General features: G+C 33.7%; 2 protein-coding genes across 6 annotated transcripts in view; both read left to right on the forward strand.

Moving 5' to 3' along the window:
* Nucleotides 1-2,445: 2,445 nt before the first annotated feature.
* LOC124106574 (probable ubiquitin carboxyl-terminal hydrolase FAF-X) lies at nt 2,446-120,392 on the forward strand. Of its 5 annotated transcripts, none has more exons than XM_046464250.2 (46): nt 2,446-2,859; nt 4,411-4,459; nt 14,384-14,632; nt 22,677-22,822; nt 23,271-23,350; nt 25,246-25,358; nt 26,795-27,013; nt 32,398-32,513; nt 32,700-32,951; nt 33,198-33,336; nt 34,592-34,744; nt 35,457-35,561; nt 43,889-44,095; nt 46,375-46,511; nt 48,292-48,425; nt 51,613-51,700; nt 54,577-54,919; nt 56,074-56,169; nt 56,627-56,838; nt 58,398-58,638; nt 61,676-61,825; nt 62,847-62,967; nt 72,055-72,185; nt 72,363-72,641; nt 74,656-74,781; nt 75,657-75,782; nt 76,930-77,099; nt 83,801-83,909; nt 84,319-84,465; nt 85,288-85,434; nt 86,204-86,426; nt 88,257-88,477; nt 90,093-90,283; nt 99,946-100,119; nt 104,898-105,039; nt 106,998-107,748; nt 108,285-108,408; nt 108,963-109,191; nt 109,712-109,841; nt 112,385-112,570; nt 112,825-113,045; nt 113,132-113,220; nt 116,236-116,392; nt 116,703-116,915; nt 117,450-117,545; nt 118,898-120,392. In XM_046464250.2, exons 3-46 carry the CDS (start codon nt 14,531-14,533, stop codon nt 119,027-119,029), a joined length of 7,668 nt encoding a protein of 2,555 aa, XP_046320206.1. In that variant the 5' UTR covers nt 2,446-2,859; nt 4,411-4,459; nt 14,384-14,530; the 3' UTR covers nt 119,030-120,392. The 5 variants fall into 5 exon arrangements, 4 of the variants coding, with proteins under 4 accessions (XP_046320206.1, XP_046320207.1, XP_046320208.1 ...); XM_046464251.2 differs by having other exon boundaries at nt 22,704-22,822; nt 48,277-48,425; XM_046464252.2 differs by having other exon boundaries at nt 48,277-48,425; nt 118,879-119,030.
* A 23,100-nt stretch (nt 120,393-143,492) lies between these two features.
* Nucleotides 143,493-144,179, forward strand: part of LOC124106578 (ATP-dependent RNA helicase DDX3X) — a 13,358-nt gene continuing 12,671 nt past the window's right edge. Inside the window, exon 1 of the mRNA XM_046464256.2 lies at nt 143,493-143,725. Coding sequence (XP_046320212.1) covers nt 143,681-143,725 — 45 coding nt within the window. The 5' untranslated portion in view covers nt 143,493-143,680. The remainder of the gene's footprint in view (nt 143,726-144,179) is intronic.

Here is a 144,179-nt window from a genome sequence, read left to right on the forward strand (position 1 = left end):
ACAAGGACAAAATACATATCCTAAAGGCATATCCCCAAGGACCTACTTCCTCCAGCCATACCCCGTCTGCCTACAGTTACCATCTAGTTAATTAAGTGGATTAAAGCACTGATTAGGTAAAGACTTGTGTAATCCAATCATTTCTCCTGAAATCTTTCTTGCATCTCATACATGAGATACAAAAATGTTTAAAATTAATAAAATGTTAAATAAAATGCAAAAATTAATAAAATATTAATTAATTATGTCTAAATCATGATTTCCCAGCTTAACTTTGAACATGTGATTCTGCTGCCTCAGTGGCTGGGATTACTGGTGTGTGTGATCCACCTAGGTATGCTATATTGCTTAAGAAAAAAGACAAAAAAATGTTCATTTGCAGTTCAGTTGAATTTTTGTCAATATTTTTGTTCTGCAATTTATCAAATACGCTAATATGAATAAAAAGAAAAAGGAATTGGAAGAAGGCCAAGTATATTATTTTCAAACCTGTCTAGAAAAGAAAAAGAATACAGAAAAATTTAAGATTAGGACATAATATAATAGTGAATTTTGCACTAATAAGAGAGCTATGCCAAGTACTGTGATACAAGCATGTAATTCCACCTAAATTCTTTTTTAAAAACTTGGGGATGTAGGTTGGTGGTACAGTGACCCTGGGTTCAAGCCATGTTACATTTAAAACAAAAAGTAGGGCTGGGGATGTGGCTCAAGTGGTAGCACGCTCGCCTGGCATGCGTGCGGCCCGGGTTCGATCCTCAGCACCACATACAAACAAAGATGTTGTGTCCGCCTAAAACTAAAATAAATAAATATTTTAAAAAAAAATAAATAAAAAAAAAAAATAAAACAAAAAGTATTAAAGGTAAAGTCAGTAGTTACTAAAAAGAACAAAGACAAAAGATGGGGAAAAGGCTCTGAACTTTATAAGTTTTAGTTTGTCATACTGAGCCATTTAAACTATTGTTTAAACTTTTTCCTGTTTCCTAAGGAAACAAAAATGTGTCATTCATACTAAATGCTACTATTCAAACTGAAACTTCAATAAGAGACCCTAAAACAGAATACTTTTTCCTTGAAAATATGTTCCAGCACCTTAGTCAGCATTTGTAATAAAGACGATCATTGTTTAACCCTATAAGAAAAATTTTAAAAATTTGGTGTTACTCAATCAGCATTTTTCCTTTTGTTTGGTGTCCATGTTTTTGTCTTAGGAAAAAAAAAACTACTGGTTTGGTCCAACCCAGTTGGAGCTTTCATTTCACTTTGTAAAATGCAGACTGTCTAAATTCGGCATCGTGAGTAAAAGTCAACTGTATCTACGACCGAATTTCTAATTTTTATCTTTTGATACCTGCAATTGTAATTGAAATGCTATAAAGCAGACACAAAGCACAATTAATAACTAAAAACTGAATCCAGTAACATATAAGAATCATCCTACATCAGCAATATATAACAAAATTCTACATCATGACCCAAAAAAAGACTATTCCAGAATCGTTTTAACATACGAAGTTAATTAATAAAATGTTAATATTAATTAGTTAATATTATTATAAAATATTAATTAATTAATCATATTAATAGATTTAGGAACAAACTGCACAGATCAACTAATGTGTCGTACAGGAAATAACAAACAAGGTTTCCTTACATTTGCCGATAGGCCACGATCCCCCACCACGACGTCCTCCCACCCCTTAGCACAGACTATGTCAGGATGTCTGACGCTGCCCAAGTAGCCTTAAGAAAGTTGCGCCAAAACAGCTCCATTAGGGTGCACCACGAAGACGCAGCAGATCAGTCAAGATCTCTTCAATAGTTCCCTCCCCAATTTTTTTTTTTTTTCTCTCCTTACTGCCCATCCTAGAAAAAAAGGAAGCCTGGTGATATTAACAGTATAGTTTGGCGGAGATTCACAACGTAGCAAAACCTCGACATGCAAACTAAGCCGTCAAAGCAAGATTAATTCTTCGGTCTCCCAACCCCCGCGTAGTTCTTCGTGGGGCAATACTGCCTTTTCCATCCAGGTCATACACTCTACTAGTCCCCAAATCACACCAACTTTGCAGTCTAATAGCTCCTTCTACTACTGCAGCTGACCTTTGAGCCTGCTTTTGCTCTAAATAACTCAAAAACAAAAATTCTTGTTTTTGAGTTATTTAGGGCCCTGCTGTAATTTGTCCCTCGGGATGGAGTCCTGTCTGATGTTCGGCACCCTTACACCTTCCACGATTGAAACGCTTCAGCAGAAGTTTAGATTTCTGCCGCACATACAGAGATATTCTCTTGTGGAGCAGAAACTACGTAACCTGGAGAGTGGGAGAGAGAAGGGACGAAAAGGAAGATGTGAATAGGAAGAATTGGGTTGAAAGTGGGGGAGGGCAGAGGAGCGGAGCTTTGTGCTTGGTGGTATTCCTCCAGGCTCTTGTTGGCGCCGCTACAATACCCCACTGGTTAAGCCTTTTATTATTTGTTGTTTTTCGTTTGTCTTATCCTCCGGAATGACTGGACAGGCCTAGTCGTGTGTCTTTAACCACCTCCCGGTAGCTCGCGCATTTCCGGCTTTCTTGAACTGAGCCCCGCCCACACTCCACACGACTAACAACCCTTGGTCGGGTTTGCCCTCACAGTTGCTTTTCCCTCATAGGAGGCGACCTCTTTAGTGCCTGGTATTAGCGTCGGCCCCGGGATTTGGAAGGAAGTAATAACGAAGACTCCAAGCCCAGAACAGCTAAAAGAGGACGGAAAGTGAAACTCTAGCGGCTGGGGGAGCCAGAGAACGTGACTCAGATTGACTTGCCACCGAGAGTCAGTCGGAGCTTAGCGAAAGCCCCAGCTCTAGCACGAGAAGAGGTAAGAGGGCCGCCGCCTACTAAGGAAGAGTGGGAGGCAGTGGCCGCGATCACTTTTGTGACGAGGCACCCGTGGGCCAAAGTGCGGCGTCTAAGCTAGTTTATCCTCGGTGGTCAAAACCTCGGCCGTCAAACCTCACGCTACTCAGTGGCCTGATTCAGAGGATCCGCGCGGTGTCGTGTGGTGCGTTAACTCACACCTCCCGGCCAAAAACGGAATCCGAGGGAGTAGGAGGGCTAAGTAGCGGCACCGGTGTGAGTGCGGGTTTCTTCCTTTCGCCAGGCTTCGGAGCTTCTGGGATGAGACGGTTTGGTGGGCTTGGTTGACGCTAATGTTGGTGTATTATGGACTGTAAGGAAAAATGGCCGGTCCCTTCATCCTCTCCTCCCCCTCCCGGGTTCCCCTTTCTGTAGTGCGTGAGGTAAAGTCGTTGTATTGAGTTTTCTGGTAAGGCAATGAGCAAAACTGTATCTGAATCTTAAATCTACGCCAGGGAGCAACCGCCTGGGGTCTTCAGCCTTGCAGCTGGGTTCTCCGCGGAACGAAGGCTCTTGAAACCAAAACGCCATTACGAAGACGAAGTGTTTTAAAATAGAACTAGGCCTCACCTGTATCTGGCCATCAGCAGGGACTTCTCACGCACCCCCTAATGTAACCCTCAGCTTCTCGGACCTTCGACCTAAGAATCTGAACCGTGTGTGCCCTCTTATTCTATTCCTTCCACTTTGCTAACGGAAAAATATTTTCATGAAGGAATTCTTTCCAAACTAGCTTAGTATCTACCACCTTTCTGTTTGTTTTCTCTATTTGTACAGAAACTTGTCTGAGTTTATTAGTGACAAAAGATATTTTTGGAACAGACATTAAATTTCGGAAATAGAATTTTTCATATTCATAAAACACAGTTGGTGTTCCAAGGGTGAGCTCAGGTGTGTTTTTATTTCAGTGACTGCAAAATAACATTGAGCATGTGTCTGATTTGTATGAAATTTTGTGGAAACTAGAATTAAGAGTTTTAAGAAAATTCGCATTTAAAGGATTTTATACAATTCTGTTATATCGTTACTTATTTTTTGCTGTGTGATTCCCCCTACAGGTATTTGGATAATTTGTTCAAAGATTTTTAATTTAAGATTTATAGATGACATGCTGCAATTTTTAACAGGACGTTGCTTATAAGGAAAATTATTCATCTTTCTAAATCCAAGGAATATTTGTATAGTTTGCTTTTAAAAAAGAATTTGTGTTTTTCTGGTTGTTTTTTTTTTTTTAAGTTAGAAAACTTGCCACAAGTCTTTTCTTCGGGTTCATTAGCAGTAATAGTTAAGTGGTAATTAAATACTAGTTAACTCTACTAGCATGGTAATGTAAAATCCTGACCTTAAAAATCTAAGCAGACTATAAAATTTTCTTAGTTGCTAATTAAATGACATTTTGACTTCTCCAAATATGAAGTGTTTGCATACTGTATAAAAGGAAATATATATTTTTTTCAATTCAGAGTGTATTCATATTGTTTTAACTTTCACATTTTAAACTTTATTGTTCCAGTGTGTGGGAAGAATGAAAGCCTGAAGTATTTGCAGTTGGAGTTTCAAGGGTGAGCTCAGATATTTTTTAATTCACTGGCTTAAAAATAATATTGTTAGATTTACCCATTCTTCATTTTTCTTATGCAATATTTACATGAATGTTTAATGTCATCCTGATCATCTATTTATATGCAGCGATGAGAATTGAACCTAGTGCCTTACCACCTGTTAGGCAAGAGCTGTACCACTGAGCTACAAACCCAGCCCTCTAAAAGCATTTTTTAAGACTAGTTTTTTTATCTGATATTATTGAAACCTAGTTTTGGTTTCTTAAATGTTTACTTCATCTTGTCAGTAGAACTGATAAAGGAAGGATTCTCTGGGATTTAATTCTAGGACCTTGAAATGCATTTTTTTCAGTATCTTAAAGAAATAATTTCAGGAGATATCTCCTAATAATTTTTCTTTGATAAGGGGTTTTTAATGCAAGTTATTGTTTTGAAATAAATGTCCCTTGAGATTAAAAATCACTTCTTGGTTAATTGCACAAATACATCATTTTATAAAATCAACTTTAAATTATAGAAAGTTCTGATAAATATTTTAGCAGTTTTGATGTGGAGATAATTTTTGTTTAATCTGAGTTAAAAATAATTTTTCAAAGTGTGCTGAGATTTGAACTATAACCTCAAGCATGCTAAGCATATACAACCTTCAGAGTAGGCCTTTTGTGTGTGTGTGTGTGTGTGTGTGTGTACCTTCAAGTATTGGGACTTTAAATTTTATGGGTTTTTATAGTTAATAAACTGTATCCTTTGATTTTTGGATAAGTTTGTTTAAACAGCATTATTAAGTACAAATAACATATACAATAGTACTTACAGAGTTCTGAAACTAACATCTCAATGCAGTTTTAAAACTTAACCCATCACTCTAGCAGATGTTTCTGGCTTCTTTTTAGTCATTCTAATCCTGCCATCATCCAAAGACAATCTCTAATTCAGTATCCTTCATAAACTTGCCATTTGTGGATGTTTCATATGAAATATTATTTTGGGGGGGTCTAGCTTTTTTCAACTGGATAATACTTTTGAGATTCCTTCATATTGTAATATGAATCAGTATTGCATTTTTTAATTCTAATTATATTTCATTGTATGGCTGTGTCACATTTCAGTTACCCTTTTATTAGTTGTTAAACATTTGGGGACTATGAAAAATAAATTGACTAGAACATTAATGTATAAGTCTTTTTGTGAACCGTTAATGTTTTAATCATTTTGTATAGAATATGTAGAGCAAAATTCCCATTGTACTCTAAATTTGTATATAATTTAAACAGTTGCAAAATTGTTTTTCAAAGGGACTGCTTCATTTTATATTCCTAACAGCAATTTTTGAGGCTGCTAATTATATCTCTTATACCTGTTGTGGCTGTACAGTGGAATCTTATTTATATTTTATTAGTTTTTTGGTGGTGAAAACAATCTAGGAATGCTGTACTTCTGAGCTATATGCCAAGCCCCCTTTTAAGCTGTATTTTTGAAACAGGTCATACTATGTGACCCAGGCTGGCCTTGAATTTATTATTCTCTTACTGTTCTCCTTGGTCATTGCAGATACAGGCTTACAGGCTTGAACCTGGAAAGAAAATGCTTTTTTGAACTGAGGACTTTAAAAATTTACAACAGAATGGTCATTTGAATGTTACTAATCTAGCACTGAGTAAGCATTTTGTATTATCATCTCATGGGCATATCTTATTTTTATAAAAAGAGAATAAATTGAGGTTTGATAAGCTTAATAATTCTAACCATTGTGGCAGTTATTGCTGTGATGTGATATAATTTAACAATATTATTTTTATTTTTAATAATTAATTTTTGGTACCAGGTATTTAACTCACAGTTCTTAACCACTGAGCCATGTTACCAGCCCTTTTTTTATTTTTGAGATGGTTGCATTAGGTTGCTTAGGCTGGCCTCAAACTTTCTATCCTCCTGTCTCAGCTTCCCATGTCACTGGGATTTGATGGATTTATTCTTAAAATGTATTTAGTTAAATTATTGTCTCTAAAAGATGAAAAATTGAGGCATTTGTTTTTCTGACATTTACTTTTTTTTTTATTTAAACATATATCTTTTTTTAGTTGTAAATGGACACAGTATCTTTGTTTTTTATGTGGAAATGAGGATCAAACCCAGAGCCTCACACATGCTAGGTGGGCACTCTACCACCAAGCCACAAACCCAGCCTTTTTTTTACTTGTATTATTCCCTAAATGAATATTTGGTTTAATATGAAAATGTTTTATCTCAATTTAAGAATTTTAGCTTTTATTAATGTTTAAAATCAGTTTGATTTCCACAAAAGTTTTTTAAAACTGTTTGTGAATGTGCTGAGTGAATTTTAACTTACAGTATATTTTTGAAATAATTGAAATAGAAAAAAACAGACATTCATTTGTATTTCTTTTTTCTTAGTTTCCTGTGCTAAGTTCCCTTCAGAAAGAAAGAAAGTCCCTAAATGGTATAATCTGTGAGAATTCTTAATAAGGCACAGGAACCATCATAGACACATTTGGGGAAATAACATGGAAAATTAGGACTACTGTAATAGCTAAAATCTTATTTCTGTTATAAGAAGAAAAACAACATAAAATCTGGAGTACTTTATATATAGTAAGGTAGATTTATCATGTTCCAGGCAGGTTTTATTTTTGATGTTAATTATAAAATGATAACCATTATAATGTAGTTTTAAGGATGTAAAATGTTATCTTGATGTGAAATTTTACCTGAATTTATTCTTACACTTATTTTTTCTATTTTAGTTTTTATTATGCATTTACAAAGGTATGCTACTTATGTTTGACAGCACGTCTTTATTCTTCTTAAAGGCATTAAATAATCGTGATTTTCTAACTTCACTGTGTTTCAGTTACCTGTGAAGCTATTTGAAATATGTGATTATCTAGATCTTATTCTACAATAAATACTAGGAGATTCTATACTAGGAGATTCTAATTGTAGATCTGAGACTGAAACTTGACAGTGTTGCCTTTCAACTTCACTGGTTGTTGGGAGTTAAGGAATGCTTCACATAAACATTACAATAGCTTTGGGCTGTTAATTTTTTTTTTTTTTTTTTTTTGAGCTATCTAGTTTGTATTGCTATTCAATTCTAGATTTAGCTGCCTTTTTATCTGAAGCATACTGGGAAGAGAATTAGACTTGTGTGTAAAATAAGAGAAACTCATTAATATTAAGTTTATTATATTAAATCTGTATAACAATTGAAGATATTAGAGCTATTTCCTTGTACTACAATTTTTTGAATAGTTTGAATTTCAGGGCTCATTCTCTTAAAAAAAAAAAAAAACCAGTTAAAACAAATTTGTTTTTAAATACCAGTGTGTCCTTAGCTGTGATATATTTGACTTTTTATAGAGCTCATTGTGCATTATGTGCATTAAGGTGTTGACAACTGCAAACCTGTTCTTTCAGACCATGAAGTAGCTGATAAGAAAGATTTCTTGGTTTTGTTTTTTTTTTCATGGTGATATGATCTGCCTAACAACAATTCAGTTTGGGAATTGTTATATTTATGAAGGAGTATTTTGCATAATTATTTGTAATATCAGTTGATTTTATAAAATGAAAGAAAAACACAATTGAAAGTTTTGATTGAAGTGACAAACGAGAGCTTAATATAAACTAAGGGAACTGCTAAGGAATGTGGAAACCATGACTCATTAATTTTAGCTGAGCTTTTCTTCCTGATTATATTAGTTGACCTCGTTCAGTGGTGTATAGAATGATTAAAATGGAAAAAAAAAAAACAATGCAGAAAATTTATGTAAAGCTTATTTTAAAAGGTGTTTTATTAGTTCTTGCTATGTAATATCCTATTATAACGACTTGAAATAACAATTTTTAATCTTATAGTATCTGTTGATGAGAAATATAGACATGTCTTAGTTGTTTGGCTCAGGGTCTCAGGCTGTAGTTTGGTTATGCTTGAGATTGTAGTCTCTAAAGAGTAGGTTGAGAATGGCTCTTGTTTCCAAACTTAGATAGTCATGAACAGAATACAGTTTGGCAGGGGCAGAGTGGTGGGGGAGTGTTTGCTGGCCACAATTCCTTACTCATTGTTAACTATAGGGCCTTCTTTCTTTCTTGTCATGTGATTCTCTTTATGACATAAACAGGTCACAGCATAGTGTCTTGCTACATACATCAAGAATAAACAAACAGGCAAGAAGAGAAAGAGAGTACAATCTCAGGGTTAAAGTAGTTAAGTTCAAACCAGTAGGTGGGGGCCTAAACTAATGGAAACATGACAGGACTATCAAGAGGCAGCATAATTGTGACTGATATTAGAAGCTTGCCACAGTTATTATTGGGGACTTTATGATGTTTTATTGTGTAAAAATGTTTGAATGAGAGACTCTTCTAAAAATGTTGTGTTATTTTCTCTTGATTTATTTGAATTTCATCATGTTTTCAGTAATGCATTATCTGCTAATTTAGAATACTTTCTACTTGGAGTGATTGTCCAGACCTTCAAGGAAATAATTATAGGCAGGACTTACTTAATCACCCTTAATTAATATATTTATTATATTCTTCATAACATTTTATAGGAATACAGTAAGCAGAATCATAATAAATGATACAACAAGAGATAATGTGAATTTTGCTAATAGTACACAACTATCAGTATCTAAAACAGTGTTTCTCAACAAAGACTGAATCTGCCGAAGCTTTGAACATTCCACAATGTCTTGAGACTTTTTTTTGTAGTCATGATGGGTAGATCGTGGTTGAGTTCTAGTGGGTAGTATCCAGGAATACTCCTAAACATCTTGTAGTGTTCTGTTACCATTCCCTAAGGCCCCAAGTAGCAACATGCTGAGATTGAGATATCCAAGTCTACAAGGTTATTATTATTTCTTTGTTCAAAGTTATATTTCTCTTCATAGATTTGAATTTTAGCTTGGAGATTGTTATTGATTTGCTTAATTAAAGGAGAAAACAAAGGTTGGAGGAGAATTCTAAGGTAGTAATGTCCATTAATACATTCCTTAACTTGATATATGAGGCTCTCATTTTCTGAGCCACATAAATATCAGATGACTAAAATTGAATTACTTTTTACTGAATTATTTTAGCCTTGGAACAGGTTGAAATATGAACCAGAAAAATCACAGAAGGCTTTTTTGGTTCCTTTTACTATATAAAACTCTTATGCTAATTCTACTGGAATGAAGTTATTTTGACATAACTCCAGAGCACCTTTCTGTAGTTGTTTACTGTTTTCCAGTTGTGGTTTGGACCATCCACAATTTATGTAATTTTGTGGTCTTTTTCCTTCATTCTTATTATATGTTGTTGTTGTTATTCCTTTTTATTCTTTTTTAATCTTTTTATTCTATTTGCCTGTCCTGTGTTTCCTTATCATTGTGTGATCTACACTGCCTCATTTGTCTTATTGAAGGTATTGTCTTTTTATCTCCAGGAGATAATGATTTATTTTTTCTTTGAATTCTGAAGTAAAATTAACTCCTTTCTCTTACCATTTTAGGTTTTGTCTTCCCTTTGAGAGTTTGAGTTTATGTCTATAGCATAGTATCTGGTTCAGTTGATAGAATTCAGCACTTGTTTTGTTGGCTTTTCCGTACTTGCACAATGATATATGCTCCATGATAGAGTCTAAAGAAACTATTATACATGCTGTGTGAAGATTTTTCTGGGCTGTCTCCTAAGGGATATAACTGACTTTTGTGTATGATTAACATTTCTGACTAAGGGAGTGTTTGTTAATGAGAGAAATAGTATCAGCCAAGGGACTTTGTTTTTCAGTTTTAGCTTTTCAGCTAACTAGTAAACCAGTTATTTAACCTTATTGAGGTTTGGACTTATTTTACTACAACTTTTGTACTTCTTAATATCATCCTAGACACAGGGAGATATGAAAATTTTTAATTGTATAGTTTAAAGACTCAATATGTAGTTGTGGAATATTCGATAGAAGAAGTGAAGAAAATCATTCTAGTTTGAGATTGAATAATATATGTTGATCTTCAAAGCTGTAAGATTTTGGTAACTGCGTGAATTGGGGCAAGTACTTCCAGAGAAACATTCCGAAATGGAAAAATGGAAGCTTTGGTTATAGATAACAGTAGTAGTATACTCAACCTGTACCAAGGCTAAAATAATCCATACCAGGAAAATATGAGACATGAGATTAGAAAACTAGTGTGAATTAGATTAGAAAATGAGTGATTTCAGTTGTCAAGTTAAGGTACTTTATTTTATTTTTAAGCAATGAAGTATGGCTTTGAAGGAGGGGCTATGAAAGTGACATGATAAAATTTGTGTTTTGTAGAGGGGTTGGGAGATGATTCTGTGTGGTTTTATAGATTTGTTAGAACTGAAGAATTAAAACAATATTTATAACAATTTGAATGAAAAGTGTTTAGGGGGGAAAATGCTTTATGAATTGAAATACCATAGTATAGAAGTAGAGAGATTGCTTAATGTGATTTTGACTTTTCTGTCCATTACATACTAAGGTAAGAGGCAAGGTACTTCTCTATTAGATATCTGTAATTTAAAGTTTTTGTGAGTTTCTGTGAACTATCCAAAGCTATGGTCTATGGCAATAGTATCTATATCTAAGATGGTTCACTAATAAGGAGACCTTATTTCTTTAACCACCATTGGCAGAGTGTTTACCATATGAACAACACTGAAGTAGCCCTAAAGTTGGGAGCAAGTGTTAGCTGGTATGTTAAGGGTACTCCTAATCAGCTTTAAGAACATTAATGATGCTTACATGTATTAACTTATTAGAGAAAATAATATCGAGTTAAATTTTTTTATTTATTTATTTTGATTTGAAGAAGATACATTGATTAAAGAGATACATTGATTAAAAGTTGGTACAGATGGTTTCAGGTAAAATTGATGTTGATTCATTTTAATTGCAGTATCAGGAAAAGGGATTTACTGTTTTTGTTGTATTTCTTAGGAGATAAGTTCTCAAGCATTTTGATTTGGAGGCTACTTCCATTGGGCAAAATTTTGAGGATCTCACTGAACTAACTATAGTTTAATTACATGTCAACGTTTCTGAAAAATAGTGGATTTTAGTTTTTAGAGTAGTTTTACCTTATAGAAACCCAGAGAGTTCTTTTTATCTCCTTTCCCTAAAGATTCTTGTGTTATTTATGTTTTGTGACAGTTTTGGAATAATTCTAAAGTGAGTCCCATTTGATACACAGTTTTTTCAAGGATTATAAGCAGCTAACTGAGTATAACAAATTGTTTTGTTTTTTGGTTTTTTTGGTTCTGACAAATGGGTAAGGTCTTCTACAAACGGGTAAGTTCTTATGTTCATCAGTATAATATCCTTAAAAGTAGTTTCAGGGCTCTAAAATCTGTTCCTGCAACCTATTTATCAACTTGGTTCTTTCCTGTGATGCTGGCAGGCATTTTTTGTGTGTGTGTCTATACATACTGATCTTTTAGGTTAGGGTTAGATTTTTTTTTTTTTAATTGTAGTTGGACACAATAATTTATTTATTTTTATGTGGTGCTGAGGATCGAACCCAGGGCTTCACGTGTGATAGGCAAGAACTCTACTACTGAGCCACAACCCTAGCCCCTTAGGTTAGATTCTTAACAGTATTTATTTAAAATTTTTTGTGTCTTTTGTGGTCTGAGCTGAGCCTGTCCTGCTTGTGTTTTATTTATTTTTGTTGTTGGCTGGGCATTAAAACTAGGGCATTTCACTTGCTGTTTTCAGCAAATGAGTAATATTACTTTTGTGGATGTGTGGGATAGTTTATCTTTATATGGAAGGTTATATAGTTTCTAATTTGGGTCACTTAATTTATTAATAATTAAAGCTGTTGTCCTTTGTATGTAGGTTGTTGTGTATACATAGCTTGTAATTCATTTTGGTAAATTTCTAGATATATAATTGCTAGGTTATATATTAAGACTATTTTTAGCATTGTAAGAAAATATCAAATTGTCTTCCAATATGTAGGCTGCCTTCTTTTTATTCCTACAAGCAGTGAAAGGATAATATTTTGGATATGGTAGTCAACAGATTTTTCTTCTTCTTCAGTTGTTTAAGTAGATTAAATCAGGGTTAAAAAGGAATTATTTTGTTTTGTTAGTTTTTCGTCATATGGAAGTTCCTGGATTTGAGGTGAGGATTTTTGTTTAATTTAGAATATGAAAGAGTAGGCCTTTTTTTTTCGGTTTTCACCTGTATTTTTATTGGGAATAACTTCTTTTCTGTAATTGTTGTGGCTTTTTTGTTTTATTTTGTTTTTCACTTCTTACTTCATTCCCTATAGATTGTTGATTGGTGGGGGATATACATTGGATTTCCTTTTCATTTAAATTCTATTAGATATTTTGCTTATAGTTAAATTGTGATGAAATATGTATGACCTGACAAAGCTTTGTAGAACTTTGATACTGAAACATGCTTCATTTCTATCCTTCGTTAAAAAACAACAACAAAAAAACTCTACAAAGATGTTTGCTAAAGTTATAGAGGAATTGATTGATTTTTTTTTAAAGTCATCATTGACAATCCTGACTTATAGTTTGAACACAAACAATATTGCAAAAAAAGGAAAGACAGAATTCAAGAATTTACTGAGAGGCATCATAGATATTGGTGGGTTTTAGTAGGGTACGTTATAAAGATACACACACACATGTCAGGGTTTTGTTCATTTTCCCTCTAGTCTTATTATGGAAACATGATTTTCTTTCTCTCCTGTTTTCTTTTTTTTGTAATGGGGACTGAACCCAGGTATACTCTACCAGTGAACTATATCCTTAGCCCTTTTACTTTGAGATAGGGTCTTGCCAAATTGGCTCAGTCTACTCACATATTTGTAATCATCCTGCCTTCACCTCTGAATATCTGATTACAGAGTTGCACCACCACACAGTTAGCTAATTGTCTCTTATGTAGATTTTTCATTTTATTTTTTAAGAAAAGTCTGTCTCTGACCTTTGCCTCAATAATGTTTATTATCACTCTTAATTTTTCTTTTGAGTCTTATTAAAGGAAAAAAATCATGTAATTTTTAGAATTTGATTTGCTATGACTTAATGAGGTTATAGTAGTTTAATGTGACTAAGTTAAAATCACTTTTTATGACTTTGTACTTATCTCAATAGCTCACCGATTTTGCTGTCTATAAAGGTAAATGATAATTCTACTTCATAGATTTATAAGGAGAAGAAAAATTCTTCACAGAATACATGACTTCTTAAGAAGTAGTTATTAAATTGATTATTACTTCACCTATGTCTTTAGTACATACATATATTTCTTTGACTTTTTAGGTTATGTTCTTTGCTTGATTTCTGTTCCCCCCACCTTTCCATTCCCTTTCTGAATAGGGTGGAGAGGGGAGTATAATGTTGTAGATACAGAGATGACATAGATTATTTTCTTCTGGCTTGGCTTTGAAATTTTGATTTTTTTTTAGGCAGATAAATCTAGTTCTCAGCCTTGATCAACTTTGGAGATTTTAAAGACATATCAATTTCTGGGCTTAAGATCTTTTTATAGATTTGATATAGACTATAGAGTTTGAATTACAGCATTTTTAAAGGACCTCAAGAAATTCTGTCCTCTGCTATTTAGATTATGAAGAATTCCTACTATAAAACTACAAGGGCCTGTATTCTATTTGGATTCCTAGAATGTATAGGTGACTCCCCTAAAAGAACTGGTAATAGGACTTGTTTTCTTGGTAAAAATGTGAATTTATTGAGGTGAGTACAAGTTTTAATAAAATTTTAGCTTGTTTTACTTGTCTTCTGTTTTTATAATCCTCTGTTACTGACTGTAAAGACTCTGGTGATATCAAATTTAAAATGGGCTGGTTTCTTATTTATCTTTTTAAGATGCTAAAAAATTCTACCCTTTTTTTCCCCTTCTACTTTTAGGTTATGAAATGGTTTCTGCAGAATAGTTTGTCTTTGAATTGGAGATTTTTAGGACTGGCATATGCTGGTACTTCATCTCCTATAAGTGGACTATAATTTCTTAGGACAACTACATAAACAGACAAAATAGCAAAGATCTATTCTTTGATGAGTATGACAGCCACAACTCGTGGCTCTCCAGTGGGAGGGAATGACAGCCAGGTCCAGGCTCCTGATGGACAGTCTCAGCCTCCTTTCCAACAGAACCAGGTATGATTAAGGTTGTGTTGTTTGGATATAAGGAAATATGAAACCTTGGAACATATTCTGAATAATTTGTAGAGTAATCAGAAAAGCTGTTGTGATTTTCAGTTGCACTTAAAATTGACTATGTCATTAGTAACAGGAAATTCTAGTTATTATTCATGCTTGAGTGTTTAGCCCTGTTTTCCTGCATCTATGTAAATCTGAGCGTAAACATATTGTCATTATTACTTTGATTAAAAGCATAAATGGAAATAAGCTATTTTTGTTCAAATCCCATCTTTGTGAACCCATGAAAGTGACCTTGAATCTGTGGTTAAGTACTAAATGTATACCTCAGTTTTTCTATTTCTAAATGAGAATAACTGAATAATATTTGCAACAGGATTAGCACAGATTGTAGTTACCAGAATTTTGTTTTGAATTAGTTGGCAAAAAATTACTGTTTTTTCTGTCTTTGGAATAGAAGTATTAAGGATTATATAAATAAGTGGAATAGTTATAAAAGGTTTAATGTAATTTCATTTCTAATATTGGTGATTTATCTTTATTATGTTATTCCAAGAATGTTACTCAGTTATTTAGAATTTATAAAAAAGTGTTTTTGCATTTTTTTTTTTCCTGTTTAACTTTTTTATTGCTGTTTTTTAATGGTTTGTTCCTTCTGCTTTCTTTGGGTTTGGTTTACTTTGTCTAAATCTTGAGGTATAATTTAGATAATTGATTCCAAATTCTTTTTAAAAGATGCTTTTTTATTTTTATTTTTTTAATATTTATTTTTTAAGTGTGGATGGACACAACACAATGCCTTTATTTTTTTTAAGACTATAAATTTCATCAACCCACATTTAACAATTTTGTTTGTATCAGTTTTTATTTATTTATTTATTTTTTAGAGAGAGAGAATTTTAATATTTATTTTTTAGTTCTTGGCAGACACAACATCTTTGTTTGTATGTGGTGCTGAGGATCAAACCCGGGCCGCACGCATGCCAGGCAAACGTGCTACCGCTTGAGCCACATCCCCAGCCCCTTTTTATTTATTAATAGATACATTTATTATTAAAATTTTCTAATTTGGGATTTAAGAATATTTTTAGATAAAACATGTTTCATTTTGAGGGTTGAGGATTTTCTTTTTTTTAATAGTATATTTTTTGTTGTAGATGGACTCTGTTTTATTTATTTTATGTGGTGCTGAGGATCAAATCTAATGCCTCACACGTGTGAGGCAAGCACTCTATCACTGAGCCACAAACCTAGCCCCATTTGAGGGTTTTTTAGGATATTTCTTTTGTTACTGTCTTATGGGTTAATTCCTTTGTTGATAGAATACAGTGTTATGTTATACTTAGACAATTTGTTGAGACTTGTGGCATGATATAGCATATATAATTAATACAGTTTCATGAGTCTCCAAAAAAGTATAATGACATGCATTCATTTATGTCATTAACAATTTGCTGTATGTGCTTTAAATTTTTTTTTTTAGTTGTAGGTGGACAAAATGCCTTTATTGTATTTATTTTCGTGTGGTGCTAGGGATCGAATCACACATGCTAGTCAAGCACTCTTACTACTGAGCAGTAACTCGACCCTGTATATGCTTTTTTGATGTGTTGTTTTGCTTAAAGTATACTGAACTTTTTTCTCCACATTTTTTAATTGGTGCATTATAATTGAACATACTGATGGGATTTGTTGTTAAGTATTTGTGCATACCACAACACATAACTGTATGATTTGGCCACAGTCATTCCCTAGCACTTCCTCTTCCCCACCCCTTGGTACCTTTCCTCTACTGATCTTTTTTTTTCATTTTCATGAGATCTTCTCCACCTATCTTTCTTTTTCCTCTCTAGCTTCTGCTTATAAGAGAAAACATACGAGCTTAACCTTTTAAGTGTATGGTTCTGTCCATTTTCCAGCAAATGTCATAATTTCATTTTTCTTTATAGTTAAGTAAAACTCCATCATGTACAACATCACATTTTCTTCCTTCATTCAGCCATTGATGGACAGCTAGGCTAGTTCCATAATTTGGCTATTATGAATTGTGCTGCTATAACATAGGTATTCATGTATCACTGTAGTAAGATTCTCCCAAGAAGTGGTATTTGGTGGTATGTGGGTCATATATAATTCCATGCCTAGTCTTTTGAGGTGCCTTTTACTGATTTCCACAGTAATTGTACTAACTTACACTCCAACCACAGTATAAAAGTATTCCTCTTTCTCCATGTGCTCCCCAGCATTATTATTTTTTTTGGTATAGTTTTTGAGTTCTTTATTTTTTATTACAATCCTTACTACACGTATAGAGCACTATTTTTCGTATCTCTGTACATACAGTATGTTCATGCTAACTTATGCCATTATACATGTACTCTTTTTTTATTACAATTCTTAATATACCTATATACCACAATTTTTCATCTCTGTTTGTATGTAAGGTATGTTGGCCCCAATCACCATCACATTCCACCACCCTTGTTAATCCCCTTCCCCCTCCCTTTCCCTTCCACCCCTCTTCCCTATCTAGAATTAATCTAATCTTCCCATGCTCTCCTTCCCTACCCAAAATGAGTCACCCTCGCTTATATCAGAGAAAACATTCTTATATCAGAGAAAACATTCGGCATTTGTTTTTTGGGGATTGGCTAACTTCACTTAGTATTATCTTCTCTAAAGCCATCCATTTACCTGCAAATGCCATGATTTTGTTCATTTTCAGTGCTGCGTAATATTCCATTGTATATAAATGCCACATTTTTTTATCCATTCATCCACTGAGGGACATCTAGGTTGGCTCCACAGTTTAGCTCTTGTGAATTGTGCTGCTATAAACACTGATGTGGCTGTGTCTTTGTAGTATGGTGTTTTTAAGTCCTTTAGGTATAGTCCGAGAAAACATTTTGAGTTCTTTACATATTCTAGATATTGATCTTTTGCCAAAAGAGTAACTAGCAAAGACATTCTCCTGTTCTGTAGGTTCTGTTTCCTTTGCTGTGTAGAAGTTTTTAATTTGATGCCATTCCACTTATTAACTCTTGGCATTATTTCCTGAGCTTTGAGAGTCTCTTGACAAAGTCATTACCTATGTCTGTGTGCTACATTTTCTTCTGAGAGTTGCGTAGTTTGTGATTTAATTCTTAGCTCTTTGATCTTTTTGTTGATTTTTGTACAGGCAAAGAGATAAGGCTCAACTTTCATTTTTATACATATGGATAACTAGTTTTCCCAGCACAATTTTTAAAATGTCTGTCTTTTCTCCAAGTATGTTTTTGGCACCTTTGTCAAGGTAGATGTGTGGTTTTGTCTTATTTTGCTTTAAGTCTGCTAATTTTTTTTGTTGTTGTTTTCTTTAACTTGTTGAGAATCACTGATAGTTGTGAACTTGCCCATTTCATTTTGTTGTTCAGTCAGATGGGTATTATTTTGAACCTATAAAATGTACCTAAATCAACAATAAGGCTCCTTGGCTGGGATTGTGTCTCAGTGGTCGAGTGCTTGTCTGGCATGTAGGAGGCACTAGATTTGATGCTCAGTCCCACACAAATAAAATAAAAGTATTATGTCCATCTATAGCTAAAAAACTTTTTTTTTTTTAATAAGGCTCCTTTCTTGATAATTTTCCATTAATGTTTATGTAGAGATATGTTAATTTCCTTCTGATTCTTCTACCCACAGAGTAGAAAAGTACCTTTCACATATTGGTACAAATATATACCACATTTTGGATGTGTGGGGGTGCCTTAATATAGTGTGATATGTCTCCTATTGGTTTTTTTATGCATTCATTTTTGTTGTTTCCTGTTGCTAATACCTGTGAAATCCATGATGCCATTTTAAATATTAAAAAAAGTAGGACAGTTGTCACAGTGACACATTGTCACATCATTATCACCCTAAGTCTATGTTTCATCATGTTTTACTTTGTGTATTACATATTCTGAGTTTTGTCATATACCTAGTTTCTCTTTCTTTTTTATTCCCTCTATTCTCTAAATCCTAATCACTAATTTTTTTTATTATGTTCTCTAGTTTGGCCTTTTTCAGAATGTTTTGTATTTACAGATATACAATATGTAGCCTTCCAATTTATCCATTTACTTATTGAAGTACATTTTGGTAATCTCCCTCTTTGGGCCATTTTAAATAATGCTGTTTTAAAGCTCTGAATGTAAGATATTTGTGAACTTAATTTTTTGTTCACTTGATTGATTACTAATGGTCATGATTGCTAGATCTTAGGGTAAGAGTATATTGAGTTTTATTTTAAAAAACTTCGGAACTGTGTCCCCAGAGGGCTCTATCTTTTTTCATTCACTCAAGGAATGAAAGAATTTCTATTTCTCAAAATTGTAATATCTCTTTTTACTGCTTTTAATTTTGGCCATTCTAATAGTTGTGTATGTTAACTTTATTGTCACAGATGGCGATTTGCTATAACGTGTTTTGTGTAACATGGTGCTAAACATCTCCTAATATAGTTATTTGTCATATTTTATGCTTTCTTTGGGGATTTATTTGTTCAGCTCTTTTGTTTATTTTAAAACAACAACAAAAGACCTGTTTACTAATTTTAAGAGTTCTGTGTAAGCCAGGTTGAAGCAGGAGGATTACAAGTTCAAACAACTTACTCTTTCTCAAAATAAACAAAAAGAGCTGGAGATGTAGCTAATTGGCAGAGCATTATAATGTTCAATGCTTGGTACCACAAAATAGTTCTTGTATATTTTAGATAACACTTTTTGATGATTGCAGACATTAGTTTTCTCATTCTCTTGGCAGTATCTCTCATAGCACAAGTTTTTTTTTAATTTTTAATGAAGTCTGCTATTTTTTACACAAATATTACACTATTTTAAATACTATTGCTTTATAGTAAATCTTACAGTGCAGAAGTTGTTGTCCCTCTGATTTTTTGTTTTTCCCTTTGAACATTATGTTGGTTATTCAGTGTCACCAAATAAACTAAAAAATGAGTTTATTTGATAATCCACAAAATAATTTGCTGGAATTTTTCTTTTTCTTTTCTTTTTTTTTTTTTTTTTAAGAGAGAGAGAGAGAGAGAGAATTTCAATATTTATTTTTAGTTTTCGGCAGACACAACATCTTTGTTTGTATGTGGTGCTGAGGATCGAACCCAGGCCGCACAAATGCCAGGCATTTATTTGCTACTGAAAGGGATATTTTTCAATATGATTTGATTTTTATTTCATGTCAAGAGTATTTTACAACATTCCCATCCTTCTTGCATTAATCCTCTTTCTAGTTGAGAAGGAGACTAATGATTGCAAGATTTAATCCTGTCAGAGGGCTTGTGATTCAAGCTGATGGGTTCTTTATTTCTGGAATTTTTCATTTTTTTCACTGTTGACTTTGAGAAAGTGAAACCATAGAAAGCTTCTGTGCTTGCTTAAAGCCTATTAAGAAAACAAAATGCTTAGTGTTTTCTGAGCTTCCTGAATCTTTGAGGGTTTTTTATGACATTAACTTTCAGAAATTTTCCATAATTATTTCTTCATTGGATTCTCTTTTCCTTCTGTTCTTCCTATTACATGTTGTACCTTTGGTAGCTATAGTTATCCCATGTTTTTGGATATTCTCTTACATTTGTATTCGCTTTTTTCCTCTGCTTTTCAGTATTAGAAGTCCAGCCCATAAAAGGGAGCGTATTCCCATTACAGTATTTCTTATCTCTATCATTTGATCTAAATTCTTTTTTAGAATTTCTCTTCTTATTTTCCCTATATATATTTCCTCTTGTTGTCTACTTTATTCATTAGATCCCTTATATTAAAAACTAGTTATTTCAAATTCCCATTCTGGTAAATTTTAAAATCCCTGTCATTTTGAGACTGATTTTGATGTTGCTGTGTTTTTCAACTATATTTGTCCTTCAGTATGCCATGACATTTGGGCAAAAAGTGACTTAATATAATAATGTGTAAAAAGAACCTTTGGTGCTGGGCGTGATGGCACACACCTGTAAATCTCAGCAGCTTGGGAAGCTGAGACAGGAAAGTCTCGAGTTCAAAGCCAGCCTCAGCAAAATCAAGACACTAATAAGCAAGTCAGTGAGATCCTGTCTGTAAAAAACTACAAAATAAGATGGGGATGTGGCTCAGTGGACAAGTGCCCCTGAGTTCAGTCCCCATAAAACCCCCACCTGCGCCACTACCACCAAAAAAAGGAACTTTAGTAACAAGATCTTTACCACTATAATATAAGATTTGGGGAAAAGAGAAGGAACCAGTACATAATTCCGTGATTAAGGCTTAGCACAGTCTAAGCCTGTGTCCTTGTGTATTCACAGATATTTTTCAGGTTTCCCATCCCAAGTGCCTTAAGGGAGCTAGAACTGGGAATTTTCTTTTTCTCAAGCTGAATATTATAGTTTTGTTTTTCTCAATATCCAGGTCACTTAGGCTCTGATAAAACCTTAGAAGGTTCATTTCTCTGGAGGGCAAGCTTATTAAGAGAACAAAATGCACTTCATATTACTGAATGTCTACATATTGTATCTCACCCAACTGGAAATGAAAGGACTTTTCTTATCTCACTGTGAGAATTCAGTTAGACTCCTGGAGTAAAAACAAAAAATTATGTTCATGCCCATCTAGATACCTAAGTGACTTTTTTGTTTTTGTTTTTGTTTGCATAATCTGGGTTAACTTCTAGGTCTTAAGTATGCCTTGCCCTTTATCACTTAGCTTTATATCATCAGCCTTTCCTTCCTCCACAAGTCCTACCCTCAGGATTTACAAAGGTTCAGATTTTGTCAGGTTGCTCCTGTTTCTTAACTTAGTGAAGATTAAATATTTCTACACATTTCTCCTTCCATCTAAGTCAAACTTTTTTTGTTTGAATACAGCAACTTATTATATATATTTAACTACTTTTTATTGCTGAGTAGTGATTTGTACCATAGTTTGTCTGTTTGCCTATTAAAGAACATTGAGTGATTAAAAGATTCAAATTATCAAAAAAGCTCACAAAAAAGAAATATATAACTTGTATAAGAAAACTAACTTAGAACACTTTTAAAATTTGTTAGTTAAAAAAAAAAAAAAAAAAAAAAAATTAAGCCCAGATTCCTTCACAGGCAAACTCTACAAAACATTTTAGAAGAAATAAAGCTGCTTCTGTGTTGTCTCCTCCAGACACATTTCAATTCACTGTTTTTTGAAAATAATATTTGTAAAAAAGGGCATTTGTTCTTAACATTGAGTATTTTGGTTTCTCCAACACTGATGTGTTAGTTAATGCTGTTGCTTTTGTTAATTTTTGTCAGTTGCTTTTACTTGTGGATTTCTGAAAGAGATCACTGACAAAGAACAAAGTTATGGCCAAAAGAACTTGTAATCCATACTTACAACATTTTGTGTAAAAACTCTTGATTATAATTAAGGGGTGTAGAATTTTGAAAGAAATTTGTTAAAAGTCTACAATAATAAAAGCAAGTATGTGCCTACAGAATAAATTGATTACACTGCCAAGTCAAACTCAATTATAAATCAAAATAAATTGAGAAAATACTACAAAGTTGTGAAATAAAGTTTGTTTTGTTTGGGAAATGCTGGGGACCAAACCTAGATGCTTAAATTTACAAGCAATTAACTTTTGATCTATATGATCTGTCCCCAGGAATTGTTTATCCTATCAATTTAATGTTTATATTTTTAGAATGCTATGCTTAAGAAGACAAAATTGAGATTTATCTCAAAGACTTGTTATTAAGAAAGGCAAGTACTGTTGTGTTTATATCAATAGAGTCATTATAAAAACAATGTTCTCAATTTTTAATTGGGTTAATTCATATAGTATACTACATAGCCACTAATAATCATGTGGAAAGATTCTGTGATGACCAGAAATAGGTAGGGCATGGGGAGTAAACAGTGTTATCCCATTTGTATTATACATTCAGAAAGACATATTAGAAAATTAAAAACAGATAATATTTTACTTAATCTATGATTTCTGAATTGTATAATGTTGAAATGTTTTAGAAATTGAGTGGATTATTTAACTTTTAATTAAGATTTCATCACCTGATTATTCCAATGAGAATTCCCCAGCAACTCCTCCAGATGAACAAGGTCAAGGTGATGCTCCCCCACAGCATGAAGAGGAGGAACCTGCATTTCCACACACTGACTTAGCAAAGTTGGATGACATGATCAACAGGTGCATTTGTTTTGATATTTTTTTGATAATGGATGCACTAGAAGCACAAACTACTTGCTATCATCTTTGCAACCAGAATTAAAAGGAAACATGGCAGAATTTTAAAAGTCTTGGCTATTTTCTTAATTGATTTAATGTTTTGATCATAGCCAAATACTTCGTAAAGCAGACATTCCTTTGAATTTGAAAAACTGAATGATAATGATAATTGTAAAATTTCAAATTGGATATTGTGGCCCTTTTCAGTGTATTTCTGGAGGGGTGTGATGCCATAAAAAATTTCATGTGTAGATAAAAAGAAGATAATTCCATGTGTAGATAAAAAGGGAAAAAAAAATACTATGGTGAGTATAATATAGATAGGTTTTTCCTTTCATAGTAACTTACTTATAGTGTTTGATTAGTACTAAACCTGTAAAGCATCTTTTTATTTTGTAATAATTCTTAGGCCTCGATGGGTGGTTCCTGTTTTGCCTAAAGGGGAATTAGAAGTGCTTTTAGAAGCTGCTATTGAGCTTAGTAAAAAAGGTGAGTGTTAGATGTTATATTATTCATAACATGTGCTATTGTATGTACTTCAACATTATTTTCAAAAGCTTTGCTTTTTTATTATAAAGTTATTGTATTATTTTTATTATAAACTTATGGTATTATTTATTCCTCACCTATGGTATATCGTTAGGCTTTTTGATAAGACTTATTTTACATATGGTTATATACAGTCACTTACTGGAAGCAAGAATTGAGGAAAAACCTTTAGAAAACCCTTAGAATATGTGGTTTGTATTTATTTATTATTATTATTATTTTTTTAATGATTCCTGTTCTGGGGATTGAACCCAAAGTCAGGGTCTCATATACAATGTACAGACACTGTACTACTGAGCTACATCCCCTGCCCCTCATAATCTCAATCATTTAAATTTTTATGTAGAATTTTATACAAATTTTTATATTTTTACAAAGATTATTATTTCATCGATTTTCAAAGGGGGGGTGATGAGTATATTCACAAGTTAAGTATTCTAGAACATAGTGGATTTTTAAAAATCTATTATGTGAATTAATGTATCAAAGATTATTTCACGATTTTCATGTGTTACCTAAGGGTTGTTGTGTGATTCATGTATCTTCAGCAACTTGCATGTAAGAAAGTTGAAAAAATATTAGTTTGCAAATAGTTTCAGTAGAAATTGCCAAAATTTGACATTTAATGGCTTTCTGGATTGCTAGTTAATCAAAGGACATGTACTAGTAGAGAACCCATAAATTTTTTGGTGAGAATTGCAATTTCACTAGTGTTGCATTTTTATGCGTAATAAATTACATAAACATTCCCTTTTTAAAAACAAAGAAAAAGGGTTTTTAGATATTTTTTTCACTAAGAAAATTTACTGAAAGGTAAAGCAGTCAAAGAAAGAAAAAATGCAGTATTTTTTTTTATTATTGTTAGCCAGAAGTAAAAGCAATTTTTTAGAATGGACAATTTTTGATGACTTTTTCTAATATTAGGTATTTTTGTAATCAGATGACCAGTTTTATAATAACCCTTACTGTTTTGAAGCCTTAAAAACTAAAAGAAACATCAGTAATATTTAGTCTCTGGAAGTTTGTTGAAGTTCATATGTTGCTAAATTTGACTAAAGCAAAGTTAAATGGTATTATTTTAACTAATGATTGTTTTTGAGTCACTTAGGGACTGTTGTGTTTATTATCATTTTCATTATTTTAGTACTGAGAATTAAACTCAGGGCACTTTACCACAAAATTGCCCAAGGCTTTAGGAGGCTGGCCTTGAACTTACATAACCATCCTCCTGCCTCAGTCTTTGGAGTTGAGAATAACATATGTTTGCTGTTGTGCCTGGCCTATATTTTACTTTTGATCTTATAAAAATTGTGACCTATGAAAATATTTTACGTGATTAGTAATGTTTTCTTACCGCTCAGATTTCTTTTTACCTAATGTGTGCTTGAATTCACTAATTCAGCAAATATTAAGGATATATGTCCTCAGTATTTGCTAGGTCCTAAATAATAAAAGTGAACAGAAACTGTAAATGATACTTGGCTTTTCTTGCATCAAATGAAATTTAAAATAGTAAAGAAGTCATCTCTTAAATCATTCTGATTATCTACAAGTAACCTTTTTTAATGTGTCTAGTATCATTTTGAAACATCCTTCATTATCATAATACTTGATTTCATGAGGTCCTACACAGTTCATTAAATGTAATATTTCTTTTTCTAAATCCCAGTTTTCTCCTTTCTAGTAAATCTCTTTATGATAATGTAATACCTTATTTCAAAAGCTATAATGCTAATTATGAATTGGAAGCTTCTGTTTATTATGTTTAATCATGTAATTGGTCAGGCGCTTTTTTTTTATGTTAAATGTACTTTAATGTTTTAACCTTTTCTTAGGGCTTGATGTTAAAAGTGAAGCATGTCAGCGTTTCTTTCGAGATGGGCTAACAATATCGTTCACTAAAATCCTTATGGATGAGGCAGTGAGTGGATGGAAGTTTGAAATTCATGTGAGTTTTTGTACATGTTTTTTGAGATTCAGATTTACATGAATCCCTGTGCATTTGTCTATGGAAAATATTACTGTTGATTACCTTTATGTTATACATATTCCTAGGCTTGATAGACATATTGGTCTTCTGATATGTATAATTAGAATAAGCTTGAGATTTTGAGTTAGATACCTTGTTTAAACTGTCATCTGGAATTCCAGGTGCCTTGTAATCTTATACACAACACAATATATTTTTTTCAAAATAGAGTGGTGTAGATTATAAGGCTTGTTAGTCATGCAGCAGAAAGAATATCCAAGATGGCAAATAAAATAGTAGAAACTTAGTATAGCTGGGACAGCAAAATGTATAATCTTTGTTGCAAATGTAGTGCAATATGCAGAAGTGTCAAGGAAATATGACACTTGGTAGAAAGGGAAAAGATAGTATCCCTTAGAAATTTAGACCACAAACTGGTACTCACACAAGTTTTTAGTGTGGATTGAAGCTACAGCTTCATACCAAAAATGTGAAATAAAATTTAAGAATTCTTAGGTGGGTAATATTTTCTAATGGAACTATAAGTGATAAAGTATTTCCTTTTGTCTACAACAAATATAATGCAAATTACCATAGATTTTGAGATTTTCTTCACATTCCAGATAAGATTGCATTTACATTCCAGATTTTAAAGGTGGAAAATGTGGGGTTTTAATGAATTGCTGTAATTACTCCAGGTCTGATTCTTACTTATAAAAGCAATTAATCAAAAGTTATGAAACTTATATGTATACCTATATTAGCTCATCTTATATACTTTAACGTGAACATTTTCTATAAAATGACCATGATCTCTATATAAATGCTGACTTATTCCAAATTGATGCATAACTTTTAAGATACAGAAATAAGATGATCAGTGACGATTGAATGGAGAATTGTGTTGCAGATTTTCTTTATCATGGATATTTGACAACCTTAAATGTTGAGATTTTAGAATTATTGCCTGTAGAAAATTTAAGGAAGAGATGATACTGCTTATAAGTTGTAACCTATGAAAATAAAGTAGACAGACAAGCTGTGATACAAAAAGCCCTTGAAGTTTAGCTTTGGGCTGGGTTTATGGCTCAGTGGTAGAGTGCTCGCCTAGCATGTGTGAGGCCCTGGGTTCAATCTTCAGCATCATATAAAAAGATAAATAAAGATATTGTGTCCAACTACAATTTAAAAAATAAATATTAAAAAAAGAAATTAGCTTTAAAATTTTGTAATAAAATTTATTTTTACTATATATTGTTTTGATCATATTTAAGTAGAAGTTAGATGATTAATACAGAAGTTGAAGAAAGATGATTATTAACAAGATAGAATAATTTCTGTGCTTAAAATTGCAGAGTTACCTCATTATAAATCATATCATATAAATCATATCTCCTTCTCTCACCACTTAACAGAGATGTATTATTAACAATACCCATCGCCTTGTGGAGCTCTGTGTGGCCAAGTTGTCCCAAGACTGGTTTCCACTTCTAGAACTTCTTGCCCTGGCTTTAAATCCTCATTGCAAATTTCATATCTACAATGGTACACTTCCATGTGAATCAGTTTCCTCAAGTGTTCAGTTGCCTGAAGATGAACTCTTTGCCCATTCTCCAGATCCACGATCACCAAAAGTGTGTTGGTTTGTTTTCGTTTTGTTTTGTTTTTCAAATTTAAATACTAAACACTTTTTTTGCACTTGCCATGGACCATTAGTGATAAAAACTTCCATTAACATAATGATGAACCAGTCAGTATATAACCTTGTTTTATGTAGGTTTCTATCTTAAAATATGCTTTTTGATTTATTTAATCACATTGAACTCCTGATTAGTAACATTATAATTCATGCTAAAAAAAGCTTATTATGTATTGATAGGTTGATGGATCCTGACCTTGTTTTTATGCAAGAGAAATATTTCATTATTTTGTTAATTAATTATTCATACTGACTATACGAATATAACTATTGTAAATAGCAAGCATTGACTGTATATTGTGTTCACTGTGTTTTGTGTGTGTTGGTGTGCATTTTTAAAAGAGCAGAAGATATTTATTTACACAACATAATAAATTAGTGCGGTGGTGCATGCCTATAATCCCAGTGGCTCAGGATGTTGAGGTAGGAGGATCACAAGATCAAAGCCAGCCTCAACAACCAGTGAGACACTAAGCAACTCAGTGAGAACCCTGACTCTATTTTTTTTTTAAGGGGGTGGAGCCTGGGATGTTTCTCAGTGGTTGAGTGCCCCTCATTCAATACCTGGTACCAAAAATTTAAATTTTAAAAATAATATAAAAATTTTACCATTTTGCCAGGCATCGTGATGAAAGCCAGTAACCTCAACAGCTTGGGAGGCTGAGGCAGGAGGATCACAAGTTCAAAGCTAATCTTAGCAACATAGCAAGACCTTGTCTTCAAATGAAAAAAAAATAATAAAGGGCTGGGAATATCATTCAGTGGTTAAGTGTTTTTGGTTTGTTGCTATTTTTTAAAAATAACCGAGATTTTTTAAAAAGTATTTTTATTGTTTTTCTTGAATTTTCCATTAGGCATTTCTTTCAGTGCACTTGATTTCTTAAGAGTAAATCTTAGTGTTGATCATCATCTGAATGTTAAGTAAGTAATCTTACTTCAGATAGAAGATAAGTCTGCTTTTAATAACCAAAATTTTAGCTTATTTTAAAGAAGGAGAGTAGAAAGTAGGAACTATTTTACATTACAAAATTAAGGAAAATAGCCAAAAGAACTGAACTATCCTGAAAGAATATAAAAGAAGCTTCCAGGTTTGTAGTTGTTCCTTTCAGTGTCTCAGTGGTTAAAATGTCACTTTTTAATGTCTAAACTAAAAGGCTTTTTAGTGTCTCAAAGCCAAATTGACTAGATTGTTTAATTAATAAACATTAAAAAAAAAAAACTTAAGGGGGTTAGTTTTAGCATGTAAACAATTATGCACACACAAATAGAAGCCATAAAGGAAAACAAATTGATACAGAATCCTTTTAAAGAAAATTCTAGGAACAGAGATCATTTTTCCTTTCCAATCTAGATACCTTATCTTTTCTTGTGTAATTTTCATGTCTAAGAAGTTCGCTATTATATTGAATAGATATAATGAAAGCGGGTATTCTTGCTGATACTTAATCATAGAGCAGAATGCTTTTTTTAATCTTCCTTTGAATATGTTAGCTATGAACTTTTTAAAATACAGGTATTATTATATTTGGTAGTTTCTACCATTCCTGTTTAGTGTTTTTATTACCAAGGGGTTGAGTTTTATCATTTGCTTTTTCTTTGTCAGAGAGATGATATAGGTGTTTTTTTTTTTTTTTTTTTTCATTGTGTTAACATGATATATCACACTGGTAGTTGCATGTTGGAGATTCATTGTAGTCAGAAAAAAAAAAAAAACCCACCTGGTTAGGTATGTAATTGTTTTAATGTGCTTTGAATGGTATTACTAGCATTTAATTAAGAATTTTATGTCAGTGTGCATAAGAGGAATTAGTCTTTACTTGTGTCTTTTTTCTATATCAGTTTGTACTGAACATTGAGCATGAGTTCAATTTTTGAGAAGAGAACATGAGGGAATTTTGTCAGTTCTTTAAATTTACAGTAGAATTTGCTACTGAAGACCTCTGGTCTGATAATTATTGGATTTTGTCTCTATCCCAATAATGGAGGGTCTATTCAGATGTTCTGTTTGTTTGTTTATGAGGCTTTCTGTGGGTTGTATATTTCTAAAAGATTCTTCTTCCACTCTAGGTAATCCAGTTTAGTTGAATACAATAGATCATGATACTCGGTAGTAATCGTTTTTCTTTCCATAGAATCTCTAGTACTGCTTTTCTCTTAATTCTGAAATTATTTATTTGAATCTCCTTTTTCTTAGATTAAAAATTTGGCCTTTTTTCTACCTTTTTTCAGTACCAAATTTTAATTTTATTCTTATTTTCTTTGTTATTTTTCTAACCTAAAACTTTGACCATTTTTCTTACCTTTTTTCAAGAATCAAATTTTGGTCTTAACTTTTTTCTGTGTTGCTTTTCTAGTCTCTCCACCTGTCTGTGTTATTTTATTTTTTTCCGCCACTTTAACTTTCGTTACCCCTTCAATGTAAATTTACTTAAAGTGTAAAGTTCAGTTGTTCATTCAAGGTCTTTATTTTAAAAAGCGTGTTAATGTCTCAGCTTTCCTCTTCATACTGCCTTTGCTGCATTCCATAAGTTTTAATAAACAGTTTTCTTTTTTTTTTTCTCAGATGTCTCAGTTTCTGTATATTTCCACTTTGGTCCATGTATTATTTAATATGGGTCGTTTTAATTTTTGCTAATCTGTAGATTCGCCAGTTTTCCTTCTCATGATTTCTGTTTCCCTCTATTGTGTTCTGAAAAAAAACACATTCTGTGACTTAAGTCATTTTTAATTTATTAAGACCTTTGGGTTTGGTCTGTAGTTCAAAAGCAGAGTACTTGATTAGTGTGTACTAGGCCCTATGTCCAATCCCTAGTGTCACAAAAAAAGCAAGAACAAGTTTATTAATACTTGTTTTGTGGCACAGTGTATTCTGTAGATTAATCTGGTATGCTGGGCACATTGGCAGACACCTGTAATTCCAGTGGCTGAGGAGGCTGAGACAAGAGGATCACCAGTTCAAAACCAGCCCCAGCAACTGTGCGACACTAAGTGACTTAGTGAGGCTTGTCTCTAAATATAATACCAAAGGGCTGGGACTGTGGCTCTATGTCCGAGTGCCCCTGAGTTTAATCCCTGGTACCGAAGGGGGAAAAAAAAAAAGATTGACCTGATGAGAATCTGCTGTAGAAGGATGATAGTAGTGTGTGTGTGTGTGTGTGTGTGTGTGTGTGTGTAGAGAGAGAGAGTCATTAGAGTCATTAATTCTATAGTATGTGCAAGATCTCAAGATCTCTTTCTTTTTAAACTGATCTTCCCTCTAGGGTCTACCCATTAATGTAGGGTATTAAAGTCTCTGACTAATATAAATAGAATAGTTTCTCCCTTTAGTAGATGTGAATTTTGATGATATGTTTTCGTCTACTTTCTGCTATGCCAGAATATGGGAGATTGGGTGATTTTTAAAGAAGAGATTTATTTTGGCTTAAGGTTCTGGAGGCTGAGAATGAAGGATAGAATGACTACATTTGATGAGCACCTCATGCTTGGTCCCTAAAATATCAAATTCATTTTTAATGTTAATCCATGATTCTTCTCGCCCTATATGGTTCCTGCTAGAAATCTGTTGTTATTTTACTGAGATTACATTATGTGAAGAGTTACTTCTTTCTTTTTTCTTTTTCTTTAGATGACTTGATTGTTATCTATCTTGATGTGAATCTTTGGTGTGTCCTTTGTGGAGTTCATGGTGTGTGTGTGTGTGTGTGTGTGCATGTGGGGCGGGGGGAGAGAAAGACCTTTGTCTTCTCAAATTTGGCAAAATTTTTGACATTATATTAGCTCTTTTTCTTCATTTACCTTCTTAGGTTCTCTTCAAGGTTTTTTTCCTCTTTGAGATGTTTGGAAATTGCTTGTTATTTCTTCATTTTATTCATTCTATTGCCTTTTTACTCATTAACCTCAATGATATTAGTGATTTGTCTTTAATTTCTAACTGTTCGACTTTTCTGTTGAACACACTGGTTGAATTTGAATTCATTTACAGTACTTTAGTCCACAGAATTTGTTTAGTTCTTTAATTCTGTCTGTGTTGCTGGTTTATGTCACTTTCCCTGATTATTTTTTGTTCTTTGGCTCATGTTTTCCTGTAACTCTTTGAAAATATCTGTCATTTAAAGTGTCAAATAAGTCTGTTGCCAGATAGAGATTTAACTTTGTTTAGTACAGGGAAATCTTTTGAATCAGCCCAGAATGAAAGCTCAAGATTTTCTTCAACATTTTTGGGCATGAGTCTTAAGCCTTTGCTCTGTGTTATTTTTTCTCTGTCATCATATTCATGGCTGTTTTAAATTTTGTAATTTCTGTAAGAGCTTGACCTCTAATTGTTCTTTGTGCCTTGACTTTTGTGTTTGTCAATCTGTACATTCCCAGGGTTCTGGAGTATTTTTTGGGGGGCGGGGTGGTTCCTGACTAGATTCTCCTTGCCTAATTTTTTAACTTCCTACATGAAGCAAAGGCAAGTTGCTCAGGCATCCCACAGCTTAGAATGTTGCAGATTCAGTCTCCTCTGCTCTCTCTATTACATGTTAAGGAACTGGGATCAAACTACTGCTTTCTATGAATTCTGTGGAAAATGGGAAAAACAAGATTAAGTAAAAACACTCCATAGTAATCGTTTTTTTTTTCCACAATATTCCCTGTTCTTTTTGAATGACTTTTTCTTGGTTGTGTTTTTTTTTTTTTTTTGGTTGCCATACATTTTTTATTAATTTCTAAAAGTTCTTAGACCTTTTTTACAGGAATGAGGTTTAGGAGCTTCCTAATCTGTCTTTAGCTGCTGTCTTACTATTTTGGTTTTTCAAAACTAAATAAAAAGATTATTTGGATTTTCATCATATCAAGCCTACCTTAGTTAAATCAGTGTGTCCTTTAAATGTTACCTTTAATTTGGTATTTTCCAGATGTTTTAAATGTTTTTGTTTTAAATAACAAAATTATTTCTGCTTAAGATAGCTTGTAATACAAACTATGTTTGTTTTTTAATTTATTAACTTTAAAGTTCATTTTGCATCTTAATTCAGAGATCTAAGCTGCTTAATTTATGGTCAACAGATACATCTGATAAAATTAGTACAAGTTTTGCCTGTATGAACTACTCTATAATTGCCTTCTGCTTCTGACTCACAGGATGCAGAGGACAAAATAATAAAGTTAAGATTATATAAATATGTGTATGACCATATTACAAATTTTTGAGTGCGTATTAAAGATAAAATTTATATAACTGATTTATTAAATTGTCTTTCTAGTTTGTTTTAGACATGCATTTCAGGTAGTAACTGTTTATTAGAAGGGAATTAACTATTATTAACTTTGTTACAGGGTTGGCTAGTGGATCTCATTAATAAATTTGGCACAATAAATGGGTTCCAGATATTGCATGATCGTTTTATTAATGGATCTGCATTAAACATTCAAATAATTGCAGCTCTTATTAAGTAAGTTTTATTTTGAGACATTTTCAATATAATGCCTAGAATGCTTTCATGTTGCCTTGAAAATGATTGAAATTTCAGTTTTCTAAGATGGATTTTTGATACATTTTTAGATTGTAACTTGTTTTTGCTTTTAAGTTTTTAAACTAAAGAAATTAAATAGTGAAGTTTGTGTTTTCCTTATTTCAGACCATTTGGGCAATGTTATGAGTTTCTTAGTCAACCTACATTGAAAAAATACTTCATTCCAATTATAGAAATAGTTCCCCAGTTATTAGAAAATTTAACTGATGAAGAACTGAAAAAAGAAGCAAAGAATGAAGCAAAAAATGATGCCCTTTCGATGATTATTAAGTCTCTGAAGAATTTAGCTTCAAGAATCCCAGGACAAGAAGAAACTGTAAAACATTTAGAAATTTTTAGATTAAAAATGATACTTAGGTAAGATATTTCCTGCCTTAAATTATTATTTCTCAGGGGCTGGAGTTGTGGCTCAGCAGTAGAGTGCTTGCCTAGCATTCACGAAGCACTGGGTTCAATCTTCAGCATCACATGAATGTAAAATGAAGATATTGTGTCCACCTTAAAAAAAAAAAAAAAAAAAAAAACTTAAAAAATAAATGTTAAAAAAATATATATTATTTCTCTAACTCTTAGAATGATACTTACTACAGATTTCTCTTACAGATTATTACAAATTTCTTCTTTTAATGGAAAAATGAATGCACTGAATGAAATTAATAAGGTGATATCAAGTGTATCATATTACACACATCGACATGGTAATTCTGAAGAGGAAGAGTGGTTGACAGCTGATCGAATGGCAGTAAGCTTCTGTCTATTCTTTTGTAAATAACAATCTGCTTATAGAAAACTAGGTTATTACCTAATTCTGTTCAAATGAACAAAAGCAAAACTTGAGTAAAGATTATTTAATCCTAAAACTTCTTTATATTAACAAATGATTTGTCTTTTTGAAATGTTAGGGGTAATTGGACATTTGGAAGACTTACTTATTGCTGAATAAGAGTGTTTCTAATAAGTTTGTGTGCATTTGTAATGTAGTTATTTAGTTGAATTGAAATAGAGGTGATCTTTAATGGTTTGAGTAATCCAGAATCTAATCAATGAGTTGGCCTGGCAATGAATTCCCAATTCATAAGTTTTAAAATTCAGAATTTAATGAGTGGAATAAATCTTTATTAATTAATATTTTATCCTGATTTTAAGAAAAATTAATTTTATTTTTAAATTTATTTTTTAAATTATATCTGTCACTTACTGAAAATAAACTATGTAATACAGATATTTATATTTTAGTTTTGAGATGAATCATGTATATATAGCATATTTTTTAGTGTATGTCATGTGCCAGTACCATAGATCCATTTATAAAGAACAAAATTTATCTTAAATAGTGTTCAGTTAACAGGGTAACTGACAGTTAACCATTGTGAATGTGATAAAAGGTATGCTGACAATGAGAAATTAGTATCTAACTTACTAACATGGGCTGTGATTCGATGAGGTTTTATGTGTGTGTACAATTTGTTTGCTTTATCAAACAGAATTCTACTTTATTAATACTTGAAGGATACTAAAGTGAGTATTTAGAAAATGTTTTAAGCAATTTGACATTGCTGTAGTGTTTTTATTGTGATTTTTACAGGTAATCTGGGATTGAATATTTTAAAGTGGTTGTTTTCAGATAGTGTGAGAGATGTAATATATTAGTTAATTTATGGGATCATTATGTGAAGAATTAAATTTCATTATAAAATTGCTTAATTGAGCATTAAAAAAAGCACATTCAGTAAAGTTAGTTATAATTGGTGAATTTAGCACATCTTTGTGAGCATTTTATGTGCATAATTGAATTCTACAAAATCATCTTTCATGTTTAACAATTTTTCATGAAAACCATGCTTAAACCTATTAATATATTTTAATTTATGAACATGTACAAAATTGGGCTTTTGGGTTTCTTTTCAAATTACCTAGAAATCTGAACCATGTTTTTATTTCGCTTTTAAAAATATTTTCACTTTCTGTATCGGAATGAATGAATGTCTTACATTTAGGAATGGATACAGCAAAACAATATCCTATCCATAGTCTTACGAGATAGTCTTCATCAACCACAGTATGTAGAAAAGCTAGAGAAGATTCTTCGTTTTGTGATTAAAGAAAAAGCTCTTACATTACAGGATCTTGATAATATCTGGGCAGCACAGGTAAGAAATTTTCTAAGACACACAATATGTGGCAGTCTTTATTTAATGACGTGCAAATATGTATTGCTTGACTTGTAATTTACTTTCTTTATGTATTCATACATCCTGCCAGGAACTTTTTAATACAAATTTCTCATCAAGTTTAAATATCTTATAAAACAGTAGACCTATGATAAAGTAATGAAACAAAAAAATCTGTAATTGGAAGTTTTTTCTATGAAATATATAAAGAAGCTAATGTCACAAGAAGAGTTACATTAATCTATTACTTTAAAATACCTGGGTGTTATATGTAGCAATTATAACTTTTCATAAGAATAACTGATTTCAGAAGTACTAATGTATAATTTTTGTATTATCTAAAAAGGTGGGTGTCTATTCATGGATCTCTTGAGTATCATTGGGCACTAAAAATTTTTTGTTTTTTTTAAATAAAGCAAACCAAGAAAATATTCTTTCTTACCTTTACCAAGTGAACATTTGTTTTTAATTTTAAAGTAATCCATTATTTTTACTTTATTTTCTCTTGATTTTATGTAAGTTTAACTAAAAATTTTCACATGAATTTCTTAAGTTTATTAATCATTTATTTAAATGGCAGTTCTAAGGCATTTAAAGTATTGAAAATTCTGTTCTAACCTCGGATGAAGAAGGTAGGAATGTTCATCAGATAATGAACTAAGATTTTAATTTGCTTTTGTTTTTGCTGTAGGCAGGAAAACATGAAGCCATTGTGAAGAATGTACATGATCTACTAGCAAAGTTGGCTTGGGATTTTTCGCCTGAACAGCTTGATCATCTTTTTGATTGCTTTAAGGTAATAGTTTTAGTTATTGCCATTTCATTTTACATGGAATTAAATAATTAATAAGTTAGTTTATTCTTAAATCAACACAGTTCCTAACAAATATTGTTGAAGGCTCGCTGATGAAGAACTGCTCACTGCGGAGATGTACAAAAGCAGTCATAACTTCTTGTGTGGTTCTAGAAATTGAATCCAGTGACTCATATATAACCACACAAGTACTCTACTACAGAGTCATATCTCCAGCCCCTGCAATCATTTTTTTTTTTTTGTAATTATAGATGGACAGCATGTCTTTATTTTTATGTGCTTATATAAGGTACTAAGGATGGAACCCAGTGTTAAGTGAGCGCTCTGCCACTAACTCACAGCCCCAGCCCCCTCAACCATATCTTTTTTTTTTTCCCCCAGTTGTGGATGTACAGAATATCTTTATTATTTATTTATTTTTTATATGGAGCTGAGGATCAAACCCTGTGCCTCACGTTTGTAAGGCAAGCACTCTGCTACTGAGTCACAAGTGGTTTATAATTTTTCTTATACTTGCAGCCTCTTGAGAGTTTTTATTCTGTTGTTTTTTTAGTTAGTTTACTCTAGCAGTTTTAATTTTGATTTAGGTTTAAATAACTGTAGAAACCAAGGAAAGAATAGGTATTGAGAAAATAGATTTAAGAAAACACTAGTTCTTTGGGGTAAAAGGTGCCGCAGTCTGGCTGGGCACAATCAGGAGCCACTTGTCAAAAGAAACTAACTTTATTTTTAGAACCACACACGCCAAACAAAACAGCCTCTCAGGAAAAACCCTCAGAGCCTCAACTGCCACCACCGGCTTTCCACAAGCCTCTCTCTCCCACTCAAGCTTCTCTCCACCTCCCACAATCCTCCTGCTCTTGAGGCCGATTGGCTGGGTCACGTGGGCGGAGCCAAAAAAGTCCCCCAATGAGCAGCTCCGTGGTCTGAAAGGGCAGGGAAACAGTCCAATGAGCATCACCGCAGAGGAGCCAATCAGCTAGATGTTGCTGGGGCCGAGGAGCCAATCAGCTAGATGTTGCTGGGGCCACTGTGAGCCAATCATCAGCCGGCAGCTGGAAGTTTGCTGGCAGCTGGAAGTTTGCTGGGGCCCCTTGGCTGTGGCTCTCAACAAAAAGGCATATGAAAAATGACATGAAATTAGACCAACAGTTCCTGGTGTCATATCTGCATTATCATATTATCATTGAAGTTATGACTATTTAAGACACTGTGGTATATGAGTCTCTTTCTAGTTTATAAGGTTGATTGGAAAACTTGTAATCATGAAAGTAAAGCCATATGTTCTTAGACAAATATTTTCATTAACCCATTAATTAAAAATAAGATTTTTGGTTCAAAATCATGATTACATTTTTGGAGAAAGTTTGGTTAATTCTGACCATATTAGAAAATAGTTTTGATATTTGTCCTTTGTTTCTCATCCTCTGACCTAACAATTAAGTTTCTGAATAAACCCTAGAGGAAATCTGGGATGTGTACACTATTTTAGCAAATTTATTTGTATTAACCTCAAACTGAAAATTAGATGCCTTTGATGTATAAAATACATAGTAGATGAACTGAAATTACTTTTAAGTTTATAGCAGTGAAAATTAACAAGTTAGAACAACCTAGCTCACAGATGAATCTTCCTAATATAAAGAAACTAGGAAGGAAAAGATATCCTAAAATTGAGAATCCAGTTGTATTTTGGAAAAGAAGATTGGTATATTTTTAGGAAGAAATACACAGAACATATCTAAATATTGACTTAAAGATAGTTTCTCAAGTGTTTTTGATTTAACTTCTACCCCAGCTGTATTAAACTAGAAATAACTAAGCATAGAAACTACGATTTGTTTTTGAAAGTCTCTTTTTACATTTAATGATAGTATTCTGATACTAAGTTTTTCTATACATATAAGACGTGATGTATCATTATAATTTGCATACTTGTATATCTGTTTCGTATATGTATGTGTCTCCAATAAATTGTTAATATATTTACTTTCTTTTTTTGATTAGTTCTAATTAGTTACACAAAGTAGTAGAATACTTTTTGACACATAATACATAAATGGAGAATAACTTCTCATTTGTACATAATACGGAATTACACTGGTCATACTGTACATAATGTGGAATTACACTGGTCAGTCATATATACATATAGAATAAGAATTCAATAAGAATTCATTCTACTGTTCTTTCTAACCTTATATCCCTTCCCTCTCTTAAGTTCCCTCTGCCTAATCTTTTATTCTTCCCTAGCCCACCCTCCTAATCCCTGTGTAATTGAGCATCTGTGTATCAGAGAAAGCATTTGGCCTTTGGTTTTTTAGGATTGGCTTATTATTCTCCAACTCTGTTCATTTACCATCAAATGACATCATTTCATTAAAGCTGAGTAATACTTGTGTATATATACCACATTTTCTTTATCGGTTCATCTGTTGAAGGGCACCCAGGTTGATTCCATAGTTTAGCTATTGTGAATTGAATTACTGTAAACATTGATGTGGCTGCATCACTGTAGTGTGCTGATTTTAAGTCTTTTGGATATAAACTGAGGAGTGGGATAGCTGGGTCAAATGGTGGTTCCATTACAAGTTTCTGAAGAATCTCTATACTGCTTTCCAGAGTGGTTGTACCAATTTGCAGTCCCACCAGCAATGTGTAAGTGTGCCTTTCCTCCACATCCTTGCCAACATTTATTGCTATCTGTATTCTTAATGATTGCCATTCTGACTGAAGATGAAATCTTATCATAGTTTTGAATTGTATTTCTATAATTGGTAAAGGTGAACATTTTTCATATATTTATTGATCGATTATGTTTGTTCTTCTGTGAAATATCTTTAGTTCCTTAGCCCATTTATTGGTTGGGTTATTAGTTTTCTTGGTGTTAAGTTGTTTGGGTTCTTTATATATCCTAGAGATCAATTAATGCACTATCTGAAGTGCATGTGATAAAGATTTTCTTCTACTCTGTAGGCTGTTTGCTTCTTCAAGCAAAGGAAATAACATGAACATTTTAGTTTTATTCCATCCCATTTATTGAATCTTGATTTTACTATTTGCACTTTAGGGGTCTTGTAAGAAAGTCAGATTCTAGGCTGATATGGTGAAGATTTGGGCCTACTTTTTCTAGTAGGCACAGGGTCTCTATTCTAGTGGTTAAGTCTTTGAGCAACTTTAGTTGAGCTTCGTACAGGTGAGAAATACTGGTTAATTTCATTTTGTTATAGCTGGCTTTCCATTTTTCCCAGCACTATTTGTTGAAAAGGCTATCTTTTCTCCAAAAGTATGTTTTGGTGCCTTTATTTATGAGATAACTATATTTATGTGGGCATGTCTCTTTTTTGTCTTCTATTTGGAATTGCATTAAATTGTGTAACATGGCTGTTTTGATAATATTAATTCTGCCTGTCCAGCAGCATGGTCTTTTCATCTCCTGAGAACTTCTTCAATTTCTTCCTTTACTGTTTTATAGTTTTCATTGTAGAGGCCTTTCACCTCATTTAGATTTCTCAAGGTTTTGTTTTTGGTTTTGTTTTTGAGGCTATTATGAACAGGATAGTTTTCCTAATTTCTCTTTCAGTGGATTTATCACATATATATTGGAATGCATTTGATTTGTGGGTGCTGATTTTATAATGTGCTACTTTGGTGAATTTACTTACTAGTCTATAAAGGTTCCTGGTGGAATTTTTTTTGATCTTCTGAATATAGAATCATGTCATCGTCAAGTAGTGCTAGTTTGAGTTCTTCTTTACCTGTTTGTATCCCTTTAATTTCTTATCTCTAATTGATCTGGCTGAGTTTAAAGGATATTGATTAGAAGTGGTAAGAAGAGACATCCTTGTCTTGTTCCAGTAACTCTCCATATTTCTTTGTCTAGAATTAAGCTGGCTTTGGGTAATGTACAGTGTTGAAATTTTGCAATGTTTCTACTCTCCCTAGTTTTTCTAGTGTTATGAACACAAAGAGGTGTCGTATTTGTCAAATGCTTTTCCTGATTCTTTCTTTAAAAAGCCTATTGATGCAATGATTCACATTTATTGAACCAACCCTAAATCCCTGGTATGAACACTGCTTGATCATGGTGTGATGTCTTTTTAATATAGTTTTGTATGGGATTTACCCAAATTTTTATTTAATTTTTGCACATACATCTATCAAGGATTCGGTCTAAAGTTTTCCTTCCTTGACATATCTTTGTCTGGTTTTGCTAAGGTTTCCTCCTTTTCTATTTCATGGAATACCTTAAGGAATATTGGTGTTGATTTTTCTTTGAAGGTCTTGTAGAACTTGACTGAGAATCTTGGTTGGTAAGCTTTTGATGGCATAATCTATATCATTACTTGAAATTGGTCTGTTTAAATTATGTATGTCCTTCTTGTTCAGTTTGGATAGATCATATGCTTCCAGAAATTTATCTGTGTCTTCAAGATTTTATATTTTATTTGAGTATAAATTTTCAAAATCTTTCTGATTATTTCTTAAATTTCAGTGATATCATCATCATATTTCCTTTTTCATCACTTATTTTAGTAATTTGAGTTTTCTCTCTTTTTCTCTTTATTATTGTGACTAGGGACTTATCAATTTTTTTAATTAGTTCAAAGAATCAACTTTTAATTTTGTCTTGTTTCTTTTTTGTTTTCAGTTTCATTGATTTCAGCTTTGATTTTAATTTTTTGTATTTTCTACTGTTCTGTTTTTGGGGGTGTTATGTTCTTTTTTGAAGATTGTGAGAGGTAATGTTAGGTCATTTATTTGATTTTTTAATTATTTTATTAAATGAACTTAATGTAATGAATTTTCCTTTTAGTACTGACTTCATAGTGTCCCAGAAATTTTGATGTTATATCGATATTCTCATCCTTGATTTTTTTTTCCTACTGTCCATAGAGTAGCTTTTATTTTTTATTTTATCATTGATTTCTAGTTTCATTCCATTATGATCTAATCAAATGCAGGGTATTATCTCTATTTTTTTTTTATTTACTAAGAATTACTTTGGGCACAACATATGGTCTATTTTTGAGAAGGATCCATGTGCTGCTGAGATTAATGAAATAGTCTATGTATGTTCATTAAGTCTAAATTACTGAGTGTATTACTTAGTTGTATTAGTTTATTTATTAGGTTTTTATTTCGAATACCTATCCTGGAGTGAGAGAGGTATGTTAAAGTCACCCAGTATTATATGTTATTTATTTGATTCATGAAGTTGGGAAGGGTTTGTTTGATTTGGGGAAGGGTTAGATGCTCCATCATTTGGGGCATAAATATTTACTATTCTTATTTCATCCTAATATATAATTCTCTTAAGTAATATAAAATGTCTTTCTTTGTATCTTCTGATTAATCTTAGCTTGAAGTTCACTTCATTTTATATCACGAGGGAACTTGTTTACACAATCCATATGAGTCATGTTTTTTCCCATCCTTTCACCTTCAGTCTTTTGATATCTTTTTCTACGAAGTAAGTCTCTTGGAGACAGCATCTTGTTGTGTCTTATTTTTTAATTCAATCTACCAGGCTATGTTTTTCGATTAATGAATTTATGGCATTAATATTCAAGGTTATTATTGATCTGGTTTGTATTCTCTGTTGTTTTGATTAAATTTTGGTTTTTGATTAATTTTTGGTTTTAAATTAGACTGTTTCTAGTTTTTATCATTTTTTCTTAGTTTTTATCATTCCCCTCCCCACACTTTGTCATGGAATATTTGGTTGAATATTCTGTAGTACATACAGGCTTTCTAGTTGTGGATTTTTTTTAACTCTTGTTTATCATGGAAGGTTTTTATTTTCATCTCCAAATCTGAAACTTAATTTTGCTGGATATGAAATTTTTCCACAACTAGGATAGTTTAGAATATATTAATCCAGGACCTCCTAGCTTAGGTGGTTCTTGCTTGAGAAATCAATTGAGATCTGAATTGGTTTCGCCCTATATGCAATGTCTTTTTTTTTTTCTTTCACAGGCTTTAAGATTTTATCCTTATATTCTGTATTTTAGTCATTTGCATTATGTCTTAGTGTAGGTCTGCTATAATTTTGTACATTTGGGATCCTGTAAGCCTCTTGTAGTTGATTTTTTCATTGCATTTTAGATTTAGGGATTTTCTAATATTGTGTCTTTGAAATGATTGAACATTCCTTTGGTTTATACCTCTGCTCCTTCTTAAGTTTGGTCTTTTCATGTTATCCCATACTTCTTGGAAGTTCTGTTTAAGGATTGTTACCATCTTCTCCAAATGGTAAATTTTATTTTCAAGATTATGTATTTTGTCTTCATTGCCTGAGATTCTGTCTTCCAGGTAGTCTATTCTGTTGATGATGCTTCCCATTAAATTTATAATTTGGTTTGTTGATTATTTCATTTCAAGGATTTCTGCTTGGTTGTTTGGGTTTTTGTTTTGTTTTGTTTTTGCTTTGTTTTTTAGAATTTCTAATTCTGTATTGAACTGATCTTTGACTTTCTGTATTTCCTCTTGGATTTTACTCTTAATAATTAATCATCCTATGATTGAAGCCATAAGATCTGTTTTTAATTGTGTTCATTTTGTATTTATCTAATTGTGTTTCCTGAGGCCTTTATTCTAAATAAAGGTCAAGTCATTTGTCAGTTTTTATCTTTATTCTCATTTACTTCTAAATATTTTATTTCTTTCCTGATTTCTTTTATTCATGATTTTTAAACGTATTATTTGATCTCCAGGTGATTATTATCCTTTTTTTTAATCTTAGCATTGATATCCAATTTCATTCTGATAGAATACAAGTAATTCTCTTTTATTTTTTTATTTGCTAAGAATTCTTGGTGATATAACATATAGTTGTATGTGTTGTATGTGCTGCTGAGAAGAAAGTGAATTCGATCCAATAATATTCTTTAATGTGTATTTGGTCCATATTATTGATTATATTTTTAATCGCAGAATTCTTTCATCAGTTTTATATGACCTATTTGGCTGTGAGAACTGTTAAAGTTACCCAGTATTAGCATAATGTGGTCTGTTTGATTCTTAATTTGATCTTTCACTTCCTGTATTTTGCATTATCAATGCATTATTTTGTCAATTTTTTTCAATTCTACTTTTTCTTACTAAGTACTCCTTTCTGTGTTTTGAGATCAGGACTCACTACTTAGCTTCATTTTCCCAAAATCTGAAGTCTTATTTTTTATCTAATACGAAAACTCATCGACTCTGCTTTCCTTTAATTTTTGAATATTTTTGGCAACCATTTGCCTCCAAGCTTGTTTTTTTTCTTTCTTTTTTTATACTGTAAGTAGTTCCTGTTAATTTTGGCATTATAACTGTTCTATTTAGACTACTATACTTAATGGAATTATTGATGTTACAGATTAAACTTCTGTTTTTGTGTCCTATTCTTTTTGATTCTGTATTCCTGCTTTCTGAATTGTTATTTAAATATTTTTAATAATATATTATAGTATTTTGTATCATTGCTTTTAAAGATGACATCTGTCATCCTCAGATTTGAGTCTCTAGCTGGTCTGGAATCTTTGCGCCATTTTCTATTCTGCTTTTTATGCTCTCCATTTTTTAGATTCATGCTTATTTTTATGGTATGTCTAGAAACTTTAGGTGTGCTCAGTAGGATGAATAATGAAAAATATATTCCATCTTTATACAAGTATCTCACCTAGTAAATGTAGAATTTTTTAATCTAAATACAGGTCACATTTTTTATCTTTTTGTAAGTAGGAGGGGTTTTGTTTGTTTTTTATCTTAATATTCTTAACTTTTTCTCTGCTTTTTTTTGTTTGAAAGTGTAATACATTTTACTTCATGACTGATTTTTTTGTTTGTAGCAAGTATTTTAAAGTAAGTATTTCTTTCTGTTGTAAATTATGTGATTTTTCTTTTAATATTTTATTTTTTAGTTGTGGTTGGACACAATACCTTTTAATTTTTTATTTTTTTGTGGTGCTGAGGATCAAACCCAGGCCTCTGCACGTGCTAAGCAGCACTCTACCATTTAGAGTCACAACCCCAGCCTCATAATTATGTAATTTCTTAATGAAAAGCATCAAACAGCTTAAAGTTGTAAATGGAGATTTTTTTTTTTCCTAGAATTTAGAGAGTCTGTTTTATGAGTTCTATTTTATTTTCTCAATCTGAATACCAATAGTTTGGTAATTTGGTGGTGGGTATGTATATGCACCCATCTGTGGATGTGTATTGAAGAAAATGCCTAGTTTATCCAAATAGATTAAAGTAGTGATGATGTAATACAAATAAAGGTATAAAGTTATGAGATATTAATCTTTTAATTTTTCTTCTAGGCAAGTTGGACAAATGCAAGTAAAAAGCAACGTGAAAAGCTACTTGAGCTAATACGCCGTCTTGCAGAAGATGATAAAGATGGTGTGATGGCTCACAAAGTTTTGAATCTTCTTTGGAATCTGGCTCATAGTGATGATGTACCTGTAGATATCATGGACCTAGCTCTCAGTGCCCACATAAAAATACTAGATTATAGTTGTTCCCAGGTACAGAAGTGCTTATTTGCCTACCATTTCTAACTTTTTTCCTTTAACATTTAAGATAATATACTTGTAGGATAGTTTTAGTTTATTTAATTACTTTGGTTTTAAAATAAGCCTGAAGAATTAGTTTGTTTTTGTCATATAAATATGGCTTTCTACCTTATTTGGTATTTTTCAATAAGTTTTATCTGTTATCCATTATGCATTTTTAACAACTTTAGATAAATAGTTTTATAGCTAAATAATTTATTATTATAATTGTACTATATAAAATACAAGGCACTAAGGTCACATATAATTTAAGCTGAATAGGGACTTTGGAAGCATAAAAGTAGATGTTAATGTAAATATTGGCTTCCCTATGAGCAAATCATTATAGCTCACTCTTCCCCACTTTTAACTTATGTCTTTGATGTTTACTAGTTGTTAAGTATTCAATTTTATACAAATTTTATCTGTTAGCTTCGATTATGTGGACTTTTGTCAGTTATAGTGGTGAATTTATAATAGTTCATAAATTTAATGATAATGATGTTTTTTCCTTAAAAAAAAAAAAGCAGAAGTAGTAACTAAGGACTGATAAAGAATGTCTTTAGTATTTGGAGGGCAGGCATTTTTGTTTCGCTTGTACTTGAGTTTTATTTAACAAGTCAGGTAAGCCCAAGATTACTTCTGATTTGTGAAAAACCAGGATTGTGATGGTTCAGAAATAAACACTGAACTGATTGCCTTCATTAAAAAAAGTATTGTCATAAATATTCATACATATAATTAACTATAATTATGATTATTTATATGTACGAGAACATTTTAAACAGTGGTACTTTAAAAATGAAAATTAAGTTATGTTGTGAACTATTTAGTTCTATGTATTCACAGTTGTCCTCAGAAACTGAGTTTTTTCATATTCTGAAAAAGATACAAAAAAAATTATCATGTTTGTTCTCTATAGACAGATAAAGTCTCAAGTAGCTTTTTCCAATTCCAGTAATTAGTAATACAGTAAATTTGTATTGATGCATTTAAATCTTCAGATGTAATAAAAAGAAAATAATCTAGTTGGGTTATATGATCAAATGATGTTATGTTTCCTTCTCATTGTTCATTAAATGTTTTATATTTATCTAAAATGGCTAAGAGGATCTTGTATATAAGTGATATTTTACAAATAAAAGGAATGTTGTAGAAAATCAAAATAGTACATTTATCATAAAGGCTCAACCAGGGTTTATTATTTATTCTTATTTATCATAGGCACTCCGTCTTATACCTTGCCACATTAATAAGTATTGGATTTCACTAAATTTAGCAAAAAGTGTTTGGCTTTTATCAATTTAAGGTTTCATTTGTTATCATTATGGGAAACTAATAAGTCTGTTACTCAAAGTGCTTTGAAAAGCAGTGACAAATTTAATATTCATGTACTGTAAATATTTTAAAGTCCTTAATATAATCACTGAAGTATTGCCTATTCTTTCCCAAATATGTACAGAAACAGGATTATTTAACTGAAAATCTGTTAAGTATCTGCATCTAACTTTTTAATCACTGTAGTTAACAAGGTTAAGCAAATAAACAAAGAGTGAATAACTGAAATAAACCTATTGTTCAGTATTTCTAATTTTCTTTTAAGTGGATACTTAAAGGAATTTTAAATTTTACAATGTTCATTTTTTTTATTTGATTATTTTTTTATAAGTATTTCTGAAATACAAATATTGTGTTTCTTGCTGATTAAAAAAGTACAGCAGGGGCTGGGGTGGTGGCTCAGCAGCAGAGCGCTTGCCTAGCACAGTTCAGAGGATTCCATCCTCTGTACCACCTAAAAATAAATAAGTAAAATAAAGGTATTGTGTCCAACTACAACTAAAAAATAAATCTTAAAAAAAAAAAAGAAAGCATAGCAGTACCAAACACATGTAAATAATTGGAATTTTGTGTTTTTGCTACATTTTACAAAATGAGAACCTAACAAAATATTTAATACAGTGCCCACATTCATACTTTATTAATGTTCCTATACTTAGGAACTGTTTATATATGTTGATCCAGATAGCTAAAGCCATGAAACATTGAGTTCATAATAGTGCTTTACATGTCATAGTTTTAATGATAATTTCAAAAAAAGAATGTACCTTTTGTTTGATTAAACTATTAAGCCTTCATCATAAAATTTATCTGCTGAGTTTAAGTGCTTTTCTGATAATTCTCAAAAACATTTGAGGTTAGAATTATGTAGAACACTCGTCCATTTAAAACAATTTTTTTTTAATATATGTAAGGATCGAGACACACAAAAGATTCAATGGATAGATCGATTTATAGAAGAACTCCGCACAAATGACAAGTGGGTAATTCCTGCCCTGAAACAAATAAGAGAGATTTGCAGTCTGTTTGGTGAAGCTCCTCAAAATTTGAGGTAAGGTTTTTTAATACCAAGAACTTCCTTATTTTTGTAAGTATTTTATTGAAAATAGGATATCAATAAAAACAAGTTTTAAAGAAAGAAAACGATATTGAAAAACAAAGCTTAGAGAAAGGTGTATTTGGAACAGAAGAAGGGTCTTTGATTATATTCAGTACTTTATATTTTATAACACAGATCAATTATGTGATAGTTCCAATAATCTTTAAGCAATTAAGTACTGGAGCCAAAGTCCTGCTTCTTCTTTCAAAAGTGTCTTTGACATTCAACAATTGGCCTTATGATACTTGGTATTTTATCTCACTTCTTAATTTTATTCTGCCCTTTTGGCTCTTTTTCTACCCATAACTAACAATTTATTGTAGATCCCACATAATAATATTTTATACAATCATTGTTATTTGCCTAATTGATTTATCAAACATTTTCAATGCTATTATTAACTTTATATGTCATACTAAGGAATACCATTTTCCAAAGTGAGATTAAAACCTTTTTTGAATTTTAAAGTTAAACTACACAATTTCAACTACATAATGAATTTAAATTATGAAAGATGACAAAATTTTATTTAAATAATTTGTTTACTCTGAAATTATTTTGTAGATAATTTAAATGACCAATCTCAGTTGCTAATTTGTGGTTATTGGAATGATTTATTCTTTTTATTTTCTTTTCATGTATTTGGAATTAATTACATGAATGGAAAATTAACATGGAGGAAACTACATGTTATCACAAGAATATCATAAGTACAATTAAGATGCCTAGTTAACGAATCAGTTCAAAGATTGTTTAACTAGGTATATCAGATTCTTTAATCTTGTAAAAACATTTTCTTCTGTTTAAGGTAATGATTGCCAAGATTCTCTTGAGTTCTAAATTGATATGATTATGTCTTTAAATAGAGTTTCTGTTTGAATTCAAAGTACAAATTTTATGATAATATTTGATAAAAATAAGGAAATTTCATGGAGATAATTACTATAGAAAATACAGTGTTTACTTAGGAAGGACATATTTTGGTTATATTTCACCCACCCTATATGCTCTGTTTTTTTATTTGTTTTTGTATTTATCAAACATTTATTTTTTGTTTGCAGTAATGATACTCTTTCAAGGCTGGTGGCTTCATCACTAGTAGAAGAGTAATAATTGTGAGGAGTTGATTGGTTTAATTGGAAATGATAAAATAGAAAAGAATTTTTCTTGTAGCATCCACAGTCAAAACTGTTTGCATACCAAATATTTTTCATAATGCGCATTGAATGGCTATTATTCATTTTTGTTTTATGTGTGTGTGTGGTGCTAAGAATGAAACCCAGAGCTCTGTGCATTATAGGCAAGCATTATAGCATTGAACTAAATCCCTGACTCCTTGATATTCTTATTCACATAACACATTTGCTTGAACAACAGTAAATTGAATATTACTGAGTAATTACTGTCATGTAGAATAAAAATATCAAAATTCAGTTTGGGGAGGAAGGTCTTTATTTTTATTTATATGCAGTGCTGAGAATTGAACCCAGGGCTTCACACATGCTAGGCACGTACTCCATCACAGAGCCACAACCCAGGCCCTTAAAATAGTTTTTTTTTTTTTTTTTTTTGGATTATTCTTGCTAACATTATATTTTATTATCAAAGAGAAGGTATTGACCATATTGTGTTATAAATATAATATTCATGTGGTAAGTAGAATTTACTTTGAAAACTCCATTTCCACAATATTTATTTGCCTAATTATACTGTTGAGTTCTTCTCATTTCAGTCAAACTCAGCGAAGTCCTCATGTTTTTTATCGTCATGATTTAATCAGCCAACTTCAGCACAATCATGCCTTAGTTACTTTAGTAGCAGAGAATCTTGCAGCTTACATGAAGCACATAGAACTATATGCTAGAGGTATGTATGATAAGATGAAATTAATTGGAGAATCAACATAGATTTCCTGATTTTTTTTTGTTTTATTCTAATATTAATTAGCTCAAATGACAACATATTTATTTATAAAGGAGAAAAACGGAAATGAGTTGGTTTTTATAATTGTACAGTTGTCTGGTATCTGAATAACTTGGTGCCTGTATCCACTACCAATAACAAAATTCTGAATACTCAGTTTCTTATACAAAATAACAGAATTTGCAGTTTACCGACACACATCATACTTTAAATCATCTTTAGTTCATTTATAATACCTATTACAATATAAATGCTATGTAAATACTATGGTCTGTTGGTTAGGAAATTATATTTTAAAAGTCTATACATAATCAGGACAATTTTTGTCACCAGGTGTTTTACTTCTTAGTTCTTTATAAACTCATGCCTTCTGGAAGATAAAAAAACCTTCAAGGTTTTTTCAAGAAGTGGAGCCTGCTACATATCAACTCCAATGATAATTTTTTTCTTCATTTCGTCTCTACTTTGAATGATATCATCAATAAATAAAGACCATTTGCTGATAAGGTAGTCTGGATAATCAGCATATGTGCATTTTAACCTCATATGATCCTCTGTCTCTTTTAATGAAGGTTTTTTTCTTTTTCGAGGTATCAGGCATTGAACTCAGGGACACTGGACCACTGAGCCACATCCCCAGCCCTATTTTGTATTGTATTTAGAGACAGGTTCTCACTGAGTTGCTTAACACCTGACTTCTTGCTGAGCTGCCTTTGAACTTATGGTCCTCCTGCTTCAACCTCCCAAGATGCAGGGATTATAGGCGTGTGTCATGGCACCCAGCCCATTTAATGAAGTTATAGTTACACCCTAAATATTTGATATCAAGTAATGCATATTTGATGAAACAAACTGACATTCTGACTTTTTAATTTTTCCCCCCACCTTTGGTTGACCACAAGCCTGAAATCTTCCTTCTTTAGCTACCCAGTCAGTGGAATTATCATTTTTAAAAATGTATTTCAGGGACTGGAGTCGTGGCTCTGTGGTAGAACACTTACCTGGCATGTATGAAGCCCTGGGCTCAATCCTCAGCACTACATATAAATAAAGATCCATTGACAACTAAAAAAAAATGTATCTTAAAAAAAATGTATTTCTAAATCTAATGTATTCCACTATTTAATGAGGGAAACATGGTAGTTGTATGGCATTAGATAAATGATTTAATGTTTTTTAAATTGTCAGGCTAACCATGACACGTGCATGCCTTACTGATCAGAAGGTTGAGCAGGAGGATCACAAATTCAAGGCCATTCTCTTCAAAAGGGCTGGGAATGTTATTCAATGTAGAGCACTCCTGTTCTTATTCCTAATACTAAAGATTAGTAAATAATATAAGAGGTAGGTAGGAGGGTTAGTGAGTAGATAAATATAAATGGATCTGGATAAAGAACACTTTTATTATTTTTGTCTTACAAGTTTGAAGTTATATAAAAATATAAAGTTATTCACATCTCTTTCACATTTCCTTCAGAAACACAGTAATCACAGTTGGGGGGCTTCTATATAAACTCTTCAAAAAGAATGAAAAGCAGCTAATGTGTTCCAGTTTAAAGTTTGTCCAAATGTTTTTCAAGATTATTTCTCTGAGAAAAACAGAAAGCTTACAACAAAATTTTATTATTGTCTTAAAACCTCTTGACGTCCTGAGATTTGGTGCAATTGATGAATTTTATGGAAGCATACAGTGAAGTTTTTAGGGTTTTTGGCATATGCTTATGTATGTGGAAGTAAGAAGCAGTGAGTTGAAATATTTGGGAGCATGAAAAAATATACTAAATATGCTATTCCACTTTTATTGCAAGTCAAGATTTCCACATACAAAAAAGTTGGGCATTTTGAAAACTTGGATACTTTCACCAATTTCAGAAGGTATTCAACACATGATTCTTTGGTTCAGGATGGAGATAATACCAGGTTCTGTATTATAAGTATCAGAATCTATTACTGAAGAGGAGTTACATGATTTTTATTCTTTCACCCTTGCTTCATAGTTTGGGAATAAAAGTCTTTTAAAACAAAACTTTGTGTTGGGGTAGATCTTTTAGTTCTGTTCTACCTATTTTATTTTTTTTTTAAAGACTCAATTTTTATTTATTTTTTAATATTTATTTATTTTTTTTAGTTCTCGGCGGACACAACATCTTTGTTTGTATGTGGTGCTGAGGATCGAACCCGGGCCGCATGCATGCCAGGCGAGCGCGCTACCGCTTGAGCCACATCCCCAGCCCCTGTTCTACCTATTTTAATAAAGCATGTCACACACATCTACAAAACAATTAACTGTCCACTACTTTAATGACAGTAATTGCTTTTAATTTTTTTCCTCTGGCTTTTTAAAATCAAAAAACAGGACTTTTTCTACCCACTATGAGATGAAACACTAACGGATTCAATACTTCAAAAACAGATTTGTTTTTGTTTTTTTTTTTGTACCAGGGTACCAGGGTTTGAACTCAGGGGCACTGGATCACTGAGCCACATCCCCAGCCCTATTTTGTATTTAATTAGAGACAGGGTCTTACTGAGTCGCTTATTACCTCTACGTTTATGAGGCTGGCTTTGAACTCTAGATCCTCCTGCAGCAGCCTCCTGAACTGCTAGGATCACAGGCCACTACTGCCAGGCTCAAAAGGAGAATTTTTGATCTGTATCTATATCTAAGCCTGCTAAATTGAGCTTCATTGTTGAGTAACTTCAAAAATTAGCCAAGGGAAGAAAACAAATTGGAATAGGAAAGATAGTAAATTCTACTATACGCATATATGAATACACAATTGTGCAATTCCTCATCATATTCAATCAGAAGAATGGGAAGTTATACACCTAAAGGGAAATATGTCAAAATACTTCTGAAATGTATAACTAATAAGAACAAAAAATAAATAAGATAAATGATAGATTTTAATTCAATAAAAAAATTCATTGAAGTGAAATCATAGACTTTTGTAACAGACATTCAGAAGATTATATTATCTTTTTGAGGATAAAAATTGAATATATTGACTATGTAGATTTCCCTATTACATACTTTCTGACCATAAGTAATTATTGACATTTCTTTTGGCTAAAGTTAACTAGATGTACATATACATATCATATAATTCATATTTTTATTTATTTGCAGACCATGAAAACTATGACCCACAAACTGTGAGACTTGGCAGTAGATACAGTCATGTTCAAGAAGTCCAAGAACGGCTTAACTTCCTTAGGTTTGTTTTCAAGGAATTAGTAATGTTCTCTTTAAGGCACAGATAAACAGTGCAGTTGACTTAACTCTTTATTAATGGCTATTCACCCTGAAAGGGAATGTTTATTCACATCAAAATGTTTGCATACAGTTTTTCTATGTGTTTGTATGAAAAATTTTGTATTTTTCTATGTGTTTTTATAAATTATCTGGTTGAATTTATCTGTTTTTTGTTGTTTTAGGAATTTTGGAAGACATATTTAAAATTTTTATATATAGTTTGTATTTAGTTGTGTGAGAATCATGTTTATTCTTTCTTTTTTTTTTTACATACTGAGGATTGAACTCAGGGGCACTTGACCACTGAGCCATATCCCCAGCCCTATTTTGTATTTTATTTAGAGACAGGGTAGCACTGAGTGCTTATAGCGCCTCACTTTTGCTGAGGCTGGCTTTGAACTCATGATCTTCCTGCCTCAGCCTCCCAAGCCACTGGGATTGCAGGCTGCTCCACCTCACCTGGCACATTTATTCTTAATATATTTACATATATTAAAATAGATAAAATAATTAGTTAATGTTTGCTATTGATAGCTAATGTATGCACCTCAATGTTATATATTCTATCAGTGGCTAAAAAAGGCAGTTTGAAAGCTGTATACAGTAACATGATATATATAAGGCTTATCTATATTTTAAGTGAAAGCTAAATATAATCCAAGCAGAATTTGCTCAGTGATCCTTAGATTTTACTGCCATGGTTTGCATATGTGTGTTTGCCTTGAATGATGAAGATTTCTTAGGAATGCAGTTACCATAACAAAACAGACTGTATTTGAACCATAAGTGTGCTAAAGAAAAATGCCCAAACTATTAATCTTTGATAAAGCCTTTTGTTTTTATATATATTAATTCTGGGGAATTTTTCTTTAAGCTGTTTCTTTTTACTCATGAATCAGGTTATAATTTATGAACAAATATTTATTTGACCATGTAACCTATTTTTTTTTATTAAGAATGACATTGGCAACTTTAAAGAATATTATGTTCTGCCAGGTTGACAGATATTTTATTTCAGTTTGAAATAAAATACGATGTCATTTTCTTCTGATATTGAAATTTTTTTATTAACAACTTAGGAAAAAAAGGCTTGCTTCTCCATATTGAAAATATCTCCCAAAGTGATTCATTGTTTATGTGGGGTTTTTTTGTTTGTTTATTTGTTTGTTTTTTAAGTACTGGGAATTGAACCCAGGGCTTTACACATGCTACACAAGTGCTCTGTTACTGACCTACATCCCCAGCTACTGATCCATTGTTTTTGATGACAATGTATTGTTTCCCTTAAGTTTATTGAAACAAGCAAAGAAAAAGAGAATTAGAATTTATCTATTCTTGTTAGTAAAATTTAGAAACCGAAGATCTTCCGTAATTCCCATTTTTTTTTTAATTTAGTACAGTATTTTAAAGAGAAAAAACCTAAGAGGTATCTTTGTACACACCATGGCAATCTTGTGAACTAGGCATTATTTTAATTTGATTAATAAGGAAACTGGTAATCAGGTTGGGGAGAATATATGTTTGAAATGCATCTGGTATGTCATATTGAGACTACCCATTTCATCTATCTGAATTTAAAGTTTCTTTTTATAAGTGATTTTTCTTATTTTTTCCCTTTGCATCTTAGCTTGCAAACTAGGTTGGAGAAATAAAGTAGAACTAAAAGCTAGAGGCCCCTTTCAGATTTAGAACACTCTAATTAGGGACCCAAAATTAAAAAAAAAAACAAAAAACATTAAATAAATATGCATACTTGTTTAGATAAGACTCTACCATTACTTTGTTAATTTTAAATATAAAATTAGGATTGTGATTGAAATAAGTATATCTTTCACTTTTCATTCAAAGAAGTAAGCACAGTGAGTGAAAGAATACAGGAATGATATGGATATTAATTAGGGAAAGACTACTTAAAGTAGAATCATTCCTTGATTATTTTGCAGCTGTGTGACAAATCTTCTAAAGGATGTCATTGAATACTGATAACATACTAAATAATTACTGATATAGAAATAAGTTTAAATTATGTGTAGGTTATTTTTGTTAAATATGAATAGACATGAAGGAAATATTTTTAGAAATGTAGAAATTTTAAGCAGGTTTAATTCTTAAAATCTTAAGAGTTATTTCTCATAGTTGCTTGTGTAATCAATCCCTCATTTTCCAAGGAAACTGTACAAACAGGGAAATAAATCACTATCTTGTTTTAAAAATTTGAGGTTTCTGAAGACAGCAAAAGTGCTAACAAAGTTAGCTAACAACCTAACAAAGTTGCTGGCACTTTGTGGTGACCTAAAATAAATTAATATTTGTTATTTGGTTCCAGATAGGTTTAACCACCTATCTGGAAATTAGTTCTTTTGGAAGAATTATTACTCTTTAAAAATATTTTTAGTTGGACTGGGGATGTGGCTCAAGCAGTAGCGCACTCGCCTGGCATGCGTGCAGCCCGGGTTTGATCCTCAGCACCACATACAAACACAGATGTTGTGTCCACCGATAACTAAAAAATAAATATTAAAATTCTCTCTCTCTCTCTCTCACTCTCAATATATATATATATATATATATATATATATATATATATTTTTTTTTTTTTTTTTTTAGTAGTTATTGATGGACCTTTATTTGTTTATATGTAGTTCTGAGAATTGAACTCAGTTCCTCATACATAGTAGACAAGCACTGTACCACTGAGCCATGACTCCAGCCCCAAGAATTATTACTTTTTATGATGTGGTTAAAATTTGATGTATGTTATTTTATGCATATAAGAATAACATACTTTTGAAGGTAAAGTTTTGTGAATCCTAATCAGCTTATTTATCTTTTCCCAAGATTTTTATTAAAGGATGGCCAGCTGTGGCTCTGTGCTCCCCAGACAAAGCAAATATGGAAGTGCTTAGCACAGAATGCAGTTTATCTTAGTGATCGTGAAGCCTGTTTTAAGTGGTATTCCATGTTAATGGGGGATGAACCAGACCTAGATCCTGATATTAATAAGGACTTTTTTGAAAGCAATATACTTCAGCTTGACCCTTCTCTATTAACGAAAAATGGAATAAAGTGTTTTGAAAGATTCTTCAAAGCAGTTAATTGTCGAGAAGGGAAACTAGTAGCAAAAAGAAGAACCTATATGATGGATGACTTAGAATTAATAGGATTGGACTACCTTTGGAGGGTAAGTAAAAAATAATAACTTTTGTTTGTAAACATTGTACCCAAAGTAGTTTTTTTTTTTAGTCATAGACTCTCATTTTTATTACGTCTTTATGTGATTTTGATGCTTACAGAGAAATTCAAGAAGGATGCAGTTATTTATCTTTAGCTTCTTGTTATGTACCTACTATTTGTCATGCATATCCCTGCCCACTTTTTTTTTCTTTGTTCTTTCTTCTGTTAACCACTTGGGATCTTTCTGTTCACTTTAGAACCATCTTTTATCTTCCCCCATGAAAAATTATCTCTCCTACTTTTATTTAATATGATAAATACATCTTAAAGTTTTTAAAATTCATTTAATGCCACAGTAAACAAATAGATGAGATGACTATTATTAGGAAGTGTTTAAAGATATTTATTGACAATTTAACTTGATTTATTTAAAAAGCTACAGAATAAATATTATATGCTACTTAAAATTAACTTTCTCACTTTGATAGAATAAATACATGGATGTATTTTCTCATTGCCTTCTCTTAACATCTAATCTGTTTTATTTTAGCTGACATGACTTTGGGAATTTATGTGTTCTATAAGCGAACTTTAGCTAGACTAAGATATTTTTTATCATGTTCCATTTTCAAGTTGTTTTAACTTGAAAATAACTATGAATAAATGATAACAAGTTAGTAAAAGTTTTTTAAAATTGTCTATTAAATTGCTTTTTTCCCTTAATTTCCCATTTTACCCTTATCGAATTCTTACTAGATCATCCTTGAAAAATACCAAGGATTCAAAACATAGTTTAAGAATACTACTCGTTTATTAGAATTGATATGTATTTACAAAAGTTTCAGGAGGTTTTAAGTTGCAAAGTAGTGTAATAGTGTTTTATGTTAAACAAAATTTCTTAAACATTTTTATTTGTATTACTGCTTATAAACTTCACAAGTTGGCAAACAAATTGCCAAGTGGTGTTGGTCAAAGTACTTTGTGTCCTTTTGTTTTCTTTATTATTCAGAAAACTGAATTTTACATTACTTTAGTTTGTTTAAAATCGATATCCTTAAATTATTGAAGGTTATATTTATAATAATTGAGTGTGATTTAAATTTAAGTGCCAAATTAAAGTATCTCAGTAGTTTTAATGCTGAAATCTTTTTTTGGAATTAGGTTGTAATTCAGAGTAATGATGACATTGCCAACAGAGCTATAGGTCTTCTTAAAGAGATATACACAAACCTTGGCCCCAGATTACAGGTCAATCAGGTGAGAAATAAAGTAAAACCTTCACTGCTATTAGGTTAAAATAATTATGTGGTTAGTGTGTTAACCTCTTTAACTTGTTGCCAATTTTAACTAAGTTGCCAAGTATATATAACCCACATTTTTTCCTGTACAGTGCCAATAAAAGATAGTGTCATCATAATTAATCTTAGATGATTAGAATTGTTTGAATGTATTATTAGTTGTAATATGTTGAAACTGCCAAAATTTAAATTTGCATCTGGACTCAGATGGGCTTTGGGGTTTGTTTTGTTTAGTTTAGAAAATAATTGTTTTTTTAATATTATTGAGTTTTGGTTTTTTTTTTAGGAATCTTAGATTTCATTATAGTTAGAAATGATCACAGTTGAGAGTTATCTTTATATTAAAATTTCACTGTCTTTAATTAGATTACATTGTGAGCAACTTGAACTATCTTTATTTGGCTCATTATTTAAAGGTGGTTATACATGAAGACTTCATTCAATCTTGTTTTGATCGATTGAAAGCCTCATATGATACATTATGTGTTTTGGATGGTGACAAAAACAGTATTAATTGTACAAGACAGGAAGCCATCCGAATGGTTCGAGTATTAACTGTTCTAAGGGAATACATAAATGAATGTGACAGCGATTATCATGGGGAAAGAATGATTCTGCCTATGTCAAGGTTTGTGAGAAACTGGTCTATTGCTAATTTGCAATTATTTTATATTTTTCTTAGACTTTACTTAGAAATGCAATAATATATTATTTTAGGATGCATGTCAAAATGGTCTGCTTTTATTTTTATGTATAATTTGGACAAGCATTATTATTTATTAGTTAGTTTTCTCCTTATTTTTTCAAATTGTTTTAATCCATTCAGTATGCCATTAATTTTTCAATTTGTTTTATTTTTACATTGACACTGTGAAAATTAAATTTTTGTCAGGTGTGGTCAAATTTAACTTGTAATCCTAGCTATCTAGAAAATGAGGCAAGAGGATGGCAAGTTCAAGGGCCAGCAAGGGCAACTTAAAGCCAGTCTCAAAATAAAAATGAGAAAAGGCTAAGATATAGCTGATGGGTTGAATGCTTGCCTAGCATGCTTAAGGCTCTGAATTCAATCTCCTGTACAACAAAAAAAGAAAGGAAAGTAGGAAAAATTATTAAGAGCTACTTATGCAGCGGATAATACAAACAGTAGTTTAAATTATCTTTGTTGAAATTTCTTTAAGAGGATCAAAAGTTCAAAACTATCTCAAAAGGGTAGGGATGCAGCTCAAGTAATTAAAGTACCCCTGGGTTCAGTCGCCAAGTACCAAAAGGAAAAAATTCTGTAAAGTAAATTTGATATTGATAGTTGTATTTTTGACATCATAAATTGAAGAAGTACAATTTCTGTGCCATGTGATATAAATTTATATTATACATTTTCATTAAGCAAATTTCTTAATAATTAAGCCTTTCTAGTTTTGAGCACATTTAACATATATAAAAGGGAAGATTGATTTTTGAATGTTATTTTTAAATTTTGTATAATTACTAGTTAGAAGGGATTATAATTATAATGTGATGGAATTTTTTAAGACCTGTTTAATGAAAACATGCATTTTAACTTTTTTGTTGATATAGATTGAGTACCAAACCCCAAATTCAGAGTGCTTCAAAATCCAAAACTTTTTGACTGTGACATGTGCATAAGAGGAAAATTATATATGAATTTATATATATGAGGTCAAAAAACACAGATACACTAAAAATACTACATTAAAATATTTGTAAATAAGTTCTGTGAAACCTAAATGAATTATGCGGTTAGATTCGTGTCCCATTACCCAGATACATCATTATGTGTGTGCAGATATTTAAAAATAAAAATATTAAAAGCCCCATTCTGTGACTCTCTGGAGTCTGTTATTTTGGATAAGGCAGCTTGTATTTTCACCTTTAAAAATAATCTTTAATGATTTGAGTTTTTGTAGGTCAAAAATAACAAATATTATTTGTGTCACAAGTTAGAAATATTTTATTCTTATCTATAGAGATAAGATTTGCAATATAGTATATGATAGTTTACATGTACAGCTTAACAAAAGCTAACATTAGTCTCAGTATTCTGAAATAAATTATTGAACCTCCATTCTCGTACTAAATAAGAAAATACTAAAGTCTCAGCTTTATTTTTTTTGGCAGTCAGCTAAATGCTTCATTTTTCAATTTTTTGCTTAATTTTTTTTTTTCTAGAGCATTTCGTGGTAAACATCTCTCTCTCATAGTTCGATTTCCAAACCAAGGCAGACAAGTTGATGATTTGGATATACTGTCTCATACAAATGATACAGTTGGTTCAGTACGTCGATGTATTCTCAATCGTATTAAGGCCAATGTAGCCCATACAAAAATTGAACTCTTTGTAGGTGGTGAGCTAATAGATTCTGAAGATGACAGAAAGCTAATTGGACAATTAAACTTAAAAGATAAATCAGTAAGTACATAAACTTTTCGAATGTTCACCCAAAATATTTATTTTTTTATTATCAGTAAAAGTGTCACATTTAACTGTTATTTGCATGTCTCTGTATTGATATCTATGCATAACTTCAAATAAGGTAGATGTCTCAGAATTTCCAGTAGAAATATAGTATCCTGCTATATATATGGGTTGCATCTTTACACATTTGTCCAATAATAAATGAAAGCAATTAAGAAAAAATGGCACCTATTTTGAAAAGAATATGTACAAACTTTTTTGTCGTTATTCTCTAAATGGTATAAAAACTTACATATCATTTACATTGTATAAGATATTGTAAGAAATTTATTAGAGATGAGTTGAAATATATAAGGAACTAGCATTTATGAAACTTGATATCATAATTTGAGGAACAAGAACCAATCCTTCAAGGATGTTAAAGGAGGATTATCCAGGGAGTTATGTTAAATAGTACCATTTTTATTTTTTATTTTTATTTATTTATTTATTTTTAGTTGTAGTTTGTTGAGAGCCACAGCCAAAGGGGCCCCAGCAAACTGCCAGTTGCCAGCAAACTTCCAGCTGCCAGCTGATTGGCTCCTCTGTGGTGATGCTCATTGGGCTGTTTCCCCGCCCTTTCAGACCATGGAGCTGCTCATTGGGGCTGAGACTTTAGTATTTTCTTATTTAGTACGAGAATGGAGGTTCAATAATTTATTTCAGAATACTGAGACTAATGTTAGCTTTTGTTAAGCTGTACATGTAAACTATCATATACTATATTGCAAATCTTTTTCTGCTCTAAACTTTCTTCCTCTGTCTGACTAGCTGGAGAGACCTTCTCTTTTACTTGAATTTTTTCCTCTGTCTGACTAGCTCAAGAGACCTTCTCTTTTACTTGAATATCCCCTCCTGCCACGCGGGAGACCGGGGTTCGACAGGGACCAGGGAGGTTGAGAGGCTTGTGGGAAGCCAGTGGTGACAGTTGGGATCTGAAGGTTTTCCTGAAGAGCTGTGTGGTTTAGCGTGTGTGTTCTAAAAATAAAGTTCGTTTCTTTTGACAAGTGGCTCCTCAATTGTGCCCAGCCAGACTGTGGCATTTGGTGGGCCACACAGGGAATGACTGAGGGTAAGTAATAAGGTAAACTGCTAGCCCCTGAGGGCAGGGCAAGAGGATGGGTAGCCATTTTAAGATTCTTTCTTTGTTTGGTTTCGCTTTTGTTTTAAGTTGCCTGTCCCTGGAGATGAGTGAGACAGAAGAAAAACCGCTCACATCTGAGGAAAAACTATTTACGTCTGAGGAACAGATAGGGAGAAAGGACGGATGCACATGTCAGGAGGATAGAAAGGCTATAATGACTTTTTGTTGTTCCCTTTTTATTTCATTCTGACTCGGTTTTGTTTGGCGTCATCTTGTTGGGTTGTATTATAGTAGAAATATAGGATCAGAAATTAGCAAAAAACAAACTGAAAGAGTGTTAAGTAAATTGTTAGAGGAAGGAGGCATCCCAGTAAAATCAAGAGCAGTCAGGGCATACGTTGATACAATACAAAAATGTAGCCCATGGCTTTTTAAGGAGGAGTTGTTAAATATATCACAATGGAACCATCATGGTGAAGATTTAAAAAGAATAGAAAAGAAAAGCCCAGGGACTCTGCCAGTTGGCACATTGCCATTGTGGACGTTCGTATCTTGTTTGCTTAGTCCAAAGCCTTCAGTTCAGACAATGGTAGAGGAAGGAGAAGACATATTGATTCAAGTAAAAGAGAAGGTCTCTCAAGTTAGTCAGACAGAGGAAAAGATTCAAGTAAAAGAGAAGGTCTCTCGAGCTAGTCAGACAGAGAAAGAAAGCGTAAAACAGAAAAAGCCATCAGGGGAAAAGTTACAACAGGAGACTGCTACTAACACCTTTCTATCACCAGAGGGTGTAAGTGTCCAACCAACAGCGCCACCTCTACAGGAGACTGCTACTAACACCTTTCTATCACCAGAGGGCGTAAGTGTCCAACCAACAGCGCCACCTCCATATGCTGGGAGGCTCCCAACCCCCGCAGTTGATAGTTGGGATCCTGAGACAGGATCTCAAATATTAACATGCCCTGTATTTGAGCAGGCAGGAGGGCAGCGAATTCACCATGCTTTAAATTTCAAAAAAGTGAAGCAGCTAAAAGAGGCTGTAACAACCTATGGTCCTCAAGCACCCTTCACTGTAAGCATGGTCGAATCCATTACCAACTTGAACATGACGCCAGCAGATTGGACTAGTATGTGTAAAGCTGTGCTAAATGGAGGACAATACCTGTAATGGAAGGTTGCCAATGAGGAATTTTGCAAGGAGACGACTAGGCGAAATGCCACAGTCTGGCTGGGCACAATTCAGGAGCCACTTGTCAAAAGAAATGAACTTTATTTTTAGAACACACACACCACACCACACAGCTACTCAGGAAAAACCCTCAGAGCCCAACTGCCACCACCGGCTTCCCACAAGCCTCTCGACCTCCCCAACTCCTCCTGCTCTTGAGGCTGATTGGCTGGGTTGTGTGGGCGGAGCCAAAAAAGCCCCCCAATGAGCAGCTCCATGGTCTGAAAGGGCGGGGAAACAGCCCAATGAGCATCACCACAGAGGAGCCAATCAGTTGGCAGCTAGATGTTGCTGGGGCCGCTGTGAGCCAATCATCAGCTGGCAACTGGCAGTTTGCTGGGGCCCCTTCGGCTGTGGCTCTCAACAGTAGTTGGACAAAATACCTTTATTATTTATTTATTTTTATATGGTGCTGAGGATTGAAACCAGTGTCTTGCATATGGTAGGCAAACATTGTACTGCTGAGCCATAACCCCAGCCCCAACATAGTACTTTTAAAATTGGTTTAATGTGGGTTGTTTGGTTTGGTTTGTTTTTTGTTGTTTTTTTTTTTTATATTTAAGAAATGAAAAGCCTCAAATCATTAAAGATTATTTTTAAAGGGTAGTCTTTTTTAGTTCTAGATTCTAAGTGTTGTAAAGTATTTTATCTCATTTTTACTATTATGTAATTACCATTTTTAGCTAATTACAGCCAAACTTACACAAATAAACTCGAACCTACCATCAAGTCCTGATAGCTCTTCTGATTCTTCAACTGGATCCCCTGGAAATCATTGTAATCACTACAGTAATAGTCCCAATCCAGAAGTAGAAAATTGTTTGCCTGGGGTGGTGAGTAACAACTGAATAAAAGGAATCATACTCTTTTTGGGGAAATATGAACAAATGTGTGGAACGTTTCTGAGAAGCTTATAGTTTTATAGATTAGTCAAAAGTATCAAGTAAGTGTACAGTTAGCTATTAACTCATGAGTGGACTCCTAAATTGTTGGAATTTATAAAACGACATGCCTCAAATTAGCTATTATAATTTGATTACACTATTAAATATATAACAAGAATATTTATTTATAACTGTAGTTGGACACAATACCTTTATTTCCTTATTTATTTTTTGTGGTGCCGAGGATTGAACCCAGGGTCTCGTGTGTTCGAAGCGAGCGCTCTACTGCTGAGCCATAACCCCAGCCCAGAAAATACTACTATATTTTTACTTTTTTTAAGAAATTGTGTTAAAGAAGTGTGTGATCTACTGTTTTTATCAGACTCTTAATAATTGTATTTTACATCTTAAAAATTAACTCCATTGGCCAAATTATATTTTTGTTGTGTTATATGCAATATAGGATTACATAACAAAAAATTGGGAGAAAAACAAAACAACTCTTGCCTTTCTTAACTTTTCTCTCCTCCATTCTTTTAAGTATTGATAAAATTTCAATTACTCTAACCACATATGTGTTAAGATTTGGGTCTCTAAAACTTGGAATTAGGAATATAATTCCTGAAGGACAAAGTATGTTCTGTTTAAATAGCATCTGAATACCTTGTAAAGGTATAGTTTGTAATATAGAATAGACTGTCACAAAAGAAATTACTCAAAGCTTTGTGAAACAATAAATGATGTGCTATTTTGCATCTTAAAATATTAAAATAAGTGTATTTATAAAAGTGAAAAGATGAAGGAAGGCACATCATTTCAGGAAGTATATATGGTATATATATATATATATGCAAAGAGTGATTGATCAGTTGAAAACACATTTTGGGGATAGTGAATCGATAATTTTTGCTAATAAAAACCTTCCTGGGCATAATTTACAAGTTAGTGTTTTATATATTCTATGTTCTAGATAATGTCACTGCATCCCAGATACATATCTTTTCTTTGGCAAGTTGCAGACTTAGGTTGCAGCCTGAATATGCCTCTTCTTAGAGATGGTGCAAGAGTACTTATGAAACTGATGCCACCAGGTTAGTAAATTGTCTAACTCCGTCCTCTTAAGAAAGTCTGATCAGTGAACAATAAACAAACATGGAATGGTAATAAAGTCTGTTCAGATATACTTTGTGGAACAGTGCATCATATTGATCATGAGTCTTCCATACAAATATGGTGAAATTTTTTCTACAGATAGGGAGAATATTTAATGTTTTTAGCAAGGTGATATTAAATGCAGTTTAGACAATTGGGGTTCTTCAACATTCAGAATGAAGAGTAATCTTTGTCTTTAGACATTCTGATCCTCCATTATGATTTCAAAAACACTTTTAAAAAACTTCACTTTTATTAGTGCATATACCCAAACTATTATTTTGTGTGTCATATTTGAATATTTTGTACTGACTTATTTATATGTAGGTAAAGGTGTGTTTCTTATGAATTCATACAATCTTGCTCTCATCTATCTCACTTTTGCTTAGTGTTTTCATTGTTCACATTTTTAAAACTATGAAATACAGTTTTCTTATTTACTTCTAATTTGATTTTAAAATTGACCCTTTCCTTGATTGTCTGTAGTTATTATTACTACCTGTTGCCAATTTCATCCATAACTTCTTAAAACAATTTCTACAAGGTGATACCTGTTATTTATGGTATCTTGGAATATTTTGCTCATTCATGGCCCATTCTGGTCATTTTCTTTGGTACAGCTCTCATTCTGGAACTTTCTACTTCTCTGCTACAGTACGATTCAGAGTTCTTATTCTTACAAAGTCAGTTGCAAGAATCCTTCTCTTAATGCTGGTCATTTTGCTTCTTTCCTCAATATTTTGGGGTTTTGTCATATGATTATTTCAATGTGCTCTTAATCTTGAGATTTTCTTGAGTAATTTTGCTGAAGCTTGTTCTCCAAAAAAAAAAAGTATATAAAATAAAAGGTTTTTATTTTTTTTTTAAGATATTAGCTGAAATGCAAACAAGTTCTTTTACCGTGGTAATAAGTTTGGTTTTCAATTAATCCTTGAGTCATAGAATCTTGTGATGGTGTACTTTGGAATTTTTTTAATTGTCTTATATACAATAGGATCTCAGTGGATTTTGCCAGTTGAACAATTGATTTCTTCAGTTTGAGAGATTTACATTTTGCGTTGTTCATTTTCTCACTGCTTTCTTTGTATTTTTGAGATTTTTATATGCTGTTTAATGAAGTGTTAAATTAACCTAATTTTTTTATTCTTTGCTTCTCTTTATTCCTTTTTAGTTTCTTTGGCTGATCTCTTGGTTGATTTTGTATGTATGTATAACCACCTTATTCTATCATTTTCAAGACTTTTTCTTTTTTAAAGTTGGCTTCTATTTTTTAAAATTTTTAATTTTTTTAGTTGTAGATGAACAGATACCTTTATTTTGTTTATTTATTTTTATGTGGTGCTGAGGATTGAACCCAGTGCCTCACACATGCGAGCTAAGCACTCAATCGCTAAGCCACAACCCCAGCCCAGTTGTCTTTTTTTTTTTTTTTAAGCAATATTTAATGTTCCTGATAACATTTGTGTTTTAAATGTTCTGATCAGCAATCCATGTGTTATTGTATTGAAATAATTACAAAATTACAGAAAAATTAAAATACCAAGTCTCATCATTAAACTCTATGAAAATACTTTGTTAGTTTGATGTCCTCACTCAGAAGTGTGTTTTTCAGATAACACTGTTGTAAACATAGTAAACTTAAATTGATATATTTCTGCCATCAAATCCACTAATTTATTCAAGTTTCATCTTTCCTCAGGTTTTACCAGTTACTATAGTAAAATTCTTCAGTGATAGGTATTTAAGAACTTTCTGTGTGAATAGCCAGTATTTTAAGCAAAATCAAGAATATCTTGTAGATACTTATTTAGCAAGGGAAAATTAATTTCTACATATTTTTATGAGCAGAATTCAGACTATACTTAGTATTGGTTTTTCATAATGTATGCTTTTTGGAAGATGAGGATAAACTTTTTGGGGGGAGTTATAGGGTTTGAACTCAGGAGCACTCAGCCACTGAGCCACATTCCCAGCCCTGTTTTGTGTTTTATTTAAAAACAGGGTCTCACTGAGCTGCTTAGCGCTGTGCTGTTGCTGAGGCTGGCTTTGAACTTGTGATCCTCCCACCTCATCCTCCCTAACTGCTGGGATTGTAGGCATGTGCCACCCTGCCTTGCTGAGGAATAATCTTTTTAGTTGTACTTGTCAGTGGACCTTTATTTTATTTATTTATTTGTATGTGGGGTTGAGTATTGAATCAGGGATTCACACATGCTGGACAATTGGCCTACCACTGTGCTGCATCCTCTGCCCAACATTTTGTTGTGTTAAAATGCATAGTGTATGTTTATTCTTATAAACTTAGTGGCAAGTATTCCTTTGTTAATGCTGGTCTCTTTGCTTCTTTCCTCAGTATTTTGGGATTTTGTCATGTGATTATATTTAGTTCAAATTTTAAGCTAAATGAGAACTCAGTTTCATAATTCACTGTATTTTCAAATATGGAGATGTTCTTTGCACATTTGTAGATGCTAAGGGCCCTGTGTTTTAGTGGGGAAAATATGCATTCTATAAACTGTATAGAAATCAATCTTCATGCTTTAACTTCACAGCAGTGGGAGTGTATATATGTAAATACTTGTGAATCAAACAACATCTTAGTTGTGTAAATTACTGTATTATATTGCATATGTCAGCACTGTTTTACCTTTTGATTTTTAGCTGAATTTGTTATGCAGTATCAAGTCTACAGCCACAGTTTAACCAGACACTCAGATTTTAACAGTGGTTGTTAATCGGAAAAAAATAATAATAAATTTACCATTACTAAATATCTTTTCCATATGATAAACAAGCCAAGATATCCATATTCTTTTTGGAACAGAATTCACAAAACAAGATTTGTTAAGTGAACCAAGTAAACCATTGATACTGCTGCTTTGGTAGCATCTGATATTTTATAGAATATTTGCTGATAAGTAAGTAATACCATGGCTTTAAACATCTTTCACAGGTTTGTCACCTAAAGTTTTAACAGATTCCATTTAGGGTATACTAAATTAGTGTTTGTGGGGACAAGTGTGTGGAGTATTGCATACACGACATACATTATGGGTGTCTGAGTGGGAAACCACTCCCCCCCAGGTGTGTGAACTGCAAATAGTTTATCCTTTAGGCACAGCCCTGGACGTGAGGCCATGTGTTGCAGTTCTTGTGCTTGCTCCATGGCCCACTCCTCGACTGGTCGCTGCAAGGACCGTTGGCCAGAAATTGTATTGGTGGCTGCCTATAATCTCCTTAGCTACTGCCTGAATATATATACCATGGTAACTACGCAATAAAATCAGACCTGCTTCCTGATTAGTCTCCAGAGATCTTGATTAACAACTCCATAGCCACTTTCTCCTCTATCTTGTTTTGTAGACTTCTGGCTGGACAAGAGAGAACCCACGCAAGTGTTTTCTCAATTTCTTTGAAAATATTTTTGTTCTACTCACAGTATTCCAGAGCCCCATTATTCAAATGCTTTAAACTTAACTCTTGGGTCAGCATGACTTCTGAGCAGCATTATTAATGTCTGTGAACTCATCATGGGCCAAGGAGAATCACTCAGAATCATATGCCCTGTTTTTATTATTTTCTTTTATTGTGGCGATAGATTCGTATGTATATTATATGATTTACTTTATGTCACATGAGGTAATATTATTGTACCTAATGTAAGTGTATATTTTAGTAGCATTAATTATGTCTATATGTACTATTTCCAATGTACTTCTTTTTAATTGTTGTATTGCTCCCACAGTAATCAGATCTTTGAGCAGTTGTTCTTGCCAAAAAGTTAACATTTGAAACAAATTTATTTTCTCTGGACATTTTTTCCCCTCTTGGATTCAACAAAATTTAATGCCATTGCTATCATTAAATGGTTTTCTATTTCTTAACCAACAGATGAGTCTGTTTCCGACGACACATCTGAATTAGCCATTTTCCCAAGCACTGATTTCTTCATGTATAAAATGTAATTTAAAGCCAAAATTTGATCTCCGCGTTTTCCTTACTTGAGATGTGATGCCTCTCTCATCCCTCAAGATACAGATAGCATAGGTGTGTAAGCATACCCAGTCACACATATTTTCTTCTGTGTGTACTATGAAAATTTGTATAGGTATATAAAAATCATGAGCACATAATAGAATTTCCAGTTTCACTATTGTGAAACTTTGAGTTTTTATTTTTTTTATTTTTTTATTTTTTTTGGATATCTAGGATTGAACCCAGGGGCACTTGGCCACTGAGCCACATCCCAGCCCATGAGACAGGGCTCCTTGAGTTGCTTAGCACCTAGCTTTTGCTGAGGCTGACTTTGAACTCACGATCCTCCTGTCTCAGCCTCCTGAGCTGCAGGTGTGCAATGGTGCCCAGCTTCTTTTCACTTTTTTCTGTAGCAATGGGGAAACTGGTTCCATATTTTAATTAAATTATTTAATTATTTGTTTAATCCCCTAACTTCTGTGGCAGTCTTTTCCCTGCATAAAAGCCCTTTCCTTTATTTAGCTAAGGCGTTAGCTGCAGTTACTCATCTGTCCTTTCACAAAAATATTAAACAGACATTACAAACAGAATACTGTTATTGGAGAAAACTTGCTATATCCCAGACAGGTATCTCAGTGTAACTAAATCCTAATTTGGAAGATATTAAACATATAAGAAATAGAGAAATTTATGGTTTAACATTATTAAGATAAAGTAGGGAATGAAATTAGATCCTCTGAATCAGAGGGACTACAATTAAAGAAAATATACCTGCCTTGGGACCAGAGCAATGTAAGGCTTTTAATTTTTTAAAATTAGTGTTGCAGTAATTCACTTGCAGGTCAGCATGAGAAAGAAAGAAGAAGCAGAGCAAGCAAAGCAGCAGCAGAAAAAAAAGTCCTTTATTGTGTACAAGCAATCTTTTTATAGTATTGTGAACAAAGAAGGCAGCCTTCCAACAGCAATAAATCAGGTCTTTCAGCTAATTAAACATAGCACACAGAAGTTTTACTTTCTAATCAGAAGTGACCCGCTTCTCATGGCTAATCTACTCTCAGCCTGGAACATGCCTAGCTTTGCTCTTGTTAAGAACAGATAATAAAATTTTTCTCAGCGCCCTCCTAGCCCACTTGGCAGAACATCCCGTTTGCAGGCAAGTCCTCCCAAGGACAGCAGACACCTCGTTTTCAAGCATGTCTGCTGTTACCTGTCTATACCTTGACAGAATATCCCGTTTGCAGGCAGACTCCATCAAGGACAGTAATAGTAACACAGACACATCTGATTCTCTACAATTAGAATAAAAAGGGTTTCTGTGCTTCAGCTCTCTGGCTTCTGCACTCTATCTCCATAAGGTTTTTCTAACATTTGGAGAATGTGATAGACGCCCGTGCCTTTTAACCTACATATTTTTACTACAATATCCATGTGCTTCCTAAGAACATGAGTTGTTTTTTTGTTCGTTTGTTTTTTGTTTTAAAAAGGGAGAAGGAAGGTTTATTGCTTTGCCAGCAAAGGAAAAATACAAGAACTTCAGTCCCAAAGGCTGTGATTCTGCCTATCTGCAGAGGAATGGGGCTATTTTTAGAGCTGATTCAAAATGCTACTTTCCATGTGTTCTCTGCTGGAATTGTAATCAGTTGTTGAGAGAGAGTCATTTCTGAGATCTTCTAACCATACCCAAAGTCTGGTTACTTTGTTCCTATGGTGTGTGAGTACTTGGTAACAGAAAAATCTGATTAAAGTAGGGAAGAAATGTAATCCTGTTTCCCTGAGATTAGGTTGGAGAAGGGGGAGAGGAAGAAAAAGTAACACCATTTTAAAAATAAGTTGCAGTGACAAAGCAGCAAGAGCTATACCTAAAGCATGAAGTGCACCACTACTAAATTTCCCCATATCCCATTTCTGTGGAAAATATGGGCTCCTTTCCAAGGTGTTCCTGCCAAAAGAGGGAAAAGTAATACAAACTCCTTGTTTTCCATCAGGAACCCCAGACAAGGCTTACATAGGGCAGGGATCATGCAGATGGCCATAGGTGTCATGACTTATTCAGTTTTTTTTTTTCCCTCAAAGTAGACCATGATGGGAGCCACCTGTACTATGCAGGGAGAAGAGGTGGGAGTTCCCCAAAGCAAAAGGAGTTTCAGCACCTATTAGGACAGTCCTACAGTCCCTCCCTTTACTCACAGGAGTAGCTCCTCTGTTCTACCCAACGCAGACACACTGTCTCCTAACTCTCCAGTATGACTCTCAGTAAGTTGATCAGCTATTTTGCATTATGAGCATGGAAGTAGAGTTCCTTGGAGAGTCAGGCCTACCCAAGAAGAGTGAAGCGTGCGCTGCTGTTACCCAGGAAACTAATTTTTTTCCCTAAAGCTCAGTCCTCAGAAATTAGTCTTGAAATTCAGGATCTGTCCCCATTTCCCTGGTGGTGAAGATTGAACATCCAAGAAATGTTGAGGCAAGAGTAAAAAGTTTTATTTAAAAGATAAAATAGAGAGAGACTCGTACCATACATAGGGAATACATAGGGAATGGGGGTGACTTGCCCCTTTTAAAAGACTTTAGGTTTCTACCACCCTGCCTACTTGATGGGTAAAAGGGCAGGAAGAGATCTGGCCAGGGGGAATTCATTAGCAAGTTCTTTCTGGGAGAAACAATTCCCTAAAGATAGGTGACCTTGGCCAAGGTTGGAGGAAGAGGTAGTGCTCTGGAGATAGTAGCATTTTATTTCTCTTTGAATCAGTCTTCAGCTTCCTGACCTAGTCATTAATTCATTATCTACACTGACTGTCCTTTATCCCAGTCTACCTTGTCCCCTATGGCAATCCAACAAGGAAGACACAGTTTTGAGAAAAAAGAAAAGATTGGTTTATTGCTCAGCTTGCAAAAGAAAAACAGGACTCTCCTGACCCAGTGGCTGTGATTTTCAGGATATTATGAAAAATACCAAAGAGTTTTTTTTATTTTGTTGTTGTTGTTTTGTTTTGTTTTTTGGTGTGTTTTGTGGGGGCCAGAGTGGGGAGGAATTGAACCCAGGGCCTTGTTCATTACCAGCTGAGCTATGTCCCCAGCTCTCTCTTTCTTTTTTTTTTTTTTGGCTTTTAAAAACAGAGCAGCTCTACATAATGGCCTGTAATCCCAGCAGTGGGGAGGCTAGGCAGGAATAATGTAGGTTCAAAGCCAGCCTCAGCAATTTAGATATGTCCTGAGCAAATATAAAATTTAAAAAAAGATAGGAAAGTGGCTCAATGGTAACTCCCTAGGTTCCTACTTTAAAAAAAAAAAAAACAACTATGACTACCCAAGTTGAATTTTGATTATTACAAGATAATGTTTTTTAAAAAAACTGTAATAAAATCTTGTATAAAATTACCACCGTATCTGATTATTCTGAAAAAAGTGTACAGTTCTTCAGTGGTAGAGTACTTTCTTGGCATGGCATGTGTGAGGCTATAGGTTTGATCTCTAGAACTGCAAAAGAAATCTCAGGATACATTTTTTTTTTTAAAGAGAGAGGGAGAGAGAGAGAATTTTAATATTTATTTTTTAGTTTTCAGCGGACACAACATCTTTGTGTGTATGTGGTGCTGAGGATCGAACCCGGGCCGCACACATGCCAGGCGAGCGCTTGAGCCACATCCCCAGCCCTTCAGAATACATTTATAAATGTACAGTTCACTGCTGTTTTAGTCAGCTTTTCCTTTACTGTGACCAAAAGATCTGACAAGAACAATTGGAGAAGGAAAAGTATGTTTTGGCTCATAGTTTAAGATGTAGAGTCCCCGCTTGGCGGACTCCATAGTTGTGAGCCTGAGATGAGGCAGAACCTACTTCTCCAGCTACACCCTACCTGCCTACAGTTAAAACCCAGTTAATCCATCAGTGGATTAATTCACATATTAGGTCACACCTTTTGGAAGACAACTCATTTCTAACCCATTACACATACTGATAAGTGTAGTCATATTATTATGCAGCAATCTCCAATAAAAAAACTCAGTATCTCCTAACAATAAACCCTTTTCTTATACATCCTTAATGATCACCATTCTCCTTCCTTTTCTGCAAGTTTTATTACTTAATATATTTTATATAAATGAAATCAAGATTATAGTTTCTTTACTGTTGTAACTGGGTATTTCACTTAGTGCAGTACTCTCCAGGTTCATTCCTGTTGTAGAATCTGTCAGAATTTTCTACCTTCTTAAAACTGAGTGACACTTAATTCTTATTTACCATGTATTTATCCATTTATGTCTTAGTTGACATCTCAGTTTTTTCTACTTTTTAATTTTTATAAACAATATTTTTTTAGGATTTTAGTATGGAGTTTTGGTGTGGAACTGTGTTTGCATTTTCTTGGCTGTATAACAGGGTGAAAAATTACTGAGTAACAGTACTTCTGTGATTGACTTAGTGGAGGAAGTGCCAAACTGTTCCAAAGTTGATGCACCATTTTATATTTCTACTAGTAAGATATGAGAGTTTCGGTTTCTTATATCTTCACTAAAACCTGTTACTTTTTTTTTTGTTTTAAATCCCATGTCTTTGGTGATGAAGTTGCATCTCATGTGGTTTTAATGTGTGATTCTTTGATGGCTGATGATATAGATCAATTTTTCACTTGCTTGCTTAGTGATTCATACAGCTTCTTTGTAGAAATGTCTTAATATTCTTTGCTGATTTTTAATTGGAGTTATTTTTCTTTTACTATTGAATGTTTGAGAGAGGAGCTTATGTTTATGCATTAAGAAAAACAAATTTCTCTTTCAGTGTGTTCTCTGTGTATATTCTTTTGTTGTGTTTTGTTTCTGTCTCAAAAGAAAAAAGAGAACATACTGAGATTTCTAAATAGGAAACCGTTTCCTTCGTGTTTGGGATTGGTGATTAAATAGTCCTAGTTGATCTTGAATCAGTTCACATGTAGTAATGTCTTATATTTAATCCTATACCTCAATTTAAGTTTATTGTTATTATGTTATATTTAAGGTAATATTCTTTAAAATATCAAATGTAAATTTTAACTTTAGTTTGTCTTTTATTTGCAGATAGCACAACTATAGAAAAATTAAGAGCTGTTTGTTTGAACTGTGCAAATCTTGGAGAAAGCAACATTGGTCCATCTCTTGACTCCCTTTTCTTTGGTCCTTCTGCCTCCCAAGTTCTATACCTAACAGAGGTTTGTTTGTTTTACAAAAATAATTTTTATAATGTATCATAAAATTAAGAGCATGTAAAAGATTATAAAGAAAATATTTAGTCAAGAATTTCTTAGCAATGCTGAGAAGAGAAATGTACAATATGAGATTTTTTTTTTTTGGACAACCTTTAATTTCTTTTTTTTTCCCCCCTCCAGGTAGTTTATGCCTTGTTAATGCCTGCTGGTGCGCCTCTGACTGATATGTCTTCAGATTTTCAGTTTCACTTCTTGAAAAGTGGTGGCTTACCCCTTGTACTGAGTATGCTAATAAGAAATAACTTCTTACCAAATACAGATACAGAAACTCGTAGGGGTGCTTACTTCAATGCCCTTAAAATTGCAAAACTATTACTAACTGCCATTGGCTATGGCCATGTTCGAGCTGTAGCAGAAGCTTGTCAGCCAGTTGTAGATGGTGCAGAACCTATAACACTGGTAATAAATTTTAAGAAATTTTTTGAAATTTATTTTCGTATTTAATTTTTAAAAATAAACTCAGCAATTGCATAACCTGTAGATTTAAGTAGTAACTAGGTATTTAGGATTTTGAAGTAATCATGAATCTTACTGGAGTGTAATATGTGGCTTTATTTAAAAGGCTTATGTTACAACATTTCATATATTATGTCAGGGATTTTTTTTTTTTTTTAAGTAATTCTGAGGTGTTAAAGAGAGAGTTGACAAATTTAGCCATTTTATAGTTATTGAACCTAGAAAATGAGTAAAAGATTTTATTAATATGACTTAAATTTTTTTTACATATTTATGCATAGTTCCTTTTCAGTTTTTGAATAGACAACACCAGTTCAACCAATTCTAAAATAAAAGCCGTTATTTTTGTCCTTCAGAGCATTTCTATTTCTTCATCTCAGATTAATGAGTTGAATTGGAGAATAATAGTACATTAATAATAATCTCACAAGATAAATTTCAGTGTACGAACAAGTGTTACAGGGCTTTAGCTCAGTAGTTGAGTGTCTGCCTCGCACATGTAAGACACTGGGTTCAATTCTCAGCACCACATAAAAATAAATAAAGATATCATGTCCATCTATAACTAAAAAAAAAAAATTTAAAAAAAGAACAAGTGTTACAATTCTTTGCTAATATAAATAATAACCTTAATTATATTAGTAAAATTGAGTTATTGGCTTTAAAATTTCATATGTAACATTTTATTTTTTCAATATTATTCATCTACCATATGTCAGGTATTGTTAGAGATACATTGTGAACCTAAATTGTTCCTAAGTTTGTGAAAGTTAGAATTTGGAAAATAATAGTCAAAATATATTGAGTTCTTATGTATTAGTACCAGGCTTATCTCATTGAAATACTGATATAGCCATATTTGGTGGTCACTAACATTTTTGTTTTCTAAGGAAAAATAAGACATAAAATGTTTAAATATCTTGGCCCAAAATAATAACAGTGAGCTGAGATTTTAACTCAGTAAAGCATACTGTATATCTCTATTTTCTTACCTCTGCCATTTTAGTTCCTCTGTCGTAGCATTTGGCAAATACATCTTCAAATATGTGTTGTTGGATTAAAATAAACAGTACCTACATAACAGATAAAATTTTATTTAACACCTTTCCAAACTCAAATTTTTTAAGAAATTCAAGTTTTGTTTGTTTTTTATTTTATTTTTTTATTAATTTATTTAGGGAGGGGGTGTTGGGGTTTGAACTCTACAGTGAAAGAAATGGTGCATAAGCAGACAGGCACGTTAAGCTGTGAGCAATTTTGTCATGTCTATGGAACAAGCATTAGTGTGCAGGTAACAAATTAGCTTTGAACAAAAATAGAAACCTTTTAAAGACTAAAAAAGGAAGATAGAAAAGGATACAAGTTTATAACTAATTTTCTCCATTTTGACATGATAGTCATCCTTTAAAAGTAGGAGGCTGGGAGAAAGATCTGCCCAGAAGCACCTTAAATGTTTATTCAAAATAACAACTCTTAACACCATGTAAGGGAAAGCGAGCTCCTGTGTAGGATGAGCTCATATTCATCTTGGTAGTGCATGCATCTTCAGAGGCTGAGGAAAGAGGTTTTACAAGTTTGAAGCCGGCTCAGCAACTTATCAAGGACCTAAGGGACTTGGCAAGACCCTGTGTCAAATAAAAGATGAAAAGGACTAGGGATATAGCTTATTGGTAATGTACTTCTTTGTTCAGTCCCCAATGCCAAAAAAAAAAAAAAAAGTGTATGTGTGTTCATCTAAAACTAGAATATTCAGATGTTGTTAACTCTGAAAGTATAAAGGAAATCTAAGAATTTAGCAGTCTAAAGTGCTTTTTATGTAAACCACCATGAATTTTACCCACCATCTGTAAAGGAATTATATACTGAGAAAATGGTAATAGTTGAAAAGTATATGAATGTTTATGGGCTTTTGTTAAGAACAAGTTCTTTTTTGAAGTAAATAATTGATTTATTTTAGATTAACCAAGTTACTCATGATCAAGCTGTGGTACTACAAGGTGCCCTTCAGAGTATTCCCAATCCATCATCTGAGTGCATGCTTAGAAATGTACCCATACGTCTTGCTCAGCAAATATCAGATGAGGTTAGTATCAAACTTTGAAAGATCTACGTTCCTGAATACTTTTGATAAATGCCTAAACTTTTGATATTCAAAGAAGACAATATTTCTGTTTGTTCCAAAAGTTTTATTGTGACCTAAATATTTTACATCCATCTGGCCCTGGCTTCTGCAACTACTGACCTTTTTGTCAGTGTAGATAAGTACTTATTCTCTTAACTTTTATATAAATCAGATTATATATTCTGTTCTCCTTTTTATTTGGTTCACTCAAATCAGCATGATTTTGAAAAGTTTCCAAGTTGTTTTATGTGCTACAATTTATTCAGTTTTTATGATTCACATTTTAATCCATTCATCTATGGATGAACATTTATATTGGTCTTGTTCTTCGCTATTGGAAATAAAGTTGTTATGAAATAAATGACAGTGCTTCTGTAGGTATGTGTTTTTGTGTCTTTTAGGTAGATACCTAAGTAGAATGGGTTGGTAATCTAATATTTTTTTCTATATTTCTATATATTTTTCTAATTGTAAAATGTTTCTATATTTTCTATTTTTCTATATATAAAATTATTTTTTATATTTTCTGTAAAATATATTTTATATGTATTTTCTATATTTTAAAGTCTTATGTAAAATACAGAACAACTATCTCAGATTTTAACTTGAAGTCTTCTTTCTGGGTGTTGCTGTTAAACATATCTTTTCTTTGTATAGAAGTCGTATTATACAACTTGATATAAAGACACCAAAAACTGGGATCAAGGCAACATTGGACCAGAAAGGCAGTCTAACATTTAGTTCTTTTACAACCATTCCTACTGCTTTTTTTTTTTTTTTTTTTTTTTGTATTATTATACTCTTCTATTCTGTCAGTAATATTCATTTTCTTATAGGCCTCAAGATATATGCCTGATACTTGTGTAATTAGAGGTATACAAAAAATTATCTGGGCATCAGGATGTGGAGCATTAGAGCTAGTATTTAGCCCGAATGAAGAAATAACTAAAATTTATGAGATGGTAAGAATTATAATAAAAAATACTTTCCTTTTGAGTAAATATTACTTAATTGTGCATGGAATTAAATTTTCATCCAGTCTGTCATATTCAAAGACCAAGTAACATATATCTAATTATTTCAGATTAACTACTATCTATAGATAAAATGAGGAATCATTTATTTTGAAAATAAAATATTCAGGATACTGCCAAAAGGCATCTTACTCTAAAAACAGGTGTATCTGTACTGCAATGAATTTATTAACTTTTTGTCAGTCACTTTATTCTTGGCCATTTTTTCCTATGTAATATTTTTATAATAGTAGATTTGGGATCATGACATTCAAATGTATATATGTGTGTGTGTGTGTGTGTGTGTGTGTATGTATATGTATATATATACACACACACACGCAAATATTTTGTTGTTTCTGTTGCTTCGTTTAAATGACTCAAACTTAGGAAGGAGTTCATCATTTAAATATTATCCTAATTTTTCACCAGTTAATTGAATTTTCTCAGTGTGTGTTTTTGTGCACAAGGATTTGTTGGTACAAAGACCCAAACTCAAGAATTCCATCTTTATAACCACATTCTCAATCCCTGCAAATTACTTTTTTACTAAACAAATTACTTCAAAAATAAGACTATTGAGCTCTTTGATATTGATACTTTACACTTTTAGCACCTTCTGATAGCTGTTTTGTTTTTCATTTTGTGGTGCTTCGGATTCTTCAGCATGCTAGGCAAGCTCTTTACCATTGAGATAAATTCCTTTAAAATGACCTTATTGTGTGGCTTCCTCTTTGTGTATTGATTACATTTTGATTGACAGAGGTAAACTAAAAACTGCTACCTATGTATACGAGTACATCTTACGTTACACATGTCTTCTGTTGACTTTGAGAATATTGATTGCTTTTTTAATAAAATTATATTCTAGTTAGGGTAGACAATAGAATTGGTAAAAAGAAAGTGGAGTGAAAAGTGATTCTTTAGGAGGAATTATGACTAAAACAGAAGTATACCAATCATGCAGAAGAACAAGTACATAATTGGTCTGAGACCAGATGTTCATTATGGAGTAATTTTAAATGCTAACTAGTTTTGAGAATTTTTTTATTAAACATATCTAATAAGTTACTTATTCCTCATTATAATTTTACAGATGACCAGTACAAGCAGTGAGCCAGTCTTGGAAGATGAACAGGTTTGCTGTGAAGCATTGGAAGTGATGACATTGTGTTTTGCTTTAATTCCAACAGCCTTGGATGCACTTAGTAAAGAAAAGGCCTGGCAGACATTCATCACTGACTTATTATTACACTGTCCTAGCAAGTAAGTGTCCTTTGTTTTGTTTTGTTTTAGAGAAAAGCTGACTTTAAGTAGATTGATATTTTGAAGAAAATGAAAAAATCTTTTTTATTTAAACATAATTTTTTTGGTATATAGGAGAATTTTTATCTAACATGTTCTTTTTACCTAAACTAGTTTTAGGTCAAGCAGTATTGGGTTTGTTTTTTGTGGTTTTTTTACTTTGTTTTTTACTGTTTGTTTTAATGTAGTAGGATATATAATTATCTGTAACAAAAAATTTGCACTGTCACTTTTTTGTAAAGGGGAGAAGGAGTACCAGAGAGTTGAACTCAGACCCACATCCATAACCCACTTTATTATTTAATTTTGACCCACATCCATAACCCTTTTTATTTTTAAATTTTGAATCAGGGTCTCACTAAATTGTCTAAAGGCTAGCTTAATTAAGGTTGTTCTCAAACTTGTGATCCGTCTGCCTCAACCTCCAAGTTGTTGGGATTTACAGGCAGGTTGCCACCAAACTTGGCTCATTTTCATTTCATTTAAATGAACAGTGGGGTGACTTTAAATATATTTACATTGTTAGGCCATCATTAGTGTTATATATATTTGAAAATTTTCACCACAACAGACTAATTCTTTGAAGCAATTACTGTCATTTTTCTCTACTACCCCATTATTTGTCTATGAATTAGTTTATATTATGGTATTTTCAAAGTTTATTTATGCTAGACATACTGGCACATGCCTACGATCTCTGCAACTCAAGAGGGTGACAAAGGAGGCTCACAGGTTTGAGGCCAGCCAGGGCAACTTAGCAACACCCTATTTCAAAATAAAAATAAATTTAAAAGGCTGGGATGTCATTCAGTGGTAAAATGCCCCTGTGTTCATTTCAGTACAAAAATAAATTTATTTCATTCATGTTGCAGAGTATGTCAGAATTTAATTCATACTTAAGGCTGAATAATTCATTGCATGTGCATACTAGATCTGTGTTGACTCGTTGGTGGAATTTTGAATGATTTCTACATTTGAACTACTATAAATAATGTTGCTATGAAAATTGCTGTGTTTGCAGGTCTCTGACTTAGTCCTATTCTTAGGTCTTTTGAGTTTATGCCTAAAAGTCAATTTACTGGGTAATATGATCTTATTGTTTAACTTTTTTGAGGCTCTACTGAATTGTGATTTTGTGTCTTCTCCATTTATATGCCCACTGTCAAATTCCTAAGATTTTTTCTCTACTTTCTCTTCAGTTTCTCTGCATTCTCTTTACTTCTGATAATGATGGTATCTAATTGTAGTTTTTATTTGCATTTCCTTAATGGTTAGTGGTAATAAGCATCTTCTCAGTTCATTTATACATTCTTTAAGACCTCTGCACATTTTTCTGTTCTTGAGTTTTAGCAATTCTCTATTCTGTATATTAATCTCTTCTTGGATATATAATTTACAAATACTTTATTCCATCCTGCCAGTTGTCTTTGTGCTTTCTTAATAGTGTCTTCATGTGGTAAAGTTTTGAATTTTGGTGAAATCTGATTTTCCCTCCTTGTTTGCCTATGCTTTTGTTGTCTTATGATTAGAAATCATTGCCAATTCCAGAGTAAAAATTATTTATTTGTAGTTTATTTTCTAAGTATTTAATACTATACTTTTGCATTTTATCTGGAGTTTGGGGGTTTTTTTGAATGGTGTGAGTAAGGATTCAACTCCAATTCCAGTAAATAGTGAGTTTTCCCACAGCATTATTTTAAAAGAGTGTCAATACATGAACATGGAATAGCTTCTCATTAACTGAGGTCTTACTTCCTTTAATATTTTTGCCTCCATTATTGAATTATTTCTAAATTTGCATTATTTTGGTTGCTACTGTAGATAGAATTATTGTCTTAATTTTCTTTTGTGATGTTCATTGCCAGTATATGTATAGAAATAGAACTGTTTATGTGCATATTGATTTTATACCCTACAATTGTATTGACTTGTGAATTATTAAAGTTTTCTTGATTCAATTGTCTGTTACTTACAACTGAAATATTTTCTTGCTTACTTTTTTTTGGAACAGTTTTACGTCACCTCCCCACTCTTCCCCCCCTCTTTTTTTTTTTTTTTTTTCTAATTGCTTTGCTAGGTTGAATAGAAGTGATAAGTGCATGCATGATTATGTTCCTGATTTACGATACGTTTTTATCATTGAGTTATATTAACTGTAGGTTTCTCATATATGATATTTATCATATTGAGAAAGTTTCCTTTTATTCTTCTTTATTAATTGTCTTTATTAGGTCTAATTGTCTTTATTAGGTCTTTAGAGTGTCTTGAATCAATTTAGATTATCACATAGTTAATTTCCTTCATTGTATTTACATGTTAAAATTAAAATTGACTTATATGTTTAACCGCTCTGACATTTTTTGGAATACATTACACTTTGTGGGCTATTACACTTTTGATATGCAGTTGAATTTGGTTACTAATAGTTTGCTGAGGATTTTTGTATTTATTTTCTTAGGTGATGATTTCTGTTTGTTTGTTTTCATTTTGGTACTAGGAATTGAACCCAGGGGTGCTTAATCACCCTTTAACCACTTTTCCCACAGAGTTACATTCCCAACCCTTTTTTAATAGTTTATTTTGAGTTGCTTAGGGCCTCACTAAAATGCTGAGGCTAGCTTTGAACTTGTGATCTCATGCCTCAGAATCCAAAGCCAGTGGAATTACAGGTATGCATCACCACACCCAGCAGTAGTGGTTTTCCTTATAGTTCTTTGCCTGGTTTTGTTTTCAAAATAATGTTGGTCCTTATACATTGTAAAATACTCTTTCATGTTCTTTTTTTAATTCTTTAAACATTTGGTAGAGTTCACCTTTCAACCCTGGGATTTTCCTTGTCACTTTTTTTTTTTTTAATATTTTTTAGTTTTAGGTGAACACAAATAGTTTTATTTATGTATCTATGTGGTGCTAAGGACAAACTGGGTGCCTCACTCATGCTAGGTGAGTGCTCTACCACCGAGCCACAACCCCAGCCCCTTTTATCAGATTTTGATTAGTGATTCAGTGTCCTTACTTGTAACAATGAGGTGATTTGGGGTCTAAATTTTATTTATTCTTATTGAAAAATTTTTTTTTTAAATAGTCAAGGTATATAGTCCAATGATTTGTAACATGCACAGAGAGTTGGGTAAACATCTTAGCACATTTTCATCACAGAAAAAACAATATAATCTTTAGCAGTCATTCCCAGCTTCTCTTTACTCTCATTCTGCTCACTCTCCCTCATAACTCCCAGCTCCAGACAATCATTTATGTACTTTTTGTTTCTGTTTGCCTATTCAGGACATTTTTAAAAATGTTTCTCCTAACTATGATTATACATTCTCTGACCAAAACTCTACATCGTTGCCCCAGTCTCACTTCCAATAACCACCAAGCCTTTGGCAGCCATTGTTCTTCTCTCTGCTTCTGTTAAATCAACTTTTTAAAAGATTCCTTGTAAAAGTGAGGTTATGTGGTATCCATAATTGTGTTTCTGACTTATTCCACTTACCATAATATTCTCCACTTTCATCCATGTTGTCAGAAATGACAAAGTGCCCTTCTTTTGTGTCTTAATGTATTCTGTTGCAAATATGTACCTTATTTTACCTTTTTTTTTTTCTTTCTGTCAGTGGACCCTTAGGTTGGTTACATTTTTTGGCTTATTGTGAATAATACTACAGTTAATGAAAGAGTACAGGTAACTCTTTGGCAAGTTGATTTTATTTTGTTTTGATATATAACCACAATAAGCATACTGAATGATGTAGCAGTTCTTATTTTTAATTTTTTTTAAAATCTTCAAGTTTTTTGTAATGGTCCTACTAATTTACATTTCCACCAACACTGTGTTAAAAATTCCCTTACTCCACATCCTTTCCAAGACTTTAATAGCCATTTAAAGGTATAAGTTAAGACCTGACTGTGGTTTTAATATGTATTTCCCTGATAAATAGTGAAATCAAGCATTTTCTCATGTATCTGTCAGCAATTTGTATGTTGTCTTCTGAGAAATGTCTTTGCACCATTTTTCAATAGGTTTATTAGTTTTATTTCTACTAAGTTGTTTTGGATTCTTTTATATAGTAGAGATATTAACCCTTTATATTATATTATGTGCAGTTTTTTTTTTTCCTGTTCTTTCTGCATGTTTTTTTCTTATTTCCTTTGCATTATATAGAACCTTTTTATTTGCTGCAATTTCATTTGTCTACTTTTGTTTTTGTTGCCTTTACTTTTGAGAAACTGTTCACAGGATGGGGGACCATCACAAAAAAATCATCACTTAGACCACTGTTATAAAGCTATATTAATCAATTGTGAGCTGATTTTTTTTTTTTTTAGTTGCTGATTGACCTTTTTATTTACTTATTTGTGATGCTGGGAATCGAACCCAGTGCCTCACACATGCTAGGCAAGTATTCTACCATTGAGCCACACCCCAACCCCTGTGAGTTGATTTTTATATGAGAGGAAAATAGCTAATTTCATCCTTCTATATGAATATTTATTTTGCTAATCACCACTTACTGAAATAGTATCATTTTCCCCTTTTATGTTAGCCTTCACCTCTGTTCACACTGAGGCTCTGTATAAGTTTGCTGTGAAAGACTAAGGTTTTCTTGTACAACTTTTTTTAAGCTGTCCTTATGGATTTTCCTAAATTTTCAGTATATTTGGCTGAATTTTACCCACCTTGGTACTTGTAGTTGAACCCAGTCGTACCTTTCCATTGAGCTGTACTGCCCAGACATTTTCATATTTCATTTTAGCGAGTTTGTTTAATTTGCCAAGGCTAGCCTAAAATTTGAAATCCTCTTGCTTTAAGCATCCCAAATAGAATGAGATTACAGGTTTTTACCACCATAACTATGTATTTGACTGCTTTTGAATGCCCTGATTCCCTAGTATCTCCAGTTTCTTTTTCTTTGGTTGTAATCCTCACTTTTGCTAAATTCTTTTTGACCAGTTTCCAATATTTTTAACCAATAGCAGGTACTAAGTTAGACAAGAAAAGATAGATGTTTCATCATTTCTTCATGAATCTTCACGTCCCCCGCCCTACCAAAAAAAAAAAAAACGCTAGAATACAAACACAAAATTTGCAAATACGGTCTCCTTTGCTCTTCCTAAAATCAGAGATTAGTTCTCACATTGGAACCATAGGCTTTTGCTAGAGTAATGATACCATTCTTACATTACCTAAGTCAAAAATGTCACAGTAAGGTATATATCTGTAGTTCAACCTGCTTATGAGGTTAAATCCAAGAGGATTTCTGAACACAGCATGCAGTTAAAGTATTGGCAGACTTAACATATTATAATTATCTGACATTATTTGTGGAAACCAGGATATTCAGGCAAAAGAATTGCTGCTAAAGAGTTTGTTTGTTGGAGTCTAGTCTTTATTAGCTGATTTGCATTGGAATGGTTTGGTTTATACACAGCAGCAGTTCTGCTTTATTAATTATGTTTAAAACTGATATTAATTTACATTTTATTATAATTGCAGAACAATAAGTCATTTCCTAAATTTTTGTGACCAATGATAGTCCTTGTTTATAAACAAAATAAATAATACTTACTAACTTGGCGATGACTGAGTGTCCCCTCTGACAGATACTTAAGTCTTAAGCTGTCAACTAAGATTAATACGTAACATTTTTAAATATTTTAAAGTAGTATTCATGTGGTGTTGATTCAGTGCTTCTCAAAAAAGAATTCTGCAATGTAATGTTTGGTTTTTAAACTTGGTGTACAGAATCATTGCATTTGTCTCATTGAAGTTCAGATTCCTGGGCTTCTCGCCCATCATTCATGATTCAAGAAGATTGGAAGGAGGCCTGGGAATTTGTGTATCTTACATATTCTCAGGTGATGTAATCACAGATCACTGGTCTGACACCATGTTTTGAGAAACACTGATAGATAAATTTAGCTACATTGACTTTCCCTAGGTCTTTTGCAGCAGAGCATATCTGATCAGATGTAGTACTTACTATACACCTGAAATCCCAGTGACTCAGGATGCGGAGGTAGGAGGATTGCAAATTCAGAACCAACCTCAGCAACTTAGCAAGGCCCTAAGAAGTTAACAAGACCTAGTCTCAAAATAAAATATAAAACAGAGCTGGGGGTGTGACTCAGTGGTTAAGTAATCCTGAGTTAAATCCCCTAATACAAATAAATAAATAACTAAGTAGGAAATTCTGCAGAGACCAAAGATGTACAGCACTTATTGCATGTGTTTTGTATAGTAGCTAAAGAGGCATTTCCACATTGTTCCAAGAGAATTGTTAAGATGGATCCCACAAGACAAGATGCTTGTATTTTTCATCCAGCTTGTTCTTGACATGTTCCACTTTTACCACTGAGTCACAGTGAGTATTAAAAGCTGAAAAATCACACGCGAAGATCATACTATAAGTAGTTATGTTCCCAATCTTGTGGATAATAATTGAGATTTAACTCCCTGACACAAACCTTAACTTCATCTTCTGTTGCTAAGAACTAATTTGGTTGGCAGTAGACACAGTATCATAGATAACTTTAGCTACACTGGGTTATACTTAATTTTGCTTTCACTGTTAAGATATAACATATGGGAATTATTTTGTCATTATTCCTGAAGTAATATGTTTAAATACAAAAATAGTTTTTAATTCTTTTTATTTCAGAACTGTCCGTCAGTTGGCACAGGAGCAGTTCTTTTTAATGTGTACCAGATGTTGCATGGGACAAAGACCTCTACTTTTCTTCATTACCCTACTCTTTACCATTTTGGGGGTGAGATGTTTTTAAGCGAACCTTTCAATATGATTCATTTGTAAACTTAAGAAATACTCAAAATTATAAATGTGGTATTTATTAGATTTAGAAAAATCAAGATTAAAAATCTTCCTTTTAAAATAGGGAATTAATGTTTTTAATTATTATTCTTTTCTTTTTTTTTTTTTTAAGTGTAGTGCTTAGGATCAAACCTTTTGCCTCACGCATGCTAGGCAAGTCATTCCACTAAACCACAACCCCAGCCCAAGATTAATGAAGTCTTTTTTTTTTTTTTTTTTTTTTTTGGTAAAGGTAAAATTTATAGAGTAGTTTACATATTGTCACTTAATTTTCAGTTTTCTTTAGTTCTAAAAAAATTATGTGGATTGTGAGCATAGGCTCATGCTGTTTTAATTTAATGTTTCAGAGTACAGCAAGAGAGAGAGGTAAATACTCAGGTGATTATTTCACACTTCTACGGCATCTTCTCAGTTATGCTTACAACAGCAATATTAATGTGCCCAATGCTGAAATTCTTCTCAACAATGAAATTGATTGGCTCAAAAGGATTAGAGTAAGTTATATAATATTTAGATTATTTTATGACTGGTAAATCATCTGTCTTTTTAAAGAAGGCTTATAGTTTCTGTATTTATTGAATAGAAAAATAGTAACAAAATGCCTAATTTTTATTTATAAATTTATAATACATGATTTATAGAATGCTCAATTTTGCCTAAATGCCTTGCTTAGAATGTTGATAAAATTCTTGTTTTAATACTTTGGGACTTATTTTATTTTGCAAATTATGTAAATTTTTTTAAGTCAATTTTTGTTTAACACCTGACATTTGAACATTGTTTTAATAGAGTATAATTTGTGAAATTATATTATGTTATATTATATTCCTTTTTTATATCAAGCTGCCTTTGCACTGTAGGATGTTAAGTAGTAATCCTGGCCTCAAACTACAAGGTACCATAGTAATTTTCCTTTCCCTTCATTTATAAAATTTAAAAATGTTGCTGGGCACAGTGGCTCACGCCTATAATTATAGCAGCTCCGGAGGCTGAGGCATGAGGATGGCAAGTTCAAAGCTAGCCTCAGCAAAGCAAAGTGTTAAGCAATTCAGTGAGACCCTGTCTCTAAATAAAATATAAAATAGGGCTGGGGATATGTGGCTCAGTGGTTAAGTGCCCCTGGGTTCAATCCCTAGTACCGCCACCCTCCCAAATTAAAAATATTAGCAAACTGAATGGAAAGGTTTGGGAAATAATATATACAGTCTCATTCCTTTCAAGTCTTTTTTTTTTTTTTTTTTTTTTTTTTTGTGACTCTGTTCTCCTGTCCTGTGTACATCTTTTAATTTAGGCTTGTGATATTTTTCTTTTGGCAGGATAATGTTAAAAACACAGGTGAAACGGGCATTGAAGAACCTATTTTGGAAGGCCATCTTGGAGTAACAAAAGAATTACTAGCCTTTCAAACTCCTGAGAGAAAGTATTATGTTGGTTGTGAAAAAGGAGGTGCTAATCTTGTTAAAGTAAGTTCTAAATTTTGGTGCTACACTGTTAACGACCTTTGAAACATCAGCAAAACTTTCTCAGTAAGAGCTTTACTACATTTTTTTAAAACATAACTTTAGACTTCTTTTGCTATTTGATAAATATAATAGTCTGCTCCCTGCCCAAGTCCTAAGGATCAAACCTGAGGCCTCATTCAGGTATGCAAGCACTTCATCACTGAGTCACATTTTTTTTATTGTTGTTTATTTCTGTTGAGACAGGATCTTGATACATTTTTCAGGCTGATCAAGCTTGTGATCCTCCTCCTTCACTACTTGAATAACTGGGAATACAGGACTTCTACCACATTTGACAATAGATCTGAATTTCTACTCTATCACATTTCAAATTGAGAAAAATGTCTATCTCCCAAAACTGATAATTGTTTATATTGTATTTCTTGATTTTTTTTTAGATTTTATTATTCAAGGGAAAAGTATAATTTTAAATGCACTTTTTAATTTAAAATAAACAATTCCTATCTGATTAAAGGTATATTTATTATCTCATTTTCAGTCAGTTCTCAACTTTACACTTTTTTTTTCATTAATTATATTCAGTAGATTTCTAATGAGAATTTTAATAGCAAATCCAAAAATTCTTTGAGATGTTATTCATTTCAAATAATCATGAAAGCATTTTCCTCCAAGAGGCATAGTTTTTCAAATCTATATGTATTTTATTTTTATATAGAATATGTATAAATAGTAATTTTTTAATAATGTGATATCTCTTCTAACTCCTTAGGAATTGATTGATGATTTCATTTTTCCTGCATCCAAAGCTTATTTGCAATATATGAGAAATGGAGAACTACCAGCAGAACAGACTGTTCCAGTGTGTAGTTCACCATCTACTATCAATGCTGGTTTTGAACTCCTTGTAGCATTAGCTGTTGGTTGTGTAAGAAATCTCAAACAGATAGTAGACTGTTTGACTGAAATGTATTACATAGGAACAGCAATAACCAGTAAGTAAATTGTAAAAGCTGTGTATTGATTGTCAGTATTTTACAATTTAAAATAAAGACAGTTGCGGGCAGGGTTGTGGCTCAGCAGTAGAGCGCTTGCTTAGCGTATGCTAGGCCCTGGGTTCAATGATCTTCAGCACCACATAAAAATAAACAAATAGGGGCTGGGGTTGTGACTCAGTGGTAGAGCACTTGCCTAGCATGTGTGAGGCACTGGATTCAATTCTCAGCACCATATGTGAATAAATGAATAAAATAAAGGCCCATCAACAACTTAAGTAAATAAATAAATAAAATTTTTAGAAATAATAATGTAGAGGTATGTGTCTAACTACAACTAAAAAATAAATATTAAAAAAGAAAAGAATTAAAATTCAAAAAGAAAGTCTGTTGTATATACAATACCAGAACAAAAAAGAATATAAAATCTGTTTGATTTAAAGAGATAATTAAGGCTTATAAATATAATCAATTTGAATGTTAGTAGAACACCAGAAATTGCCTTTGCTCTACTGTCTTTTAGAGCATAAGAAAGATTTTGTTGATATTTTAGGAATTTCTAGGTAAACTTATTGCTTAAAATATATATATATATTCTTTCTCTGTGTGGTGGGGTGGGGAGTGGTGCTGAGGATTGAATACTGGACCTTGTGCATGCCAGGCAAGCTCTCTACCAACTGAGCCCCAGCCCTTAAAATGATATCTTTATATGTCCTATGGACTCTCCAGGGAAGAAATTCTTTTGTTGTTTGGTTGTTGTTGATCTCTTTTGTTTTGTATCATTTTTCAGTGGTTGGGATCAAACTAATCTAGCAACTCAAGTACCCTAGATAAGCACTTTACTCTGTATAGTGGTTTTTTCTGTTTTTGTTGTTTTTAATAAAAATAAAAACCTCTGCATTTTTTGTTTAGTTAGCTGATATATTTACATGATTGTATTTTTCAAGTGTATAAAGAAAATATAAGCTAAAAATTACTGACTTCTATAATACCATATTTGTGGTTCAGAATTTTTTTTTCTGTTGAAGGAAATTGTATATAGGTTGTGTCTTTTTTAGATTTCCCGTCATCTCTGAGAATATTGTGAAAAGTGCTCTTTAACTTTGGGATTTTTATTTTTTGGATTTCTTTTCATTAGTAATACATATATCAGTACATGCAGGTCCTATTCTACTTGCTACACCACTTGCTGTTGAATGTAGTCTTAAACTGTATATTCTGTTATTAATATTTATGTTGTTTTTGGTTTTAAGCCAGGCAGAGGGGAATATAAGTGATTTATAGTTCTTAACATTATATTAAATATCATTGCCTCATTGGCTCTTCACAATAAAATTGTGGTTATAGACAAAGCATTTGTTATTTTCTTAATACTTAATAAAGAAAGATCTAAATGCTCATGTGAGACATACTTTTTATGAGTCTGAACCTAAGTGATCTTGGGTTGAATTAAAACTAAGAAAACTATAATGTTCTGATTATTTTAAAAGTTCAGAAGTATCTTAAGGGCCAAGTATATAAAAATTAAATAAATAAAGCCAATGGTATAGTTAACACATCAAATTTTAATATTAATTTTTAAATTTTATAAAATTTTAATATTATACTATATATTATTGTTTACATGATGTCTATAAATGATATTAACTCCAGAGGTCTGCAGTAAGGATCTATAACACTTGCTCATGTTATTAAAGGATAAACAGTACTATTGCGAAGTACCTTTAGTGGTCGAAATTTTTGCTAATATTAGTTAACCCAGTGGATCTGCAAGCAGACAGAAACATTATTTTCACGTTATAAGCATCTTGTTTTTTTTACTTCTTTCAGCTTGTGAAGCACTTACTGAGTGGGAATATCTGCCGCCTGTTGGACCTCGGCCACCAGAAGGATTTGTGGGGCTCAAAAATGCTGGTGCAACTTGTTATATGAATTCTGTGATTCAGCAGTTATACATGATTCCTTCCATTAGGAACAGTATTCTTACTGTTGAAGGCACAGGTAGTGATATAGATGATGATATGCTCGGGGATGAGAAGCAGGACATTGAGGTAAATTTTAATTATTTTTAACTATTTGATGGTAGTGCTAGAATCTCTGAGCCACTGCCTAGTGTATTACAGTGCTCATTATGTAATAGACTTAAAACTCCATAGTTAGCAATTTTTGTCAGTTTTCTGTTTGTCTTTCAAGCAAGCACAGTTAATATAACCATGTTTTGTGAGTCCTGTTTAAGTGTTTGACTATTAAATTGACTATTAAATTACATTTTCATTCTTTTAATTTTTAAAGTTACTGTGTCTATTCTAATGAGGCTACTTATCAGACTTTTTCAGGGTACATAAAGCCAAAGAAAAGTGAAGTTTTAGTGGCAGATCAGGGTATATATACTAAGACATGGCTGTTAAATATGTGAATTATGGAAGACAAATTAACTGCCTTTCACTTTTTCTTGCATATATGCCAATAAGAACTAAGTGTGGAGGGCTGGGATTGTGACTCAGTGGTAGAATACTTGCCTGACATGTATGAGACACTGGGTTTGATTCTCCGGTCTATCAATAACTGGAAAAAATGTAATAAATAAAATTTTTAAAAAAGAACTAAGTATGGGTCAAATTATGACAATAGTGGTAATATTTCTTTCCCCATTTCTAAAGTTTTTTTCCTTCAGTGATCAGAAATAGTTTGTCAGATAATAATCCATCATTTAGGAAGTTTCTGAATCATACACCTGCCTCCATCTTCTAGAATCTAATAAAGCATACCCAACCAGCAGTAAGGTCTGATTAAGTTTACCATTTTAGTATCTGTGGGGTATACAATCTAGAAAAGAACCACACTGGTGAAATTTGGTTGTGCATACCATCCTGCTAAAGGTATTGAGTTAAATATAAAGATGGCTAATCACATAGAAAAAATAAATCAGGCAAAAAAATGTGATAATATTTCATCTTTATGTTATCTGCTCTTTCTTTCAGTAGGATTGTCTGTATTTACTAATTCCTAGACTGTGAGCTTCTCAAGGAAAGGAACTATTCATTTCTCTATTATAGTAAACTTCAAATACAAAGAAAACAGAAAGATCTTCAGTCTTCTCCAAAACAAATAAATTATACTCTTTCGCTACATTGAGATTATGACTTTTAGAAATACTTTTTGTCAGATAATTACTACAGCAACTATTACTATTCATTCTACTATTACTACAGCAACCCTATATTTATTTATGGTTATTTATTTATTAACATTTATTTATGGCTATATTTATTGAATGTTAATAATTCTGGTTGTGTGTCTAATTATTTCATACTAACCATGAAGAATAGTTCCCATAAGAAGATATTGAATCTTAAAAAGATAGAATAAGTTACTCCCCAGAAGTTACTTAAGTCAGTGAACTTATTTTTCACTATTCCAGTGTACTTGAACAAATGTTACTACCTCCAGTGAAACTTTAATAATATTATTTTATTATTATTTTCTAACTCACCTGTAAAATTTTTTATGACCTATTAAAAAAACACTAGTATTCTAAATTGAAAGATTAATTTAGAAAGAAGAAATACAGAATAATGCAAGTCGTTTACCATTTGGTATTTCTTTAAACTTATTCCTCTACTTTTAAAGTTAAATTAGCTCATCAGTGATGTTTTTGGTCTGTAGATTAATGTTGATCCCCGAGATGATGTATTTGGATATCCTCATCAGTTTGAAGACAAACCAGTATTAAGTAAGACAGAAGATAGGAAAGAGTATAATATTGGTGTCTTACGACACCTTCAGGTCATCTTTGGTCATTTGGCTGCTTCCCAACTACAATACTATGTGCCCAGAGGATTTTGGAAACAATTCAGGTAAATAATGGGTGAATGATCACTTTAGTTTTATAAAACTAATGCACTCACTTTAAACTTCTAAAAGATATGTTAGAACATATATTTATTTAATGTTTAAATAATGGTAGTCCTCTAGCTGTACTTTTTAGTCAATTTTTCTTTACTATTGTCCCAACTGGAAAGGCTTAAGTGCTTTTACTCTCTTAACATATCACTTGTTTTGTATTTTGTTAAACTTTGAACTACAAAAGAGAATATAGGTTTTCTCCTTGATTTAATTTTATTCTGAATTGAAGCAGATATCAAATGTATTTTCTATGTAGTTTGTCATTTATTTGTTTGGGTTTTGTTTTGATACTAGGGAATGAACCCAGGAGAACTTTTCCACTGAGCTACATCTTCATTCTTTTTTTTTTTTTTTTTTTTTTTTTTTTTTGGAAGAAGGGTTATGCCAAATTTGCCGTGTCTTACACAACCAAGCATGGTACCAGTAAGGGCTGATGGGGGATTAGAAAAGAAAGACTCACAGATGTCAACATAAATAGCTGGGATCAGATGGAGGTGTGCTCTCTGATGGACAAGCAGATCTGAAGAGTTATTCCAGCAATCTTTATTTATATATGACTCATTATCAGGTTAAAGTCTTTGCAAGCATTATTCTTTGTACTCAGGAAAGTTACGTAATTAGAAACATCTATGCAGCTTTTCCACAGTTGCAGTGTGCACTGTTAAGAGCTTTATGCTGCTCTCAAGGAGGCCCATTGTTGAAAGTTACTGTTAAGCGGGTAGGTTCAGGAATACCAGAGCTTAAGAAACATTGTGGTTATCTAGCATGAGAATTCTTCTGTACCCTGGAGCTGTGTACCTGAGATCAAGGTCGAAGCTGATAAGACTCTTGCACATAGCCTCTTCAGGTGGGGTATTACCATGCCAACTAGGTATCCTGTGCCCTTGCACAGTCCCACGCAGCAGGTACACCACAGCCATGAAGTCTTCAGAAACCCCCAGTCTCAAGTCACTGCTCTCCTGGTCTCTGTCACCACTCTCCACATCTGTTCCTTTTTTATTTTTTAAATGCAAGTGATGGGTTAAAACTTGGAGTCATTAGATTTCTCCTCAGAAGATTTGGCATCCAAAACTGTATCACAACATATTCCAAAGAGTAAAACCATTTAGATCATTAAGTATTTGTTTAGCAAGCCATGTGTGATCCACAGAGTCAATTTGACTTTCTTGAATATCTTGGCTATGATGGTATAACGTATTAGATCCAGGCTCATTGTTTCCTTACCAAATGCCCATTAAGTGATTTATAATTTTCTCCCAATTCCATTGAGAAGCTGTGACCCAAGTATATCTGCAGTTAGCATGGCAGCCAAGCTTTAAATTTAAATTTAGCCAAGTCAGTAACAAATTGAGCATTTTGTATGCCTTTGGATAAGGATATAGCAGCAGTCATGATAGAGACTAAAGCAGATATCAAGCTGAATCTCCAGTTATAACAAGACTTAAAGAGCATGCTGGTTTCTCCTATCTGGGAATGAGTCTATTATAAGACTTGAACTCCAGTATCAGAATTCCAGGGCTCTCAAATATTAGCTGTAGTCAAAAATAAACGAAGGTTATTATAACACAAGTATCCCTGATCTCTGTTATCTCATAATGCATTTAGTCACTTTACAGTTTATAACAATTACATAATGATTTTTGTTGTCCTGTTTACTTTTCATATTTCTGGAAATTAAAACAGGCCACAACAAGACAATGTTTATTCACAGATCAGGTAGTAGGGAGGTTGTCAAGCCTCTAAAGGTTTCTTTGTATTCCACCACCACTAAAGGTCAGAACATTACTTATAAATTCTCCAGGGATCATAGATTTTTGATTTAGGTGTCCCTCATCAACTCTGTAAGACCAATCCAAAATATATTCATTACTACTATAGACGTTATGACATACTGGCCAAGTGTTGGCATACACTATCCATTTAGGAAAGGCACCCAGTTCTATCATTGGGGAGTTCCATTTTTAAAAACATCTTAATATATTTAGTTATATCCCAAGGGCGAGTGAGTTTGGCTATCTTGGCTCCCCATACACTATCATCTTGGAACAGAGCACAAATGGGAGCTTGAAACTCGGCTCTTTGTGCAGATATGTAAGAAGTTTGTACCACTTTAGTGTTAGCAATACTATAGTAACCAGCCTAACCTGTACTGGAGCCATCAATACTGTAAGTGCCTCAGGTATTGGCTGGGTGCATACTATTTTTGGAAAAATAAGACACTCTAGCAAACTGAATAAAGCCTATTATGAGGATAATGATTTTCTACTTGGCAGAAAAATCAACAGAAGCCACTTGTTATAGCCATCCTTATTGGACTGAAAACAGTACTACAATAAGAGAAGGCTCTGTAGAACTGGATTTCCACCTTTACTAAGCTGAGAAACAAGATCATGAAATGGGATTAAAGATGTTTGAGTAAAGAGCAAGATGAAGCCATTTGATAACTCCTAAAGACTACCATATAGCTCCTAAAGGAAAAAACGTGTAGGCTCCTTTGAATTAATTTTAGTAGTTGTGCAATCTTAGTGACAGTTTCAGCTTTTATTAACACCACCTTTGTTTCTGCAGCAAGCTGTTGAGCACAGGCCTGAAAGGGATCCACACATAAAATATCAGAAAAGTGCTCAAATCTGTATTAGATAATTGTAAGCTAGACCTTAACTATTTAATATCTTTCATTAACTTTTGAAAATCATTGAGAGAACATAAGACATCAGTTCTAATCTGTACATTTTGTTGACAAGTTTTACGTTCTTCAATTAAACTTCCTAAAAAAGGAGAGGTGGTTTTGTACCTTTTCAATGGTAAACACAAGCCCATAGTGACAAAAACACTAAGTGAGCATACATTTGTAAAAGTATACCTGAATCAGGATGGGCCAAAATATGTCATTCATATAATGAATAAATATGCATTAGAGTACTGTTTTTGCACAAGAGCTATTGTTTGAGCTACAAAAAGTTTAACATAAAATAGGACTATTAGCCATACACTGTGGTAACATCTTCCAACAGTATATTTTAGTTGGCTCCTTAAAGTTAATAGATGGAATGCTAAATGTAAAGCACTTACAAGTAGCTGGATGTGAAGGTTTAATGAAAAAACAATCCTTTAAATCTGTAACAGTTAAAGGATAATCAAATGGAATAGCTATGAAAGAAGGATGCTGAGACTAGAGAATCCATCAATTACCAGATTTTTTCCTTAATTACAGAAATTAGAATGTTTCAAGGACTGAAAGTAGATTCAGTATGACCAGCTTATAGCTTTTCTTGGTCTACTATATGAGTTGGTTGAAGCTTCCCCCCAATAAGGGGCCATTGATTAACCTAGATGGGGTCATTTAATGTCCAGTTAGTTTTTCTGCTGTCTTATGGGTCAAAGACATACTCCTAATCATCCTATTGAAAAGATACATCCTAATCATCCTATTGAAAGGATGATTAGAAGTATATCCTAATCCATATTTTTCTTATTGAGAAGATTGTGCCACTGGAGAATACCTTCCTTGTTGATTTTTGCTGAATCCTTTGGGAATAAATCTTTGATCAAACATTTGAGAAGTGACCACAGATCTAGGACTCATTAGTAAAAGGACTCGTTACTATATCACAACCCTATAAATGTACTGCAAACTTTTAAGACTATAATGATTGAAATGTCTCTTGTTTCCTTCTGAGACTTTCTATCGAAGATACTGAGCACTTTGTACAGATTGAGAAATATTATCTAAGCCTTCCAAATTCGTATAGACTCTATGTAAAGACCAATTTTTAGGCCAGCATACTATGGAATAACAGATACATCTGCCACAGGGTCTATAATACCTTGAAATTTTTTTTTTGGTTGTTTATTTTAAGCTCAAATTGAAAGCGTTCTTCCTTCCTAATTATTTCCTTACTAATTATCTTTCCTTACTAATTATTCCCAATATGTCTTATCTGATGAGCCAAATTCTTGACCACCTCTAAGTATTTGTGATAGAAATTTTTCTTGTTGATCAATAAGGCAAAAGAAGAAATGGAACTAAATTATTTTCTGGAAGTTCTTGAACGATGGAATTGGTGATTTTTAGTTCTCCTGTAAAATCTGGATCATTACTCCTGGCAGTACTTGAAATCCCTTCACAGTTAGCCTTCTCTGTTCCAATATAAGTCCTACTGTGCCAGAAGGCAAATGGCCATAAATACCAATGGGTGTTGGCCTATTTTGGGTATCAGTACATTCCTGGCAGTAGGGTGGAGGTTTAATTCTGCACATCCTGCTGGGGCCCTGTGTGGAGAGTGGTGACAGAGATTGGGAGACCAGTGTCTGAGATTGGGATTCCTGATAAGTTTACTGCTGTGGATATTTGATGACTCTGAAAGTTTCTGTGCAAAGGCGTAGGATGCCCAGTTGCAATGGGAATGTCCTTCATGCTAGAGTCTTATCAACTTCAACCTTATTCTCAGGCACACAGCTCCTAGGAGTGAAGGAGTTTCCTTGCTAAAATAATCACAATGTTTCACCTGTTCCACTTCTCCTTAATCTGCCCTGGAATTAGTAACTTTTAATCAATGGACTTTCTTGAGAACTGCACAATGTTCCTAACATTGCACATTGCAGCTATAGTATGTAGATTGCTGATGTAATTCTTTAGACCCGCTTCTCCATCAGAGAGCAGCACTCTACCTGACCCCAGCTGTTCAATCTTTAAGATCTGTGTTTGTGAATCTTATTTCTTTCAATCTCCCATCGCCCCTCACCAGAACCTGCTAATTTGCCGCACTAATCATAGCAGCCCTATACAGGTCCTAGATGGTGGGAAGAAAGGTTTGGCAGAATTTTGTCTGCTCTGGAGTAAGTGACAGTGTCCCCACAGTTTGACAGGGCCAGGGCTGGCCTGCCTTTTGTTTCCCTTCTGAAGAGGCAAATATTATCCATGTGTATTCATTTGAGATCTGTGTTCATTTGTCCCAGTGTTTACCACTGTGGCAACAAGGACACAGGCCTGGTTTGGCTTGCCTTTGTATTTTGGCCATGTAGCTTTCCTCAGTCTCTGGCTAAATGCCCACTCTGTCCACAAGTAAAATATACCTTTTAGAATTTTATTCTTTCAAGCTACCAGGTATTTTTTAGGGTTTAGCCAAAGTTACTCTTTGAACATACATGCTCCCAGTTTCAGTACAGAGACATACAAAATCAGTAACCATTTCTTTCTCATTATAACGGTGGATGAGCTCCTGACAGGTTTTCTTAGCATTTTTAACAGCCACTTTAACCACTAAATTGTCAGCATCTGTTTCTTTAATCACTTCACTAATAGCTTGATATAGCTGTACCACAAAATGTGTGTAAGGTTCATCAGGACCCTGTTTAATGTTAGTGCTGCCCGTAGTCTGTTCTCCCTTATTTGGCAACTCTCTCGAGTCTTTTTTTCTTTTTTTTCTTTTTCCTTTTTTTTAATATTCATTTTTTAGTTATAGGTGAACACAATATCTTTATTTTATATGTATGTGTTGCTGAGGATCGAACCCAGTGCCTCATGCATTCTAGATAAGTGCTCTCCCTCTGAGCCACAACCCTAGCCCCTCTCTCCAAGTCTTTTTTTTTTTTTTAGCAGCTACATTTATTTGCAGGTAGACCTGTATATCAGAATTCAGCTGGAGAATTGTGTCAGCAAATTGTCCAGTTCCAATCATCATTTTATAAATGATACTAACATCATAAGCTTGATTCTGTCACCCTTTTTTGTACTAAGTTCTGTCCATTTAGATTTTTTAATCACTCCCTGATAAGCAGATCTTAGCTAGTGTGAGCCAGTCATTGGGAATTAAACTTCATTGGCAAGAGATTCTAATAAGCTCTGTACAAATGGAGCTCTGGGGCCATATATAGAATTTGTACCTTAAGTTTTTTTAAGAGTTTTTAAAGGAATGGGCTCAACAAAGCCTCTGGCTAGAATTATTAGGATCATATCTTCAAAAACAGGATACATATTGGGCTGGGGTTGGGGCTCAGTGATAGAGCATTTGCCTAGTATGTGCAAGGCCCTGGGTTCGATCCTCAGCACCACATATAAATAAATAAATAAATAAAAGGCATTGTGTCTAACTACAACTAAAAAATAAATATTAAAAAAAAAAGAATATATCTAAAATATCCATTGCTCTCAAATCCCTGTTCTCTTCAATGTCCTTATTAGACTCCTCCCCGGAGCCCCCTTCTATACCTTGAGTATGTCCATCCCACTAAGCCCCACTATCCATTCCTGTTTATTATCAGAAAATGAGAGCTCTGGTGTAACAATTGAGCTCTTCTAACAGAATTACCTCTTTTTTAAAGCATATCTTTAAACACAGAAACATAATGATCCTTTTTTTTGGATCCTGTATTTCCCTTGTTTTTACATGTGACCCTTAATGGATCCTTACCTCCTTACCTAAAGGATTTTTTTTATCTGATGCATCCTCAGTTATCTAGTTATCTAGTTATTGAATAAAATACACTAAGTGCAGTGGTTCACACCAGTAATCCCAGAAGCTCAGGAAGCTGAGGTAGGAGAATCTCAAATTCAAAGCCAGCCTTAGCAACTTCTGAGCCCCTAAGCAACTCAGAGAAACCTGAGACCCTGTCTTTATAAAAAAGGGATTAGGGATATGTCTCAGTAGTTAAATACTAGGTTCTACAGTGTCTAAACAAAGAAATAAAATATTTAGAAATCAATATAACAAAACTGGCAAAAGATGTCTACAATGAAAACTATAGAACACTGAAGAAAGAAATTGAAGATTTCAGAATACGGAAAGATCTCTCATGTTCTAGGATAGGCTGAATTGATATTAAAATGGCCATAGTAACATTTTATGATTTATAAAACTATTATTTTGGGGGGGCAGGGGGGGATGCCAGGGATTGAACTCGGGGCACTCAACCATTGAGCCTTATCCCCAGCTCTATTTTTTCTTTCTTTTAAAATTTTATATTTAGTTGCTGATGGACCTTTATTTATTTATATGTATTACTAAGAATCAAACCTAGTACCTCACATACGCTTGGCAAGAACTCTGCCACTGAGCCACCCAGCACCATCCCCCCAGCTCTGTGGGTATAAATATAAAACTTAATAGATCCTGATGATACTGTAAATGTTCTATATCTTGACTGTCATAATAGAAACAGACATACCCATGATAATTGTTTACAAGCACATACACAAAAATGGTATAAACTAGACTCAAGAAATCTGAATGTGATTGAAGCTTACACTGGTATCAGTACTGATCCTGATAATTGCAATACATATATAGTTTTGCTAGAACCTGCCAGTGGGGAAACTGGTTAAGAAGTTCACTTTTTGCTCAGATCTGTGGGGAATTGATTCCAAGAGCATTTAGATAATAAATTTTGCAAATTCTTACTTCAAATAAATTATGACCTTATGATCTACCTGGTCTATCAGAAAGAAAAGAAAAAGAGTGACTAACATCTGTGAGATAGGAAACGTAAGAATTCTACAGGAGCTACTAACTTGAAGATTTTAGGCTATAATGCAAGGTAGAACATTGACAGAGAAACTAGTGACATTCCTTACTTCTGGAGAGATTGCGTAGAATTGAGGTAAACTGAAAATATTGTTTATAGTAAAAAAGCTGCAAAAATTAAGTCACCTTTAATTTCTGTTGAGTATTCTGGAGCTAACTATCATTACATGTATGAGAGGGGAAATAGTCTGGTAGGAAAAGAACTACATGAAAGAGTTAGAGGTAACAGTCTTTACAAACTCTTAACAATTATAAAAGCACGATCTGAAAAGATGAACTACATCTCAGATGCAACTCAGAAAATCTTAGTTTTAAGTTTGGGGGGGGTTTCTGTTTAGTTTTCATTTAAAACAACCTCCCTAAGCTACCCATACTGCCTGCCTCCCTTAGACTCATAGAAAAATCTACTTATCTGGACAACAAATAAGTAGTTGACAGGAATTAATGATAGAAGTGTCTGACTACAAAAGCTAATATTAGGACTTATGTTGTAATATTGTTTGGTGGTTGAATAACTTCTACCATTGTAAAATTTAACATCCTGTTTCCCGCAAGAATGGTCTTTTTTTTTTTTTTTTTTTTTTTTTTTTTGAGAAAGAAAGGGGGTCTCTCTTAAGTTGCTTTTAGCACCTTGTTTTTGCTGAGGCTGGCTTTGAACTCGCAATTCTCCTGCCTCTGGGATTGTAGGCATGCACCATCACACCCATTTTAGTCTGTATAAATTTAAAATGAATTTTTAGTGTAGTGAAATCTTTTTAAATTGTGAAAATTCACCCTGATGTGGATGAATAAGACAATGTAGCTCAATGGCAAATTCAGAAAATTGCCATACATTTGCTAAAAATAATACATTCTCCAGGTGTGGTATGAATAATGTTAAAGTAGATATTCTTGGTACTTTCCACTACATCATCTTTTTTGCCAATAGTAGTTCTTATTTTGGTGGTGGTTGTGATTGTTTGGTATTACTAGGGAATTGAACCCACTATGCTACATCAACCAAGCCTTTGGGGTTTTTTAAGTTATTTTTTATTTTATTTTATTTCGATATAGATATTAACGTCCTCCCCTCCTCCCCCTCCTCCCCTCCCCCTCCTCCCCTCCCCCTCCTCCTTCTCGTCCCCCTCCCTCCCCTCCCATTCCCCCTCCCCTCCCATTCCCCCTCCCCCTGTCTTCCCTCCCCCTCCTCCTCTCCCCTCCTCCCCCCTCCTCTCCCCTCCTCCCCCCTCCTTCTTCTTCTTTAGTTTTTGTTGGACACATACCTTTATTTTATTTTTGCTGAGGATTGAACCCAGCATCTCACACATGCTAGGCAAGCGCTGTACTACTGAGCCACAATCCCAGCCCTCTTCTCAATACTTTGAGAAAAGGTCTCACTAAGTTTCCAAGGCTAACGTCAAACCTGTAAGCCTTGTGAATATCTGAGATCCCAAGCATGTGCCACAATATCTCATTTTGTGTGTACACAGTTGATATTTAATTTTCTCAGAACTGATTCACATAAAATGTAGAATCACTTATAGTCTTGAAAATACATTTATTCTAACAAAATGGTCAACTTTTTCTTTTTCCTTTTTTTATTTTTTAGTTGTATATTTTATGTGGTGCTGAGAATCGAACACAGTGACTCTCACACATGCTAAGCAAATGCCCTAGCCCTTTCTTTTTCTCTTTTCACTTGGAAAAATGCTTTAGGGATAAAGTGTTATGACTATTTTACTGAATCACACAAAGAATAAACACAGAATTGTGAGGAAAAATAACTCTAGTATCATCATATGTTGGGTTTCTCTGACTTGAAAATGATACTACTTGAATTAAAAAATATATGAAATACTGTATCTCATAAAACAAATATTCTATCATCAATCTGAGTTACACCAAGAGTTTTACAATAATTCATTAACTCTGCAATTATTTTTATTATGAGCTTTATTTCCAATATCTTTACTATAAAATTTGCATTGGTTTATTTTATCTTCCCTTATGTAAAAAATAAACTTTTAGATTATGTTTCTGTCATCGTTATTTTGTTATGAAGATGAAATTTTGGGACTCTTATTCCTTGTTTTATTCCATTTATTTAATAGGCTTTGGGGGGAACCTGTTAATCTTCGTGAGCAGCATGATGCCTTAGAATTTTTTAATTCTTTGGTGGATAGTTTGGATGAAGCTTTAAAAGCTTTAGGACATCCAGCTATGTTGAGTAAAGTCCTAGGAGGTTCCTTTGCTGATCAGAAGATCTGCCAAGGCTGTCCACATAGGTAAGTTGCTGTGTTTTCAGTGTGTGCATATTGGTCTTTTTTAATAGTGTAAATAAAATTTTCACTTGTATTTTGGAGTATACTAATTATTGCCAAATGCCTAGGACTGTGAAGGATTTATATGCGTTTGCAATTTCCCACATTTTTATTGAATTTTCTCCCAAGGAATATTTTTAGTGTTTCATTGTTTCCTCATGCATTCTTACCCTTGCTCTGTCATCCCAACACGTAAAATGGTATTTTAGGAAAGCCTACAAATACTGTTGAAAAAGACCTTCTTTGTTCTAATATAATTTACTGTTGAAATATATTAATGTGTCTTCTAAATGTATTTTTAAGTCATCATCAGTTCTTGTTCTTGAAATATTTCAGGTATATTTTCATATCAAATGATTTAGTAGGAAGGACTATATTTTGGCTTTGATATAATCAAAAAGGAAATTTTAGGTTCCTAATAAAAAGAAAAAGCCATTGGTTTAGTTCAGAAAGGTCGTTAATGGATGATTATCATTTGAATGTTTTACTTCAAAACTTGTACTTGATGTAATGTTGATTTGAAATTTTTTTCTCACCAAAATACTATAATATTTTCAGTGGTACATGGTGGCACACACCTATAATTCCAGCTCCTCAGGAGACTAAGGCAGAAGAGTCACAAGTTCAAAGCCAGCCTCAACAACTCAGAAAGACCTTGTGTCTAAAGAAAATACAAAAGAGGGCTGGATATGTGGCTCAATGGTTAAGCACCCCAAGGTTCAATTCCTGGTACCAAAAAAGAAAATTTTCTCAACCATGTTAAATATAAACATTTAGTAAAGCAGGTCCTTTTGAAGGTAAGAACTAATATAGCAAAAAGTGATAACTACATAAAGGAAATTTTTTCATCATTTCATAGTGCTGTTCACTCACAAGTTGAGAGGCATTCATTTCACTTAGCCAACTTTCAGTCCTTTGAAAACTTTTACATAATTTTAGAAATACAAGTATATCACTTTTTGATAACCTGTTTCTTTTAGTCTTCAGTTTTTCATCTTTTAAAAGTAATTGGAAATTAATACTTTATTCTGTTTAGTCAAAATATCCAAAATTCAAAAGTACACATGCTCTCTAAACTTCTTGTTAGATATATATACAAGTCCCAAGTTGTCTTATATTAAAGGGCATTGTGGTTTTAGAATATTTTAATTTTTCTGGAATATATATATTGTTCAGGATTTCTTTTTTTTCTTCTTATGAAGGCAGATATCTGATCATACTGCAATTTGCATAACTCATTTATATAAGTGATTTTATTTTTGTTTCTATCCTGTTTCTCCTGACTAAAAATTTATAAATATTAAGGTCTGTGACCTAAATATATCTCCTGTACTTTACTCATCTCTTTTTGATAAATGAATTTAATGGTTGAGAATGTATTCTTCCTATCTCATATTCTGATTTTATCATATGTGTCATCACAAATTTTGGGTCACTGTTGTAAAATATTACCAGAGTTTGGACTGCTGACTCATTCTCATGTTGTTTAATCTGGACTTCTTTTTATAACTAGAACCATATACTAGAAGCAATATAGACTATATTGTTTGAACTTGTTAGAAAAGCTTCTTGTACAAAAATTGAAAAACACTTAAAAATTCACCCTTAGTAATAATAGTAGTCTAAAACGACTTTTTAAGAAACATGAAAGCAGCTGGAGATGTAGCTCAGTTCTAGAATGTCCCTGGGTTCAATTCCCACTACCAAACAAACAAAAAGTCTAGAATAACCGTGTTCCGAACTTGATGAGTCTTAAACTTATCATGAATTCTGTTTGAACAGCTTGTCTTGCATAAGTCCATTTGTGCCAGGTGGATGGGGTATGTTGCAGAAAAGTCAAAGATAAGTCCCTGGAGACAGAATGGGAGGTACATGATTTGTTGGGGGAAATTTACAAGAGATTAGTGTCTGCTCCAAAAAGTGTGACAGTTGACAGCACCTCTCTTCTCATGGTACAGTGATAGCCAACTGGCCACATGACTCAGCCTTTCCAGATTGCCTTCAGTTCCAATCTAGGATGGGAACTTTATATATATGTAGATATATATGTTTTTGTATGTTATTCTGCAGAAGCAGTGGCATCATCAGCATTAGCTAAGGTTAGTTTAGCTTAAGTTTGTTTATATGACCAGTCTTTCAAGGAGCAGCTCTCCTGGTATACATCTTGCCCTGGTTCCCAGTGTGCACAAAAGCAAGCCAGTGTTCTTCAAAATAATATATGTCTTTTTTTTTTTTTTTTTCTAGACAAGGCTCTTGTTATTGTTCTTAGAATTTTGGAAACAGAAAGGGAACACTTGGAGACAAGTGTTTTACTATCTTCCTCTGCTTTAGGGATGATACAACAGAAATACAGGAAACAGTGAGGCTAGACAAAACTCATTTCAAATGACCACTGCACCTCATAAATGAAATCAAAATTGTCTACCAGCTTTCTCTCACCCTAGTTTCATTATCTTTTCTTACTCTTTTGTGTTTCATTTCATGTTCAGTATGCTTTTATCATTGTTTTAGAATATACTCCTCCTGCTTTAACAAAAAATATTTTAAAAGTTTGCTATCAACAGTGTGCCATTTCTCTTAATTCCCTCAAAAGGACATGTCAGTGATTGTCCTCTACCATCTAGATTTGTATCAGTGCATTCCATGACAGTCATACCATTACAGTAGAATCACCTAAACATTGTATCAGAGTAGGTCCCTGAGTAACTGTCACATTGCTATATGATTCCCCCCTGGCCACAAAAGATTATTATTATTCTAATAAAACTTTTTTTCCCCCTTGCATCAAAACTACTTATCATGGAGACAAACTTCTTCCAGCTTCTGTTACAGAAGAGACTGCCCAACGCAAGGCCCAGCTACAGTGATTTGACCACTGCAACAACATTCTTGTCAGAACTTATTCCTAAATCTATGTTCACTTCTGCAAATCCCCTCCTTTTGCTCACATCACCTGACAGCTCCCAGTGAAGTCACTGCCCAGGATATAGAAAGAGAGAGGAAAGATCTCTTAGACAAGAGGTGCATTTGGGGTCTTCCAGAGTTGTAGCTATGCACATTGTTCTAAGTGCTACCCAACTGGGAACACAAAGCATCCTGACATCCTCACTAAACATTTCTTGAGCATTATAGGATTTTCTTGATAACTTCCAGCTGACTTTATTCCACAGTCCTCTGAAGGATTGTGGGACCTGCTTGGTGCCGCCTACACACACACACACACACACACACACCCTTAACAGATAAGAAAATTAGACCTGCAATATTCCTTAACCAAATTTAGATTCTTCTGAGCCTTTTTCTTAATCAGACCCCACCTTGGGCTTCTGTATCCAGTTTTAGTATACATTCTGCTAAGTCAAGTATAGATAGAACCCCCTTGCTTGACATCTGAGCCAGTACTGTATACTTCACCTTTGATGCCTAAGCCTGTTTTATCAAGAGACTTGTTAAGCCACTTTAGCAACAGTGCCCCATTCTTTAGGTCTCATTTTAGTAATTTTCTATTTCCACACTCCATGGTTCTACAGTTGTCTTGTTCTTATACTCAGAGTTGAACTTGATCTCTCCCCTTTGTGATACAGCCCTCATTACATTTTCTTTGACAAGGTCACAGGTTAAATGATTACCAAGTCTGTCTGGTTTATAAGTGGTAGAAATTTCAAATGCTCTGGCTATGCAACATGTGTTCATGAACATAAAACCAAAAGGCAGCATTGCCCCTCTGTTGTATTCTTCTGGCAGCTTTGGGCTTAAAAGGCTGTTTCTGCCTTCCAGTGTTCTGGCATCTTGTCTTTTCAGACTCCCATACTCATCTTCATCCTCCCCAAAATTATATTCCCATTTGTCATAAGCAACATCTTCCCACAGAACCTCACTCATGAAATTTCATCTTAGTAGAACCTTCCAATCTTATTTGGTGATATAATCTCTTTTCTCAGACATATCTTCTTCTAGGAAAAATCTGGAAGGTTTCAGAAACATCAGTTTACAATTTGTTTTCAGAAACATCTGTTTACAATTTGCTTTAAAAAGATGTCCTTTGAGCTTCAGCTGTCCTCTGTGCTGTAGTCAACCACAGGAATCAAGCTGGAGCCCATGTGACTAGGATATAGTCTTTGCTTAGCAAGCAGAGGTCCTGTATTTGGTATCCAACACTCCCTGTACTGGAATCCAGATAGATGCACTTCCAAAAACAAAAGCAGCACTGGACCCTTCAGCATCCCCTGGTACTGAACCCAGGACACCGCCTAGGAGGATGAAAAAGCTGGACAGCGACAGACACAGCCTGGAAGAGATAGAACAAGAGGGCCTGGATGACAGTGTGCTTTCCATCCCACGTTAGGGGGAAGCTCAAACTTTGTAGCTCCAGTTTCCTTCTTTAAAGGGAGCATAGAGATGTATCTTCGTTTTGTTTTTGTTTTGTAGTGCTAGGGATTGAACCCAATGTTTCGTGCATGCAAGGTAAGCCCTCTACCAAGCCACATCCCTAGCTCTTTAGCCAGCCCTCTAGCATGTATTTAATTAATGTGAAGATAAGCATAAAAGAATCAAATAGTGTTCGGTACAAAATAAAATGACTAATAAAAGATAATTCCTACTCATTTATAACATTGTATGACTGATTGATTTGACATTATGCAGTAAGTACTGCAAAATTATTTTTCATCACCTCAACTAAAGATGACTGTTAGAAATGTAAAGAATAATCCTTTTGATCATTTTTTAAATAACACCTTTAGGTACGAATGTGAAGAATCTTTTACAACTTTGAATGTTGACATTAGAAATCACCAAAATCTTCTTGATTCTTTGGAACAGTATATCAAAGGAGATTTATTGGAAGGTGCAAATGCATATTGTTGTGAAAAATGTGATAAAAAGGTAAGTATTGGCTGGGATTGTGGCTTAGTTGTCAAGCACTTGCCTAGCATGTGTGAGGCACTGGGTTCAATTGTCAGCACCACATACCAATAAATAAATAAAATTCAAAAAATTCATCAACGATTCATAATTTTTTTTAAGGTAAGTATTGTACAATTTTCAAAATAATGATTACGTTGCTAGAACTGGGAAAATTCAGAGGTGCTTGTCCTCAATCTCAAAATTTGATAACCGCTCCATTTCTACTTAAGTATTATGGTTAGAAGAGCCACAATACTTTTTTTTTTTTTAATACATTTTTAGTTTTCAGTGGACACAACATCTATCTATCTTTCTTACTTTCTCTCTCTCTCTCTCTCTCTCTCTCTCTCTCTCTCTCTCTCTCTCTCTCTTTCTTTCATTTATTTTTAAGTGGTGCTGAGGGTTGAACCCAGCATCCCGCACATACCAGGCGAGCGCGTTACTGCTTGAGCCACATCCCCAGCCCCACAATAATTCTTTTAAAGCTGTGTCAGCAAAAGAATATTGTAAAAGATATCATGTTTTTATGTACTTTAACAAGATTGTTTTCATCTCTGCTCTGAAATAGGTCACTGTTGAACTTAAACCTAAAGAGTTAATGCTAAAAATATTATGTTACATTCTAAATTACCCTTCTATTTCAGAAATTTTACTAATTTCATCTTGTTGCAATAGAATTTTTAAAGCTGCTTGAACTTGATCAACCAGATCAATTGATTTTTAGACTCAGCCAACTAGTTTTATTTTTGAAAACTCTGTATAATAAATGATAACATGTTTTTAAAAATACATTACAGTAAGTGACAGATAAGTCTTTTTCTCAGCTGTCATGCTTTCTCATCTCCAAGTTGCCTGTATTGTTTTGGCTTTAAACATTAATTGGGTTATATTTTATAAAGCCATATTGCCTATTTACCCACAACTCTGACAGTTAGTCAGTTTCTTCTTATTTTTGGCTATCTTTAATTTGCAATTTTTTTTTTCTTCTTTTTCATTTTGGGACTGGAAATTTAATCCAGGGGAGCTTTATACTGAACTGCGTCCCCAGCCCTTTTGGCTTTTTATTTTGATACACTAAATTGCTGAAGGCCTTGCTAATTTGTCGAGGCTAGCATCAAACTTGGGATCCTCCTGTCTCAGCCAAGTCACTGGAATTACCTGTGTATGCCATTAAACTTGGCTTAATCTGCATTCTTTAAAGTAATAGTACTTTTTTCAAAGGCTAATAAGGATTAAAGCCATTAATACATGAATAGCTGTGTATTACATGACTTATAAGTCATGTAATAATTGCTGTTATCATTACTTACAGCAATTCTACTTATTAGTATAAAAGTAAATATTAAAGTGATTATTAGAGGGGCTGGGGTTGTAGCTTAGTGGTAGATCACTTGCATTGCATGTTTGAGGAACTGAGTTTGAAACTCAGCACCACATAAAAATAAATAAAAATATTGTGTCCACATACAACTAAAAAATATATATTAAAAAAAGTAATCATTAGAAAACAATAGAGGGGCTGGGGATGTGGCTCAAGCGGTAGCGCGCTGACCTGGCATGCGTGTGACCCAGGTTCGATCCTCAGCACCACATACAAACAAAGATGTTGTGTCTGCCGAAAACTAAAACATAAATACCAAAAAGTTATAAATACATAAATATTAAAAAATTCTCTCGCTCTCTCTCTCTCGCTCTCTCTCTTAAAAAAAATAATAATAATAGAACCAGGTAGCCAATAGTGTTTTACTTACTAGTTTTTGCAAATTGTAAAAAACTGAGGTTATTTACATGTTTTTAGGCTTGGTAAACATTATTTAAAAATTATTCTATAATTGCCCTGTGTTATTTTGGTAATGAAATATTGTGAAAATATCATGTTTTTATGTAGTTTAACAGATTCTTTCCATCTTTGCATTTATATTGTTTACTAATTGCAGGTTGATACAGTAAAACGCTTGCTAATCAAAAAATTGCCTCCTGTTCTTGCTATCCAATTGAAACGATTTGACTATGATTGGGAGAGAGAATGTGCAATCAAATTCAATGATTATTTTGAATTTCCCCGAGAACTGGATATGGAACCTTACACAGTAGCAGGTGTTGCAAAGCTGGAAGGCGATAACATAAACTCAGAGAGTCAGTTGATTGGACAGAAGGAGCAGTCAGAAAGTGAGAATACAAGAAACACAAAATACAGACTTGTAGGTGTGCTTGTACACAGTGGTCAAGCAAGCGGTGGACATTATTATTCTTACATCATTCAAAGGAATGGTAAAGATGGTGAGAGAGATCACTGGTATAAATTTGATGATGGAGATGTAACAGAATGTAAAATGGATGATGATGAAGAAATGAAGAATCAATGCTTTGGTGGAGAATACATGGGAGAAGTATTTGATCATATGATGAAGTGTATGTCATACAGACGGCAGAAACGGTGGTGGAATGCTTATATACTTTTTTATGAGCGAATGGACACAGTTGATGAAGATGATAAGATGATAAGATACATTTCAGAGTTATCTGTCACTAGATCCCATCAGATTATTATGTCACCAGCCATTGAGAAAAGCGTATGGAAACAAAATGTGCAGTTTATGCATAATCAAATGCAGTATAGTTTAGAATATTTTCAGTTTGTGAAAAAATTGCTTACATGTAATGCTCTTTACTTAAATCCTGCTCCAGGTAAGTTTCTTGAAATTAGTTTCTTATTAAAAAATAATTCTTAACTTATTTTTAGAATTTCTTGTCAGACATCAATCTCTCTTTAAATATTTTCTTCATTTTCTTTATTTTTTTTAATATGCCTGTTAACCTTAATTCATGTGAACGTATCAGCATTTTCAGTTCAAGCTATTTTTAAATTAAAATTTTAAAATATCTTACCTTTGAAAAGTGAGACTTTAAGGTCTGGGGCTGTAGCTCAATAGTAGAGCAACTGCCTCACATGTATCAGGAACTGGGTTCCAATCATCAGCACCACGTAAAAATAAGTAAAGATATGTCCATCTATAGCTAAAAAAAAATATTTTTTAAAAAAAGTGAGGCTTTGTGTTGGAGAAAGTAGAGGTGCTTTTATTTACTGAAACAATTATTTTGACTCAGCATTTGTTTGATTTTTAAAGACGTGTTTTAGTGAGGTATTAAAATAATCACTAAGCATTACTCCTGGAACCTGAAAATAAAGTCTGTTTGATTGCATGTGCACTGTTTATTTAAAGGACAAGATTACTTGTTACCTGAAGCAGAAGAAATAACTATGATTAGCATTCAACTTGCTGCTAGATTCCTCTTTACCACTGGATTTCATACCAAGATAATAGTTCGTGGCCCTGCCAGTGACTGGTACATGGCTTTAGATTTGTTCATATTGTACTTGAATTTATTTAGTATACTGATTTATTTTTTTATAATATGGGTCTTTTAGTTCAAGATACAATGATGCTAAGAAAAATCTTATTAAAAATGTCTAATCTAAATATGCCATATTACTGAAAATGTGGTTTTCTTTTGTTAATTTGTTTTATATCTTCAGTATTGTTCATCATGAAAATATTAAGTTTATCTTCACTAAGTAAAATTCTTGCTTAGCATTAAAAAGGTAGATATTTAAATTGCTATATTCTTCAGTTGTTGCTGATTTTAATAGTATAGAGGAGTTTTTATTATAGCTCCTTGATTTAACAACTCTTTCAGCATCATTCACGTTAAAAGATGAAAATATTTGCAGAGACTCCTGAATTCATTTTGTAACATGGAAATAGATAGTCATCTGGTTTCATATTTGTACTATAACCAGTCATGATCATTATTTGGTTCAGAGAACCCTTTGTCTTTGTTATAGCAATCAAAATAAGCATATTAATAAAAATTCATAATCATAGATGTTTCTATTTTAGGTATGATGCTTTGTGCATTCTTCTTCGTCACAGCAAGAATGTTCGTTTTTGGTTTGCTCATAATGTTCTTTTTAATGTATCAAATCGTTTCTCTGAATACCTTCTGGAGTGCCCTAGTGCAGAAGTGAGGGGTGTGTTTGCAAAACTTATAGTATTTATTGCACATTTTTCCTTGCAAGATGGTTCTTCTCCTTCACCTTTTGCATCGCCAGGGACACGTTGTAGTCAGGTAACTGCATACTTTCTTTCTAATTAAATACTTGAAAGTAAGTTTTTCTTTAAACAGGTGTAAAGAAGCATATTTATGTGCCTGTGTATGACATATTTACCATGCAGAAATGTGTCTACACATAAATGTTATGATACTGTGGTTCCTAAAAATTATTTTATGATAGTGAAAATAGTGATCATTAATCTGAAAAGATGAAGAGAAGTTTCTATGAGTCACTTGTAGTTATTTAGCAAATTTTAAGGCCTGTATGCTGATTTATAATAACATAATTAATAATTACAAAATTTGTTAAGTATCTTGAATGCAAAAATTATAACACGCATTTTTATCTTTACAATTTAAACATTATAAAGGATCTTTATTGCAGTTCTTTTTTCTCACAAAGCAATTATATTTAATAATTTATTTCATGAAACTTTTACAGTATTTATGAACATGGTTCTTTTTATGCAAATAAAACTATACAGTTTATATATGCAGTTGCTGATAAAAATAACTGATAGTTTATTATTCATAGAAATCTGATAACTTGAGCTTGAGTGACCACTTACTAAAAGCAGTATTAAATCTCCTGAGAAGGGAAGTTTCAGAACATGGACGTCATTTACAACAATATTTCAATTTGTTTGTAATGTATGCCAATTTAGGTAAGAACTTTTCATAACTTTCAATTTGTTTTATATTTATATATTAAATGAAAAAAAGATTTTAATCAGATGATGAGATGGAATTTGCTTGAGTGTGGCTGTCTGCAAATTTGTATAAGTTTTGAAGTTTGTTTTTCTGTTTTTTAGTTGTCGAATGGACCTTTATATTTTATTTATTTATATGAAGTGCTGAGAATAGAACCCAGTGCTTCTCACATGTTAGGCAAGCACTCTACCATTGAGCTACACCTCTAGACTATAACGTTTTAAATGAAATTTCTCATCTTCTATTATAAAATAACTTAAGCACTTAACCCTTTTGTCCCTAACAGTCTTTAAGGTCAGATTCTATGTCTGATTTATGTTTACATCTCCTAATACTGCTTTTTTGAAAAATATTAACTACCCAGGCCACATCCCACACCAACTGAAAATCCTTAGAGTTAGGGTAAGGTATTACTGGTTTATAAAATATCTTCAATAGTTGTGAACTTGTCATGTTTAGAAATCACTTCCTCACAAATTAGGTTTAGGAATGAGATAAACATCATCATTCTAGATGGCACAACTCTATACCGTGTACAACTAGAGAAATGAAAGTTATGTTCCATTTGTATACAATGAATCGAAATGCATTTTGCTATCATTTATAATTAGAACAAGTTGGGGTTTTTTTAATATTTATTTTTTGGTTAGACACAATACCTTTATTTTGTTTATTTATTTATTTTTATATGGTGTTGAGGATTGAATCCAGGGCCTCGAGCATGCCAGGCAAGCACTCTACCGCTAAGCCACAACCCCAGATCAGAACAAGTTTTTTTAAAAAAATTGTAAATCACAAATTTAAAAAAAAAAAATTTAAAAATCATATCCTCAAGAATTGAAGTAGTAAGCCAAACACTTTGACACATGTCTAATTATCCAGCAAACCAATAAGGTAAAGCAGGAAAATCACAAGTTGAAGGCTAGCCTGGGCAACTTTACAAGGTCATGTGTCCAAATAAAATTTTAAAAGGTATAAGAATGTTGCTTGGTGGCAAACCACCTGGGTTTAATCATCAGTACTAGGCAGTTGGTACTTTCATACAACCAGGCATGAAGTCTTTACCTTGAAGTTTTTATTTCAAATGTAAAAATATCCAGGCTGAGCACTCAAAAAACTTATATTCTGTACAGCTATCATTTTAAATATTCCCTGTTCATAAGCCACACATCATGGTCTATAATAAAATCTAATTGTAGTTTCACCTGCCAGGAATACTTTGATATCTTAATGTTAAGTACATAGGACCAGACATGTTTTAGGGTTTCATTTCTTGGTTTGACAAAAGTGAAGTGGTATGTTTGTAATACATTGTGTAATATCCACAGTACCCTGTGGCCAAATATATTAATATGTTTGTGATAAATAATGAATATTCACATTCACAGTAAGGGTGGTGTGTGCTTAAATAGCCTATTTCCCTTAAAAAGGTTATATTTTTTCAGAAAATGAATTACAGTGCCAATTCAAAAAAATTCAAAAAATGATAAACCATGTGGAAAATAGTACAGAGGTTCCTCAAAATACAACTGATCTCATCCCAGAAACTCCAGTGTTGAGACAGAAGGGTTGCAAGTTCTAAGCCAACCTCAGCAACTTAGACCCTGACTCAAAATAAAAAGATGTGGGGATGTAACTCAGTATATGTGTATATGGGCACATGCAAGAATTACTACTAAGGTAGTTAGCTGTTAATCCTTCTGTGTACTAGGTGTGATCCCATAATCCTGCTACTGGTTATGTCCAACTTTAAAAAAAAAAACAGTATGTCAAATCTATAGTTCTCTTAAAGCATTGTTCATAAACAGATATTATGTAAAGTGTAGTGTATAACAACAAATACACAAACAGTGGAATACAGACATAAAAAAAAGAATGAAATGGCCATTTGTAATAAAATGGATGAAAATGGAGAATATCATGTTATGTGAAATTAACAAGACTCAAAGAGACAAGCTTCACATGATCTCACTCAGATATATATTCTTAAAAACTGGTAAGGAAGAAGATCAAGGAAAAATAGTGTTATGAAGGGGAACCTAAATATTTGAGACCTCTTTTAGCTTCAGGCATCAAAGGTTAAGATAAAAACAAAATGTACATCCATATTAGAAAATAAGAAATGTAGAAACAACAAATATAGGCATTTTATACCCCAAGCACTTAGCTTAGATAAACAGATTGGAAATTTAGTTTCTGACTTTCCTTAGGAGGATGAGAAGTGCTAGAGAATTTAGGTTAGACCATTCTAACCTCTCTAAGATGCTAGAAAGTACATTTTCCTGAGTACCTCTATAATTGGAATGCCAGAGCTGTTGTCATTTCACAGTGATAACATTTAATCTTAATTTTCTACATTCTTTCTATATTGCTACATTCTAAACAGACGATAGCTGTAGTTATAAAATTATGAGAAGCTATGATAATTACCTTTTAATTACTTAATCCCTGTCCTTCCTAATATTTTTTAACACCTTATTTGTACCCTTTTTCATAGGTATTGCGGAAAAGACACAGCTTCTGAAATTGAACGTACCTGCCACCTTTATGCTTGTATCTTTAGATGAAGGACCAGGTCCTCCAATCAAATATCAATATGCTGAATTAGGCAAATTATACTCAGTAGTGTCTCAGCTGATACGCTGTTGCAGTGTTTCATCAAGAACCCAGTCTTCAATCAATGGTAAAGTAGAATGTTCCATTCTTTATAGTAGTTTTAAAATAATGTTCGTTATGAACACTTCTTGACTGAAAGTAATTCTCAAGATTAATTTTTACAATTTTACATTTTATTATCTTGTAATATGTGGTCTTGTGAGTTTTGTTACTATGCCTAGGAGGCTTAAGTTAAGAGTTATTTTTTTGAAATAATAAATTTAGTATTATGATTTTGTGGACAAGTCTGTTGGCTTTTCATTAATGTCAAATCTTTCCTAGGTAATCCCCCCCTTCCCAACCCTTTTGGTGATGCTAATTTATCACAACCTATAATGCCAATTCAGCAGAATGTGGCAGATATTTTATTTGTGAGAATAAGTTATGTGAAGAAAATTATTGAAGACTGCAGTAACTCAGAGGAGACCATTAAGTTACTTCGGTTCTGCTCCTGGGAGAATCCTCAGTTCTCATCTGCTGTTCTCAGTGAACTTCTCTGGCAGGTTAAATAAATATTAACTTTCATTTGTATGTAATTTATTCATACTCCTTTAAGTATTTATATTTACTATGTTTTACCTATTTTTAGGTTGCCTATTCATATACTTATGAACTTCGGCCATATTTGGATCTACTTTTGCAAATTTTACTGATTGAGGATTCCTGGCAGACTCACAGGTGGATACTCTTGCTACCAGCATTAATTATCTCTCCCAAGTTGTAGAAATAAGTGCAAATGCCAGTTAGCAAATATGGTTTCAGTTTTGGGAGCTCTTTCAGTGTCTTGAGAATGGGGGTTGAACTCTGGGTCTTTTTTCTATTCTGGAAGTGCTGTTTATGCCCCTGAACAAGACAGAAGTATTATAGCTCAGTCCAGCCCCATGATAGTTCCATGCCTAGTCTTTTGAGGAACTTCCATACTGATTTCCACAGTGATTGTACTAATTTACAATCCCAGCAATAGTGTAAAAGTGTTCCTTTTAATCCATATCCTCCCAGCATTTATTACTGTGTGTATTCTTGCTGTCATTATTTCCTGAGCTGTAGGGGTCCTGTTGAGAGAGTTGCCTGTTTCTCTATGCTGGAGTATTGACCCTGCATTTCTTCTGAGAGTTGTTTAGTTTCTAGTCTTAGTGATTGTACTAATTTACAATCCCAGTAAAAGTGTTCCTTTTAATCCATATCCTCCCAGCATTTATTACTGTGTGTATTCTTGCTGTCATTATTTCCTGAGCTGTAGGGGTCCTGTTGAGAGAGTTGCCTGTTTCTGTATGCTGGAGTATTGACCCTGCATTTCTTCTGAGAGTTGTTTAGTTTCTAGTCTTAATATTTGTGTCTTTGACCCATTTTTAGTTGATTTGAAAACCAGTTTCCCAACACCTTTGTTTAAAAGTCCTTTTCTTTAATGTTTGTTTTTTGGCTGCTTTATGAAGGATCAAATGATTGTATCTGAGTGAGTTTGTATCTGTCTTCTATTTTGTGCCATACCATCCATTTTTAATTACTATACCTCTGTATTATAATTTGAAATCAGTTTTTGTGAGGCCTCTAGCATTTTTTTTAATTTGTTTGTTTGTTTTTACTGAGTTGCTTTGACTCTTCTGGGTCTTTTATTTCAATTGAATTTGGATCTTCTGGGTCTTTTATTCTTTCAAATGAATTTTGAGACATTTTTCCCCCCTAGTTCTGTGAGGAATGTTGTTAATATTTTGATGGGGATTACACGTGATCAGTATATTGCCTTTTGGTAGTATGGCCATTTTACCATATTGATTCTGCCAGTCAATGAACATGGGAGATCTTTCCATCTTCTTCAGTCTTCCTTCTTCAATATTCTAAAATTTTTATTACAGAGATTTTCATCTCTTTGGTTAGATTTTTCCTGGGTTTTGTGTTTTTGTGTTTTTGGTTCTTGGTTTTGGTTGATTTTGTTTTGAGGGTGTTAGGGATTTTGTGGGGTTTTTTGTTTTGTTTGTTTGAGACTATTATAAATGGATTGATTTTCTGATTTCTTTGTTGATGTTCAAAGTCATTTGTTGGTATGTAAGAAAGCTAATAATTTTTGTATGTTGATTTTATAACTTGCTACTTTGCTGATTTGTTTATTAGCTTTGGCAGTCTGGTAGAGATTTTTGGATATTCTAAATATAAGACAATATAATGTAATATAATATTATCTACATACTTACTGTGGTACCAAAAAGTAAATAAAAACTAAATTATTTTGGAAAATAGTAAACTTTCATCTTCAAAATCAATAGAGAATGCATGAAGTATTGCTTGAACTGTTGTGCATAAATAACATTTATTTTATTTAATTAACAGTATTCATGAGGTATTAGAAATCATTTGCTATGTCCAGAAACATAAAGGTAATATTGGTCAAAATTACACATGAAAGCATTTGTCATACCAGGGTAAGTGACACACACCAGTGATCCCAGTAGCTGGGCAAGCTGAGGCAGGAGGATTGCTAGTTCAAGGCCAACCTCAGCAACTCAGTGAGACACTGTCTCTGAATAATGCAAAAAAAGGGCTGGGATTGTGGCTCTGGTTAACCATGCCTGGCTTCAATTCCTAGTACCAAAAATAAAGAAAAAATTTGACAAAAAATATTAAGAATCACGTCATTATTAAGACCAAATGATAAAATAGAATATAGTATTACTACAAGTATCTTAAGAAACCTTGTTTTTGGTGTTTTGTGGTACTAGGAATTTAACCTAGGGGTACTCTACCCCTAAACTATATTTATAGTCTTCATTTTTTGTTGTTTGTTTTTTGAGACTGGATCTCAGTAAGTTACCAAGGCTGGGCTGTCTCGGCTTCATTGGGATTACAGGCATTTACCACTGCACATTGAACATGTTATTTTTTTTGTCTGAAAGAAATTATATTTGAAAGTTGAATTTTCCAAATAAAGATACATACTGTGAATATCTTGGCTAAAAAGGAAAATTGTCTTTTTATTAGAATCTAATGATTTCTACTAACTAAGACACAGTGTATAAAATCGAATTTTTGTCTGTTTACTTTCTGTCCAGGTAATGACTCCAAAGAAAGTGTGCTTTTGCGTATAATTAATATTTTAAATTACTATTGAGGAGAGTCATAATTGCCCAAAGTTTTCTATAACAGTTTAGAAATTAAATGATGTAATAGATCATTACTAAATCAAATTCTGCCATTGTCAGTGGAAAAAAATCTGCTTTACCTATTATATATGTATTAAAGATTGGTTTAATATATCAAATTATTACACTTTTTTCAGTCAGTGGATTGTAACTTTAAATTCTGAAATATAGTCTTACAAAAATGAGCCAACTAATCAGTTATTCTCACCTGAAGTATTCTTAAAGAAATGTGATTTAACTAATAAAAATAGTGGACTATTGCCCTTAACTCACTTTTACACTTAAATTTATTATAAAAAAGGATTAGCAACTGGGTTTAGTCACTATTATTGAAAAAAAAAATGTTTAATGTAACAGAATGAGCTCCACGACTTTTTAATTCTATAATGTTGACAAAGCTATTTAACCTCTCTGGACTTTTTTCCTTCTGTTAAATAAGTTTATTGATACTATTCATTTAGGAAATTGGATTATATAATTACATCATATACTGAATAGTGACTAGAAAGCACCTAAAATTTATTTATATCTGGGTTTTTTTGTTTTGTTTTGTTTTTAGAATTCACAATGCACTTAAAGGAATTCCAAATGACCGTGATGGGCTGTTTGATACAATCCAGCACTCTAAGAATCACTATCAAAAAAGAGCATATCAGTGTATAAAGTGTATGGTAGCTCTCTTTAACAGTTGTCCTGTTGCTTACCAAATTTTACAGGTAAGAATTCTTTCAACCCGGGCAAGGTTGTATAGGAGAATCACCAGTTCAAAGCCAGCCTTAGCAATTTTGCAAGGCCCTAAAATAAAGGTCTGGGGATATGGCTCAGTTGATAACCCCCCTGGTACCAAAAAAAAAAAACAAAGAATTATTCATTATAAATTGGTATAATGCCACATCCACATTTTAAAAGATAATAATTATGAAAATTTGGGAATTGCCATTTTAACTTGATTTTGAAAAATTAGTTTCAATAAGTTGAATTTATTTATTTATTTATTTATTTATTTATTTATTTATTTATTTTAAGGGTAATGGAGACCTTAAGAGAAAGTGGACCTGGGCAGTGGAGTGGCTTGGAGATGAACTTGAAAGAAGACCATATACTGGCAATCCTCAGTACACTTACAACAATTGGTCTCCACCAGTACAAAGCAATGAGACCTCAAATGGTTATTTTTTAGAAAGGTCACATAGTGCTAGAGTGACACTTAGAAAATCTTGTGAACTTTGTCCAGAAGAGGTAAAAAATGACAATAGAATGGAAGGGGGAAAAAAAGTGATTTTTTTTTTTTTTTAGTTTAGTATTTATGTATTAACAATTGGTAATTGTGGTTTTATTTGTTTTAATGGTTAGCATTAATTACTGACTTACTCTTAACATTTGGAAGAATTTCACCACCCCTTTGTTTTTCTTATCAATTATTATATCTTGGGCACAGTGGTTCACACCTATAATCCCAGGGACTGAGGAGGCTGAGGCAAAAAGGATCACAAGTTCAAGACCAATCTCAGTAACTCATCAAGACCCTATGTCAAAAATTAAAAATTTTTAAGCACTCTTGGGTTAAGTTCCAAAAAGAAATCTGCCACCGGGGGTGTGTGTGGCGGCGGGGGGGGGGGGGGGGGGGGGGGGCTGTAAAATACCTCTAGTAACAAAAATAATGTACTTTTATACTTTTTTTTTTCTTTTTTAGTCTTGAGACCTTAAAAGGAGGTTAAAAATACAGTTGAAGTTACTTTCATAATCAAATTCTTAATATCCTTTTAAAATTAGGAACCAGATGACCAAGATGCCCCAGATGAGCATGAGTCATCTCCACCAGAAGATGCAGCACTGTATCCTCATTCACCTGGATCTCAGTATCAACAGGTAAAATGAAAATTTTATATCCCTAAACCAATTTTTATGTTTCATATTATGAAGGATCTTCTGCTTTTTTCTTAAATATTTCTGACAGCTCTGGCTATAAATTTATAAGTTACCTGGAACAGCTGTACTAAGAATAGCTAGAATTATCATATTGTAGCATAGTTCATCTTACTTCTATAATATTTCCTTATTAGCTAGGTATCCTTAGGGCCTTATGCTATAATTGTAGTTAATAAAATTATGTAAAAATCTCATATCAAAATTAAATTTTGAAGGAACATTAAAAGAAAAAGTATCCTGATTATTTAGCCTCAAGATTCAGTAGCAGGTCAGGCATGGTGGTGCTTGCCTATAATTCCAGTAATTCTCGTGGTTTAGGCAAAAATAAAATGATAAGTTTGAAGCCATTTTCAGCAACTTAGTGAGATCCTAAGTTAACTTAGCAAGACTCTGCCTAAAAATAAAAAGGGGTGAGAACTCTTTGAGCTCAATCCCCAGTACCAAAAAAAAAAAAAAAAAAAAAAAATTAGTGGCAATGAAACATTTTTTAAAATCAATAATTTATTTTTAGCAGGTACTTTGCTGGTGAGCAGGTGGTGAAAAAAGGAAAAATACAGATGAAGAAATTTTATGTGAAATTTTTCTTTGAAAAAGGCCATTAAAACAAACAGAACCACAATTACCAATCATTAATACATAAAACTATACTATAAAAATAATTTCATTCTAGGACTGGGGATACAGTTGGTAGAGTACTTGCATTGCATATACAAGGCCCTGTGTTCTAGCTATTCTATCCCCAGTACCACAAAAAATAATAATAGTGTTAATAATTCCATTCTATTGCCTCCCCCCTTTTTTAAACTCTCTTCTGGACAGAGTTCACAAGCTTTTTGTGTAATTCTAGCACTATGTGACCTTTCTGTTTGTTATATGTATACTAAGGATTGCCAATATGATCTTTTGGAAGGACTATACTAACATTAAGCCACAAATATGAATAATTTAGTTCTTGAAAGGCAGCATCTCTTAAATTTAATGGGCATATAATAAAGGGCATTTGGTAAAGATAGATTGCTGGATCTCATAAACCAGGATTTCTGGTTTGGTAGGTCTGTGGTAGATCTCAGGAATTTTCACTTCTAACAAGATTCCAAATGATACAGTTGATCCAGGGGGACCACACAATATATGAATCAATTTATAAGTTCTTTTTAACTACTTTGAGAATTTTTTAAAAAATAATTCCTAAGTTTAAATTCAATTATACTTTAGTCAAATTTTAGCCCATTATTAACATTTCAATTGTAATATGTGAAAATTTGATGTGCAGGTCTCTTTTGCCTTCTTAGAATAATGTACATGGACAGCCGTATACAGGTCCAGCTGCACATCACTTGAACAACCCTCATAAAAGTGGCCGAGTACAAGAAAATTATGAAGGCGGTGAAGAAGTATCGTCACCTCAAACAAAGGATCAGTGAAATGCACCAGTTTACTGACTCCTTTAATATCATGTAGTCTGGACTTACAGTCCAAATTTTTCTGTGCCTCATTAAATATTTAAAAGTAGAAAAACTGTTCTAAAATAACATGACAAAAAGATTCTATTTGCTATCTCATTTGTAGAAATTTGCTGACAGATGTAAGCACCTACAAACAGAACATTCGGAATGTTTTATAATAAATGATTGCTGATATGTAAATGGAAAAGATGTATATAGTATATGTATGTTTGACTTTTAGTTCTAAAGCAAAACACTTTTTTGATGAAGAGTCAGAAATATTGAAAAACATTATAGTTCATTTTCTTGTTTATCTGCTGCATTCTGCAACCAGTATTTCCTACTTCCTGGCAGTTAAATCAGTTCCTTTATGAAACAAAAGTGGTAGGGGGTAGTAAAAGAGCCTGTTTATATAATTTCCTGATAATTCTTTATTTACTGGAATATAACACTAGTAGGTGCCCTTCCGGTTGAGATGAAAAACTGGTGATGTAACATTGTTTCCAAAAATTTTACACCACCTTTTTAATCTGGTATTAGGTTAATTATTTTAAAGCTATAGTTATACTGTAACTGTTAGCTTGGCTTCATACCAGGTTGCATTGCCAATAGAGACAAAATTTCTTGAATGAGATCATTTGTCCCAAAATCACATCTATATTGCTTAAACATTTTATTTCTTATCCTTAGAATAAACATAAAACAGAAAAAAAGGGTACAATAAAGCAGTTTTTAGTTGCACAATGAATGTTCTTCACATTTAATATTTGGTAGTTCCATTTCTTGATGGGATAAAGAATATCTAATAGGAACTGTAAAATTGAAAATATATGCCAATTTTTTCATGCTGGAATATGTGGAACATAATAGGAGAGACTGTATTTTATATATCTTATTTTGTTTTTTGGTAGAATTTCTTAGGTTTTGCTTCTGCTGGATCCCAGCTAACGAACTGTGTACATCATCAGAATTCACATTACTATTCAGTACTATCATAACCAAGATGCCTGGCTGATTTTTAGTCAGTCTCAATTTTACTTCAAAGTAAAATGGTTCTAGTTCTTTTTCCATTCCAAATTATTGTTAGATATGGGGTTTGATTAAGACGCAAACTTAAGAGGTACCATTTTAGAATAAACTTTTGTTTAGAAGTTCCAACAAATTCTTATTGTCATATTTAAAGGAGAATTGCTAGCTTTTGAATGTATGTAATATTTTGGAAGCTGTCTAAAACCCAAATATTCCTGCAGCAGATACAGGCCATCCTTTTCTGTTTAAATATTTTGCTGTTTTGTTTTATAGAATTTATTTTGCTGAATTTCCAAATAGAATTTAAGAAGAATTTTGTGCTGTGGTGTGTTTTTGTTTCTTGTTACTAGGTTGTATTCTTAAAGACTACACGTTAAAATTAATTTGGGGCATTATATGCCTTGGCATAACATTAAATTATTTTAGACACATTAAGTTTTTATATATATATATATAAAGATTTATTTTTTGACCCATTAGTCTCAGGATTTGGAGAAAGAAATATTAACACTTTTTTAAATTTGCTAATATAGTCTATCTTGAACTCTCTGCACATTTTTATATAGTTGATTTTTCTTACTCTGTAACTATGTAATATACATTAAGTTTCTTTCTGTCTTCAAAGAGCCACTGACTTTGGTCCTTTGTGATCCAGTTATGTTCAGTTATGTGTCTAATCATCAGCAATCTTTGTCTCTTTTCTATACTGCAGATTGTTTTTGATATTTTCTGACTCAAAGAGTTCAAAGCAATATATCTACAGTCAGCCCATGTCTGTATTGCTTCAGTACTCCCATAATGTATCCAACTCAAGCAAATGCACTGTGATGTATATGGGCTAATTCCAAATACCTCCCAGTCCTGGAGTGTTCTGATGCTATCAAAATGTCCTATTTTAATTTCCTTCTTAAATTGCCATAGGGTTGTGTTACAGGTGGGAATCCATTTTCCATTGTCCAAAAGGATAGGCCATTGACCATCACCTATGGTTTGGGGAGAAAAAAAATGGGGACTTAATGTAAATCACTGTTGCATGTTAATTTTCCAGCACTGGAATAACAGCATGCAGTTCAAACATACAGCTGATTTATATTTTTCTTTTTTAAATACTCTTCATTGCTGGTCTCTGGTGATGTGCTAAACAGGACATTACCTGTCCATTATGAAACTGCCATCTGTAAATCAACTCTTTGCTGTTGAATGGAGAACTGTTCATAGGAAATTGTTCTTAGAAAAATAGTGGAATTCAGCAGTTCCCTCAGATATTTTCAAAGTTTTCCATGTTACATTGAAACTCTTTTAAGCACTTTTCTTTCTCATTAAGAATGTTTCTTGACATCATCCAAGATACTAGAGGGTATCTCAGGTTTTAGAATTATTTTATGTCCTGGCTAGGCATAAATCCCCTAGACGAGATAAGCTATTAATTGTTTTTCAAATAACGTATATTGTATCATGATACCCAGAAATTTCCTGCCCAAAATCCCAACCAGTGCTGCTAGATAACATTTATAAGTCCTAAATACCAGCCTATCTATGTTTATGTTACAGGCACTTCTTGTGTTTTGTTGTTGTTGTTGTTGCTGTGTCTAAAAGATCATATAAGAACAACTTAGATGGGAAAAGTTTACTTGGAGCTTACGGTTGCAGAGGTCCCAATCCATAGTTTATCAAGCCTGTTGCTCTGGACCCAAGGTGAGACAACACATCATGGTGGAATTGCCTGTATGGGAACCATGAATGAGATGGAGATAAAGCAGAAAGTGTACCTTACTAAGGCCATGACCCCAGTGCCAGTACATCTGCTTATAGTTACAACCTAGATAGCCCATTCAAAATAGGATGGACTGATTAGGTTACAGTGTTAACAATTCAGTCATTTTACCTCTAAACATAAACACAAGAACTTTGGGGGAACACCTCATATTCAAACCATAGCGCACATCAGAAGGTCTGAAAGTTTTAACAGATACCACCTTTTTGACTATTAGTTCAGACAAGCTTGCCTTTGTTTAGTCCCATATTCAAATAAGCCTCCTTTTTAGTGGCATTATAGAAACTAACTACAAAGTGTTTCTAGACATGGATATCATTAATATATTTCATTCAAGATGTATATAAAATCTACCTAACTAAAGTAACACAGTAAGTAAAATGAATTGAGATCCTTCCCACTTCATAGCAAACTGGTTGTCTTATTTCTCAGATTTAAATAGAAAAAAAAGTCATTTGCAGATTTGAAAATCAGCATTCTGTAGTCTCTATTTTTTTACTTATTCAGAGCAATGGTTCACATGCCAGACCATCAACCCAGGCATGTCAAACAAGCTTCTTGGTCCATTTGTTCATTTATTTGCTTATATGTGTCAGTCATGTTTAATTTCCAAGGCTGGCCTCAGACTTAGTATCCTCCTTCCTAAGCCTGCTGGGTCACTGGGATTGCAGGCATGCACCACCACATCTGCTTTCAAAATTCCTTCAAACTGTAGCAAGTAGAGTGAATTGTGTTAGGGTCCCTTACTATTAGGAGATCATTGAGACTACCTTCTATTGGTTCATATAATCTCTACAGTAGTACATGAAGACATTTTTCACCCTAATGATTAATGCCGCCCCCCCCCCCCCCGCTTTTTCATTCTTTTTAATCCATCTGAAGATTTCCCACTTGGTGACATAAATGCCTGTCTTCTGCTCTTACCATTTTTGTGAATTTCTAACTTTCTTAGCATCCATAAGACCCAAAAAGTGAAATGGAGTTAACCCACATCCTGTTGGGACCAGTGACTGAATGATGGGTTTTGAAACTTTCTTGTGACAGAGGCTGTGCCCCTCTGGCAATATTCTTGGTTCCAGGATGCTGATTGAGAAGGCTCAGTTGCACTGTGATGCCCTGTACTGTAGAAGATTCTGTGCTAGCCACAGAGCCATTAAGAACTTGACCTAGATTTCAGATACCAACTTCCAAGGATAGAGGATTCTGCAATGTTTCACTAGTGCTGTAACCTTCAAGCCTGCCTTGCTTAGTAGAAACTTCAAACAATGGGTTTCCTTGATGCCACAGAATATGCCCAAAGAGCAATACCTCTACAGTCTTTTATGAGACCCTATATAAATAAACTTGCTGGGCCAGCTCTTCTGACTCTGTTTCTCCATCAGAGCCCAGTACATCACCTAACCCCATTTTTTTTATCATTAATGTGTGTGTGTGTTTCTTAGTCCCCTGTCATCCATCTCCAGTACCTTGGGTTCAGGTGTGTAGGTCGCAGCAATATCCCATACAGTTTCTTGAGTTGTTGCTCAACTTTGTATCAGTAAGGTTATATAGGATATCATGGAAAAAGGGACATGTAAGTACAGGTAATTTACCATGCCTTGAATAAGAGGCATATTCACAAAATGAATATCAGATCCTAATAAAGCTAATCCAGGATTGTTTGCATATGAGCATATCGTGCTGTATATGGGAAGTCACCCTGTAGATAAGATAGAACAGTCTCCTTTCCCCAGGTAAGCAAAATTTATAATGGCTTTTACTCAAAAACTAACTGATGGAAATAAACAACCTGCTATGTGATTGTTCAATAAAGAGCTGTGGAGGTCTCCATCAAACCACCTTTACTCTTTGACCCTACAGTGTTAGTATATACTGCCACTAAGTAATTCACCCAATGCATTTAGTGATGTTTTCTTAGGGAGTAGACAATACTAGCCACATAATAAAATTCCCTTAATCTATATCTTGATTTCTCTAGTTTTGGTTCTGCCTCTTCTACTCAGACTTCCATTTTGGTGACACAAATGCATAGAGTTACTATCTGTTGTCTTATTATTTTACATGTTGATGGCAGTCCTGAGGTTATCTGGCAAAGCTCAAACTGAAATCTAAGAAAGGATGAAATCTAAATTGGGCCTGGAGGTACACCTGTAATCCTAGCAACTTGGGAGACTCAAGAGTTCAAAACCAGCCTCAACAAATGCAACTTGAGACCCTATCTCTAAATGAAATACAAAAAAGGCTGGGGATGTGGCTAAGTGGTTGAGTGCTCTTGAGTTCAGTCCCCAGTACTCTCCCTACCACAAAAAAAAAGTATTCTGAATTTGCCCCAGTAAAAAATTTTTAAGTATTTTTTTAAAATACGATTTTTTTGTACTTGTAGAAGGACAGAATGTCTTTATTTCATTTATTTTTATGTGGTGCTAAGGATAAACCCAGTGCCTCACACATGCCAGGCAAGTGCTCTGCCATTGAGCTGCAGCCCCAGCCCAAAATATGTTATTTTTAAAATACAATTTTTAAGCTCTTACAGATAACAATTACCAAGAGATTATCTGTATGGCTTCCTTATTATTATGCTTTTGCTCTCCTTGTTTTTTAGGCTGCTACATTTCATTGGTAACTTACCTTGAGAAGGTGATCTCAGCTGCAGCAGCATTTCCATTGCATGGATTATCAGTCACCAGAAACAAAGTTTTACCACCCCAACTATTTGTTACAAAATGAGTCATGGTCATTCTGCCTTGGCAGTCTAACATTAAGGTGTTCCTAAATCCACCCTAAGCTGAATGATTTACTAGAAATTCTTTCAGAACTCACTGAAAGCTGTTAAACTTCTCACTTATAGTTTATCATATTTAAAAAAAAGGGAAGGAAGTAGGTAAATATTTGAGCCTACTTTATTTTCTATTAGCACAGGGTTTCTATTCTAGTGCTAAGTCCTTGAGAAGACTGAGTTCAGTCCAGGTGAGAGAGAGGATTTAATTTCATTTTGCTGGTTTTCCTAGGATCATTTGTTGAAGAAGCTCTTTCTCTCCAATATGTTTTTGGCTCCTTTGTCTAGTGTGAGATTTATGTCTGTATTTATGTAGGTTTGTCTTTGTGGTTTACATGTCTGTTTTAGTGCCAATCCATGCTGTTTTTGTTACTGTTTACTCTTGCTAAAAATTGCTTAATCTCTTCTGGGTCTCTCATTTTTCCAGATGAATTTCATGATTGCTTTTTCTAGTTCTATGAAGAATATTGTTGGGATTTTAATAGGAATTGCATTAAATCTATAACACTTTTGGTAGTATGACTATTTTGACAATATTTTTTCTGCCTATCCAAGTGTATAAGAGGTCTTTCTTTCTTCTAAGGTCTTCAGTTTCTTTTATTAGTGTTCTGTAGTTTTCATTATAGAAGTCTTTCACCTCTTCTGTTTAGATTGATTCCCAAGTATTTTATATTGTTTTTGAGGCTATTGTGCAAGGGTTAGTTTTTCTAGTTTCTCTTTCAGTACATTTTTCTCTAATATGTAGGAATGTGTTTAGTTTATGGGTGTGTTTTATAACCCACTTTGCTGAATTTTAGAAGTTTTCTTGTGGAATTTATTGGATCTTTTAAATATAGAATCATATCATTGGCAAATAATTATACTTTCAGTTCTTCTTTACCTGTGGTATCCCTTTAATTTCCCTCTCCATTCTAATTGCTCTGGCTAGTCTCAAGAATAATGTTGAATAGAAGTGGTGAAAGATGACATCTTTGTCTTGTTCCAGTTTTTAGAAGGAATGCTTTCAATTTTTTCTCCATTTTGAATGTTTATGTTGGGTTTAGCCTACATAGCTTTTATTTACAGTGTTGAAGTATTTTCCAGCTGACCCTAGTTTTTCTAGTGTTTTGAACATGAAGAGTTGCTGTACTTTGTCAAGTGCTTTTTCTGCATCTATTGAGATGATCATATATTCTTTGTTTTTCAGTCTATTGATATGATGAATTATGTTAAGTGATTCTGTTTGTTGAATCAAACTTGCATTCCTGATATGAATCCCCACTTAATCATGGTGCTCCATCTTTTTAATATGTTTTTATATGCAATTTGCTAGAATTTTATTGGGAATTTCTGTGTGTATGTTTTTCAGAGATTATTGGTCTAAAGTTTTCTTTCCTTGATGTGTCTTCGTGTAGTTTTTGTACCAGGATTCTACTAGCTTCATAGAATGAGTTTGAAAGAGTTTTCTCCTTTTCTCTTTCACAGTACAATTTGAGAAGTAATGTGTTAATTCTTCTTTGAAAGTATTATAGAACTTCACTGAGTGAGAATCCATCTGGTCCTAGGTTTTTCTTTAGTAGGCTTTTGATGGTGTCTTCTATTTCATTGCTTGAGATTGATCTGTTCAATTTGTGTTTGAACTCTGGTTCAGTTTGGGTAGATCATATGTCAGAATTTCTATTTTATTGGAGTATGAATTTTCAAAATAGTTTCTAATTATCTTCTGTACTTCAGTAGTGTCCATCATGATATTTCCTTTTTCATTACAAATTTTAGTAGTTTTGATTTTTCTTTCTTTTTTCATTAGTGTGCTAATGGTTATTTTTTTTTAAGAACCAACTTTTTGTTTTTTCAGTTTTTTCAGTTGTTTCTTTTATTTCAATTTCACTATTTCAGCCCTGATTTCAGTTATTTCCTGTCTTCTACTTTTGGTGCTGTTCTTTTTTTAGGGCTTTGAAATCATTTTTTTAATTGACTTTTTATACTTTTAATAAACTTTCCTCTCAGCACTACCCTTCATGGGACCCCAGAGATTTTATTATGATGTATTAGTTTTCTCATAACACTTTTTATTTCTTCTCTGATTTGTTCTCTTATCCATTTATTTTTCAATAGTGTATTATTTAGTCTCCAGGTGTTAGAGTAGCTTCTATTTTTTATTCTTTCATTAATTTCTAATTTCATTCTATTAGGATGCAAAGTATTATCTCTATTTTGTTTGTTTTTGTTCTTTGTATTTGCTAAGAGTTGCTTCTTTTGAAGAGGATTCATGTGCTGCTTAGAAGAAAGTGTATTTAGTCATTGATGGATGAAATATTCTACATATGTGTCTATTAAATCTAAATTATTAATTGTATTATTTATTTTTACAGTTTCTTTGTTTAGTTTTTGTTTGGAAGATTAATCCAGTAGTGAGAGAGATGTGTTAAAGTCACCCAGCATTATTGTGTTGTGGTCTATTTGATTTGTGAATTTGAGAAGGGTTTATTGTATATACATAGATTCTCCATCATTTGGGGCATAAACATCTATGATATATCTTATTGATGTATGATTCCCTTAAGCAGTATGCAGTGTCCTTTGTTCCTTATGATTGACTTTGGCTTGAAGTCTACTTTACCTCTTGAGGATGGAATCCCCTGCTTGTATACATGATCAGTGTGAATTATGTTCCCCCCGCCCCCATCCTTCACCTTCAGTCTATGGATGTCTTGCTTATGAGGTGAGTGTTTTAGAGACAGTATATTTGGGTCTTGTTTTTAACTCAATCTGCAAGTCTGTGTCTCTTGCTTGATCAGTTTAGGCCATTGACTTTCAAATTATTATTGAGATGATTTGTATCCCCAATGTTTTGATATATTTCTAGTTTTTTTTTTTAATATTTTTTTAGATGTTGATGGACCTTTTATTTTTATTCATTCTTATTATTTATATGTGGTGCTGAGAATCGAACCCAGGGCCTCACACATGCTAGGCAAGTGCTCTACCACTGAGCCACAACCCCAGCCCCAATTTCTAGTTTTTTAATTTGAATTAGTTTCTACTTTGATTGACTATTCCTTTAGTATATCTCCTCCCTTTGCTTGTCTGCCCCACCCCCCTTTTTTTTCATGCATCATCATTGCAATATTTTCTTAAATATTCTTAAGAGCAGGCTTTCTAGTTTCTTTTAACTTTAGTTCATTATGGAAGGTTTTTATTTCATCTTCAAATCTGAAGCTTAGTTTTGCTGGATACAGAATTCTTGGTTGGCATCCATTTTCTTTCAGAGTTTGGTATATGTCATGCCAGGACCTCCTAGCTTTGAGAGTCTGGATTAAGAAATTAGCTGAGATCTAAATTGTTTTCCTTATATATATAATCTGATTTTTTTTTTTCTTACAGCCTTCAAAATTCTATCTTTATTCTGTGTGGTAGGCATTTTTAGTATCATGTGCCTTGATGTAGGTCAGTTGTAATTTTGCATATTTGAAGTCCTGTAAGCCTCTTGTATTTCATTGTTTAGATTTGGGAAGTCTTCTGATAGTATTTAATTGAAAATATCTGCATTCCTTTGTTTGTCTCCATGCCTTCATCTATCCCAATAAATCAGTTTATGTACATTCTAACCTACTTTTCTGACATTTCTTCCATTATTGATGGATTCTGTTACTGGAGTAACTTGGCTTGTGTAAGGCGATTTGTTCCCTTGCTTTTTCATATTGTTTGTGTGTCCCCTCATCTAACTGTATGGATCTGAAGAAATTTGCCTGCAGCCTGCTTGGCTTAATGGGACAGGATATTGTCACATTCCTCAGCAAACTACCTGTTATTACCTGTAGGAGAAATGCAGGCCCAAAATAACTCTGATAATGTATGGGGACAAATAATCCTAAAGCAACAATAACCTGGCAACCATTTACAGAGAAAAAAAAAAAAAGTGTTTTTATGGGAGCTTTCAAAATCCCAGTGAAATCCAAGATGTTTGGAAGGCTGTTTTAAGAAGGAAGACCCTGCTCAAGTAGCAGTCAAACCACCCAGCAACTTATCTACAGTTCTATCACCCTGTGGACTTTTCCACAGTCTGAAATAGTATTAATTCAGCCATCATTACCAGAAACCCATAAGCCAGACCCATTGTTCCTTGGGTAACATGCCTGTCTACCTCAATATCACAGCAGATTTTCAACAAACATACTGCTAAGTAATATAATTTGTATATGTAATGTTTCCTAAAGGCCAATGTGTTTTAAGACTTAGTCCCCACCTTCATGCTACACAATGACTTCCTACTGGGAGAGGACAAACAGATGAGGCTGGTGGGAATACTTGAGCTTAAGAGAATAATCCTACAAAAGGAGCCCACTCTATTTTTCCCCATGTGCTTTCTTTGCCAAAAAGCAATCTGCCTACAGTCCAGCCAGTCCTGAGGGAACAGGAAACATCATATTCCTCAACAAACTGAGGTAGCAGGGCAGATTACCTAGCAGGCAGCTTTGCTAATGAATGATGGGGTTCTAGAGATGAGGGCTGGTTACCAAAGAAAAGACGGGTTGCTAACAGCAAACCTCTTGGATCCAGATAGCACTTCCTGGCACCTGTGCTCCTACTCCTTACACTTAACCATGTACATGGAGAAGAAAGAGAAGGTGGGGGTTTGGGTATCTATAAAACAGCAAGACTGGACAACAAAATAAATTGTCTCTCCTAAAAAATGAAGAACCACATATGCGGCAGATGTTAATAATTTTCAAAGAAATTCAATAAAATCCTTTATAGGAAAAAAATTTTAATGAAAATTGACCAAAAAATTGGAGGAGGAGATACCCAGCTCTGGGTGGCCAACTTCTGCAGAGAAGTCTTACATTTCTATCCCTCTCCTAAATAAAACTTGGATTTCTACCTTTGCCTCGGTGTTTTTATCAGGGAAACAAGAACCTGATCCTTACCCACAAGACATAACATTAGCCAAATTACAGTGTCATATTGTGTTATGGTTTGGATATGGTGTCCCTCAAAAGTTCATGTGTAAGACATACAAGAAAATTCAGAGAAGAAATGATTGGGTTGAAAGTCTTAACCCAATCAGCAAATTAATCCCCTTGTTATCGCAAAATGACCAAGCCAGGTACAGTCTTCACGGATGAGCAAAGCCTTTATTCAACATTGAAAGTGTGCCTCAGGTAGGCGCACTTTCTGGTTAGAATGGCCATATCTGGGTTTATAGAGATTATGTTGGGGAGGCTTAGCCCTTGAAGTCTTTAACAGATTGTGTGCAAAACGTTGCAAGCATTTGGACTTTTTACGGGCACTTTTTGTATTAGCCAATGTTTTTACAGGGCAGGAGAAGGATTCTAAGTTCTGAGTCCATTGTTCATTCTCCAAGGGTATTTGAGGCAAGATTAATGGGCAATTTGCTATCATTGGGAGAGGATTTGATTAGGGAAGGGATCCCATTTGGGAGTACCATCTTCAGAATTTCTGTCTGTCCCTCCCTGCTCCCAGGCCATACTATTTCTGGGTTTTTCATTTTATTCCCCATTCAATTCATCCATGTTGGGATTAACTGAGTTGTAGTTGAAGTGGTAGGGGGAGGCTGGAGGAAGTGGGAATTGGAGGCATGTAGTATACATTTTGTATCTAACAAGTGGAAATCTCTTTGCTTTCTGATTATCATGTGAACTACTTCCCTTTGCCATACTGTTCCTCCAGGCAAAACACCTACTTTTTTTTTATTTTTTTTTTTAAAGAGAGAGTGAGAGAGGAGAGAGGGAATTTTAATATTTATTTTTTAGTTATCGGCGGACACAACATCTTTATTTGTATGTGGTGCTGACGATCGAACCCGAGCCGCACGCATGCCAGGCGAGCAGGCTACCGCTTGAGCCACATCCCCAGCCCGAACCTACTTCTTTCTTGCTGTATTTTTGTCATGTTCTTCAATTCTTTGTGCATGGAGATATGAACCCAGAGAAATCAGAGAAAGAGGTCATGGAAATACCATGACTTTTTTTTTTCCAGAGACTGGGTATAAAGAAGGGAATTAAGGCTTGTACCTGTGGGCTCTGATGCTATGTCTAGGAAGGTAGTGCTAAGTGAAATAAAAAGACTCCTGGCTGGTATCCATTGCTTCCTTGCTAATGTGAGTTTCCCACATATCTGGTGTCAGATATTTTTGTTGTGATTGTGGTATGAAAGCAGAAAAAAGACAAACCATTTGAGTTTTGCTACAGATGCACAAATTCACCATATTAATAGGATAAAGGAGAAAAGTCCAGGTAATATCCAGTGATCTATTAAAAAAAAATCACAGAATACAGTAGTGAAATTTTTTTAGGAAATATGAGAAATATCTAATTATGATAAACTGAATGCTTCCCTTCTAAGATAAGAATTGGATAAATTGTGCCCTATCTTATCCTGTTACTAAAAGTCCTTGCTAGTGCAGTAAGGTAAGGAAATCAAATGAAACTGGAAAGTAAATGTCTTTGAATATATCATATGTGTAGAAAATCCCAAACCAACTGGAACTAATAAATTATTATATCAAAATTGCAAAGTCTAGAGTTTATATACAAAAATCAGTTATTTTCCTCTCAATCACTCATACATTGTTGGCCTTTGAACTTAAAATACTATTACAGGAGTCCTTCTGTCACAGGAAAGCAAGGAGCTGAAACTCCAAAACTTGGCTCTTGTGTTCTGATGAAAAAATTTAAAGTCAAGACACCAAAAGTCATGCAAGAGAACTTTATTAGAAGTAAAAACAGGGCTGGGGATGTGGCTCAAGCAGTAGCGCGCTCGCCTGGCATGCATGCCGCCCGGGTTCAATCCTCAGCACCACATACAAAGATGTTGTGTCCGCCGAAAATTAAAAAATAAATATTAAAAAATTCTCTCTCTCTCAAAAAAATAAAAAATAAAAAAAGAAGAAGTTAAAACAAAAGGAAAGTGAAGCTTCAGCAAAAAGCACTCTCAAGGAACAGTCTCCAAGCAGAGAACAACAAAGAGACAACTCTGGCTGGGGATGTGGCTCAAGCGGTAGCGCGCTCACCTGGCATGCATGCGGCCCGGGTTCGATCCTCAGCACCACATACAAACAAAGATGTTGTGTCCGCCAAAAACTAAAAAGTAAATATTTTTAAAAAAAAAAGACAAAGAGACAACTCTATATTTACCAGGAAAACTGGGGATCACCTTCTGTATTCTGCCAAGCAGGTATTCAACTCCTCCTTCACATCAGGCAGTGGAGTTTTTACACTTAGTTGGTCCTCTCTCGAACTGTCATGGTGGCCATCCTATTTAGGGGGGCTTCATTTACAAGTCAATCCCATGTTAATGGGAACGGGGTCAATAGCTGGTCAGAATTTAACTTAGTGTTCCTGGGTTAATAAAGGAATCTTCCTTCCCAATTGAAGACATCTATAGCCATGATTCCTTCACATCAACCTCAGTGGACTCTTGTTAATAGTCCCATTAATCCTTTTTAATATTTTAAAGGCTTTAATGTGTTTTGATTTCCATATCAAACATATTGTTATATATCCTTCTTATAATATTTCAGTACTTGGGAATATCATTTTTATAGACTGAATTTTTAAATGGAGTGAAGAATTGTTCGATCCTCAGCACCACATACAATAGTATATTAGCTTCTCTTGAATATTTAAGTTTTTGAGTTTTTTGTTTTGTTTTTTTAATCTTAAAAATACCAACACAGACATGTCCGAGAACACACGTCCCTGTGGCTCCACTGCCAAAGATGGGACAACTTGATCAAAAAGTGAATAGTGTATTGTGCCATGAAAGCACATAACTATGATCCCTGTGACTCAGGAGGCTGAGACAAGAAGATCACAGGTTCAAGGTCAGCCCTAGAAACTTAGCAAGGCCTAAGCAGCTTAGTGAGGCCCTATCTCTAAATAAAAATTAAAATAAGGGCTTGGAATGTAATCAGTGCTAAAGTGTCCTTGGGTTAAATCTCCAGAAAAGGAAAGAAATAGTAACTGCAAATGAGTACAACAGTTTGAACATAGAAACCCAAAAGTTAATGTTAAAAGCACTTATAACCAGGCATGGTGGCACATGCCAGTAATCCCAGTGGCTTGAGAAGGTGAGACAAGAGGATCATGAGTTAAAAGCTAAACTCAGCAAAAAGTAAGATGCTAATAAGCAACTCAGTGAGATAGGACTGGCGATGTGGCTCAGGTGGCCCCAAGTTCAATCCTTGATACTATTCCCCACCCCCTGAAAAAAAGCATTTATGAGTCAATCCTGAGAATTTGATCATTGATCCAGTATTTGAGAATCTTAAGAAATTACTGATGACTTTTTTGGCCTAACAGTAGCAACATGGTTATGAAGAAACACATGCAAAGGGGAAGGGTGGAAGCAGGATAAGGAAGAAAGAGCTCTTTTCAAAATGCATAATAGGATTCTGCAGTCACTAAAGACCAGCAGCCATGTCTCTGTACAGCTGTTGGCCATGGGTCTCAGGAAGAGCCATAAGGCACCAAGAACATGATCACATTGAGGTATAGCTGCTGCTGCTGCAGGCATCTCACCCTGCTCACTAAGTTTGGGTGGGATGTGATTGGAGAGGTGTGGGGCTTTGCACAGCTTCATGTGTATCAGCACAAATGGTACACATGAAGCTGTTCCAAGACTCCAAGGACAAGTGGGCCCTCAGGTTCATCAAGAAGAATGCATTGGTGTATGCCTGTAATCCCTGCCACTCAGGAGGCTGAAGCAGAAGGATTGCAAGTCGCCAGCCTCAGCAATTTAGTGAAGCCCTAAGTAACTTAGTGAGACCCTGTGTCTTTTTTATATTTTAAGCAAAATTAAAAAGACAGGGATGTGGCTCAGTGGTTAGGTAATACTGGGTTCAATCCTTGGTACAAAAAAAAAGGAGCGAGAATAGTGAGGGGATGCACATCTGCACCAAGAGACCAAGAGAAAGCAAGAGGAGTAGAGCATGTCCTGGCTGCCATGAGAAAAACAGTTGCCAAGCAGGGCAGAGCCACTCCTCCTGCCTGTGCATACGAATATGTATTGAAGTAGTTATGAGTAAAATATCTGTTCTCAGGGATTCATTACAATATAATCCAAGGTAGGAGTCAGGGGATGTAGAAAGGGTGGAGATGAAATGTTCATGTACTGATAATTATTGAAATTAGAATGATCAATTCTACTTTTGTATATACTTGGTAATTTTCATAATGAAAACTTGGGAACAATTTCATGAGTTCAACATCCAAAACCAGGAGTAGTGGTACACACCTGTGATCCCAACTAGTTTGGAGGCAGAGCAATCAAAAGTTATAGGCCGGGGCTGGGGATGTGGCTCAAGCGGTAGCGCGCTCACCTGGCATGTGTGCAACCCGGATTCGATCCTCAGCACCACATACAAAAGATGTTGTGTCCGCCGATAACTAAAAAATAAATATTAAACTTCTCTCTCTCTCTCTCTCTCTCTCTCTCTCTCTCTCTCTCTCTCTCTCTCTCTCTCTCCCCTCACTCTCTTGCTCTCTCTTTAAAAAAAAAAAAGTTATAGGCCAGTCTGGGCAGCTTAATGAGATCCTGTCCAAAAATAATTAATTTTTTTAAAATGGGGACTAGGGAGGTAGTTCAATGGTAGAACAATTAACTCGAATGTGTGAGGGCCGGGTATCATCCAGTTTTGCTAGAAAAAAACCTGAGCAAATACTCACAAAAGAAAAAAATAAAGAAAACAAAAATTCAGTATACTGGACAGTAACTGGACAGTTACTATGTGCCAACAGTCACTAAGACATTCTTTCAACTCCAAATAATACTTAGAAGGAAAGGATGCAGGCTTTCCTACCTTCCCCCAGTACTGGGGATGGAACCAGGGTCTCAGGCATGCTAGACAGCACTATACTACTGAGCTACATCCCAGCCCTCCCTTGCTTCTTCTGTATGCACTGAATTTCAGAGTAACCCAAAGGCTGTATTTGATGAGCCATTTACTCTTTACAAAAGCTTCCAAGCTAATAACTCTGGCAAGAATGTTCACATTAGCAAGTGACCACTTGGAATCCTCAATGTGATAATTGATTCCAGTGGGGCCAGTCTAGAGCTGAAATCATCACGGATATGTGGAGTTTCATCAGGAAGTTTACAAGAGGAATCAGGCTTTCCTCTCAAGTAACTGATCAATCTTTTTTTTTTTTTTAAATCAGGGATTGAACCCAGCAACGAACCACATCTCCCATCTACTATCTACATATGTGGGTATATGTATATATGTGTATATATATATATATATATATACACACACACACACTACACACACACACACACACAAATACAGAGAGGGAGAGATTTTAAATTTAGAGAGAGGGGAGAGGGTCAGGGTCTCTCCGAATTGCTTAGGCTGGTTTTGAACTCATGATCCTCCTGCCTCAACCTCTGGAGCCACAGGTTACAGGTATGTGCCACCATGTCTGGCTTTTTGATCAATCTTAGTATCACTAAAAGTGATAGTTACTATGTGCCAAGTGGTGTACCACAGTCACTTTGAAGTACATGGCACCACATAGGAAATGTTTTTCCTAAAACAACTGACCTGAAAGCTCATCAAACCTCCGGAGGGAGCCAGTTAACTGACAGGACAAGTGACCCACATTATTCGACATATGGGAATTATTTAAAATATATGAAAGGCAGAGGGATGCCACGCAATTGTGCATGTCCAGTGCAGCAACAAAGGCAAGGAGTACAGCTTTTGTGTAATAAATAAAACTATTTTGGAGACATTTAAAAATGCTACGTAAACCCACTTGAATCAAATTGTGAAATATGATATATCAAGAACTATGTAATGTTTTGAACAGCCAACAATAAAAAATTAAAAAAAAAAAAATGCTACGTATTTGGGGCTGGGATTGTGGCTCAATGGCAAAGTCTTTCCTCACCTGTGTGAGGTACTAGGTTCAATCCTCAGCACCACATAAAAAAAATAAATGAACAAAATTAAGTTGTTGTGTCTATCTACAACTAAAAATATTTTTTAAATAAAAAATAAAAATTCTGAGTATTTGATAACAAGGAATAATTAAGGTTTTTAGAAGCAAAAAGTAATGTAAGGAAGTGTCCATTTTTAAAGAGAAAATTATTGAAGCATACGTTATCTGGGGCTCAGCTCATTATTAACATTTTTAAATTGTAGTCTGTAATCCCATCTGTCCCGAAGGCTGAGGCAGGAGGATCATGAATTCAAAGCCAGCCTCAGCATCAGGAGGCACTAAGCAACTCAGTGAGATCCTGTCTCTAAAGAAAATACAAAATAGGAGTGGTCAAGTGCCCCCGAGTTCAATCCCCAGTACCCACCTTCACTCCTACCCCCATCCTCCACCCCTCAAAAAAAGAAACAGAGAGCAGCTCTGCTCATCAGGCACAGAGGATGAATCCCAAAGTCATGGCTCCAGTGGCCCATCTCCACAAGCTACACCCTGCTTGTCTACCCAGTTCATTCATTAGAGTGGAATAATGAAGTGATTAATTAAGGTTTTGGTAACCTAATCATTTTACCTTAAAATTTTCTTTGTCTCAGACATAAATTTTGGGGGACACTTAATATCTAAATCTTAACACCCAACAAGAACAACTCAAAGGGGGAAAAGTTTATTTTGGGCTTAACAATTTCAGAGGTTCAGTTTATAAATGACAGAATACATTGCCCTGGGCCTGAAGTGAGGCAAAACATCATAGTAGAAAAGCATGAGAGGGGAAAACTGCTCAGCATGCATCAGCCAGAAAGCAGTAAGATAGAGAGTGCACAAGAAGCCAGAAACAACAAATAATCCATGCTCACAGTGACCTACTTCTTCCAGCCATGCCCCACATATCTACAGTTACCATTCATTTCATTCAAATTATTAATCCGTCAAATGGATCAATCCATTGATGAGGTTATATCTGTCATCACATAAAAGTCACATCCCTAAACACTGCTGCATTGGGTGTCATCATAAAGATTAGATTTGGAGACATTAAAAACAAATTTAAAAATGAAATCCATTCATTCTAAATACTATGTTATCAAAAGTCCTCCATGGAGTTGTGGCATTTATGATTAGTCTGCAATCATATTTCCATGACATGTATTCTTTCATTATTAATTCACAGCAATAGCATTGTCAATATACAGAAAGAATTCACTGAAGAAATTCCAGGGGTCCTACCTTAGCATATAGTCTGTATATATTCATAAAAAGCACAGTGTTGTTTAGGGCTTGGGACATAGATCAGTTGGTAGAGTGCTTGCCTTGCATGCACAAAGCCTTGGGTTCAATCCTCAGCACCACCACCAAAAAAAAAAAAAAAAATTGCACAGTGTTGGATGGTCACAGAGAAAGAAAATTTGAAGCCAGATGCCATGGTACATGCCTATAAACCCAGTAATTTGGGAGGCTGAGGCAGAAGTATGGCAAATTTGAAGTCAGTCTTACCATTAAAAGAGTCCATGCCTCTGCTGGGCATGGTGGCACCTGCCTGTAATTCCTACAGCTTGGGAGGCTGAGGCAAGAGGATTGGGAATTCAAAGCCAGCTTTAGCAACAGGAAGATGCTAAGGAAATGCTAACTCAGTGAGACCCTGTCTCTAAATAAGATACAAAATAGGGTTGGGGATGGGCCTCAGTAGTTGAGTATCCCTAGTTCAATACTTAGTACCCTCCCCCCCAAAAAAGGATCTATGCCTGGAAACAAAACAAACAAAAAACTGTGTGTCTGTGTCTGTGTGTCTGTCTGTGTGTATGTGTGTGTAGCATGAAAGGATTGGGAATATAGGTCAGTGGTAGAGTACTTGCCTAACATGTGAGATTCAGAGTTCAATCCCCAGTAACACACACATACATCCACACACAAACAAGCAAGAAAGAAAGTTGAAAAAGATCTTAAAAGTACTTAAATGAGAAAGTTGATGTGTGAGAAAGTTGATGTGTGGTTAGTTCTGTGTGTCAAAATAGAAATTATGAAATAAAAAAATGCAAAGAGGTAAAATCAAATGAATGATCCATCAGCCCTCCCTTAGTGCTTACATCTCTTTAATTTCTACATCATCAGAAATAAAAACTACTAAAAAAGACCTAACCTAATGCATGTAACTTATTCACCCTTATTAGATATGGAAAATGACAAGCCCAAAATAGTATAGCCTGGGAAGAGGGAGTGAAGAAGAAGGCAACACATTGATAATACTGATCCATTCCCAATGCATTCTTTCCCAATGACAAGACAAGCCCTGGGTAGGAGATATCATCAAGCCTGGAATGACAGGCTCTGAAAAGAGGCCAAAGCATTGGTTCTTTCCAAAACAAATTCTTCCCCAGACCCTCCCTCTGACTCATAAGGACAAATTCCAGAAACTGACTGCTGATCCCACTGAAAACAGATCCCAAATTCATGAGTGCCCAAACTGACTGGCTCATTAATTAAGCCTCCTCTCAGTGTAACCCATTGAAGCACGAACTCCCCCTCTGGCCAGTGGCTCATTTTCCATAAGGAAAGTGGGTCCATCAGACATGTGATTTTGAATAAAAAGTTATGTTTATTTGTGAGTTTGCACTCAGGTTGATCTTTTTGTGCTAACGACCCTACACCAACATTTTCTTTTTTTTTTTTTTTTTTTTTTTAATATTTATTTTGTAGTTTTCGGTGGACACAACATCTTTGTTTGTATGTGGTGCTGAGGATTGAACCTGGGCCGCATGCATGCTAGGCGAGCGCGCTACCGCTTGAGCCACATCCCCAGCCCCCCTACACCAACATTTTCTCATTTACTCTTTTGAGAAAAAACAATCTCCTTGCCATTTTCCCTTCAATTAAGACCAACTACCCAAGATTTTCCTTTTATTTATCCCTGCTACTACCCAATCATTTATTTGCGCAAGCAAAAGGAAAAAGTGTAGTGTGGTTTATAAAATATTAAAAATATAATATTTTATTTTGATTTTGATCTTTACATCTCTGCAGAAAGGAAAGCGGACTCCTTGCCAAGTCCTGTTGAGAATATAATTAAGTATAATGAATTAAAAAATTACAAGTTTCATAGGTGTTAAATCTCAAACTATAAAAAAGGGAGTTTACAGCAATATTATAGGATAAAAAATAAAATCTGTAGAAATTTTATCATAACTTTTTTAGCTAATCCAATTCTTGAAGTTTTATTTTCCCTTAAAAAGTAATACCCAGGGCATGGGAATATAGCTCAGTTGGTAGAGTGCTTGCCTTGCATGCACAGGCCCTGGGTTCAATCCACAGTACCACAAATAATAATAATAATGCCCAGAAATCCATTACACTTTAAAGTATAAGAACAGCTTTAGCAGGGAATTTCTTTTTATTTTGATACCAAATTATCCGTGCTTTAGTAGAGGGTTTCTCTCTGAGCACTGTTCCCAAACCTTTCTTAAAGGAAATGTCAAGTCTGTGGTAATAGTGAATTTCTTTAAGACTGAGATTTCTGCTTCTTGGAATCTTTTTTTACTGTGCTTTTTCCTGAAAGTTTTTTTGTTTTTGTTTTTCCTAGCATAGTTTTGGTTAAGCTCATTATTTGCACCATTACAAAAACATAATGATTTCCATTATGCTAAAGTTTTAAATATCTCAATATTCTGTCTTCAATACCAGACTGGAGCTAGTCACAGTGGTACAGACTTGCAATATAAGCAAATCAAGAGACTGAGGTAAAAGGCTAGAAAGATCAAGGCTAGCCTCCCTGAGCAACTTAGGGAGAGCCTTAGCAACCTAGAGAAACTCTGTCTCAAAAAGTTTTTAAAAAGAAGTGGGGATGCAACTTGGTGGTAAAATGCCTCAGGTTTAATACAAACAACATCCATCTCCTACAGACACATACAAATGCCAAAAAACTGGAACCACAGAATAGTGAAGAAAGATATTTTATGGTACAAAATAAGAACATGCAAAGTGGGATTGGAAATAATACTTAAATACCCGAAGTTCTATGAAATTGATTCAACAGCTCTGAAGACAAGTGGTCCAGTATTGCAGCTTACCACTGATTTCGTCCTGGGTTCTTGTCTCATGATTTTGAAAAATAAAATTCTCAATGGAACAGGAAAGTGAGAGGAGTAGAGTTTATTTAAGTGAGAAAAACAGTGCTCTTGCTGGGCAAGAGGGGAATTGATAACAGGTTGCCTTTTAAGTATACTTAAATCTAGTTATATAATTACTGATCAATATCTGTGCCAATCAGGTGTTAGAAAGGTATCAAGGCTATTGGTAAATACTTATGTTAATCAGATATTGGAAATGTACCAAGCCTATGGATCAATAGCTCAGCTAATTGTACATTAGAAAAGTGCCAAGGCTATTGGTCAAAATGTATGCTAAGGAGGTACTGGGAAAGTGTTAGAAGATATTGGTTTGACCTGCAACATTCTTTTTTTTTTTTAAGGGATGCCATTTTTTTAAGATGTTGATGGACTTTTATTGTATTCATTTATTTATATGTGGAGCTGAGAACTGAACCCAAGGCCTCACATATGCCAGGCAAATGCTCTACTACTGAGCCACAATTCCAGCCCTTGACCTGCAACATCCTAACTGGTTAGCCCTCAAGTCTGTACTTTCACTCAGGTCTGTTCTGCCTCCCTTTTCTTAAAGCTCCAAGACAAATGAGTTGGCTGGAATGTTTGTCATGTTTCTACATATTTATTTCATGGAGTTGCCTGTTCATTTAGACTCTTTGGGAGTTAGGGTTAGCCTTAACTATTTGCCTGCTTTTCTGTCTATCCTAACTTATTCACTACCTCCTCTAGTGAACATTAAGACAAAGCTTTGTCTTCTTTTCTTTCCCAACTAACCCTCATATTACATGGATTAACAAATAATCCTAGTCGCTTAGAACTATGTCTTCAATACCTGAAAACAGAAACTGCTAAAAAAATAAATAAATAAAAAAGTTAAGCTATTTCAATAAATACAAAAGTACATAAACCACATTTACCGTGATCTACATGAAAAGGAAATGAATCAGACCAATTATTCACCTCACCAATTACATGTTCAATAACATGAAATCACAAAACTGAGTTTGAAGAGCATTTAAAAAGAATAAAGCTTAGTGTTTCTCAAGACAGCAGTTCTGGAGGCTGGGGATGTGGCTCAAGTGGTAGCGCGCTCCCCTGGCGTGCGTGCGGCCCGGGTTCGATCCTCAGCACCACATACAAGCAAAGATGTTGTGTCCGCCAATAACGAAAATAAATAAATTTAAAAAAAAAAAAAAAAAAAAAAGACAGCAGTTCTGATTATCACAAAAATTGACAAAGAGTTACCGGCATTTTAATAGTTAAGAGACAGATGTATCATGTTGCAAGCAGTGCAGCCAATGGAATATGGTCCAGCAAGAAGCAATGGGGACTGGAAAACAAACTACTCAGACATGTAGATATTGAAGATAAGTAAGTAGCTACTATCAGATGGAGTGCTGCTCTCTGATGGAAAAGCTGATCTAAAGAATTAAAGCAGCAATCTTTATATATGTCTCATTATTAAGTTAAATATTATGTAAGCATTATTTGTTTTATTTAGAAAGTTACAGGGCTAGAAACATGTATGCAGCTCTTCTGCAGTTGCAATCTACAGCTACAATGTGTAATGTTAAGACTTTTAGGGCTGGGGATGTGGCTCAAGCGGTAGCGTGCTCGCCTGGCATGCGTGCGGCCCGGGTTCGATCCTCAGCACCACATACAAACAAAGATGTTGTGTCCGCCGATAACTAAAAATAAATATTTAAAAAAAAAAAAGACTTTTATGTAGCTCATGAAAGTCCATTGTTTAAAGTTACTGTTAAGCAGAACAGTTCAGGAGCAGCAGAGCTAGTAAAACATTGTGATTCTCTAGCAAGAGAGTTCCTCTGTTGGTAGGAACTATGTGCCTGAGATCAAGATTGAAGCTGATAAGATTCTTTTGCAGAGCGCTCTCATGGAGGGCACTACTACAGCATCTAGGCATCCTGCACATTTGCACAGGAACATTTTTATACACCAGGCATGCCACAGCCATGAGGTCATCAGAGACCCCAGTCTTGGACATTGCTCTCCACAATAACAGATGTCCCACAATGCAGAAATCATTTATATGGGTGAAAATCCTTTTCTCAAGCTCTAAACCTAGACATGCGTGTTATATAAAAACACAAAGTATTTCTTAATAGTTTCTATACACAGGAAGCTTTCCAGGCATACAAGTACTGTATAATGCAAGGTAAACCTGGATAGTTTTCCCTACTTTGGAAAATTATATCACTAATTGAAATACTATTCAGGCACCTGTGTTGTGGATATAACCTATTTTGCAGCTGAATGGATAAGTGCAGTTCTGTGGCCTCTATGGTAATTATTTACATATTAAAACATTATTATAAATCATTTAGCTATTTTTTAGGTTTTCGAGGGGGAAATGTGCATCAGTGAATTTAACTTATGTTACTATTTTACTATCAGAATGGTAAAGAAAAATGTTAATAAAACTATTAGCTAATCTAGCTAGCACATTTTAAGCAAACTAAAAAAGCAACTTCAGGAAATTCACGTTTCAGTCATATTTGGCTATTTTAATTTCAAAACTGGAAAAACAGACGTGAAAAATGTTTGGAGGTATTTACAATGCAGCACCGGATCCTCCAAAGAATGATGCCAAACCTCATGATGCATTAAACATTATGAAGAATGATGCATTCAAAGCTCTTAATTTCTCTATAGTTAGGAGAAGGGTTGTAAGAACCACATACATTCTGATGATCACTTAAAGCCTGGGACCTACAGGTCAATACATTTTTTTCTAGATCAGTAGGACAAGAGTATTTACAGATGTGAGCCACGCGAAGCCATGCCTTCCACTCCAGAAGCCCATTTCTTGTATTTCTACCCATCCCAGTTGCCTGGGGTCATTCCGAAACGAGTTTGACAAACGTGTCTCAGTTCCATAAGCAAGCTGAAATAGTCGAGATTCTCGTGCACTATCGGGCTGTCAATGTCTCAGGGCTGGTGGACTTTAGGGATGGTGCTGTACACCTTGGCAACCAGCCAGAATAAGTTGGACAATTTACAAGGCATCTTAAAGTAGGTGGCCTAAGGACCCGCTGAGGTCACCAGGAAAATACGCCTACACCGGCGTCACTCACGTTAATATAATTTCATTGTTTCTTCACTGCAGTAGGCGGTGGCCTCGCCTGCTAGCAGCGCTCAAGCGCCGCTAGGAAACACTCGAGATCTCGGGTTCCCGGCTAAGCCGGGACAACTTAAATCACTCAAACCGGGAAGCATCGGCTGCTAGCACGTACTGCAAACTCCCCGTTTTCACCCACCAGATCACTATCCACCTTCTGCAGTATTCCTACCCACCTCTTTTGCGTCTCCAGCTAGAAGATTCAAGCCATTGTTACTACCCCGCGAAATGGACACTGCGCCCGACACCTGTGGTCACTTGACCCTAAGTCCTTTTGGCTTCAGGTTTTTTTCCCACTAGTTCCGACTTCGGTGACGTTTCCAAAAGGAAGAAGATAATACGGAGAAATTTTACAAAACTTCCGATTGGCGAAAGTGAACTTGACAAGAAAGCGTTTAGGGGGAAAAAAAAGCAGGGAACGAGGGGTTGGGGGGGGGAGGAGGAGGAGGGAAGTGGCACGTTGCCACTACGCTTAAAACCACCAATCTGGAGAAAGGCTGAAGTTTCACTAGTTCCCCGAATTTCGAGCTTTGGTAGGAGACTGGGGGGAGGGCGGGGTGGGGGGGAGGGCGGGGTGGGGGGGAGAAGATCTCGCGATCTCTGTGCTTTGGACGAGAGTAAAAAGAAGATACCGCGAGGTTATGACTAAACGAACGCAAGCTAGCGAAGCGGAAGTAACGGTAGCAATAAAGGGGTTGGTGGTGTGCGGAACGAGGTGCACGCACGTCCTGCGTGTTGACGTAAAGCCATCGGAGTAGGTATATTACGGGTGTAGCGAAGCTGTGTACTTCAGAGCTATAGTTCCCTGTGAGAGGTTAAATAGGAGGGTGTAATTACGTCTGCTGTGGGAGATCCCGAGTTCTCGGTTTTCTTCAGGGATGAGTCATGTGGCGGTGGAAAATACGCTTGGGCTGGACCAGCAGGTGAGCTGAAATGACTTAATGAGGCTGCTTTTTTAGACTTACTACTTTTGGTTTAATTTGGCTTACAGCGTAGTGCTTACGACTTTTTATTTTTTTCCCGGGTTCTAGTTTTTCGGGGTGGTGGGGACGGGAGAAGAAGCGATTTAAAACATGGGTAAGGACTGTAACGGTAATGTTGATTGTGACTGGTACTGGCCTGAGGTATTGTACCGCGTGTAACGGCAGCTTGTGTCGTTGCAAGCGCGAGACCTCAGAAACGCGCAGGTGCGAGTTTTGACTAGTTTGTGATAGTGTTGTTGCGCAGAACGCTGCCTTTTTTTGTCCTGAAAGGTTTGGCTTTCACTGGGTGACTGATTCTGTGTCGTTGGTGCGTAAGCGGAAAAAGAACTAAGGCCTGCCACAGAATGTATTGGCGGGAGGAGGGGCCTTCGTTCGTGAAATGGCTATGGCCTTT

This window comes from Marmota monax, unplaced genomic scaffold (genome assembly GCF_021218885.2).
Source record: "Marmota monax isolate L192 unplaced genomic scaffold, Marmota_monax_Labrador192_F-V1.1 WCK01_AAM20220418_F8-fsc00260, whole genome shotgun sequence".
NCBI classification, from domain to species: domain Eukaryota; kingdom Metazoa; phylum Chordata; class Mammalia; order Rodentia; family Sciuridae; genus Marmota; species Marmota monax.

What these genes read in the sequence shown, in the direction of transcription:
- LOC124106574 (XM_046464249.2), top strand. Translation starts at nt 14,531, where the DNA reads ATGAGTATGACAGCCACAACTCGTGGCTCTCCAGTGGGAGGGAATGAC. An exon ending in CATAGAACTATATGCTAGAG is followed by an intron (nt 48,426 to 51,612) that starts GTATGTATGATA and finishes ATTTATTTGCAG; the next exon opens with ACCATGAAAACTATGACCCA. An exon ending in TATGAAACTGATGCCACCAG is followed by an intron (nt 62,968 to 72,054) that starts GTTAGTAAATTG and finishes TTTTATTTGCAG; the next exon opens with ATAGCACAACTATAGAAAAA.